The following is a 117,601-nucleotide window of genomic DNA, read 5'->3' as shown; positions in this document are numbered from 1 at the left end:
AAGCTGTAGGTGCCCGCGCTTAAAAGCACTACCAAGGACCGCCTGGCGTTGGCGGAACTCGGATACCCAGGAGGAGGCACCTAAGCCAAAGGCTCGGCCCGGAACCAGCTGACGGTGCTGGAACCAGGTGGTGGACCCCAAGGCCCACAGGAGAGGAGAGAACAGCTAGGCCGCGAGGCAGCCGCAGTTTACCGAACCCCAACAGTTCCTACAGGGGGAGCTGGGCCTACTGGCACTACAGAACCAGCCTTGACTACCAGTTCACGCAGCCCACATAGGAAGCTCCTAAACTGGAGGCACCCTGGAGTTGGCTAACTCGACCGCCCCACGACGGGGCAAGCATAGGCGTCTCAGTGAAGTTGACACAACCCGGAAACAGCTGACGGTGCTGAAACCAGGCTTGGCACGAGGGAGTACCTGTGACAAGAACACTGCCGAGAACCAGCTGGCGGTGCTGGAACCCGGATGCGTTGCCCCAGTGTGCAAGAGCCCAATGGCACGACCGAGGACCAGCTGACGGTGCTGGAACCCGGTTACTAAGCTGTAGGTGCCCGCGCTTAAAAGCACTACCAAGGACCGCCTGGCGTTGGCGGAACTCGGATACCCAGGAGGAGGCACCTAAGCCAAAGGCTCGGCCCGGAACCAGCTGACGGTGCTGGAACCAGGTGGTGTACCCCCAAGGCCCACAGGAGAGGAGAGAACAGCTAGGCCGCGAGGCAGCCGCAGTTACCGAACCCCAACAGTCCTACAGGGGGAGCTGGGCCTACTGGCACTACAGAACCAGCCTTGACTACCAGTTCACGCAGCCCACATAGGAAGCTCCTAAACTGGAGGCACCCTGGAGTTGGCTAACTCGACCGCCCCACGACGGGGCAAGCATAGGCGTCTCAGTGAAGTTGACACAACCCGGAAACAGCTGACGGTGCTGAAACCAGGCTTGGCACGAGGGAGTACCTGTGACAAGAACACTGCCGAGAACCAGCTGGCGGTGCTGGAACCCGGATGCGTTGCCCCAGTGTGCAAGAGCCAATGGCACGACCGAGGACCAGCTGACGGTGCTGGAACCCGGTTACTAAGCTGTAGGTGCCCGCGCTTAAAAGCACTACCAAGGACCGCCTGGCGTTGGCGGAACTCGGATACCCAGGAGGAGGCACCTAAGCCAAAGGCTCGGCCCGGAACCAGCTGACGGTGCTGGAACCAGGTGGTGGACCCCAAGGCCCACAGGAGAGGAGAGAACAGCTAGGCCGCGAGGCAGCCGCAGTTACCGAACCCCAACAGTCCTACAGGGGGAGCTGGGCCTACTGGCACTACAGAACCAGCCTTGACTACCAGTTCACGCAGCCCACATAGGAAGCTCCTAAACTGGAGGCACCCTGGAGTTGGCTAACTCGACCGCCCCACGACGGGGCAAGCATAGGCGTCTCAGTGAAGTTGACACAACCCGGAAACAGCTGACGGTGCTGAAACCAGGCTTGGCACGAGGGAGTACCTGTGACAAGAACACTGCCGAGAACCAGCTGGCGGTGCTGGAACCCGGATGCGTTGCCCCAGTGTGCAAGAGCCAATGGCACGGACCGAGGACCAGCTGACGGTGCTGGAACCCGGTTACTAAGCTGTAGGTGCCCGCGCTTAAAAGCACTTACCAAGGACCGCCTGGCGTTGGCGGAACTCGGATACCCAGGAGGAGGCACCTAAGCCAAAGGCTCGGCCCGGAACCAGCTGACGGTGCTGGAACCAGGTGGTGGACCCCAAGGCCCACAGGAGAGGAGAGAACAGCTAGGCCGCGAGGCAGCCGCAGTTACCGAACCCCAACAGTCCTACAGGGGGAGCTGGGCCTACTGGCACTACAGAACCAGCCTTGACTACCAGTTCACGCAGCCCACATAGGAAGCTCCTAAACTGGAGGCACCCTGGAGTTGGCTAACTCGACCGCCCCACGACGGGGCAAGCATAGGCGTCTCAGTGAAGTTGACACAACCCGGAAACAGCTGACGGTGCTGAAACCAGGCTTGGCACGAGGGAGTACCTGTGACAAGAACACTGCCGAGAACCAGCTGGCGGTGCTGGAACCCGGATGCGTTGCCTTGCCTATTAAAGATTGTCTTCCTAGAGCCCCAACTAGCGGTGTTGGAGCAAAGGGTAAGCAGGGGGAGATGAGTGTAGGCCGAAGCCTGCACTGGAGGCAGCTTTGTGTCTGCGTTGCGTTTGCAGGACACTTTGCCGGCTACACACTGGGGGAACAGCTGGCGTTGCTGAACCCCACTAACACAATGGCGTGTGTTTTTATCTGTGCAGCTAGCACTTGCGGGCAAAAACTTGCGATGTTAGAGCCCGTGTTGAAGCAGGAGGAGGAGGAGAGGAGCAGAGTGTAGGCCGAAGCCTAGTTGAACCAATTTCAAAGGAAACCTTTAACCCCCCCCTCAGGTGTTACAAAGTACAAGAGACACACCTTGTGCAGTATTAATGCTGCACAAGTGAAAGGTTGCTCTATTAATTTGTCTACTTGCACACGCTGAATGAAAGACATACACAATTTACCCCATTCTACAGTCAAACTGTAGTGGATGCGTGACTTGGTTTTTTGATGAGACGCAGCACAGGTGTCCAAAATAACGCCTTGGTGCTTGGCGCAGCTTCCTGAGCGTTGTTATTTGCTGTACAGGAGTCTGCGCTCTTGTGTTATCCCTTGGCAATGCCCTGTTAGCGCTGCCCATCTTATGACCTCATTTCATGTTGGCCGGTGCGGTTAACGATGGCCATAAATCCCAGACCCACAGTGTCTTTTCATAAAGCCACACTGCGGTGCTGGGATTCGTGGCCTTGAGCAGTAAATATTTTGGCCGCTCACACACGTCCTTACACCTGCTTCAGACTGGGCGGCCTCTGCTGATCCCTTCTCGCATGCCGCGGCCATGAGGCTGCACAGTCTGAAGAAGGCGGAAGGAGATGAGTTAAGACAGGCGAAGATATGCACTGCTCGTGCCCATCAATCACACCCTCGCAGTCAAAATAATTAAGACAACGAGGAGCATTTTATTCAGGCAGGGCGGACGAACAGGCGCAAGTAGCCAACCAATGATGTCAGAAGACGGGAAGCGCTACCAAGGGGGGTGCTGCGTATCATTAGAAAGGAAAGTCACACCTCAGGGACAGTGGAATGGTCTCAAAGAGACACATTTTGTACGTGTTGAGTTCCACGTGGGCAAGGAGAAAACGTCAGCCACCTTGTACAAATGCAGCAGTACTGCTGTACAAGGTGGCTGTTATACATAGAAACACCTGGGGGTGGGGGGCAGGCTCCCTTCAATTTCAGTTCATGTGCCTGCGTGGCGTTTGCAGGTCACGTTGCAAGCTGCACAGCAGGGGAACAGCTGGCGGTGCTGAACCCCACTAACACATTGGCTGGTGTTTTTCTCTGTGCAGCTAGCATGTCCGGGCAGAAACTGGCGTTGTTTGAGCCCAGGGTCAGCAGGAGGAGGAGAGGAGCAAAGTGTAGGCCGAAGCCTGCACTGGTGGCAGCTTTTGTTCTGTTGTGCCAGCGTGGCTTGTGCTGGACACGTTGCCGACTACACAGCAGGGGAACAGCTGGCGGTGCTGAACCCCACTAACACATTGGCTGGTGTTTTTCTCTGTGCAGCTAGCATTTCCGGGCAAAAACTAGCGGTGTTTGAGCCCAGGGTCAGCAGGAGGAGTAGAGGAGCAGAGTGTTGGCCAAAGCCTAGTTGAACCAATTTCAAAGGTTACCTTTAACCCCCCCCTCAGGTGTTGCAAGGTACAAGAGCCACACCTTGAACAGCATTATTGATGCACAAGTCAAAGGTTGCTCTATTTAATTTTGCTCCTTGCACACGCTGAATTAAACACGTACACTATTTAGCCCATTATACTGTCAAACAGTAGTGGAGGCGTGACTACTAGTCTTTTTAAGGAGACGCAGCACAGGTGTACAAATTTACACCTAGGTGCTGTGCGCAGATTCCTTACCGTTGTTATTTGCAGTACAGGAAACTGCGCTCTTGTGTTATCCCTTGGCAATACCCTGTTAGTGCAGGCCGTCTCATGACCTCATTTCATGTTGGCCGGTGCGGTTAACGATGGCCATAAATCCCAGACCCACAGTGGCTTTTCCTAAAGTCACACTGCGGTGCTGGGATTCGTGGCCTTGTGCAGTAAATATGTTCGCCGCTCACACATGTCCTTACACCTGCTTCAGACTGGGCGGCCTCAGCTGATCCCTTATCGCATGCCGCGGCCATGAGGCCGCACAGTCAGAAGAAGGCGGAAGGAGGGGAGTGAATACAGGGGAACATATGCACTGCTCGTGCCCATCAATCACACCCTCGCAGTCAAAATATATGAGACAACGGGGGGCGTTGTGTCGGGCAGGGGGGACGCACAGGCACAGCCAGCCAACCAATGATGTCAGGAGACGGGCAGCGCTAACAATGGGGGTGCTGCGTGTCATTAAAAAGGAAAGTCACACCTCAGGGACATTGTAATGGTCTGTAATGAGACACATTTTGTACTTGTTGAGTTCCACGTGTGCAAGGAGAAAAAGTCAGCCACCTTGTACAAATGCAGCAGTACTGCTGTACAAGGTGGCTGTTATACATAGAAACACCTGGGGGGGGGGGCAGGCTCCCTTCAATTTCAGTTCATGTGCCTGCGTGGCGTTTGCAGGTCACGTTGCAAGCTGCACAGCAGGGGAACAGCTGGCGGTGCTGAACCCCACTAACACATTGGCTGGTGTTTTTCTCTGTGCAGCTAGCATGTCCGGGCAGAAACTGGCGTTGTTTGAGCCCAGGGTCAGCAGGAGGAGGAGAGGAGCAAAGTGTAGGCCGAAGCCTGCACTGGTGGCAGCTTTTGTTCTGTTGTGCCAGCGTGGCTTGTGCTGGACACGTTGCCGACTACACAGCAGGGGAACAGCTGGCGGTGCTGAACCCCACTAACACATTGGCTGGTGTTTTTCTCTGTGCAGCTAGCATTTCCGGGCAAAAACTAGCGGTGTTTGAGCCCAGGGTCAGCAGGAGGAGTAGAGGAGCAGAGTGTTGGCCAAAGCCTAGTTGAACCAATTTCAAAGGTTACCTTTAACCCCCCCCTCAGGTGTTGCAAGGTACAAGAGCCACACCTTGAACAGCATTATTGATGCACAAGTCAAAGGTTGCTCTATTTAATTTTGCTCCTTGCACACGCTGAATTAAACACGTACACTATTTAGCCCATTATACTGTCAAACAGTAGTGGAGGCGTGACTACTAGTCTTTTTAAGGAGACGCAGCACAGGTGTACAAATTTACACCTAGGTGCTGTGCGCAGATTCCTTACCGTTGTTATTTGCAGTACAGGAAACTGCGCTCTTGTGTTATCCCTTGGCAATACCCTGTTAGTGCAGGCCGTCTCATGACCTCATTTCATGTTGGCCGGTGCGGTTAACGATGGCCATAAATCCCAGACCCACAGTGGCTTTTCCTAAAGTCACACTGCGGTGCTGGGATTCGTGGCCTTGTGCAGTAAATATGTTCGCCGCTCACACATGTCCTTACACCTGCTTCAGACTGGGCGGCCTCAGCTGATCCCTTATCGCATGCCGCGGCCATGAGGCCGCACAGTCAGAAGAAGGCGGAAGGAGGGGAGTGAATACAGGGGAACATATGCACTGCTCGTGCCCATCAATCACACCCTCGCAGTCAAAATATATGAGACAACGGGGGGCGTTGTGTCGGGCAGGGGGGACGCACAGGCACAGCCAGCCAACCAATGATGTCAGGAGACGGGCAGCGCTAACAATGGGGGTGCTGCGTGTCATTAAAAAGGAAAGTCACACCTCAGGGACATTGTAATGGTCTGTAATGAGACACATTTTGTACTTGTTGAGTTCCACGTGTGCAAGGAGAAAAAGTCAGCCACCTTGTACAAATGCAGCAGTACTGCTGTACAAGGTGGCTGTTATACATAGAAACACCTGGGGGGGGGGCAGGCTCCCTTCAATTTCAGTTCATGTGCCTGCGTGGCGTTTGCAGGTCACGTTGCAAGCTACACAGCAGGGGAACAGCTGGCGTTGCTGAACCCCACTGACACATTGACTGGTGTTTTTCTCTGTGCAGATTGCATGTCCGGGCAAAAACTAGCGGTGTTAGAGCCCAGGGTCAGCAGGAGGAGGAGGAGAGGAGCAAAGTGTAGGCCGAAGCCTGCACTGGTGGCAGCTTTTGGTCGGTTGTGCCAGCGTGGCTTGTGCTGGACACGATGCCGGCTACACAGCGGGGGAACAGCTGGCGGTGCTGAACCCCACTAACACATTGGCTGGTGTTTTTCTCTGTGCAGCTAGCATGTCCGGGCAGAAACTGGCGTTGTTTGAGCCCAGGGTCAGCAGGAGGAGGAGAGGAGCAAAGTGTAGGCCGAAGCCTGCACTGGTGGCAGCTTTTGTTCTGTTGTGCCAGCGTGGCTTGTGCTGGACACGTTGCCGACTACACAGCAGGGGAACAGCTGGCGGTGCTGAACCCCACTAACACATTGGCTGGTGTTTTTCTCTGTGCAGCTAGCATTTCCGGGCAAAAAATAGCGGTGTTTGAGCCCAGGGTCAGCAGGAGGAGTAGAGGAGCAGAGTGTAGGCCGAAGCCTAGTTGAACCAATTTCAAAGGTTACCTTTAACCCCCCCCTCAGGTGTTGCAAGGTACAAGAGCCACACCTTGAACAGCATTAATGATGCACAAGTCAAAGGTTGCTCTATTTAATTTTGCTCCTTGCACACGCTGAATTAAACACGTACACTATTTAGCCCATTATACTGTCAAACAGTTGTGGAGGCGTGACTTGTCTTTTTAACGAGACGCAGCACAGGTGTCAAAATTTGCACCTAGGTACTGGGCGCAGATTCCTGAGCGTTGTTATTTGCTGTACAGGAGTCTGCGCTATTGTGATCCCTTGGCCATGCGCTGTGAGCGCTTCCTGTCTTCTGACCTCATTTCATGTCGGCCGTTGCGGTTAGCGATGGACATGAATCCCAGACCCACAGTGTGTTTTTAAAAAATCACACTGCGGTGCTGGGATTTGTGCCCTGGTGCACTAAATATGTTTGCCGCTCACACATGTCCTTACACCTGCTTCAGACTGGGCGGCCTCATCTGATCCCTTATCGCCTGCCGCGGCCATGAGGACACCCAGTCTGAAGAAGGCGGAAGGAGATGAGTGAACACAGGCAAACATATGCACTGCACATGCCCATCAATCACACCCTCGCTGTCCAAAAAAATAAGACACCGAGGGCCGTTGTTTCGAGCAGGGGAGATGCACAGGCGCAGCCAGCTAACCAATGATGTCAAAAGACGGGCAGCGCTAACAAGGGTGGTGCTGCGTGTCATTACAAAGGAAAGTCACACCTCAGGGACATTGTAATGGTCTCTAATGAGACACATTTTGTACGTGTTGAGTTCCACGTGGGCAAGGAGAAAAAGTCAGCCACCTCGTACAAATGCAGCAGTACTGCTGTACAAGGTGGCTGATATACATAGAAACACCTGTGGGTGGGGGGCAGGCTCCCTTCAATTTCAGTTCATGTGCCTGCGTGGCGTTTGCAGGTCACGTTGCAAGCTACACAGCAGGGGAACAGCTGGCGTTGCTGAACCCCACTGACACATTGACTGGTGTTTTTCTCTGTGCAGATTGCATGTCCGGGCAAAAACTAGCGGTGTTAGAGCCCAGGGTCAGCAGGAGGAGGAGGAGAGGAGCAAAGTGTAGGCCGAAGCCTGCACTGGTGGCAGCTTTTGGTCGGTTGTGCCAGCGTGGCTTGTGCTGGACACGATGCCGGCTACACAGCGGGGGAACAGCAGGCGGTGCTGAACCCCACTAACACATTGGCTGGTGTTTTTCTCTGTGCAGCTAGCATGTCCGGGCAGAAACTGGCGTTGTTTGAGCCCAGGGTCAGCAGGAGGAGGAGAGGAGCAAAGTGTAGGCCGAAGCCTGCACTGGTGGCAGCTTTTGGTCGGTTGTGCCAGCGTGGCTTGTGCTGGACACGATGCCGGCTACACAGCGGGGGAACAGCAGGCGGTGCTGAACCCCACTAACACATTGGCTGGTGTTTTTCTCTGTGCAGCTAGCATGTCCGGGCAGAAACTGGCGTTGTTTGAGCCCAGGGTCAGCAGGAGGAGGAGAGGAGCAAAGTGTAGGCCGAAGCCTGCACTGGTGGCAGCTTTTGGTCGGTTGTGCCAGCGTGGCTTGTGCTGGACACGATGCCGGCTACACAGCGGGGGAACAGCAGGCGGTGCTGAACCCCACTAACACATTGGCTGGTGTTTTTCTCTGTGCAGCTAGCATGTCCGGGCAGAAACTGGCGTTGTTTGAGCCCAGGGTCAGCAGGAGGAGGAGAGGAGCAAAGTGTAGGCCGAAGCCTGCACTGGTGGCAGCTTTTGTTCTGTTGTGCCAGCGTGGCTTGTGCTGGACACGTTGCCGACTACACAGCAGGGGAACAGCTGGCGGTGCTGAACCCCACTAACACATTGGCTGGTGTTTTTCTCTGTGCAGCTAGCATTTCCGGGCAAAAACTAGCGGTGTTTGAGCCCAGGGTCAGCAGGAGGAGTAGAGGAGCAGAGTGTAGGCCGAAGCCTAGTTGAACCAATTTCAAAGGTTACCTTTAACCCCCCCCTCAGGTGTTGCAAGGTACAAGAGCCACACCTTGTGCAGCATTAATGCTGCACAAGTAAAAGGTTGCTCTATTTGTTTTGCTCCTTGCACACGCTGACTAAAACACGTACACTATTTAGCCCATTATACTGTCAAACAGTTGTGGAGGCGTGACTTGTCTTTTTAACGAGACGCAGCACAGGTGTCAAAATTTGCACCTAGGTACTGGGCGCAGATTCCTGAGCGTTGTTATTTGCTGTACAGGAGTCTGCGCTATTGTGATCCCTTGGCCATGCGCTGTGAGCGCTTCCTGTCTTCTGACCTCATTTCATGTCGGCCGTTGCGGTTAGCGATGGACATGAATCCCAGACCCACAGTGTGTTTTCAAAAAATCACACTGCGTGGCTGGGATTCGTGGCCTTGTGCAGTAAATAGGTTTGCCGCTTACACATGTCCTTACACCTGCTCCAGACTGGGCGGCCTCAGCTGATCCCTTATCGCCTACCACGGCCAGGAGGCCGCACAGTCTGAAGAAGGCGGAAGGAGATGAGTTAAGACAGGCGAACATATGCACTGCTCGTGCCCATAAACCACACCCTCGCTGACAAAATAAATATGACAACGAGGGGCGTTGTTTCTAGCAGGGCGGATGCACAGGCGCAGCCAGCTAACCATGATGACAAAAGACGGGAAACGCTACCAAGGGGGGTGCTGCGTATCATTACAAAGGAAAGTCACACCTCAGGGACAGTGGAATGGTCTCAATGAGACACATTTTGTACGTGTTGAGTTCCACGTGGGCAAGGAGAAAAAGTCAGCCACCTTGTACAAATGCAGCAGTACTGCTGTACTAGGTGGCTGTTATACATAGAAACACCTGGGGGGGTGGGGCCAGGTTCCCTTTTAATTTCAGTTCCTGTGCCTGCATGGCGTTTGCAGGTCACGTTGCCGGCTACACAGCAGGGGAACAGCTGGCGTTGCTGAACCCCACTAACACATTGGCTGGTGTTTTTCTCTGTGCAGCTAGCACTTCCGGGCAAAAACTAGCGGTGTTTGAGCCCAGGGTCAGCAGGAGGAGGAGAGGAGCAGAGTGTAGGCCGAAGCCTGCACTGGTGGCAGCTTTTGTTCTGTTGTGCCAGCGTGGCTTGTGCTGGACACGTTGCCGACTACACAGCAGGGGAACAGCTGGCGGTGCTGAACCCCACTGACACATCACCTAGTGTTTTTTTCTGTGTAGACAACACTTCCAGGTGGCAACTGACAGTGTTGAAACCCAGGGAATCAAAGAGGAGCAGAGTGTAGGCCGAAGCCTGCAGTGGAGCAAGTTGAAAGGGAACCTTTAACCCCCCCCCCCCAGGCATTTGTTGCTGAAAGAGCCATCTTGTACAGCAGTAATACTGCACATGGAAAATGGTGGCTCCGAAAATTATGCTCCTTGCAAACGCTGAAGTACACACTCATATAATGTGTCCCCTCACACCGTCAAACCATCCCGGAAGTGGGACTTTCCTTTGTAATGTGACACAGCACAGCCGTCATTCCAACCCCCTTGGTGCCGGGCACCACCTCCTCAACGTTGTTTGGTTCTGTCACGGAGCCCGCACTGTAATGTTATCCCTTGGCCATGCACAGTTAGCGGTGCCCGTCTTCTGACATCATGTAGGTGTCAGGCTGGCAGTGCCTGTGCGTCCAAGCTGCCCGAGATCCAACCTTGCAGTGTCATCTAATGTAGTCCCACTGCGGGCCAGGGATCCATGGGCATGCGCAGTGCATATCATCGCCTCTCACTCACCTCCTTCCTGCTTCTTCAGACTGTGCGGCGTCACGGCCGTGGCATGCTATTAGGGATCAGCTGACGCCGCCTAGTCTGAAGAAGCGTGAAGAAGGGGAGTGAGAGGCTAGTATATGCACTGCGCATGGCCATGGATACCAGGCCCACTGTGGGATCACATTAGACGACACTGCGAGGTGTGATTTCGGGCAGCGTGGACGCACAGGCGCAGCCAGGACGACAACAAATGATGTCAGAGGACGGGCAGCGCAAACTGTGCATGGCCAAGGGATAACATAACAGCGCAGGGTCCATGACGGAATCAAACAACGCTAAGGAGGCAGCGCACGGTGCCAAGGGGGTAGCAATGACGGCTGTGCTGCGTCACATTACAAAGGAAAGTCCCACCTCCGGGACGGTTGGACGGTGTGAGGGGACACATTACATGAGTGTGTAGTTCAGCGTTTGCAAGGAGCATAATTTCAAGAGCGACCTTTCCCTTGTGCAGTATTAGTGCTGCACATGGTGGCTCTTTCAGTAACAAACGCCTAGGGGGGGGGGGGGACAGGTCCCCTTACATTTTAGTTGTGCCAGCGTGGCGGTCGCATGACACGTTGCCGGATACACAGCTGGGGATCAGCTGACGTTACTGAACCCCAATAACAGAGGAGCGACTGTTGACTGTGCACACAGCACTTCCAGGCACCAACTGGCGGTGTTAGAGCCCAGGGACAGCAGGAGGAGCAGATTGGAGGTATTGCCGCACACACAGCTGGGGATCAGCTGACGTTACTGAACCCCAATAACAGAGGAGCGACTGTTGACTGTGCACACAGCACTTCCAGGCACCAACTGGCGGTGTTAGAGCCCAGGGACAGCAGGAGGAGCAGATTGGAGGTATTGCCGCACACACAGCTGGGGATCAGCTGACGTTACTGAACCCCAATAACAGAGGAGCGACTGTTGACTGTGCACACAGCACTTCCAGGCACCAACTGGCGGTGTTAGAGCCCAGGGACAGCAGGAGGAGCAGAGGAACAGAGTGTAGGCCGAAGCCTGATTGGAGCAAGTTGAAAGGAAACCTTTAACCCCCCCCCCAAGACGTTTGTAGCTGAAAGAGCCATGTTGTGCAGCACTAAGGATGCAAAAGGAAAAGGTTGCTCTTTTAATTATGCTCCTTGCAAACACCGAAGTAAACACTAAAAATGTGTCCCTTTATACCGTTAAACCGTTCCGGAGGTGCGAATTTCCTTCGTAATGGGACACAGCACAGCTGTCATTCCTATCCCCTTGATGCCGTGCGCTGCCTCCTCAGCGTTGTTTTAAGCTGCCACGGAGCCTGCGCTGTTCTGTTAGCCCTTGGCCATGCCCAATTAGCGCTGCCTGTCTTCTGACATAATTTGGTGTCAGGCTGTCAGTGCCTGTGCGTCCACGCTGCTCCAGATCCCACCTCGCAGTCTCATCTAACGTAATCCCACTGCGGGCCTTGGAACCATGGGCATGCACAGTGCATAACCTCGACTCTCACTCCCCTCCTTCCCTCTTCTTCAGACTGTGCGGTGTCACGGCCGTGGCATGCTAGGGATCAGCTGACGGCGCACAGTCTAAAGAAGGCGGAGGGAAATGAGCGAGAGCCCGAGGGGAAGATATGCACTGCGCATGCCCATGGATCCCAGGCCCGCAGTGTGACTCAATCAGAAGACACTGCGAGGCGGGATCTCGGGCACCGCGGCCGCACAGGCGCAGCCAGCCTGACACCAAATTATGTCAGAAGACAGGCAGCGCAAATAGGGCATGCCCAAGGGATAACAGAACAGCGCAGGCTCCGTGACAGCTTAAAACAACGCTGAGGAGGCAGCGCATGGCACCAAGGGGGTAGGAATGACGGCTGTGCTGCGTCACATTACGAAGGAAAGTCCCAGCTCCGGGACGGTATAACGGTATCAGTGAACACATTTTATAAGTGTTAAGTTCTGCGTGTGCAAAGAGCTAAAAAAAAAGAGCTACCTTTTCCTTGTGCAGCATTACTGCTGCACAAGATGGCTCTTTCAGTAACAAACGACGGGGGGGGGGGGGGGGGGACAGGTTCCCTTACATTTAGGTTGTTGTGCCAGCGTGGCGGTCGCAGGACACATTGCCGGCTACACAGCTGGGGATCAGCTGACGTTACTGAAACCCAATAACACTGGGTCGTATGTTTTTACTGTGCAGCCTGCACTTCTGAGCCGCAACTGGCGGTGTTGGAGCCCAGGAATAGCAGTTCAGGTGGTAGAAAGATGAACACAGCAGGAGACCTGGATGACACCCAATTACTTAATCAGGCAGAGGAGTGGCAAATTCCTGCGAGATCCAGGCCTGGTTCATTTTCAGGAAAGTAAGCCGGTCAACGTTATCGGAGGATAGTCGCATGCGACGGTCTGTTAGTACACCACCTGCGGCACTAAAGACACGTTCCGATAAGACACTAGCCGCAGGGCAAGCCAGCACCTCCAATGCATACTGGCTTAGCTCTGGCCATGTATCCAGCTTAGAGACCCAAAACTTGAACGGGGAAGAGCCGTCTGGGAGTACAGTAAGAGGGCAAGCCATGTAGTCTGTCACCATCTGACGGAACCGTTGCCTCCTGCTGACTGGAGCCGCCGGTGATGGTGTAGACATTTGGGGCGGGCACACAAAAGTGTGCCAGAGTTGTGCCATACTGGGCTTGCCTTGGGCAGAGGCACTGCTTCTGCTCCCTCTTTGGGCAGAGCCTCCCCCACTGCCTCGACGCACTGAGCTGCTTTGTAAAGCACTAGCAGCACTCCTCTCAGTTGGACAGGAGAAGATGATGGAATTCACCAGTGTGTCGTGGTACTCCCGCAATTTACGCTCCCGGGTCAACGCAGGGATGAGGTTTTGGACGTTGTCCCGGTAGCGAGGATCGAGGAGGGTGAACACCCAATAATCAGGCATGTTGAGAATGTGGTCGATGCGGCGGTCGTTTCTCAGGCACTGCAGCATGAAATCCACCATGTGCTGCAGAGTGCCAACCGGCCCAGAAACGCTGTCCCCTGCTTGAGACATGATCTCTGCCCGCTCGTCATCACCCCACCCTCGCTGTACACACTGACCACTGGACAATTGTGTCGCTCCCTCCTCTGGACGGAGCTCTTCCTCCTCCATTGACTCCTCCTCATCCTCCTCACAAATTGGCCCCTGCGTACCCCTTTGTGAGGAACCACGTGGCGCTGACTCTCCAGAAGCTGATGGAAAAGGTGACTCCTCATCCTCCACCTCTTCCACCACATCATCCCTTAACCCTTGCAAAGTTTGCTGAAGCAGGCAGATAAGGGGGACAGTCATGCTGACTAGTGCATCATCTGCACTTGCCATCCGCGTGGAATAATCAAAAGGACGCAAAACCTGGCAGACGTCCTTCATAGTGGCCCACTCTGTGGTTGTGAAGTCTGATCGGCGCTGACTGCGACTTCTTTGCGCCTGATGCAGCTGGTACTCCATAACTGCTTGCTGCTGCTCACACAACCGCTCCAACATATGTAACGTGGAATTCCACCGGGTAGGTAGGTCACATATGATGCGGTGTTCCGGAAGGCGGAATCGGCGCTGCAGAGCAGCAATGCGGGATCTGGCCAAGCTGGAACGCCGCAAGTGAGCACACTCTAGGCGGACCTTGTGCAGCAGGGCATCAAGATCCGGATAGTCCCTCAGAAAACTCTGCACAACCAAATTGAGCACATGTGCCAGACATGGGATGTGAGTGAGGTTGCCAAGGGCCAAAGCTGCCACCAGATTTCGGCCATTGTCACACACTACCATGCCTGGCTGGAGATTCGCTGGCAGTAACCACACATCGCTCTCCTGCTTTATGGCATTCCAGAGCTCCTGCGCTGTGTGGCTTCGATGCCCCAATGAAACTAGTTTCAAGACGGCCTGCTGACGTTTGGCCACGGCTGTGCTCATGTCGGTCATAGGTAAACGTTCACGGGTCCATGTGGGGGTGGACTGTGACGGATCCTGCAGAGAGGAATCAGAGGAACTGGTGTAAGAGGAGGAGTCGATGCGTACAGACTGGATTCCTGCAATCCTTGGAGTGGGCAGGACACGTCCTGCGCCACTCGCACGATCTGTACCTGGCTCAACAACATTAACCCAATGGGCAGTGAGGGAAACATATCGCCCCTGTCCATGCTGACTGGTCCACGCATCGGTGGTGAGGTGGACCTTGCTACTGACGGCGTTCAGTAGCGCATGTTTTATGTTTGCCTCAACATGCCTGTGCAGGGCAGGGACAGCCTGCCTGCTGAAGTAAAAGCGGCTGGGCACCTTGTACTGTGGGACTGCCAATGCCATCAAGTCACGGAAGCTGTCAGTCTCCACCAGCCTGAACGAGAGCATTTCCAGGGACAACAGTTTGGCAATGCCTGCATTCAGAGCCTGTGCTCGGGGGTGGTTGGCCGAGAATGCCCGCCTTTTCTCCCATGCCTGTACTACCGATGGCTGTAGAGTAGACTGGGAGTGTGAGGATGACTGGGAAGGTGGTGCTGTGGGTGGAATTACACAAGGTCTCTGGGAGGAAGCCAAACCAGCTGTGCGTGAGCTGGAGGAAGAGGCAACACGAGCTGAAGAGGTGGTAGCTGCCGCTGTTGGTTGGCCTACATCTTCAGTGTGTTTCTGTAACTCCACCGCGTGCCTGGTCCGCACATGTTTCCACATATTTGTGGTATTGAGGTTGCTGACATTTTTCCCTCTTTTTACTTTATGATGACACAGCTTGCATTTGACAAAACAAATGTCATCTGCAACTGTGTCAAAAAAGGACCAGGCACTGCAAGTCTTGGGAGCGCCCTTTTTGGCTTTGGAAAGAGACAGGCTCCTAACGGGTGCCAAAGTGGAGGCTACAGGCTCCGCAGTCTTCCCCCTCCCTCTCCCTCTTTGGCCCGTAAGAGGAAGCTCTTCCTCTGAGCTGCTCCCACCACCTTCCTGTTCCTCACGCCACGATGGGTCAAGGACCTCATCATCTCCACTACCCTCTGCCACCAACTGCTCCTCCTGGGTAGTCTCAGCAGCACAGTACGCACGAGAAAGCGGCACCTGAGTTTCATCATCAGATGCGTACTGCGCTGTGGTCACCGGAGGCACTGGCCCACCTGCCTCTTCAGAGTCAGAGAGAAAAAGGTGTTGGGCATCACTGCACACTGCCTCTTCTTCCATTTCTCCAATGCTGCTTGGCTGGCCCCCTGTTTCCAAGCCAAGAGATTCAGAGAACAGAAGTAGAGACGGCTCCTGTCCTGGGCTCTCTGACTGCCTGGCCAATTTGGCAGGTGGTGAAGAGACAGATGGCTGCTCTCCAGTGCTCTGTGCCTGAGAGGATGTGGCACTAACTGAAGTCGATGCCGAGGCGTTAGCTGCCATCCACCCGACAACGGCTTCAATTTGGTCTTCACGCAGCAGCGGTGCACGGCGCTCTCCGACAAAGCTGCGCATGAAGGACTGTTCCCTGCTGAAACTGAGTGACGACGAGTCACCGGCGCCCGCAGCAGGCACAGAATCACCACGTCCTCTCCCTGCTCCTCTCCCTGCTCCGCGCCCACGCCCACGTGCCTTACTCCCTGCCCTCTTCATCTTGGTTGACAGATAAAGATAAGCAGAAAAGTACTAAGGCCTTAGTGTGCTTATTCCTGTAATGCTCCTCCTAACAGGTGTAAGAAACACTAATGTTGTAAATTGTGGACTAAACTTTATTATTTTTCAAATGTGGCCTACACAAGTGTAAGTTGTGTTTGGTGAACTTAACCTTTTTTTTGGTGCAGATCGGGCTACAGAGCTAGTTTAAATCACACGGAGACCGTGCAGACAGCCGTAAACGGCGCTGCAAGGCCAAGAAACCCTCCTCTAGGTTATCCTATATAGTGTTTTTCCACTATTTAGCTGGATACAAGTGGAAAGACACTAATAGGAATTTTTTTTTTCAAATTTTAAACTGGCTGCACTATTTGAAAAAAAGGAAATTGTTTTTCAAGGTATGAGGCAGTAACGCACCCTGAGCTGAATCCAACCGGCTATGGCTGCACACAGACTACAGGGCGAGCTGCGCTCACACAGAGACCGTGCAGACAGCCGTAAACGGCGCTGCAAGGCCCCCAAAAAAACCTCTAGGTTATCCTATGTAGTGTTTTTCCACAATTGAGCTGGAGACTGGTGGAAAGACACTAATAGGAATTTTTTTTTTTTTCAAATTTTAAACAGGCTGCACTATTTGAAAAAAAGGAAAATTTTTCTCAAGGTATGAGCCAGTAACGAACCCTGAGCTGAATCCAACCGGCTATGGCTGCACACAGACTACAGGGCGAGCTGGGCTCACACGGAGACCGTGCAGACAGCCGTAAACGGCGCTGCAAGGCCAAAAAACCCTCCTCTAGGTTATCCTATATAGTGTTTTTCCACTATTTAGCTGGATACGAGTGGAAAGACACTAATAGGAATTTTTTTTTTCAAATTTTAAACAGGCTGCACTATTTGAAAAAAAGGAAAATTTTTCTCAAGGTATGAGCCAGTAACGAACCCTGAGCTGAATCCAACCGGCTATGGCTGCACACAGACTACAGGGCGAGCTGGGCTCACACGGAGACCGTGCAGACAGCCGTAAACGGCGCTGCAAGGCCCAAAAACCCCCCTCTAGGTTATCCTATGTAGTGTTTTTCCACAATAGAGCTGGAGACTGGTGGAAAAACACTAATAGGAAATTTGAGAAAAAATGTGCAGCAGGCTGCACTAAGAGCAAAAAAGAACAACTGTGTGAGGCAGTGTGAACCCCCCCTGAGCTGAATACAACCGGGTATATGGCTGCACACAGACTACAGAGTGAGCTGCACACACACACACACACACAGAGACCTTGCAGAACGCTGTTAAAACAGCGCTGCAAGGCAAGAGCAAGGTGAACAGTGAAGAACACACAGCGTTTTGCTAAATTAGCCTTTGGAAAGGAAAATAAAGCAATTAGCTAGCTCGACTGGCCCTCAGTTAGAACACAGCGTCCTGTCCCTAACTGAAATCACAGCAGAGTGAGCGCAAAATGGCGGCAGCGCTTTTTTATAGTGCAGAGTGACATCATTTCAGCAGCCAATCCCAGCCTTGCCAGTACTTACATGCCCACCATGCTAAACAGGATGTGCCCACACTTTCATTCATTCCTCATTGGCTGCTGCGTTCAATTTGAATTCTGGGAACTTCCGATTCCGGCATCCGATACGCGGGAAGTATCGGAATTCAGTATCGGAATTCCGATACCGCAAATATCGGCCGATACCCGATACTTGCGGTATCGGAATGCTCAACACTAATTACCACATGTCAGTGACTAATCTGGTTAGTCATATTGGACTGCTATTATTTTCAACACTACTGTATATATGTACAGAACATGTGTATAATGGCATTTATGGTAATATTAGTATTGTGTCTTTTTAATGAATGAATGTTCAGTATTGTAGTATTCAGTATGTGGTGGTAATATGTGATCTGGTCATGGTGTGGCAGTATTTGTGCCTTGTATGTGGTATTATTCTGTCACTATGTGGTGATAATATGTGATCCGGCTATGGTGTGACGATATTTGTTCCTTGTATTTGGTAGTATTGGTCTGTAAAAAAAAATTATATGACATTCCATTAAAGAAAAATAAAGAAAAATACACCAAAAAAAGTATTGGATATTTTAAGAAATGTTTAAAAGATTAGAGTAGAATAGGGCCTGGCCAAAAAAGTCTACCTTGTCGTGGTAGCGGCAGCTTAAAAAAAATCTTTTGGCCAAAACTAAAGCAGCTGTGTATGGAATATGGTGTTTGATGGGAACTGTTAGTATGTGATTGGTGAGGACGTGGGGCAGAAGTGGAGTTTTTCCAAGAGAGGTCGGTGGGACTGTGGAAGCCTAAAGGTTATCACAAATATACACTGTCCTAATGAACACAGGCCTCCTGTATTCTTCGACAAAACAGAGGTCTAAACAGATAGCAGCTGTCCTCAGGGTGATACCAGCCCTGCCTGCATCCTCCATATTTTTGGGACGTGTCTCTTTGTCCGTTCTGAAAGACTTTCTTGTAATATGGAGAAGCTAATTGACATAGCAATCACCCCACAAGCTTTGGTTTGTGTCTTCGGCTATGTAGAGGACTTTACCGAGGATGAGTATGAAATAATTGCTCTGAAATGCATCCTATGCCAAGGTAGCAGATTGAATGTCTCCTATTTACTAAGTGACATTATTCCCTGTATCAGCGTTCATAGACAGAATGAACACTACTATATGTTTGGAAATGAGAATTTATTGGAAAAATAAGTCTTAAATTATAACTCAAGTTGAAAAAAGTGAAGGCCATTTTAAGGACAAACCTTTACTTTACCCCCATTACCTTAAAATCCTTTAGGGGTTTGCAATTGTCAACACGTTTGTGATCATGTGGTCATACATAGCGATTCAAAAAGAATGGTGGAAAATGATAGCCTCGGATCTAGTTCTGTCCAGATGTGTGCCAGCTTATCTTCAATATGGACTATTGTTTCAGTGATGCGTTGTCTCAGGTCGATTCACTAATGTTGAGCAAACTTCCATGATCCCCAGATGTCATAGTCTGAAACTTCTGCAGGTCTATATCTAGGACTCACCGCTTCGGATTATCATGTCCAAAATATAATGCAAACTTATTACAATAAAAAAAAAAAAAAAGTAAAAATAGGGATTTTTGTGTGTACTCACCGTAAAATCCTTTTCTCCGAGCCACTCATTGGGGGACACAGGACCATGGGTTATGCTGCTGTCACTAGGAGGCTGACACTAAGCTGAGACAAAAAAGGTTAGCTCCTCCCCTGCAGTATACACCCTCGTGCTGGCTTCCAGAGACCCAGTTCAGTGCAAAAGCAGTAGGATAATAACAACAATATATCAAATAACATTAGCATATAACATGTCAAACAAACAGTCAAAGACCAAAAAAGGCAACGAGCCGTAAGGCTACCAGGGTGGGTGCTGTGTCCCCCAATGAGTGGCTCGGAGAAAAGGATTTTACGGTGAGTACACACAAAAATCCCTATTTCTCCTTCGCCTCATTGGGGGACACAGGACCATGGGACGTCCCAATGCAGTCCCTGGGAGGGAAACAATACAACCGAATAACTCCGTGTACCATCTGACTACAAATGCGCAACGGCCGCTTGCAGGATACGCCTGCCAAGGGCCGCGTCCGCAGAGGAATGGATGTGAACATTGTAATGCTTTGTGAAGGTATGCAGGCTAGACCACGTTGCGGCCTTGCAAACCTGCTCCGCTGTTGCCTGGTGCCGGATGGCCCAGGAAGCACCCATCGACCGAGTGGAGTGTGCTCTAATCCCCGCCGGGATAGTACTGCCTCTGACCCGATAGGATTCCTGGATAGCAGATCGGATCCATCTGGCTATCGTGGATTTAGACGCAGCCAAACCCTTTCTGTGACCCTCCGGGAGCACGAAAAGGGCGTCCGATTTCCTGAAATGAGCCGTTCTGGAAATATACCTCCTGAGGGCCCGTACCACGTCCAGAGTATGGAGAGCCTTCTCGACCCTATGCTTGGGCTGCGGACAAAAAGAAGGAAGGATGATGTCCTCGTTAAGATGAAAAGAAGAGACCACCTTCGGAAGAAACGCCGGGGAAGGGCGTAGGACCACTTTGTCCTGATGAAAGGCCAGGAACGGTGCCCGGCAGGACAAAGCGGCGAGCTCTGAAACCCTTCTGATGGACGTCACTGCTACCAGGAAGGCAACCTTCCATGAGAGGACAGAGAGCGGAACGTCTTGAAGGGGTTCGAACGGAGGCTCCTGAAGAACCCCCAGGACCAAGTTGAGATCCCAGGTCTCTAACGGCATCCTGTAAGGAGGAACCACATGGGAGACTCCCTGAATGAAGGTCTTGACTTGAAGGTTGGCGGCGATCCTGCGCTGGAACAGCACGGATAACGCTGAGATCTGGCCTTTGAGGGAACTCAGAGCCAATCCGGAGTCCAGACCGGACTGAAGGAAATTCAAGATGCAAGGGATAGAGAAAACGAGCGGAGGGAGCCCTCGGAGCCTGCACCATGAGAAGAAAGATTTCCAGACGCGGTGGTAAATGGAGGCGGAAGACGCCTTTCGAGCACTTAACATGGTGGGAATGACCTGCTGAGAGAAACCGGCACGAGCTAGAATCCAGATTTCAACAGCCACGCCGTTAAACGTAGGGCCCCTGAGCTCTGGTGGCAGATCGGACCTTGGCGAAGTAGGTCTGGGCGGTCTGGTAACCGCCAGGGGACGTCGGCTACAAGTTGAACGAGTTCCGCGTACCAAGCGCGGCGTGGCCAATCTGGGGCGACCAGAATTACCGGAACCCCCTCCGTCTTGATCTTTCGGATCACCTTCGGCAGTAAGGGAAGTGGAGGAAACACGTATGGGAGTTGAAACTGATGCCACGGGAATATCAGCGCGTCCACTCCGATAGCCTGGGGATCCCGAGAGCGAGCAATGAAGTTGTGAACCTTGGCGTTCAATCTGGACGCCATCAGATCCACGTCCGGGGTCCCCCAGCGAAGACAGATCTGTCGAAAAACCTCTGGGTGGAGTTCCCACTCCCCCGAGGCAAGGCCCTGGCGGCTCAGGAAGTCCACCGCCCAGTTCTCGACTCCCGGAATGTGCACCGCCGAGATGATGGAATGGTTGGTTTCGGCCCAACAAAGGATGTGGGAGACTTCCTGCATCGCCGCCCTGCTGCGGGTACCCCCCTGGTGGTTGATGTAAGCCACCGCCGTGACGTTGTCCGATTGGACTCGTATTGGGTGACCCGCGAGCAGGGTGTGAAAGCGATTCAGGGCAAGTCTGATAGCACGAATCTCCAGGATGTTGATGGGGAAACTGGATTCCTGAACTGTCCAACGGCCCTGGGCAGAGTGGTGAAGAAACACCGCTCCCCAGCCGAGAAGACTGGCGTCGGTAGTTACCACTAACCAGCGGATCGGGAGGAAGGACTTCCCCTGGAGAAGAGATTGACCCAGGGTCCACCATACGAGAGATTGTCTGACCCGCGGGGACAGGGGGCAAGGACGGTCGAGAGATGGGAGACTCCTGTCCCAGTTGCCCAGCAAAGCCTGTTGCAAGGGGCGGAGATGGAGTTGAGCGAAAGGGACCGCTTCGATTGCTGCAACCATCTTTTCCAGAATCTTCATGGCGAACCGAATGGTTCGCGGGCGAGGATGGCAGAGCGTACGGGCTCCCTGCTGAAGCGCTTGGGCCTTGGACCGAGGAAGCAAGACCAGCCCCCTTGAAGTGTCCAGGATCATTCCCAGAAAGGCGATCCGACGGGCAGGAACGGGAGAGGACTTGTCCAAGTTGATCAACCAGCCCAGGCGCGAAAGAGAATCCAGGGTAATGTGGACGCTTGACTCGCAGGCCTGAAACGACGGGCCCTTTATGAGGAGATCGTCTAAGTAAGGTAACACGACGACTCCTCGAGAATGAAGGATGGCCATGACAGCCGCCATGACCTTTGTGAATACCCTGGGCGCTGTGGCAAGACCGAAGGGTAAGGCCGTGAACTGGAAGTGGTCCTCCCGAACGGCAAAGCGGAGGAACCTCTGATGAGGCGGGAATATCGGAATGTGAAGATAGGCATCCTTGATGTCTATCGATGCCAAGAATTCCCCTCTTTCCATCGACGAGATGACCGATCTGAGCGATTCCATCCTGAAGTGCCGTACTCTTACGCACTTGTTCAGGAGCTTCAGATCCAAAATGGGGCGCACTTTTCCATCCTTCTTTGGCACGACGAAGAGGTTTGAGTAGAAACCTTTGAACCTCTCGTGCTCCGGGACCGGAACAATGACCCCGCTTTGGCGGAGGGAGTGAATGGCGCAAAGGAGGGCGCGAGACTGAGCTCCCGAGCTGGGGAGACGAGAGGGGAAAAACCGAGTTGGAGGAGGCGTGGAGAACTCTATTTTGTAGCCAGACGATACCAGATCCCTGACCCATTCGTCGTGAATGACGGAGAGCCAGGCTTGCTGAAAAAGGAGTAGACGTCCTCCTACTCTGGTGGTATCGACTGGCGCCGTTCCCGAGTCATTGAGACGGGAATCTGGGGGGTCTCGAACCTCTGGTTCTGGACTGCCTCGGCTTCCCTCGCCAGGAAGGATTCGGCCTGAAGGAGGGACGAGCGTCTCTGTCTGTGCGAGCGGATCGGTCTGATCTGGGAAGACAGGTAGGATTGGACCAGGCTGGGCTGGTACGAAAGGGCCGAAAACGAAAGTAAGGCTGGCGCTGGAAGGCCGCCTTGGGCCTCTGTTGGGGAAGGAACTTGCTCTTTCCCCCTGTAGCGTCGGAAATCAGCTGGTCAAGCTTTTCACCGAAAAGGCGCCCACTTTGAAAAGGGAGAGAGATCAGCGATTTTTTAGAGGAGGAATCTGCGCGCCACTCTCTGAGCCAAAGAGCCCTTCTGATAGAGATGGCGTCAGAAGCCGCCGATGCTGCGCAATTTGCTGCATCGAGGGAGGCGTACATCACGTAATCGCTAGCCATGGCTATCTGTTTAGCCAGGTCCGCCATCTCAGACGGGAGGTCCTGTTCATGAATGGATTTCGCTAGATCATCCGCCCAGGAAACCATTGCCTTGGTCACCCAAGCCGCGGCGAAGGAGGGGGACAGGGAAGAGCCTGAGGCTTCGTACACTGAGCGAGCTAGAGAATCTAGAATCAGAGGGACTCTTAATTGAGGCTCCGTCTGGGACTGAAAGAAGCGTTTTGGAAGCCAGGCGTGAGACCGGGGGATCTACTATAGGGGGATCCGTCCAGTCTTTCACGAGATCTGCTGAGAAGGGATATTTCGAAACCAGATCCTTCTTACCCGAGAAACGCTTATCTGGACGCTCCCTGTGTCGTCTGACTATATCCAGAAAAGCTGGGTGAGAGGCAAAAGTTTTGTGGGAACGCTTGGTTCTGGTAAAAGAGACCGCATGTTCCGGAGCGGAATTAGTCATCATCCACCTTAAGTGCGTGATTGACTGCTACAATGAGGGAGTCAACCGTAGCTCTGAACTCCGGAGCCTCCGGGTCCAAAGATACTTCGGACTCATGTTCAGAGCCGTGAACGCTGCGAGCCCCCAAAGAGGGTGAGCGAGAGGTGGAGCTGCCAGAGTCTGAGTGGCGAGGTGAACGCTCAGGAGAGGTAGTACGGATCCGTTTTCTGGATGACCGTGCCTCTTTAAGTGGAGAGCGGCCCCTGCTGGCCGACGATTCCCCTGCTATGGAGGGATCTCTTAACACCTGTAACGGATTGCCTCGTTCCCCGGGAGGATTTTGAATGGATTTTATGGCGTTGGCTAAAAAATCCACGGACTGCGAAAGTGACGACCCACGGGTGCGCCGGAGTCGTGGCGGTGGAGGGCTCCTGGGCACATGGGGCATCGCAGGCAGAGCAGAGGGGAGAGCTTTGAGGCCTAGGAAGTGGGGCCTGGCAGGTGGTACACGCAGAAAAAAAGGTCGTATGCACCTTAGAGGATTTTTTGGACCTTGACTGGGACATGGTGTACACTAATGCCAGATAGGGTCTAGCGTAAGGAAGCGAGGGCGGCGCTGCAGGAGAGAGCTGACGGTCTCCTTACCCTGGTCCTGTGTCCCACAGAGGAAGAGAGAGAGAGAGGCGGCAGGAGGATCAGGTGACAGCTGGCGTGCACAGCGCTGCACGTGGAGGACGCTGTGGCTGGAAGACCAGGAGCTGCCGGCGTGCAGAGAGATCCAAGATGGCCGCCGAGATCTGGGGGAGAGATCTCGCACACAGCGAGAAGCGCCAGGACCGGGGGGCGGAGCCGCGCGATGACGCGAAAAATGGGGGCGGAGCCTATCAGGAAGCGCCAGATCCCCGGCCGGCTAGGCCGAAGCCGGGGACTAAATTTGCGGCTTCGGCCCGGCGCGCGGCCGCTGATGCCGGGACAACAAAGGGGGCCCAGGAAAAAAGTGCCACTAGTCAGGGGGAGCCCTCCGAACCGCAGAGCCGGCGCCACCCCCCATTCCACAAGACACTTACCCTGAAGGAGCAGCGCACCAGGGGCTGAGGTAGGAGTGTCTGGGGTGAAGAAAACAGGGACGGTGCAGGGGTTGGCAAGCCTCCATCCACCAGCCCCAGAAAGGGGGGTGGAGAGGAACCGTCCACCACCTGAATCAGCCGCATGCAGTGGTGATGCAGGGTGTGCTGCACGGACGCCACGGGTACTAGTGCCTCTGTACAGCCGAGGGTGAAACCTGGTGGACAGGTCAGTCCGGCAATAAAAAGGCCTGGCTGCAGATGAGGGTACTGTAGGTCAAACACCAGTGCTCGTCTGAACAAAAGTGGGGAGATCGGTGCCCTATTAGGAAAAAAACCGTCGCCCCAAAAAGGTCAGCTCAGGCAGTGGCTCCCCCGTCGCAGGAGAGGATACGGTGAGGTGAAACTCCCGTGCTCGCCTGTTGTTGGTTCGGGGGAGATCGGACCATGAAAGAATCCGTCGCCCCCTTCGTCCGGGTAGAATTAAAAAACAGTGTGCCTCCTACGGACACTAAGCTTGAACTGGGTCTCTGGAAGCCAGCACGAGGGTGTATACTGCAGGGGAGGAGCTAACCTTTTTTGTCTCAGCTTAGTGTCAGCCTCCTAGTGACAGCAGCATAACCCATGGTCCTGTGTCCCCCAATGAGGCGAAGGAGAAAAACAACTTTTTACAATTCTAGTAATTATAATTACAAATACCAGATCTCACATGTGAAAGAGACATCGCAGTAATAAAACACACATTGTTCAAATACAAGTAAGATTTATTTAAAAAAAAAAAAAAAAAAAAAAAAAAGAGTCGGAGGAGACAAAGGTTATGAAATGGCGATAGTGATAGGTAAACTAAGTTACATCTATAGTTTGACACCTTGAAATGTGATGGAGCTGAAGCAAATGGTTTAATGGAAGATGAAAGAAAATACTTTTGAAATCAATAATAACACTAGACATCAGTTCTCGCATAAGCCTGTCTATCCTTACAATGATATATTCTTAGACTTGCATTTGTTCCCTACGCTTCTGCCCGATTGTTAAAGTACAGAAAAGAACAGGCGATACAGTGCACGTATTCACCACATTCCCATAGAGTTAATGAGGCATGCACAGGATGACCAAGCTATCCTCCAGCGCTACAGAATAGGCTTCCCCATCTCCAGCTATGTATGGATAATAATGAAGAAATCGGGAAATGCCTTGATATGACAAAACTGCTCAGAATCCATAAAGGCAGCAATGTTCAGCACCATCCCGGCCCAATTACATTACTGTGCCCATATGCAGGAGATGCTTCACAAACGGCCGGCGGGAGGCGTAGTACACAGTGCAATACTATATATATATATATATATATATATATATATATATATATATATATATATATGTATATATATATACAGTGGGGCAAAAAAGTATTTAGTCAGTCAGCAATAGTGCAAGTTCCACCACTTAAAAAGATGAGAGGCGTCTGTAATTTACATCATAGGTAGACCTCAACTATGGGAGACAAACTGAGAAAAAAAAATCCAGAAAATCATATTGTCTGTTTTTTTAACATTTTATTTGCATATTATGGTAGAAAATAAGTATTTGGTCAGAAACAAAATTTCATCTCAATACTTTGTAATATATCCTTTGTTGGCAATGACAGAGGTCAAACGTTTTCTGTAAGTCTTCACAAGGTTGCCACACACTGTTGTTGGTATGTTGGCCCATTCCTCCATGCAGATCTCCTCTAGAGCAGTGATGTTTTTGGCTTTTCGCTTGGCAACACGGACTTTCAACTCCCTCCAAAGGTTTTCTATAGGGTTGAGATCTGGAAACTGGCTAGGCCACTCCAGGACCTTGAAATGCTTCTTACAAAGCCACTCCTTCGTTGCCCTGGCGGTGTGCTTTGGATCATTGTCATGTTGAAAGACCCAGCCACATTTCATCTTCAATGCCCTTGCTGATGGAAGGAGGTTTGCACTCAAAATCTCACGATACATGGCCCCATTCATTCTCTCATGTACCCGGATCAGTCGTCCTGGCCCCTTTGCAGAGAAACAGCCCCAAAGCATGATGTTTCCACCACCGTGCTTTACAGTAGGTATGGTGTTTGATGGATGCAACTCAGTATTCTTTTTCCTCCAAACACGACAAGTTGTGTTTCTACCAAACAGTTCCAGTTTGGTTTCATCAGACCATAGGACATTCTCCCAAAACTCCTCTGGATCATCCAAATGCTCTCTAGCAAACTTCAGACAGGCCCGGACATGTACTGGCTTAAGCAGTGGGACATGTCTGGCACTGCAGGATCTGAGTCCATGGTGGCGTAGTGTGTTACTTATGGTAGGCCTTGTTACATTGGTCCCAGCTCTCTGCAGTTCATTCACTAGGTCCCCCCGCGTGGTTCTGGGATTTTTGCTCACCGTTCTTGTGATCATTCTGACCCCACGGGGTGGGATTTTGCGTGGAGCCCCAGATCGAGGGAGATTATCAGTGGTCTTGTATGTCTTCCATTTTCTAATTATTGCTCCCACTGTTGATTTCTTCACTCCAAGCTGGTTGGCTATTGCAGATTCAGTCTTCCCAGCCTGGTGCAGGGCTACAATTTTGTTTCTGGTGTCCTTTGACAGCTCTTTGGTCTTCACCATAGAGGAGTTTGGAGTCAGACTGTTTGAGGGTGTGCACAAGTGTCTTTTTATACTGATAACAAGTTTAAACAGGTGCCATTACTACAGGTAATGAGTGGAGGAAAGAGGAGACTCTTAAAGAAGAAGTTACAGGTCTGTGAGAGCCAGAAATCTTGATTGTTTGTTTCTGACCAAATACTTATTTTCCACCATAAAATGCAAAAAAAATGATAAAAAAAACAGACAATGTGATTTTCTGGATTTTTTTTTCTCAGTTTGTCTCCCATAGTTGAGGTCTACCTATGATGTAAATTACAGACGCCTCTCATCTTTTTAAGTGGTGGAACTTGCACTATTGCTGACTGACTAAATACTTTTTTGCCCCACTGTATATATATATATATATATATATATATATATATATATATATTTTGTTAATGAGGCTTATTAATAAATATTAGATGGAAAATGAGAGAAAGTAAAGGGTCCAAGTAAAATATTTGTTACATTTCCCAACAACTCCATGGTTCACAATTTGCTACATGAAAGAAAAAAAAAGAAAAAAAAGAAGGTGAAGTATAAAAATGGACATACGGCTTTAATAAACAAAAAAAAAAACAACAAAAAACAAAACTGTACATTAGGCCACAAAATATCCACACAAATATACATGAAATAAATATAAAGTAGAAATGATAGACGACGACGCGGTTACACAGTGAGATACAGTAACATCCTATAAGGGATACACTATAGACTGGGACTAGGAAACATTGCAGATGTAGTGAAGATGACTAACATGGTAGGAGGTCTTTTCAGATCTTCCAATTGTTAGGGTCACGCTGGCCTGGGACACCACAGAAGACCTGAAAGTGTCATGTAGCTTCTGCGTTACGGGGTTCAGAATGATCAACTTTATTGGTGCTTATGGGTGCACAATGGGTGCTTAATTTGCATGGGAACCGTTGGTTTATGGTGTGGAGAGGGGAGGCATGCTGGACTGGCTAAAAGCTCACCTTTACTAATATACTGGATTGGTGGCCCCACATCTTTTATTATCTAGGTTGGTACATGTAAGGTTTATGGTTAATTAAATATTTGGTTGACATTTAATCTAGTCTACATGTTCCAGTAGCATATATAGAAACAAGCCAGGATAGGTGATAGTTTACTGATCAGTAGGGATCCAAAGGCTCAAACCCGCACTGATTGGCAGAACAGGGAATTTTTTATCCTGATGGAGCAGTTTTATTCCCGTTACAAAATGGGCCGGCAAGTTGGGTCCCAACCGCGGCTCCATTCATTCTCTATGGGGCTGCCAGGAAAAGCCGAAAACAACCCTTGGCAGCCCCACAGTGAATGTATGGAGCGACTGTCGAGCACGCATACTGATACTCCATTCTAACAGGCTCCATGTCATGGAACCACCATGGATCAACAAATTATCAACAATCCTATGGCGCGCGATATCCTTCGGAGAGTTAATTGTCTTCACCTGACAACCCCTTTAAGTATAATCTTTTTTAATACTCCTTTTCTGGAGAGGATCAGAGCCGGAGCCTTTATACTTCTATGACAGTAGACCCCAAAAAAATTTGTAAAGTTGTAGCGATCTGGACTAGGCAATTGTCTAGATGCGGTGGAACTACAAGCTCCAGCTTGCTCAGTGCTACAGCTTGCCTTATACTGATATAAATATGATATCATTATACGGTCATACGCCAAGCCATGCAAGTAAGGTTACACAGATAATGCAGGGGTAAAAATATCAAATTCTGGTTAAGTCATCTGAAATACCACCTGTCCTGGCACGACACTGGAGAGATGCTACATTATATCCATTACCCAGGATCAAGGTTAATGATGAACCCATGATAATGAGGCATGTCACAATATAATAAGACACAGGGATTATCATACAAAGCCTACACAAGGTATCCATTACAATCTGCCTCAATGTCCGACCATTGTTCACACAGCATTCTTCATACTCCGGTGCAGAAAACAGCTACTGCAGCAGTGAGTCAATCACGGCTTCTGGTTTGGCTGACCGCTTCCTACAGGGAAGGAAAGGGGATATAGTGTGGTTAATACAGACACAGTCTGATATGAGCAATATCATTACATTGATATATTTCAAGATATGTTGCACATATTTACATCAATATATGAGCAATCAGTACAAACAATATCTCCTACAGGAGCACACTAGTTATAAAGAATATTGGAGATATAATAGCGTGCCAATCATTTGCATCCTATCTGGTATAGGATTATAAAACCCCCTTCAGTGTGCACTTGACTCAGCGGGGGGGGGGGAATCAAGCCTCAAAGGGCTATTAGTGACAGATCTCACACCTTGAGTCAGCTGAGAACAGAAGGAAAGGCTTGCTGGTCATGTCGATAACATGCTTTGTTGAGTCTGCTATGATTCCATAAGGAGTTAAGGTACCTTCACACATAACGATATCGTTAACGATATCGTTGCTTTTTGTGACGTAGCAACGATATCGTTAAGGAAATCGTTATGTGTGACAGCGACCAACGATCAGGCCCCTGCTGGGAGATCGTTGGTCGCTGAAGAAAGTCCAGAACTTTATTTCGTCGCTGGATCTCCCGCTGACATCGCTGGATCGGCGTGTGTGACACCGATCCAGCGATGTCTTCACTGGTAACCAGGGTAAACATCGGGTAACTAAGCGCAGGGCCGCGCTTAGTAACCCGATGTTTACCCTGGTTACCAGCGTAAAAGTAAAAAAAAAAAAACAAAACACTACATACTTACCTACCGCTGTCTGTCCCCGGCGCTGTGCTTCTCTGCACTCCTCCTGCACTGGCTGTGAGCACAGCGGCCGGAAAGCAGTGCGGTGACGTCACCGCTCTGCTTTCCGGCCGCTGGGCTTACACAGGGCAGAGAAGCAGAGCGCCGAGAGACAGACAGCGGAAGGTAAGTATGAAGTGTTTTTTTTTTTTTTTTACTTTTACGCTGGTAACCAGGGTAAACATCGGGTTACTAAGCGCGGCCCTGCGCTTAGTAACACGATGTTTACCCTGGTTACCGGCATTGTTGGTCGCTGGAGAGCGGTCTGTGTGACAGCTCTCCAGCGACGCTGCAGCGATCCGGATCGTTGTCTGTATCGCTGCAGCATCGCTCAGTGTGACGGTACCCTTATAGAGATATTATATGTCCTAGCCGTACATCATGCGTATTTTCGAGATCCCAAGAACATGGCAAACGCCCGGCTGGATCTCAACCTGTTCTAGCACTCAGGGGTATGGAAATACATAGAACAACCAGTAGAAACCAGATAGCAAAGCTGTGTTTGGTCTTAACGCGTAGCATGGGCCTGGCTGGATCACATGGTATCAGAACTGCTACCTTGGGACCGTCCAGAAAGGAGTTATGATCTTTCATAGGTTTTGGAAATTACAGCTGCAGAGGCAAGGGGAGGGAATTTAGGTTCAGTCCAAAGGGCAGGAGGGGAATGACCCAAAGGGGATAAAGGCTATTTAAAGGCCATGTAGTCCCTCTCTCTGTGATGCATTCGGTCCACTTCAGAAGTGTGGCTGCGCCTAAAATCTTGCTGAGAAGTGACCAAGGAAGCTGGAATCCCATGCCCCCTGTGGCCCAGCGCACCCATGATCTAACATCACCCATTAATTTACATATATGCTGCGTATATATTTTATCCTACCACTATCTGTATTTGCATATTTGACCAGTGTATATGTGTAACCATCGTGTATATAGTGTATTGTCTAGTGTGAGTTAAGGTGATTAAATATGTAAATATAACCTTGGGCTGCTCTTTTATCTCAATCCACACATCCGTTTCACTGTTTAACTTCTCATGCTACCGAGGCTGGTGTTTGGCCTGGTATAATCCCGTTACCAGACCGGGCTTATATCTAAAGAGAAACTGGTGGCAGTCCAACCTCACTGGTAGAGCTCTGTTTCACTGGTGCTAGTGAAAGGGGCCTCTCAGAGTTGTGAGCGAGTGTACTGCCACTCAAATGAGTGCGTTTGCCACATCCTGTCACTCCCCGTGTCTCCCTGGACCCGTGTGGAATCAATCTTTTTACAAAAGTATCGGGATTTGTCCAGGACAGTTCAGGAGAGAGAGTATAGTAGAAGAACGATCAGAATAGAGCTTAAAAAGGCATGTTAGGTTTATCTTGCAATATAACAACCAGGGATACATTATGCGGGAAGGCTAAAAAAAATTCTGACCACTACTTCCTACTGACCCGGTCCTCAACCTCAAGTAATAGGTGACAGATAAGCTGACAATGACTTACAGAAGAGCACAAAACCTGAGACACAACCTGGTACGTAGTTACTATCAAGGAACCACACCTAATAATGAGTTTGACACATAAATCACTAGGTTAGAGATGTTTGGAGAACCTTCTGCAATTTCTCTCTCATGGGAGACCGCAGTTTCCAATATTTTGCTTTAATTATAGTTATATGTCCTTTACGGTCTACTTTTGTAGACCAAAATAAAAATAACGCCTAGGCATACTTGTCTAACAGAAGCTAAAATAAAATTCTTTTGCCCTCAGGTCAACAGAGCCCTATGGATATGTTTGTGTCATAATATGAATGACTGTGGTAACAGATCCTATTCCGTTAATTAACTTCCATGTAGAAGTTGTGTTCTTCTGTAGAAACCATCAAAACGCTAGCAAAATTCCTCTGGATGTACACAAGGAGCATGAGTGCAATCTTTCTGTGGTTAATTATCAAAATTAAGCAGTAAGTTAATAGCTATTATACAATGAAATAGCATGCTGAGTGAGGAAACATAATATTGATCATTTTCCACCCTATAAAATCAGTTTAATAAATGTCCGTCACACCCCTCCTCAATTAATAAAAACAAAACAAAACACAACAACAAATGGTAAACTATCAGTACTGTTCCACTTTAGGTATGACCTACTGTATGCTGAATATGACCCAGCACTTTCCCTGCACCGTGCTGCCTGAGAGATAGTAGTAGAGACCTACCACTGTGGTAGCCTCAGATTTATGTCTCAAGTATGACAAAGCCTCACACATACCTCCGACATGTCTTGGGTCTTGTTTTTCCTTTTGATGTTCTAGGCCTTTCTAGCTTCATTAAGGACTGGCGAAGGCTCTCCTCGGTGTAAGCCAAATATACATGGGACAAATCTACTTCGAAAGGCTGAAAAATAAGTAAAAAAAAACAACTCCATCACCGGCCAATGCTGGAGGGTTATGTAAACTATAATACACAAAACACAGTAAACTAGACACTGGTTAACAGAATAAAACATAAAAGCCAAAACTATTATTTTTTATCTTTACATGGTTACAGAGCTGCTATGAAAGTCTTTTTTTGCGTATGGAAAATATTTTGTTTTCGGCAGATATATGAAGTATCACACAATACCTGAATTATGAAGTAAAAAATATTATAAGTGATGGCAACAAAAGAAATAAACAAAACAATTAACAACTCAACTTCCATAGAGTTCATTGGGTAGGCGGTCTAGTTTTTTTTTTAAACCTAGATTTTTTTCTTTTACTGATTTGGAGGTATGCTCAGGGTCATTGTTGCGCTACAAGGGCGCTAACAATTATTTATTAATAGATTATTTTAGTTTTGTAATTTTTATTTTAAACCACTCAAAATGATTTCAGTTTCCAATTGTGATGCTGAATCACAAATGAAACACCAAGTCACTACTTATGGACAAGCTGTGAGACAGGGTATTCAAGAAGCCTGGGGTCAGATATCAAGAGAGCTTATCATATACTCTGGATTTTGACAAAGGTATAGTCAGGTCAAAGTCCGAGGTCAGAACTCCAAGAAGGTAGCGGATCAAGACAAATGGATGGTCAAAGGCAAGGTTCAAGGTCAGACAGCAAAAGATTAGAAACAGAGCCCTGGAAAACAAGACACACACACAGGCTGAGGCTATGACTGGACATAATCAGACAGCCAGCTAAATAGTCAGGTAATCAACCAGAACAGGAGACAGTTGGAAGAAACCCAGCACGCCCCTACCCTGATTTGCAGTTGGACGGTCACAATACTGATCGCTCTGCATGCCCCTTATTCTATAGGGTGGCTGAGCTGTCACTCACTGCATCCAGGTCACAGTGAGTGGTGGAAATGTGACAAATAATCGATTTACAGTATATATATTATTGGTGAAATTAAAAAGGTGGCAAAAGTTCTGAGATGGTGCGCTTTTCTTTACATGACAAAAAAACTGGCATATCAACTGGATCCAGTTTAATAAGTTAAATTAATACAGCAGAGAGTAAAAAAAAAAGTAGAATATTCTGGTGGGAAATAGATTATTTTCTTTGATTACAAACTTTTAAAAGACTACCAGTTCAAGAAGTTGTCAATATTAATAGTACTAGAATAACTGCAGAAGATGACATATTAGAAATGAAAATGCTACAAATGGAAAGCTGGTACACTATACAAAAAAGCAAATCATCAGATGACAAAGAAGAAGAAGAGGTTACTGTAAATGCCTAGTCCAGATCAGATATGGAGAAATATTGTGAGATAACTGCGGTTTGTTTTATGGGTTGAAGCTAAAAAACTGTTTCCTTCTCTACGTGACCAAATCTACTATAGGTCTTTCCATAAATACAGTATATGTCTTACATCACTACATGTCAAGTTAACGTGTGTACAGTGTACATGTGCTTTGTATGTATACTTTTTATAGATTTTATATATTGTGCCACTTTTGTCTTCAGATAAAAATTTGTTAAATATCAAGATCATGGAACAAAAAGAAAAAAAAAAAAAAGACATTTTACAAAGATAAATAGAGACTTACATCCTTTTCTTTCTTGTCAGGTACAGGAGTTTGCTTTCTCATATTGTTTCCAGTGTAAGCAACGCATTTCTTACAAACGAGAGATAAAAACATACGTTAGGCTAAAGTACTGTGCGTTCACCTTCCCAGTAAATCTAAGAAAACTGCTTACCAGCTGCCACTCTCCAATGTCTTCATTCCAATGGACGTAATTTTCAATCATGTCCTGAACAGAAAAAAAAACTATATTATACACATGTAACTATGTTTTTAGAGTGAATATTTAGGCTGACTTGCTTCTTGATGCTGAAATACATCAAAGGTTTCCCGACAGAGGTACTTATGGAAATTCTGACACTGCCTAGAAGATTACGGTTCAGGTGAACGTAGACCTTGCCACATAACTGTGACCCTAATATACTCTTAAATCCACCAAGAATTAGCTGGGAAAAATGGAGGGTTCTTAAATGGCTTAAAAGTGAAATCCTGAATGTAAATACCATACTGAGATTTTGGGGATGAGTGCTACCAAGCGCCACTGAGTCGTGACACCATATCTGCAGGTTAATATCATTTTTACACATAATATAATAATCTTTATTTTTATAATAATCTTTATTTTTACATAGCGCTAACATATTCCGCAGCACTTTACATTTTGCACACATTATCATCACTGTCTCCGATAGGGCTCACAATCTAAATTCCCTATCAGCATGTCTTTGCAATGTGGGAGGAAACCGGAGTACCCGGAGGAAACCCACGCAAACACAAAGAGAACATACAAACTCTTTGCAGATGTTGTCCTTGGTGGGGTTTGAACCCAGGACTCCAGCGCTGCAAGGCTGCTGTGCTAACCACTGCGCCAGGTTCCCTTCTGGGTTCCAAGAAATAATATGACTCCTGTACGCATCATTTGCAAATCAAATAATTTCCCTATATTAGGCTATGTTCACATGATCATTGCAATTCTCGGACCAACAGATGAGGATTTTCCTGAGATTTACCTTTACTTTATACTGAATATTGTTATTTATCAGCCACGTGAACAGACATAGCTATGTATCATACAGCTGAGTTAAAGAAAGAAGACACAGCTGCTTCACAAGAGTTGTGGTATGTGTACTTGACATCTTTCAAGTACATTCTGCTATGAAAACTGCATGAAAAAGTGCTAAAGAGTGAACGTCTGCATGTCTATTGAAAAACGACTTGTGGATCATATGTTCAGTCTTTTGAGCATCTTTTAACTACTTCAAGCTTCCAAAGACACCCAGCAGTTAAAAAAAAAAGAAGCTAAATCCTCCATCTGGCATTTGCCGACTTGAACCTGTCATTGGGAAGGCTTAAAGAAGACGCCAATAAGACGCTAGCGATTTTACAGGAAACATTGCTAAATGTTAAGAGGCTGGAAATAGGAAGGCACTAAGGCGGCTAAGAGGCAAACAATTCACTTCTTCACGCAGGATTCAATTCAGGACATATGCGGCACGAAATCCAGGATGGCAACTAATGGGTGGTGCTCAACCATAAGATCTATCTATATATATAATTGTCTAAGGGTTTTTCCGTCTGTCTATCTGTCTGTCTTGTCTGTCTGTCTGTCTGTCCTGGAAATCCCGCGTCTCTGATTGGTCGAGGCCGCTAGGCCTCGACCAATCAGAGACCGGCACAGCATCGACGTAGAAATCCCGCGTCTCTGATTGGTCAAGGCCGCCAGGCCTCGACCAATCAGCAACGGGCACAGCGACGATGATGTCATAAAGGACGTAGAAATCACGCATCTGATTGGTCGAGGCCGCCAGGCCTCGACCAATCAGCAACGGGCACAGCGACGATGATGTCATAAAGGACGTAGACATCTCACGTTTCTGATTCAGCGACGGGCACAGTATCGACGTAGATGTCATAATGGTTGCCATGGCGACGATGATGTCAAAGGTTGCCTCGACCAATCAGCGACGGGCACAGTCTGCCGCGAATTCTGGAATCATCATTGTCCATATACTACGGGGACATGCATATTCTAGAATACCCGATGCGTTAGAATCGGGCCACAATCTAGTATATAATAACGATCCACGTAGAGAATAAATGAAAGTGGCCCTCACCCAGATGTTGCTGAATAATGATGTCCTTTATTCAGAAAAACAAATGGACAAACATGGAGAGGAGAGGCGGCTGGTAGCAGTTAGGGTGCGGGAAGGAGGAAAGGGACGACGGCCGTTTCGCGCTTGTGCGCTTCTACGGCACAAGGAGAGGCGGCTGGTAGCAGTTAGGGTGCGGGAAGGAGGAAAGGGACGACAACAAATGGACAAACAGGCCTCGACCAATCAGCAACGGGCACAGCGACGATGATGTCATAAAGGACGTAGACATCCCACGTCTCTGATTGGTCGAGGCCGCCAGGCCTCGACCAATCAGCAACGGGCACAGCGACGATGTCATAATGGTTGCCATGGCAACGATGATGTCATAAAGGTTGCCTCAACCAATCAGCGACGGGCACAGTCTGCCGCGAATTCTGGAATCATCATTGTCCATATACTACGGGGACATGCATATTCTAGAATACCCGATGCGTTAGAATCGGGCCACAATCTAGTATATAATAACGATCCACGTAGAGAATAAATGAAAGTGGCCCTCACCCAGATGTTGCTGAATAATGATGTCCTTTATTCAGAAAAACAAATGGACAAACATGGAGAGGAGAGGCGGCTGGTAGCAGTTAGGGTGCGGGAAGGAGGAAAGGGACGACGGCCGTTTCGCGCTTGTGCGCTTCTACGGCACAAGGAGAGGCGGCTGGTAGCAGTTAGGGTGCGGGAAGGAGGAAAGAGACGACAACAAATGGACAAACAGGCCTCGACCAATCAGCAACGGGCACAGCGACGATGATGTCATAAAGGACGTAGACATCCCACGTCTCTGATTGGTCGAGGCCGCCAGGCCTCGACCAATCAGCAACGGGCACAGCAACGATGATGTCATAATGGTTGCCATGGCAACGATGATGTCATAAAGGTTGCCTCAACCAATCAGCGACGGGCACAGTCTGCCGCGAATTCTGGAATCATCATTGTCCATATACTACGGGGACATGCATATTCTAGAATACCCGATGCGTTAGAATCGGGCCACAATCTAGTATATAATAACGATCCACGTAGAGAATAAATGAAAGTGGCCCTCACCCAGATGTTGCTGAATAATGATGTCCTTTATTCAGAAAAACAAATGGACAAACATGGAGAGGAGAGGCGGCTGGTAGCAGTTAGGGTGCGGGAAGGAGGAAAGGGACGACGGCCGTTTCGCGCTTGTGCGCTTCTACGGGTCCACCTGGACCACCTGGTCTACGGGTCCAGGTGGACCCGTAGAAGCGCACAAGCGCGAAACGGCCGTCGTCCCTTTCCTCCTTCCCGCACCCTAACTGCTACCAGCCGCCTCTCCTCTCCATGTTTGTCCATTTGTTTTTCTGAATAAAGGACATCATTATTCAGCAACATCTGGGTGAGGGCCACTTTCATTTTCTCTACGTGGATCATTGCTAAATGTTTTGTCTATTGTTACTTACATGCTGCATTCAGTCTCCCCCTCATCACCCAACAGTCATATCTTCTAGTTCAGAAACATAAATTCTCACAAAGATGGCAAAATAACATGACTGCCAACTGCCCAGCATCAGCCGACTGCAGTCTCTCTACCATTTAAAAAGAAGTGTCCTACTGGCAGGAGTGGTTGTGTATGGACCAGGCTGAACTCGCTGCGGGAAGGGGTTAGAAACCGGACATAGCAGCTGCTATGATTTCAAGTAGGCTCAGGTCATGGTGGTTTAATTCCTTATCGCAGTCATATGTAACTGTGGCAAATAAGTGGTTAGACAGAAAGGGGCCATCTTCTGTCACTCCATTGGCCACCCAACCCGACCCAACACCATCGAGGATGCCGATGAGTTGTCATGGCAGCTAGGGCCTAGTGAAGGCCACCTTCTCTACCTTGCTAAGACGGCACTGGCAGTAGGGTGGTCCTTAATGCAAGCAAAAAATGATATTTTCAATTTTTTGATGGGGCACCCTCTGAAACGATTCATTCTGCTGTATCATTAGTCTCTTTCATAACACTGATTACTATCTTGGCAGATTTCATCATCTGCAGAACATTTCTCAACAACAAGACTGCTAATATGAGGCATACAGATAGGTCTAGTAACATTTCTATCACCTGTATGCCCATATTAATAGGTCATATACGTATATATGTATGTCTGGGGGTAACAGATTTTCTTTAATGCTGCATTTCTGTCACCAACTTTGGCCACATCAAGGCTTGCTGACAGTTTGTCATCTACGTACTACACCGACTCTTCCTCTTTTGCTGACGGCAGTACTTCTGATGTTTCATCATCTCCCGTATCTACTTCATCAGATGATGACAGCAGCACCACCTTTTCCTCTCTAGAACTTCTTTTTTGTCTCTCTTAATTCTTTTCTTGTAATTTGTCTCTACTTTCTTCAAAATGTCTTTTTTTTCCCCCAAGCTTTGTCAACACCTCTCATTTTTCCATGGCTTCCAGTTGTCCCTGAGCTAGCAAAAAGTCCTTGTCTTCCGGTATTCTTGTCATATCCATAGTCCTAGCATGCGCGATATCATGTTGTCTAATCCTGAGTCCCATTCTTCCACCTTCTTCACACTATCAGAACATTTCGTTTTGTTTTTCTTTAGCTTGTCATATTCTTTGAAGAAACCTTCCACTTTTTCAACCCCATGTTTTTTCAGTCTCTTAGGGATGCCTGCCTTTACCCAGACATCAAGAACATCATTAGTTCTTAAACAAGCTGCATCACGAACTGTCTGATAAGTCATTTTCTTGTAGTAGAACAGTGACATAACCTCCCTCATGGATGACAGTTTAGTTGAAGATAAACTACTATCAGACATTTATCCAATAAGCTACAAGTTTGTTTTGCTTTGTGCCGGCTGATCAGCTCTTCGACTCCGCAGCTGCAAGTGTCGCGGCTGTTTCACTGTCAGAACACATGCATGGAGAGCCCAACACACAAGCTCTCCATGCATGAGTCGGGACTGTCACACAGCCACGAGACATGCATCTCTGGCGCCGATCAGCAGGCACAATCCTGGTATCCAGGTTCCCTCTGCAGCTTATTCAATAAGCACTAAAGCTTGCCAAATTAGCAGGGACCTGAGCATTTTGAAGTTACTGCCAGGCATGTGACTGATCACTATCTGAAAAGTCCTTGAGCTAGCCAGGACCTGCAGCATCCATGCAGGAAAGTGCAAGTCCTGGTAGCTTCCTTTCCTGCCCTGCAACAATCAGACAGATCAGCGTGGGACAGGAGGAGAGCGAGCTATGCCACTGCAGAGGATGCTGCCTCTGGCCTATGGCACACAGACTATTTTAGTAAGATTTTTACTCACTAAAAAGTGAGTTTTAGTCCAAAAAACTGCAATAAGTTTGGTATTACCATAGACATACTGATTCGCAGAATAAAGTGAACATTTGAATGGTATAAGTTGCATGGAGCGGGTCAGATTTGACTTTAGTCAGATGTGACAATTTCAAGTGACATATTTTAAGTGTATCATCTGAATTATACCACGATAATCCATTGCATATTCTCCTTCACGCTGCCATGCCCTGATCCATCTGCTTTCATTCACAGGTATGTCGGAACGATCTCCTACTCTGGAATAGCCACTGCACCCCTGAATCCCATGTACTTCTCTCCCTCTTTCCTAACTGCTGGTACGTCTGAACCATCTCCTACTCTGGAATAGCCACTGCACCCCTGAATCCCATGTACTTCTCTCCCTCTTTCCTAACTGCTGGTACGTCTGAACCATCTCCTACTCTGGAATAGCCACTGCACCCCTGAATCCCACGTACTTCTCTCCCTCTTTCCTAACTGCTGGTACGTCTGAACCATCTCCTACTCTGGAATAGCCACTACACCCCTGAATCCCACGCACTTCTCTCCCTCTTTCCTAACTGCTGGTACGTCTCAACCATCTCCTACTCTGGAATAGCCACTGCACCCCTGAATCCCACGTACTTCTCTCCCTCTTTCCTAACTGCTGGTACGTCTCAACCATCTTCTACTCTGGAATAGCCACTGCACCCCTGAATCCCACGTACTTCTCTCCCTCTTTCCTAACTGCTGGTACGTCTGAACCATCTCCTACTCTGGAATAGACACTGCACCCCTGAATCCCACGTACTTCTCTCCCTCTTTCCTAACTGCTGGTACGTCTGAACCATCTCCTACTCTGGAATAGCCACTGCACCCCTGAATCCCACGTACTTCTCTCCCTCTTTCCTAACTGCTGGTACGTCTGAACCATCTCCTACTCTGGAATAGCCACTGCACCCCTGAATCCCACGTACTTCTCTCCCTCTTTCCTAACTGCTGGTACGTCTGAACCATCTCCTACTCTGGAATAGCCACTACACCCCTGAATCCCACGTACTTCTCTCCCTCTTTCCTAACTGCTGGTACGTCTGAACCATCTCCTACTCTGGAATAGCCACTGCACCCCTGAATCCCACGTACTTCTCTCCCTCTTTCCTAACTGCTGGTACGTCTGAACCATCTCCTACTCTGGAATAGCCACTGCACCCCTGAATCCCACGTACTTCTCTCCCTCTTTCCTAACTGCTGGTACGTCTGAACCATCTCCTACTCTGGAATAGCCACTGCACCCCTGAATCCCACGTACTTCTCTCCCTCTTTCCTAACTGCTGGTACGTCTCAACCATCTCCTACTCTGGAATAGCCACTGCACCCCTGAATCCCACGTACTTCTCTCCCTCTTTCCTAACTGCTGGTACGTCTGAACATCTCCTACTCTGGAATAGCCACTGCACCCCTGAATCCCACGTACTTCTCTCCCTCTTTCCTAACTGCTGGTACGTCTGAACCATCTCCTACTCTGGAATAGCCACTGCACCCCTGAATCCCACGTACTTCTCTCCCTCTTTCCTAACTGCTGGTACGTCTCAACCATCTCCTACTCTGGAATAGCCACTGCACCCCTGAATCCCACGTACTTCTCTCCCTCTTTCCTAACTGCTGGTACGTCTGAACCATCTCCTACTCTGGAATAGCCACTGCACCCCTGAATCCCACGTACTTCTCTCCCTCTTTCCTAACTGCTGGTACGTCTGAACCATCTCCTACTCTGGAATAGCCACTGCACCCCTGAATCCCACGTACTTCTCTCCCTCTTTCCTAACTGCTGGTACGTCTCAACCATCTCCTACTCTGGAATAGCCACTGCACCTTTGAATCCCACGTACTTCTCTCCCTCTTTCCTAACTGCTGGTACGTCTGAACCATCTCCTACTCTGGAATAGCCACTGCACCCCTGAATCCCACGTACTTCTCTCCCTCTTTCCTAACTGCTGGTACGTCTGAACCATCTCCTACTCTGGAATAGCCACTACACCCCTGAATCCCACGCACTTCTCTCCCTCTTTCCTAACTGCTGGTACGTCTCAACCATCTCCTACTCTGGAATAGCCACTGCACCCCTGAATCCCACGTATTTCTCTCCCTCTTTCCTAACTGCTGGTACGTCTCAACCATCTTCTACTCTGGAATAGCCACTGCACCCCTGAATCCCACGTACTTCTCTCCCTCTTTCCTAACTGCTGGTACGTCTGAACCATCTCCTACTCTGGAATAGACACTGCACCCCTGAATCCCACGTACTTCTCTCCCTCTTTCCTAACTGCTGGTACGTCTGAACCATCTCCTACTCTGGAATAGCCACTGCACCCCTGAATCCCACGTACTTCTCTCCCTCTTTCCTAACTGCTGGTACGTCTGAACCATCTCCTACTCTGGAATAGCCACTGCACCCCTGAATCCCACGTACTTCTCTCCCTCTTTCCTAACTGCTGGTACGTCTGAACCATCTCCTACTCTGGAATAGCCACTACACCCCTGAATCCCACGTACTTCTCTCCCTCTTTCCTAACTGCTGGTACGTCTGAACCATCTCCTACTCTGGAATAGCCACTGCACCCCTGAATCCCACGTACTTCTCTCCCTCTTTCCTAACTGCTGGTACGTCTGAACCATCTCCTACTCTGGAATAGCCACTGCACCCCTGAATCCCACGTACTTCTCTCCCTCTTTCCTAACTGCTGGTACGTCTGAACCATCTCCTACTCTGGAATAGCCACTGCACCCCTGAATCCCACGTACTTCTCTCCCTCTTTCCTAACTGCTGGTACGTCTCAACCATCTCCTACTCTGGAATAGCCACTGCACCCCTGAATCCCACGTACTTCTCTCCCTCTTTCCTAACTGCTGGTACGTCTGAACCATCTCCTACTCTGGAATAGCCACTGCACCCCTGAATCCCACGTACTTCTCTCCCTCTTTCCTAACTGCTGGTACGTCTGAACCATCTCCTACTCTGGAATAGCCACTGCACCCCTGAATCCCACGTACTTCTCTCCCTCTTTCCTAACTGCTGGTACGTCTGAACCATCTCCTACTCTGGAATAGCCACTGCACCCCTGAATCCCACGTACTTCTCTCCCTCTTTCCTAACTGCTGGTACGTCTCAACCATCTCCTACTCTGGAATAGCCACTGCACCTTTGAATCCCATGTACTTCTCTCCCTCTTTCCTACCTGCTGAGCCGCCGCCTCTCCATTGCCAGAGCCACCGCCTCGCCATCGCCAGAGCCGCCTCGCCCCTACCTTCTGCCTCTTCTCCACTATCCCATAGAATGAAAGTCCGCTAGGACAGGGTCCTCTCCCCTCTGTACCAGTCTGTCACTGTAAACTTGTTTACTGTAAACGATATCTATAACCCTGTATGTAACCCCTTTCTCATGTACAGCACCATGGAATTAATGGTGCTATATAAATAATAATAATAAAAATAATATCATGTCAATTTTACTGTACAGTAAACAGCAAAATGAAACAAAAAAAACTTAAATAGCTAAATTATTGCTTTCCATTCCACCCAATAAAGAAGTTATAGCTCCTCGAGGGAAGGTTTAAGCAAGGGAAAGACATCAAACAAAAAAATTAAATAAAAATATCCTAATGTAAACATGATCGCTTAGATCACTAAATTTGATTTCCTAATTATTTTTGAGAAAGGTTTTATACTTGGTCTCCTATTCATTATTATGAAGCTTTTCATCAGGGTATGATAATTCCTTCACTGGTTGACTATTAATGCCTTGCTAGAGATTTCCAGTGATGAACAGTAAGCATGAGATCTTATCTAAAATCTTAAATGTAGCAAACCATGACTAAACCGAAGCATCGTCACCAGCTTGCAAATCCCCTGGGGCTTTCAACACTTTTGGAACCCGCCACACAGGGAAACAGATGGGGATTTTTACATTGCTTGCAAACCTTCCCCACGTAAGGGGGCTTACGTGCTCCACACGAGTTGATGAAAATCCTGCATCCCATGTAGAAGACCCATCAATCAAGACAGACAAACTAACCTTTGTCAAGCAGTATCCTTCAGATGCAGGGAATGGAGTGCAGTTATTCGTTTTCTCTTCCCTGTATACCTAGCACAGTTAGGGCTTGTCCATAGGACTGTGGAGTCGGTAAATCAAACCTCCGACTCCTCAATTTCCCAGACTCCCAACTCCCTGACTCCACAGCGCTGTTCACTACTGAGCATGTGCAGAAAGTGCTGCACAGATTCATCTCCAATCCGACTCCACAGCACTGGTCACTACTGAGAATGTACATGAAGTGCAGCACAGATTCATCTGAACTACGACTCCACAGCACTGGTCACTACTGAGCATGTGCATAAAGTGCAGCACAGATTCATCTCAACTAAAAGCCCAGATCCTTAGATCAGAAATAAAACAGACATTTATTGGGCATATTATAATTTTCCCAAATTCTTACGAACACATTTACTGCACATCCTGCATTGTACCACTGTACCCTATTTATTATATATTGTCAAAGTCTGAGTTTGTCTATTTTATACCAACTCCACAACCCTGCTTGTTTATACCTTACATTTTATGCCTTTCTGTTTGGGCCTTTCTTGTGCTTGGAAAAAAGTAGGAGTTTTTTTTTTTTTTAAACAAATGCAGTATGTCTTTCTTTCAGGAGTTTTACACAACGAGTTCAAACAGATTAGCCGAAAAAAAGGCACACAAAACACAAATTACCACTGCTGTATTCTGGCATTCGAATAATAAAAAAAAAATAAAAAAAATTCCTCTATATGTAAAATAAGGCATCTCTCAAAAAGCAATATGAAACCGAAAAGAGAAATGGAAATTAAGCCAAAATAAATAGCAAAAATATAATTCTTTATTAAATACAAAACTACCATTAATTAATGTAGACAGTACATAAATTGTTAGAAAAGGAGAGTACGTATAAAGTATGAAATGTGAACTAGTACAGAAACATAAGTGGGCGAGATTGATGTGAAAATAAAAAGGCTTATATAAACAGGATACTAGTAAGATGTTGGGTAAATAGCACCATAGAGCCTAATATGTATATAATAAGGCAGTGTAATATATAAAATATATAATATATTGAGTAAGAGACTAAAAAATATGCCAGCTGAGATAAAAATCACGGTCGGCGGCAGGGTCGGCGGGTGAGAGAGGACTGTCATATACTCACCTAGTCCCGGCGCTCCCCCTGCCTGTCCCATGGTCTTCGGGTGCCGCAGCTCTTCCTCTGTTCAGAGGTCACATGGTACCGCTCATTAAAGTTATGAATATGGACTCCACTCCCATAGGGGTGGAGCCACATATTCATTCCTGTAATGAGCGGTGCCAGTGACCGCTAACAGAGGAAGAGGCTGCGGCTCCCGGAGACCATCTGTCCGGGATAAGGAGCCAGGGACGCAAGGAGAAGGTGAGTATTACATATTTACCTGTCCACGTTCCACCCGCCGGGCGCCACTCCGTCTTCCCGTCTGCTGACTGCAGGTCAGAGGGTGCGATGACGTACTAGTGTGCGCGCTGCCCTCTGCCTGAACAGTCAGTGCGGAGACACGCCGAGACGGGACGCTGAGGAGCTGCGGGCAGCAAGAGAGGCGAGTATGTCATTTTTTTTTTTTATTGCAGCAGCAGCATTATGTATTGCACAGCTTTATATGGAGCATCTATGGTGCCATAATGAACGGTGCAGAGCATTTTATATGGCACAGCTTTATATGGAGCATCTATGGGGCCATAATGAACGGTGCAGAGCATTCTATATGACACAGCTTTATATGGAGCATCTATGGGACCATAATGAATGGTGCAGAGCATTCTATATGGCACAGCTTTATATGGAGCATCTATGGGGCAATAATCAATGGTATGGAGCATTCTATATCAGGGGTGTCAAACTGCATTCCTCAAGGGCTGCAAACAGGTCATGTTTTCAGGATTTCCTTGTACTGCACAGGTGATAATTTAATCACCTACACAAATAATGAGTTGGTGATTAAATTATCACCTGTGCAGTACAAGGAAATCCTGAAAAGATGACCTGTTTGCAGCCCTCGAGGAATGCAGTTTGACACCCCTGTTCTATATGGCACAGTTTTATATGGAGCATCTTATGGGACAATAATCAACAGTATGGAGCAAAAAAATGAACATTTAATTTGTTTTATATTTTACCAAGGGTAACAGGAGAAATTGGACCCCAAAAGTTGTTGTCCAATTTGTCCTGAGTACGCTGATACCCCATATGTTTGGGTAAACGGGAGAGCTGGGAAGGGAAGGAGCACTGTTATACTTTTTCAACGCAGAATTGGCTGGAATTGAGATCAGACGCCATGTCGCGTTTGGAGAGCCCCTGATGTGCCTAAACAGTGGAAACCCCCAATTATAACTGAAACCCTAATCCAAACACACCCCTAACCCTAATCCCAACCGTAAATGTAATCCAAACCCTAACTTTAGCCCTAACCCTAACTGTAGCCCTAACCCTAATGGGAAAATGGAAATACATTTTTAAAAATTTTATTATTTTTCCCTAACTAAGGGGGTGATGAAGGGGGGTTTTATTTACTTTTATAGCGGGTTTTTTAGTGGATTTCTATGATTGGCAGCCGTTACACACTAAAAGACGCTTTTTAGGCTATGTGCACACGTTGCAGATTAGGCTTAGGAATTTCTATGGCGGATTCTGCCTCTCCTGGCAGAAAACGAGACTCCGCAGCGTTTTTTGTGCGTTTTTGCTGCAGTTTTCTTGCGGATTTGCTGCGTTTTTTACCCCTGCGGTTTTCTATAATGGAATGGGTACAAAAACGCTGCAGATTCACAAAAAAGAAGTAGCATGCTACTTCTTTAAACTGCAGCGTTTCCGCAGTGGATTTTCCGCAAAGAGCACAGCATTTCTTTTTTCTCATTAATTTACATTGTACTGTAAATCAATTGCGGATCTGCGTTTCTGCACCGCAAAAAAACTGCGGATCCGCAGAGAATCCACAACGTGTGCACATACCCTTATTGCAAAAAATAGTTTTTGCATCTCCACATTTTGAGAGCTATAATTTTTCCATATTTTGGTCCACACAGTCATGTGAGATCTTGTTTTTTGCGGGACGAGTTGACGTTTTTATTGGTAACATTTTTGGGCACGTGACATTTTTTGATCGCTCTTTATTCAGTTTTTTGTGAGGTAGAATGAACAAAAAACAGCTATTCATTAATTTCTTTTGGGGGGGGAGGGGGCGCATATACCGTTCCACATTTGGTAAAATTGATAAAGCAGTTTTATTCTTTTTTTTTTTTTTATTTACCGTATATACTCGAGTATAAGCCGACCCGAGTATAAGCCGACCCCCCTAATTTTGCCACAAAAAACTGGGAAAACTTATTGACTCGAGTATAAGCCTAGGGTGGAAATGCAGCATTTACCGGTGAATTTCAAAAATAAAAATAGATCATTATTTCCCCATAGCTGTGCCATATAGTGCTCTGCACCGTTCATATTGCCCCATAGATGCTGCACAGATGCCCCATACAGTGCTCTGCACCGTTCATATTGCCCCATAGATGCTGCACAGATGCCCCACAGTGCTCTGCACCCTTCATATTGCCCCATAGATGCTGCACAGATGCCCCATATAGTGCTGTGTGCCGTTCATATTGCCCCATAGATGCTGCACAGATGCCCCATATAGTGCTCTGCAGCGTTCATATTGCCCCATAGATGCTGCACAGATGCCCCATATAGTGCTGTGTGCCGTTCATACTGCCCCATAGATGCTGCACAGATGCCCCATATAGTGCTGTGTGCTGTTCATACTGCCCCATAGATGCTGCACAGATGCCCCATATAGTGCTGTGTGCCGTTCATACTGCCCCATAGATGCTGCACATAAATCTGTGCCATGGCCGCTGCTGCTGCTGCAATAAAAAAAAAAAAAACACATACTCACCTCTCTTGATTGCAGCTCCCAGCGTCCAGTCCCGGCGCCTCCATCTTCCCGGCGTCTCTGCTCTGACTGATCAGGCAGAGGGCGCCGCGCACACTATACGCGTCATCGCGCCCTCTGCCTGAACAGTCAGAGCGCAGACGCCGGGAAGATGGAGGCGCCGGGGAGATGGAGCGGCGCCCGGCGGCTGGAACGGGGACAGGTAAGTATGATATACTTACCTAGTCCCAGCGATCCTGACGCTCCCCGCCTTCCTCCCCGTCTTCTGTGCTGCAGCCTCTTCCTGTCAGCGGTCATTGGCACCGCTGATTAGAGAAATGAATAGGCGGCTCCACCCCTATGGGAGGTGGAGCCGCCTATTCATTTCTGTAATGAGCGGTCCCACGTGAAGAAGAAGCTGCAGCACAGAAGCCCGTGGGACGGCAGGGACAGCGCGAGGATCGCTGGGACTAGGTAAGTATACCTCAGCGACCTCTCCCCCTCACCCGCCGACCCCACCGCTACCGTGACTCGAGTATAAGCCGAGAGGGGCACTTTCAGCCCAAAAATTTGGGCTGAAAATCTCGGCTTATACTCGAGTATATACGGTAAATAGATTTTTATTAAGAATAAACATAAACATTACATTTTATCCATCTTCCAGTGTATTACAAGCAAAGTTTCTTTATTTTCAAAACCCCCAACAATCCCAACAAACCCCAAACCCCCCCTCCCCATGACAGGTCCTTTCCAATGATACTTTTATTACTAGTATTGATGGCTCTTTGAACCGCTTAACTCACTTATGACCGCTTATTCGTCTAGCAATTTCCCCAATTCAAAGGCACTCAGCCTCCCATTTCCTATACCTACTCATCCCAGCTCGAGCCACGGAGACCAAATTTTGTCAAACATTTCTATTTTTCCACGTCTTTTGTAGACCCCCTTTTCCAGATTGAGACCATGTTTAACATATTTCAGGAATTCACCCCTTGTAGGCGGCTCCTCCTTGATCCAATTCCGTGCTATCACCTTCCGAGCCATATATAATAGCCTAGCTATTGCTATCTTCCAGGTGTTATCCACTCTAATTTCCTCCACATATCCCAGTAGGCACACCATCGGATCTCTCGGCACTCTGCATTTATACGCCCCTTCCACACGACTCAGTACTACCAGCCAAAAAGCAACCAGTCTTGGACATGTCCACATCATGTGGTATATTCCTGCATTCTCAGTCCTACATCTCGGGCATTCAGAGTCAGCACGCAACCCTGCTCTGTGTAACACTTCCGGTGATTTATAGACTCTGTGCAAGATGTACAGCTGTGATAGTCTATACGGCTCGCTTAGTGACACTCGTGGAACCCGCTCCAATACCGACTCCCAGGTTTCATTCTTCATTGGGCCTAAATCTCTCTCCCACTTCGCTCTCGCTTTTAGAGGAAAATCCAACAAATATGCATGCAGTAGGTCTTTAGAGGGTGGAAATGACTCCCCTTGTGGTCCCATCCCCACACACGTATTCCAAAACTATGTCCTCTTGGATCCTAATGCCATCGCCCCAATTTTGAGCTCCAAAAGCGTGCCTCATCTGAGCATATTGATACTCCCCAGAAGGTCTCAGTCCAAACTCCCCCTGTAGCTGAGAAAAGGATTTTAACACTCGTTGTTGAATTATCTGAGCAACAAAATAAATTCCTTTAGCCTGCCACTCTGTCAGCACTCCAAGAGCCGCAAACTCAACCAAATTATTATTAAGCCATATCGGTGTAAATTTAGTCAATCCCGTAACCCCCCGAATCTGTCGCAGTCTGGTCCATAGTTTCCGTATCAAAAACATAGTTGGATACAATTTCCCCAATGCTCCCAAGGAGCCATCCTCCAGACACTGCACCACCGGTCGTCGGTTTGTCACCCCCTCCATCAAGTGTTGTACCGCACTGGAGGACGCCTCCCGCGCCCAGCCCTTCAAATGCTGACTTTGGGCTGCAAGAAAATATAACTCAGGGTTGGGCAAAGCCAAACCCCCATCTTCCTTGGGTCGCTGAAGCGTCTCCAGGCTAATACGTGGGTATTGCCTCCCCCATATCGAGCTTCTAAAAAGAGCATTAATCTGCCGGAATTTCCCACGTGGAATCCAGACTGGCGCGTTATGGAGAACGTAAAGTATTTTGGGCATCAGAACCATTTTAATAAGATTAACCCTACCCACCACCGATAGGTGCAACTTGTTCCACGCATCTACTTTTGCCTTAAGCGCGCCCATGAGAGGAGTCAAATTCCTATACAAAAACTCCGTAACTGGCATCGAGATCCATATTCCCAGGTATTTAAAAAGGGATGCCACCTTAAGCCGCCCTTCTCCCAATGGCTCACTCCCACTCTCTTCCACCCCATCCACATCAAAGAGGACCGATTTATCCCAGTTTATCCTCAACCCCGACAAGTCACCAAATTTCTCAATGGCCCCTTTCAAGGCATCATCCGGGTCCGCCAGGAATAGTAAAATGTCGTCCGCATATAATGCTATCTTTTCCTCAACACTCCCATATCTAAACCCAGGGACCTCATCAGACTGTCGAATCTTGGCGGCCAGGGGCTCCACAGCCAGAGCAAACAGAAGAGGCAACAGTGGACATCCCTGCCTCGTACCTCTGGCCAACTTTATAGGCTGAGAAAGTTCCCCATTCACTCTGATTCTAGCTGTCGGTAATGAATATAGCAGTTGAATCCACGACACAAATTGCGGTCCAATACCCATACACTTCAACACCCACCAGAGATATCCCCACTCCACACTGTCAAACGCCTTATGGGCATCCAAGGACGCAATAACCCTCCGGCCACAGTTGTCAGACTTCAGCTGCAGATTCATATACAGCCTCCGCAGATTGACCGCTGTAGACCTGTCAGGCATAAAGCCGGACTGATCCGGATGTACAAGGTTAGTAATCACACTGGACAGACGGGAAGCTAACACCCTGGCCAAGAGCTTGACATCGATGGTTAACAGAGAGATTGGGCGATATGACTCAGGTTTCCCCAGATCCTTATCCTCCTTCGGAATAACCACTATAATAGCCTCCCTCATACATGCTGGGAGATACCCCTGGCATCCAGCCTCCTCCAGTACTAACTTTAATCTGGGAATCAACACTTCCCCCAAGCTTTTATAGATTTCGGCTGGTAACCCATCAACTCCAGGTGCCTTCCCATTGGCCATAGACTTCAGCGCCCGACTCAGTTCCTCCTCCGTGATAGGGGCATCGAGGCTCACCCTATCCTCCTCACTCAATTTCGGCAACCCCAGACTCTCCAAGAAAGTCTCTGTATCTCCGACTGACTCATTGACCCTGGAGGAATATAAGTCCGCGTAGAAGTCCGCAAAAACCTTTATAATTTCAGATGTTTCAGATATCTTGCTCCCACCATCAGAAACTAACGAGTGTACATATGAGGTACTTCGCTGAGCAGAAGCCACCACCGATAGCATGTGTCCCACTGTTTCTCCCTCCTGAAAATAAGTCACCCTTTGAAACTCCCGCTTCCTTTCAGCTTTTCCCAGCAGAATCTTCTCCATATGAGTTTGCGCTGTTCTCAACCTTTTCCCTGCCTCGGAAGTTCCCAACATTACCATCTCGTCCTCTGCAGCCTTCAACTCCTCCACCGCCACTCTATCTGCCTCCCTCGTCTTCCGCTTACACCTACTAATATCTCTAAATAGTAGTCCTCTCAGGTACGCCTTCATTGCATCCCAAACAGTTAGAGCATCTGTACTCCCATCATTTAAAGCAAAGAATTCCGTCACCTCCTTCCCTATACCCTCCAAGTCAACACTATGTAACCAGTTAGGATGGATCTTCCATTCTCTCCCGCTTGCGGTCCGTGACCCCAACAACCTAACCTCCACCTCAATTGGACTGTGATCCGAAAGGGCCCTCGGCAGATATCGCACCTCCCCCACCATTGTGTCCAACAGACGGTTACCCAGTGCCATATCAATTCTGGACAGCATAGCATGAGCCGGTGAGTAGCACGAGTACCCTCTCTCCCCAACATGTCTAACTCTCCATAGATCAATCATGCCTATTTCACGCACATAGATACCAAATGTTGTAGTGTGCCCCCCCGAACTGTTCTGGGTGTTCTTATTTTTATCCCAAAAGTCGTCACAAATATTGTTCAAATCCCCAATAATTAAAAGTGGTAGCGGTCCCCATCGTTCCACCTTCTCCAACACCTCTCTAATCTTCTTGCTTGAATATGGAAGTGGAATATACATTGCCGCAACACACACCCTCACTCCATATAATATACACTGTATCACCACATACTGACCATCAGCATCCACGCATACCTTCACCTCTTCATACTGCACTCCCACCGGCACCAGCACTGACACACCCCTTGAGTACGTCGAAAAGGTAGAGTGATACCCCTTCTGAATCCATCGTCTATTTAGTACGTCCACCTTCTCCCGTATCAAGTGTGTCTCCAGCAAACATATCATAGAGGCCCGTTGATCCTTTGCATACTGCAAGCTCGCAGCTCGCCTAGACTTATCCGCCAGACCTCTCACATTTTAACTCAGTATCTTATAGCGGTCCCCTATTATGTGGCTCATCATCTTTAGTTATGTCGTTACTCCCGGTTCTGAGCTGTCTAACTTCCCTCCCCTCCCTTACCCATACCCCCCTGCCCCGCACTCCCCCCCCCAATACTATACATTCTGCCTCTTATCAAGAGTGGGGCACCATCACCCATTGCGAACACTCTTGTTAACGTAACCTTCTCCTTCCACCTCCCGCTACCGTTTATAACAGAATTCGGTGCAATTCTTAGAAGAATAAAATATTTCAACATGTATTAAATTACAACTGCAAGGAAACTAAGTAAACTTTTAGTACGCTGCACCCCCTTCCTCCCTCGTACTCCACCGCCATATCAGCACTCCCAGGGCATTCCTGGAGTAATGCCCAGCTCCACCCTCAAACCTTCACATCTCAATTACCAATGTAGTGTCAGTCAATCTCTTTTCCGTTTAACAGTGGAATACCCCCCGACCGGCCCACCCCGTATTTTCAATCTCCTTTCCCTTTAAGCCTTTTAGCATTAAGATCTATCCACTGGGTAGCGTCCTCCGGCGTCTGGAAAAAATGAATCTTATCCAATGCAACCACTCTCAGTCGTGCCGGAAACATCATGGAGTATTGCACTCCCAGTTCCCTCAGCCGTCTCTTGATACCCGTGAACATCATCCGTTGTTTCTGTACCAGGGCGGAATAGTCAGGGTAGATAGCAATTCTTTGACCTCCAATTGTCAGATCCGTCATGTCTCTAGCCTTCCTCAGGATAATGTCTCTGTAATTTAGGATTTTGGCAAGCATGGTACGGGGACTTGTTCCAGGGACAGGTGGTTTCGGTGGGACCCTGTGGGCTCTCTCTACCGCAAATACTTTTGTCAGTGCTGCATCACCAAAGGTCTCAAGGAGCCAGCTTTCAATATACTCCGTGGGATTCCTCCCCTCAGTTTTTTCAGGGATACCCACTATACGGATGTTATTTCTTCTGGACCTATTCTCCAGATCCTCATTTTTTGCAGCTAGCTCCGATATTGCTTGAGCAAACTTCTTCTCCGCTTTCTGCAGCTGCACTATATGATCTTCCGCAAAGGGGGCAAGTTTACCGTTCAAATGGTGTATCATTTGTGTGTGTGGTGCAGTATGAATGGAGATCCAAAGTAATCACCGAAAAAGAGTGTTTTGAATAATAAAGAAGGATAATGAAGATGATTATTGCACAATGCACTTTATGATTTAATGCTTCAATTAATTAAATATATTTTGAGTTACTTCATAGTACTTGCCACCTTTCTTAGTAAGCTGCTACTAAATCTTTTGACAGTCAGGTTTCCTGATCTGAGATGCATATTACTTTATATTGAATATAGAATTCCCCTTACGTTATTTCATCTTGCACCCCCTGTTCCCCTCATTTTTATATTTTGTGTTATTAATTGACTGTTGTGCATTCATGTTTTTTTTTTATCATGCTTTTTGATTATGAATTAATAACGTCATTATATTATATTTGCTTTGTTTGAATACATTTTTTGGTAGGAATGATATATATGGGTTACTATATTGTTTCTTATTATTGGTATTTCTTTTCTATATAGGTTTTCTTTGGTCAAGTAGCCTGCCCCTCACTAATAGAAACAACGATCATGACCCCCAATATAAGAAGAGACTTCGTGCATCACAAGTGTGAATGGTAAATGAAAAATTTTCGCCTTACCTGATAATCCTGTGGAATAAAATTATCAATAATGATCATCTGAAGTCGAAGCTCACGACTCAGCTGCCTGATATTCTCTAATAACCCCTCAATTTCCCTTTGGTGTTCTTGTTGCAGGTCAGCCATCTATGAAAAGATGAAACGGAGAAAAACCCTATGGTTACCAAAGCTCCGATATAGAGCTCAAATTATCCTACAAAACAAGCAGCTGTAACCAAACTTATTTCTACTGGAGCCGAACCAGACAGACCAAGATACAGTGGGTACGGAAAGTATTCAGACCCCTTTAAATTTTTCACTCTTTGTTTCATTGCAGCCATTTGGTAAATTCAAAAAGTTCATTTTTTTCTCATTAATGTACACTCCGTCTTGACTGAAACCCCCCCCCAGAAATGTAGAAATTTTTGCAAGTTTATTAAAAAGAAAAACTGAAATATCACATGGTCATAAGTATTCAGACCCTTTGCTCAGTATTGAGTAGAAGCACCTTTTGAGCTAGTACAGCCATGTGTCTTCTTGGGAATGATGCAACACGTTTTTCACGCCAGGATTTGGGGATCCTCTGCCATTCTTCCTTACAAATCCTCTCCAGTTCTATCAGGTTGGATGGTGAACGTTGGTGGACAGCCATTTTCAGGTCTCTCCAGAGATGCTCAATTGGGTTTAGGTCAGGGCTCTGGCTGGGACAGTCAAGAATGGTCACAGAGTTGTTCTGAAGTCACTCCTTTGTTATTTTAGCTGTGTGCTTAGGGTCATTGTCTTGTTGGAAGGTGAACCTTCAGACAAGTCTGAGGTCCAGAGCACTCTGGAAGAGGTTTTCATCCAGGATATCTCTGTACTTGGCTGCATTCATGTTTCCTTCAATGGCAACCAGTCGTCCTGTCCCTACAGCTGAAATACACACCCATAGCACGATGCTGCCACCACCATGTTTCACTGTTGGGATTGTATTCAGCAGGTGATGAGCAGTGCCTGGTTTTCTCCACGCTTAGAAGATAACCAAAAAGGTCCATCTTCGTCTCATCAGACCAGAGAATCTTATTTCTCATAGTCTGTGAGTCCTTCATGCCTATTTTAGCAAACTATGCGAGCTTTCATATATTTTGCACTGAGGAGAGGCTTCCGTTGGGCCACTTTTCCATAAAGGCCCGACTGGTGGAGGGCTGCAGAGAGAGATAGCTGACTTTGTGGAACTTTCTCCCATCTCCCTACTGCATCTGTAGAGCTCAATTATGCTTCTAAACTACATATTACTTCAGCTACAGAAAGGACTAGGCAGAGTATAATCACTCTATGAAAAAGGTCCCCCACCCCTCACCAACTAGCCGATGCCTCACTGGTGGGACCAGCCCCGCAGTTTGTGATGCACTCCTTTTATACAATATGCAGCAATGTGTATTGAATGGAAGAAGAAAGGTGGAATATCAGCTACTAATTTGCAGAGATCATGAAGCGATTACAGCAGACAAGCTGCTATTTGCTGTCTTTGGTAGGTTCATCATTGAGAAGAGCTACAAAACTTATGAGCAATTTCTTATTGCCATTGATCTATTTACAATGGATCCTGTGTCTTTATGTCTTTTTATAGAAAATTGGACTTTGAATGGAATTTGCAGCCTAGACATCAAATAAAAAAATACGTAAAAGACCAACTGGTTTCATAATTATATTTGAGAAGTTTCCAGAGATATGGTCACAGATGTCCATTGGCAGCGCAGGCCATCACCAGTTATCATGTGAATACCTTCTGACATTACTTGACAGATACTTGATGACATCAACTTTCTGCAACACAATGTGGTTTCCTATGGTCTGCGAGCACACAAGGATCCCATTGCCTATTGGTATTTTGTAAAATCAGTTCGTGTTAGATCCTAATCAGACTTTTGAAGAAATCAAGCTCATTTCTCATGGACCGGAACAAGAGTTTCATTTATATCTAACTCCTTTATTTTTCAAAGCATAAAAAGGTCTCCATACAAGAACTCTTTTTCACAGGACTTTGCAGCCGGCCCAGTGGTCAGCTTATTTTCTCTGATTAAAAGGGAAGCCGTCTGCACATTATTACATATGGAACTAGTGGTATGTCTGCGTAGGCACTTGTCCCCCAATATAAAGAAGATACATTTTTTGTAGAGATCTGATCTTACAGTCATGAAAAATCTAGTATAGGAACCGTATCATTTTAATTGGCGAAGAAGCACCTGCACAGCTAAATCATTAACTCCTTAAGATAAACCTGCAGACTGGTTCCTTTTAAAGGGATCCCTCCTTAACCATCTATAGGGGCATGTAGGTCATAGGAAGCTGAATACCATGATACCTGGATATCTGTGATCCAACGTCTTATTCCAGAGAAATCCACGTAGAAGGGTGTGTTACTAGTGTGATATGAAATCTAAGGGGTAACGTTTCTCGTTGTGTAGAGTGACAAGCTAGGCTTTGCGTGTCAGAGTGAGGAGACTTCTACACCATGCACGGTCCTCTGGGAATTTAAATATGCAAATAGCCTCTTCAAAGGGGAAGAAGACTTCAACTCTAGTGCCACCTATTGGAAGCAGCAATTCTAGAAGTCAATATCAACCCGTTAACGAGCCATGCCATATGACTTATGACAAAAGCCAACCCAGAATCTCAATTTGCAGATAGTGTTTCAGCGTATTGCCCCTCATCAACGCAAATTGATTTGGCTAGGTGAATATGCGCTCCACCCCTATGGGAGTGGAGATGCGTCCATATTCATCACCTTAATGAGCGGTGCCACGTGACCGCTGAGCACAGGAAGAGCTGCAGGCAGGCGCCGGCGGCCGGAACGAGATGCAGTGCCAGCACCGAGGACGCTCAGGTAGGCGAGTATGATGTGTGTGCCGGCTCCTGGCACCCGCTGCTCCGCCGCCCACCCTCCCCCGACAGTTTTCTGTACCGCGACTCGTGTATAAGCCGTGGGAGACGTTTTCAGCACACAAAAATGTGCTGAAAAACTCGGCTTATACATGAGTATATACGGTATTTAAAATAAGCTCTAGAGGCAGATTCTCAGGGAGATCAGTGTCTGGCCCATAGTCTTTAAGCTCATATAAGGAAAAAAATGAATTTCTCTGGAATAAGACATAGGATCACAGATATCAAGGTGTCATTTTGTTCAGCTTCCTATGCCCTGCATGTCCATATAGATGGCTAAGAAGGTTTGGTCCTACTGACAGATGTCCTTTAAGCTTCAGAACCCTCTCCGATGAACTGTTAAAAAAAAAACAAATCAAGGAATTCTGCATACTGTAAGACCTTATAACCTCACTGTACTAAATAGAATGATCCTGCAAAGGGTCTGATGATAATCTACCGTAGTACTGTCTGGCATTCAGAATACGAAAGGCTTCTTCCAAAAATGGAAAATGAGAATGTTTGTATTTTCATTGACCAAAAAGTGGGCATTAAAAATATGAACATTCTCTTTGGACAATGAAAATTCCCTCTTTGGGTTTCATTTTGATGGGGTACGTTGTGTGCTAACAATTACCTGGCAATATAATTCTTCAGGTCAGTACAACTATGACAACATTTTTTTTTTTAGAGGTGTAAAAAAATGACTTCTGATTTACTGAGACCCATAATTTTTTTCCTTTTTGAGCTGTAGTTTTTTTTTTTTTTTACTCTAGTACATTGGATGATTTTTTGGGGGGAATGTAAGATGACTGAAAAATGTAAAAAAATTTTACAATAAAAAAAAAAAGCAAATTTTATATTTTTCTGGATCAGACTTTTGCAGACACAATGGATTCTAAATTTGGTTATTTTTTTTATTTTTAAATTGGGAAAAGAGAGCACATCTAAACTGAAACACTTTTTTTTAAAATTAACGTTAATTTATTTTTTAGCCATCACAAGTGTTAAGTGGCCCTATATATGCCCCCGGTAGCCATGATGGTAACCAAGAGGCACCCTTCAATCTCATCGAGGGGAGAAAAGCAAGGTGCTTATGTATAAGGCAAATGATTATACGGCAGCGATCGGAGACAGCTCACATTGTTGTCATTACAGGCAGCAACCAGGTATAATAAATCCGGCACCTGCCACGTACAGAATGTGTTCAGTATTTCACACCCACACTGGATGAAAGATGGAATTTCTAGGATAAAGTTTGAGTATTGGTGATTTTTATATTCTGTGTTCATCTAAGTTTCTTAGGGGAACAGTTTGTCTTTGTAGAAAGTGCCAAGTAAGCGTAAGAAGACATAGAAGGAATGCAATGCTCTTCTTCGAATTTAATATGGCACTCCCCACAAGGAGAAATTTTAACTGTTAAAACGAATGTCAGAACCTCTCACCCAGCCTCTTGCTTTGCACTGATGAGTGGCAAACACCCTGAAACACGTGTCTGACCATGGAATGTCTGGTTTGGAATCTTTTCTCACGACACGTGGCAAGGCCCTATAAGGGGGTCGATATTGACTTTTAGCATTGCTACATCCAAAAGGTGGAGCCTGGTTCTCCGAAGAGGAAATTTGCATATTAACACTTGTTCCTAGACATTAGACATTTTGATCCCACTAACATGCTATGCAAAGCTGTTAAAAATGTAACATCTCATAGTCCATTAATAAGGACCTGCTCAACATTGAATTACAATGATGGAGATAGCACTGTAGCCTGGCAATATATTCAGGTGTAAGGTGACTGTATGACAAACCTCAGACTTCGCCGCCATGAGCATAGTCCATACTTTCTTCAGTTTTTTGGTTTTACCCTGTGCCTCCTCCTGTAAACTTGTGTATTTCTCCTCAATATCCAGCCGCTCTTGCTATAAAAAAAAAGAAAAGATTTACAAGGAACCATTTTAGACACATGTATGGGGGGTGACAAATCCTTGTGTTACTTGGATGCTAGACGAGCTTATAATGGCCCATCGTAAAAAGAAAAATCATTATTGTGGATGCAATCCCAGAGTTTTCTACCACCAACCTCCTTCTCCTCCAACTCCCTCCGCAGTTTCTCTGCCCGCCTTCTCCGCACTTCGAGCTCCTGGTTTGATTCGTCCAAAAGTTTCTCCTGTTCCTCGGCCTTGGCCAGCAAATCTACTCCTCCAACAATGACCTTTTTCTCCAAAGCGGACAGCTTCTCAAGGAGCGACTGATGTTCCTGTCTACAAGAGAAAGGCAAAAATTACATTCTGCTTCCAGCATACCCAGTCACCATCACAGTAAAGAACCACTGTGCAAACAACTATGGGAAGGAGCTTAGGTATTGTGGTGGAACTGGTCATTACACCTTGCAAATAAAAATACATATTAAACAGCACAGAATGAAAGGCCTGGCATAACCACAAATATTTGTAAAATATGCATAGCAAACCACCAAAAATGATCTTAGGCTGGTTTCACATTTGCGTTGGTCAGAGTGCGGAGGGCTGCGCACTCCCTCTGTTAAGCCCCACCCACTGCCGCACCTCTTCCACTCAGCTCCGCCTACGTCTGCATGCTTTGACGCTGCGCCGAACGCAACATGTTGCATTTTGTTGCGGTCGGCGGGCGCGTCAAAACGATGCATGTGGACGCATCCGCATACATCCACATGGCCTGTGTACCCAATGTTAAAGATAGGTAGGCAGGGAGCATGCAGACATAGGCGGAGCTGATTAGAAGAGGTGTGGCAGTGGGTGGGGCTTAACGGAGGAAATAAGCGGCCATCCGCAGCCCTCCTCAACACAAGTGTGAAACCAGCCTTACTGATAGGATAAGAAATGACGAGTAGCCGAAGTGATGTGGAAAGAGTTGTTTTCATGAAATTAAAGTGTCAATACTTGCCTATTCATTTTTTAGTGCTGTGGTTTAGGCTTTTATTAATGAATTATATATTATATTAGGTTTATATTAAAATACCGCAAAGCCACATAAAATGCCCCTATTAATGGACCACTGCAGTCACAGAACACTACTAGGACAATCCCTTCTTGATCAAAATGTTTGGCCCCGATAAAATAATAAAGCCTAAACTCAATGGGCACCAGCATCACGTGTCACAATACCGCATGAGAGCCCCGGGGAGAGCGGCGCCGACACCGCAGGAACGGCGCCAACACGGGAGATGAGTATAGGCTTGATTATTTTGTGGGGGCTAAGCATGGGGAATGAGAAGAAGTTGTCCATGTAGTGGACAACTTCTTTAATCAATAGTAATGTGATCAGGTATTCATAAGCATGGTCTTTTTTTTTTTTTATCTCAGGAATATTTTTGGGGATTTGATGTCCCTTTCAGTGAATTGCCTTTACAGAAGCACTCCCATCATAGTTTGTATCTTCATAATATACTGCGATCATTATATTACTAGATGGTGGCCAGATTCTAACACATCGGGTATTCTAGAATATGTATGTATATAGCAGCCACATAGTATATAGCACCGGCCACGTAGCATATAGGAGTACTACGTGGCCTGTGGCATATACCATGTGGCTGCTATATACTGTACATACATACATATTGTAAAATACCCGATGCGTTTATATAGGCCACGCAGTAAATAACACAGCTCACGTAGTATATAACACAGCCCACACAGTATATAGCAGCCATGCAGTATATAACACAGCCCACGTAGTATGTAACACTGGTCACGTAATATATAACACAGCCCACGTAATACATAGCACAGCCCACATAGTATATAGCACGCAGTATAGAACACAGCCACGGCCACGTAGTATATAACACTGCCCACATAGTATATAGCAGCCATGTAGTATATAACGCAGCCCACGCAGTATATAACACTGGCAACATAATATATAGCACAACCCACGCAGTATAGAACACAGCCCACATAGTATCTAACTCTGGCCAGGTAGTGTATAGCAGCCACGCGGTATCTAACACAGCCCACGTAGTATTTAGCAGTGTGGGAACCATATCCCTGTTAAAAAAATTATTAAAATAAAAAATAGTTAGTAATATACGCACCCGGCGGGATCCAGCGAACCTCTGGCGATGCGCGTGGTTGCCGCTATCTTGCGTTCCCAGGATGCATTGCGAAATTACCCAGATCACTTAGCGGTCTCGTGAGACCGCTAAGTCTTCTGGGTAATTTCGCAATGCATCTTTGGGAACGGAAGCTGGCGGGAGCGCATCGTCGGACTTCGGAAGGTGAGAATAGCAGATTTTTTGTTTTTTTATTATTTTTAAACATTAGATCTTTTTACTATTGATGCTGCATAGGTAGCATCAATAGTAAAAACTTGGTCACTCATGGTTAATTGCGGCGGTAACGGAGTGAGTTACCCGCGGCATAACGCGGTCCGTTACTGCTGGCATTAACCCTGTGTGAGCGGTGACTGGAGGGGAGTATGGAGCGGGCGCTTACAGCGGGGAGTATGGAGCGGGTGCCGGGCACTGACTGTGGGGAGTATGGAGCGGGCACTGACTGCGGGGAGTATGGAGCGGGCGCCAGGCACTGAATGCAGGGGAGTAGGGAGGGACTAATCGGACTGTGGCCGTCGCTGATTGGTCACGGCAGCCATGACAGGCAGCTGGCGAGACCAATCAGCGACTTGGATTCCATGACAGACAGAGGCCACGACCAATGAATATCCGTGACAGAAGGACAGACAGACAGAAAGACGGAAGTGACCCTTAGACAATTATATAGTAGATACACTACTGTGCACTTACAATTGCTCATTTTGCCTTTCTACCCAGCCAATTCTTCTCTTTTCTCTGCTCTGTGTAAAAACAGGAAGTCTCTTGTCCCTGCAAAAAACATTATCCTCCAACGCCTGACCCATCTGCTCCACTCCACTCCCTACCAGGGACTTTTGCGGAGTCATGCAGGGAAAATTGACCTCCTGTTTCTACACAGAGCTTAGGACTCATCTAGTCAGTTTTTAATCATGGGATGTCACAGACCTAATGGAAAAAGAGAAGAATTAGCTGGGTAGAAGGGCAAAATGAGCAATTGTAAATAAAACAGTGCTATATAATATGATAACTTCAACATATTAAGAGGATAAAACCTTTGATGGGAGTGCTACTTTAATTTTAGTTTAAGGACTCTGTTCTGTGGGCCGCATATTGCAATAGGCCAGAGGCCTGTAGAACAGTAGGGGCCAGGGCGGAGCGACGTGATGACATCACTGCGTTAGTCTGCCCGGGATCTGCCACTGTCTGATGGACTTGCTGAGTTTAGGAGAGTATGTGATGTTTGTTTTTTGTATTTTAAGAAAATACTGTGTCATTATGTACGGAGACTACTAAGGGGTCTATCGTAATAGTGTGGAGGCTGCTAAGGGGGCCCACACACATAGTAGGGGCTACTAAGGGGGCCCACAAAAATAGTAGGGCCAACTAAAGGGGCCATCATATAGAATGGGGGTTACTAAGCAGGCCCTCACATATAGTGGAAGCTACTAAGTGGGCCCACATACAGAGTGAGCGTTAGTTACTTACTAAGGGGTCTATGATTCAGTGTGGGCTACTAAAGGGGGCCATCTTACAGCATTGGGCTACTAAATGGGTCATGATGCAGTGTTGGGGTTACTAAGTGGGCTCTCATACAGAGTGAGGGCTACTAAGGAGGCCATGATACAGGGTTGGGGTTACTAAGGAGTCCTTCCTACAAAGTTGAAGTTAATAAAGGGGCCCTCCCACAGAGTTGTGGCTACTATGGGGGCCAATATACCGTTTGGACTACTGTGGAGTCTATCATACAATTTAGGGACTACTGTGGCAGCGAACATATAGTGAGGGAGCCATCATACAATGTGGGGGCTACAAAAATGTTGCAGCCAGATACTATTTTTTATGTGTTTTCTCATGAGCTTCACTATATGAAAGTAAATCACATGAAAAACTGTGCATAAAAATGCTTATAATTATGCATAAAATTATTATTATTTTTTTTTTTTTACAATCGAGACAATAAAAATTGCTGCCAAAACATTTTGAAGGAAGCTTTAAGAAGTTACCAGCACAATGTGGCAATAGGCTACAATCTCATACCCGACTGGAAAGAATGATCGTGTTGCTTTATAAAACAGTGCCTAACATTCGCGGCACAGGAACGTGCTGACTCCTATAGGCACTGGGTGGGGGTGCTAGAAGAAAACTACAGCCTTGCAACCACGTGGTTTTCATTCTGACGCCTGAAATGAGGGGCAGAACCGTAACTGTGATATCTCTTTCCATTCATTCCTCAACTGACTTTTGTTGCTAAAAAAGAAAAATAAAAAATGTAAGGATTCTATTTTTTTACGTTATTTTTACCAAGTGTTATCGCACCACTCTATCCACCAAAGAGGGGAAAAAAAGTTTGTATGAGAGAACACGGGTTATGTTAGAATTTCCCAAAAGTAAACAAACTGAAATTAATGGATTAAAGGGAATCAGGAATTCGTCAGCAGGTTTTTGCTAAGTAATCTGAGAGCACCATGATGTAATTGAAGAGAGACGGATTACAGGAATATGTCAATTACTGGGCGGTTTTTTACAGTTTCAATACAATCAGCATTTTATCAGCAGATTATCACTACACGACTAGGTGTCTCGTGCCTCCTAGTCCAATCACACTGCTGGCACTGATTAGCATCTTACTGTCACTATACAATGTATACAGAAAGCTGTGGTGTGGGCCGGTTATACATAGCTTAACATCCGAGCTTTGCTGTAAGTGATGCATTAATGGAATAAGGGTCTCTGCCCATACCTTGACGCCCTGGCTGAGGAGCATTGCCTGCGTCACACTTACTGGGCCTTAAATAGATCTTTCTCCCTTTTCTCAAGCTCCGCTCTAGCTTTATTCCGTTCTTCTTCTTCCATGTCAAGCTTTGCTTCGAGCGCCTTCCTCTCTTCGTCAATCCGAGCTTGCATCTCTGCCATTTTATCTGGGGAGACCTTCTTCTTGCCTATGGAACGAATGGAAACAGGACACATGGATTCATAAAAAGGTTTTCCTGCTTATCAAGAGAGAACCACCCTCATGTGGGTTGGGATATATCCAAACAAGTCTTGTATTGAAATGCGTACCCATTTAATACAATGTATGAAGATTCAATCAGAATTATTTAACCCTACCGTAGATCACCTTTATTTGCAAAACATACAAACTTTTTTTTTTTTTTTTTTACAATAAACTGATAAAACAAGATCAACACAACTAATAGAACAAGTGGTTTCTCCAAATGAAACATAAAATGCCTCGAGTGTAGTGCCAGAATGACAGAGTGACCGCAGACTTCTCAATTGAGGCCGGACAACCCCTGTAAGTACTGAAGATGCTTATTATGAAGGCGTGGAACCATTCTGAGAATGCACACGTCATTAAGAGAGACATTTTGGGCTATTACTATTTGTTGCATTGGTTGTGTTGAGATATTGAAATTGTTCTTATAAACAGCAGAGAGTTGGTTTGCCTTTTTCTAATAAACCTAATGCGCAGTGCGGGTTGAATAATTTTGATTGCGACTGAATAAAACACACAAGCCATCACCTATTCTAGTACAGTTTAGTTAGCATAAAACATCACACATCTCGTCTACAGAAGACACTGGGCGGCCCGAATAAGTAGCTGAAGGACCGGCCAGGGGGGGGGGGGGCATTTGCCCCTTTGCCCCCCCCCGGCACAGCCCGCCCGACTATGCTTATAGAAGACACTGGTTGGCCCGAATCAGTAGCCGAGTGACCAGCCTGGGGGGCATTTGCCCCTCGGCCCAGCCCGCCCAACTGTGCTTATAAAAGACACTGGTTGGCTCAAATCAGTAGCTGAGGGACTAACCTGGGGGGGGTTTTGCCCCTCTGCCAAAGCCTGCCCGACTGTACCTATAGAAGACACTGGGCGGCCCGGACCAGTAGTAGAGGGACCAGCCCAGGGGGCATTTACCCCTCTGCCCCCCAGGCCCAGCCCGCCCGACTGTACCTATGGAAGGCACTGGGCGGCCTGAATCAGTAGCTGAGGGACCAGCCCGAGGGGTTGGGGGGGGGGGGGGGGCATTTGCCCCTCTGCCCCATGGCCCAGCCCGCCCGACTGTACCTATGGAAGACACTGGGCGGCCTGAATCAGTAGCTGAGAAACCAGACCGGGGGGGCATTTGCCCCTCTGCCCCCTGGCCCAGCACCCTGACTGTACCTATAGAAGACACTGGGCAGCCCGAATCAGTAGTAGAGGGACCAGCCCAGAGGGCATTTGCCCCTCTATCCCCTGACTGTGCCTGTAGAAGACATTGGGGAACAATGCTATAACTACTACACATGAGGTAATACAGCATGATGCCAAAGGACCAGGTAGGAGCCAAAAATGAAGACTTATCTTGTCTTCTAGATTTCACCGCAAAACTACTGAGCACAAACCCATTACACCAACCTGCTTGTTCTTGCATTAAGTAGCAGTTGCAATTACATCGCAGATAGGCAGCATTGGCGATGAAGAGAGGAAAAAAAGCAGAAAGTTACATTACTCAATATTATTTGTATCTTGCAAAAAATAAAAAAGAAAGCCCATAAACACTGCTTTTGGCAAGGATCTACTTTTGTGTTGGCAAGCAAATATGCAACTGGATTATACTTCCAGGACAGTAACAGACGGTGTGAAAAATTATAAAAATTCCTGCAGTATTGTAAGTAATTGCACCCAAAAGCCGGAATCTAATCCTTGGACAGAGTTTCCGACCAACCATGATGATGGTGATAGTTACTGCTGAGGTGTGATCTCCATAAATGAGAACGTTTCTTGTCTGCCCATCATGAGATAAGGTGGAAAATGAAAATAAAAACGCAAAAATGTAAACTTAATTTTACAATCTTCATTAAAAACAAAAATTAGTAACCTTGCAATTTTTTACTGTCTTTATTTTACTGTCCCTCAGGAAGAGTTTTCAGCAGCGCTCCATGACAGAGACAGGATTACAGGGACTGGTAACCCCTCTATACAGCTGATGACACTGTGAAGGGTTAAACTAAGAAAAATTAAAGCTGGCTTCATTTTGTGCTTTTCGACTCCATCTTGCTGTTTTGAGATAAGTTCTGTTACTAGGTAAAAGTTCATAGTTGTTATGAGACCTTGATTGTTCTAGTTTGAACAGGGCATGAGAATGAAGGTTTATTGTTCTACGAAGACCTTGACGTTCAGGCTGTTCCTGCATTCTTATAGGTTAAGAACTGTGAGCGTGTTCTTATGTTGATTGGTTGAAGTATAACTTCTAAGAATATGAAAAGTGCGACACAATAAACGGGGCTTAGAGATCTGCTCGATCCCCCCAAACAGAGACACACGTCTCCGTCTGGTCACGCTCTGTGGATCAATTTGAAAATCACTGAGTCAACTTTGTAGGCCAATGAGTGGAGTAGGTGATAAATACAGAAGTGGTGCATATGTTTCTATTATACTTTTCCTCTAATTGTTCCACTCCTGGTTTTGGCTTACAAATACTGATGTAACATACTGACCAAATACTGCTAGTGTGACGGCAGCCTAAGATAACAGAATAAGATCATTAATAATGGCTGAAACTTGGCTGGTCCATCAAGAACTAAACCATGGTCTGAGCTTTCAGGGGTGTTTCCCAGGATAATAGGGTTCAAGTTGCAGGTTGCCATTTTGCTGTAATGCAAATTTATTTAATTTTGGGTTCAGTTTTTGGCAGCTGGCATTCATCCACCCTTTCTTATAATTCACTTTATTGTTGGTGGATATAATTGGGTATCCGTGACATAGCAATAGCATATCCAGACTATGGCTCGGAATTATTTTGCATGGTTGCATGTAGAGCACCAGACATAGGGATGAAATCTCATTCACATGCTGCAAAACTTTTCCAGATGGAAAGTCATCGCTCAACTTTCTATGTACATATTAGCATTTAGAGACATACTGGAAATTGTGTTCGAAGGGTAAACTGAAGCTTTATAGGGAAATCCACATACAGCAGAGACGAGGTATTTGTTAGTTGATTTAGCAGCGCAGCATTTAGAACTGGATGTGAAACAAGTGGGTGCGAGATGACGGCATGCATTAGGGTTCCCACTCCTATGTATTGCGTCAGATGCAGGCAGCAGTGCAGCAACTCAATGGGATGCACAGGGCAAAGGAAAGCGATGGCTCACAAGCTGCCACTCACTAGGCAAGTACTGATCCACTGGTCTCTCTATCACTGTGGAGTCTGAGCTGCTACTGCTGCTACTGCCTGGAAAAAAAGAGATGGCCCCAGAAGAAGTCATGAAGACAGGCAAAACGCAGAAACAAGAGACCTAGAGCGAGAAAATGGAAGAAGCTAGTATTCAACAACAAACTCCCCGAAATTGAAAACACAACATGAAGAACAAAAAGTCATGGCATTATGAAAGTCACACGATCCACAGACATGTTAATGAGATGGAAAAATAGATTTGGAAAACATCTCGATTTTTTTCAGTATCGAGTACGACTGTCATGCACACAAATGCCGGAACTTTCAATAGTTGTATATGGAATAATCTGCCACACAGAATGCACATGGGCACGCAAATGACCAGGGTCTGTTGTGCTTGTGCTGCTGGGAGCAGCCTGTGTGGCATAAATGAGAAACCATGGCTTGCAACGTCTCCAGACTTGGCTCCCATTAAGCAAATCGGGGACATCATGGTCAGCAATTGCAAAGGAAGCTGCCAGCAGAGGTTTTTGATGATTTGTTGAAATGCAGCATTTCTGAGACAACCAATAATAACCTCAATGTCAATGCATGCAAATGCGTGTATTTCTCAGTGTGGCGCTCATGCTCGATACTGAAAAAAAACATCAAGGTGTTTTGAAAATTTTGTTTCCATTTTTTTATTAGTTAGATAATAGTGATTAGTGTTATCTGAGCATGCTCGAGTGTTTTCAGCATATCTCACGCGTGTTAGAATAATATGTTCAAGTCACAGCGGATGCATGATTCAGAGCTGTTAGACAGCCACGAATGATGCAGCCACGGGGACTTGAACATATTATGTGAGCACGCCCAAGATACTCGGAAAGCACTCGAGCATGCTCAGATAACACGATATCCGAGCACTATTGGATATAATTAACATGTCTACATAGCCTGTGATTTCCATAGTTTTTTTTGTTGGTGAGTGTATATGCTGTCTGTCCATACATACACCTGTATACTTTTTGCCCATTCGTTCCAACATTGTATCATCTTAAGCACATATACCCATAGTTCACTCATCCTAAACTTCTGCTGTCGCACCAGCCAAGTCACGATGATGCCTGTGCCTCACACGGCGGCATGTCAATGTGTTCTGTATAGTGTGCAAATTATTTTGGTTCTACAATGACCCATATAGGTGACGGGCAAAATGCTCCCTTAGCAAGTCAGTGCCCCATTATCGTTCCTAGTTCTAGCCACCTGGCCATTTACCATTTTACACTTCATTCCCATCTGCGGCACTGTGGCCAGAGGCTGCTGACAAAGGGACAGAGAACAGAGGGACCCTGAGAGCAGGTGCCGGGAGGAGGAGGTGCGAGGGAAGTCACCAGGGGAGGGCGGAGGAAATAAGTGACATCCGCACACACCGCCTCATCTGACCCCAATACACCGACCCTGTAAACAGTGTGAGACGGAGCCACAGCTCGGTGTCCTCCACCCGCTGTGTGTGCATGTGCAGACCACGGTAATGGCAACCGCAGCATTGTGTCCAGGAGGGGAAACATGAGACCCGGGACATTCCCTTACCCAGCGGTGCCGAGCACAGCAGCGAGACGGGGGCGACACCGTGTACTGAGGGGTCACCACAAGCAGGGCCAGGGATTGGAGGGGTCACCACTGGTGACGGCTGGGGTTTGAGGGGTCACAGCAGCCAGGGACCAGGGTTGGAGGGGTCACCACAGGCAGGGGCCGGAGTAACGGCACCAAACAAATAAAATACTGTCAATACTTGGATAATCTTTTAGTTAATTTGTGTTGCAAATCTGTAGTGTTGAATATATGATGTGAAATGTTTTTATGTGCAATATAATCATTATAATTTGTGATAAATAACCACAGTTAGTTACTATGCCCAGGCAACGCCGGGCTCTTCAGCTAGTATTGGTATAAAAAGCAAAATATAGTTAACACAGAAAATGTGACAGGAAGGAAAACAAATCACATTAATGTCAATATTTACAAATCACAATAAAGTTATAAAACAGAGCAAATAATCACAGACTACTGTGTAACAGTGTCAATAACTACTGGACAACATTGAAGCTCATAGCCATGTGCTAGATACCACCAAGACAGTCCCAGTACCAGATCTGCTCATACATACTGGTTTTATTGATGAAGTAAATAATCAGGATTACCTTCCTTCCTGTTATTTTTTATAACTATAGGTTTGGATTTTTATACCATTATTAGACTTTTCACAATGCTGACAATCTATTCACAATCAGGTGGACGGTCGCCCTTTTTAAAGTGTTGGTGCTGTTTCCTCAGTACTTAAACCCTTCTCCGTGTTGGGGCGCTCTTGGGTCCAGTCAGGGAATACGTCCAAACACAACCTCCTCCTCCCCCGCCCACAAAACGGGGATTGGACGCACGCGCCAAAGAGCCATAGACTGTAATGGTTGATAGCGCGGTTGTCAGGAGTGTATGCCTAGAGGAGGCCAAAACTCAGATGGAGTCTACTACTAGAGATGAGCGAACTTAGTCTGAATGTGCCAGATTTTGTGCAGAATTTATGTTTGGCGATCGTTTCCGAAAAGATCTGCTCATCTCTACATGTCTGAGCAGTGGCTGCACGTCTAGCGGCTGTAGTCACTCGCACAGCACACGATGATGTTTGCTTATCACTAGTACTTACCCCAAAGTAGTAAAAAATAAGGGATTTACATTACAGGTAGAAAAACCACAAATGCATTCTACTGCCACCCAGGGTGTACGGTCAATGGGATCTCACAACTAAATGACAATTGGGGACTGTTTTAGTGCATCAGAGTCGGGTCACTTGCGCGGTGCACACGCTTTGGTTATAGGTCCTTTTTAGACTGTTGAGATTTACATTAAATTAATTGAATGAGGTCAAACTGAGCATCACACGGGCGGGCCAAACTCTTCATAATAAAGCAGAAAAATATTTATTCTGGAAGTCAGCTTGTTATTAGATCCTCTTGGAGGTACAAAAGGGGCAGTACTTACAAGCTCTCTGCTACAGTGCTTGTAAAAGCTGCTCAGAGGCTGCCTAGATACCTGGAGGCGGCTAGCTTCACTGACACATTGCTCCTCTGATACAGTAGAGGCAAAGCTGCCTCTGCTTGCAGAATTGGAGAGTGAGCGGTTCGAGTCAGAAGTGGGAAAAGTCAATCAAGCAGAAGGGCACCGAACCCCAACGAGCAAAGCAGGAGGCAGGGGAGGTACGCGCTTTTGAAGATTAGTCAACCCCATTGATGTGAGAGAAGAGAATATCGATCAGCAAGGCATTATTCCAAAACAAGAAGGTTTTATCAAGCAGCTCGTGTTATTAGCATGACACTATTCATTGTTAACCTTCAAATGAGTTGTCTGTACCGGCTATCCACTGCAGAGGCAATGTCGTATTACATGGGAACCATTAGGGCTTACAAAGAACGCGAGGCACTCACACACAACACATCTCCAGATCTCCCTTAAAGGGAACCTGTCACCCCCAAAATCGAAGTTGAGCTAAGCCCACCGTCATCAGGGGCTTATCTACAGCATTCTGTAATGCATTCTGTAATGCTGTAGATAAGCCCCCGATGTTACCTGAAAGATGAGAAAAAGAGGTTAGATTATACTCACCCAGGGGCGGTCCGATCCGATGGGTGTCGCGGTCCGGGGGCCTCCCATCTTCTTACGATGACGTCCTCACGTGTGCGGCTCCTGCACAGGTGTACTGATTTGCCCTGTTGAGGGCAGAGCAAAGTACTGCAGTGCGCAGGTGCTGGGCCTCTGACCTTTCCCGGCGCCTGCGCACTGCAGTACTTTGCTCTGCCCTCAACAGGGCAAATCAGTACGCCGGAGCCGCAGCCTGAATACAAGAAGAGGACGGATACATCGAGGGCTTATCTACAGCATTACAGAATGCTGTAGATAAGTCCCTGATGCCGGTGGGCTTAGCTCAACTTCCATTTTGGGGGTGACAGGTTCCCTTTAACTATGTCCATTTCTCCTTCATAAAACAACCTATTATTTTTGTATAAACCATTAAAACCAAGAGAAGATTAAACATTGTCATAAAATCCATTTTTTATGGAAATGTGCGCAGATGTTGCAATATCTTACGATACACCAGGGAGCATTTATCAGCGCCATTACAGAGAAAGCTTCTTTACTTGGTCGGAGCAGATTTCTATAATGATAATAAATGATCCCTATATAAATGATTTCTATAATGATCCCCAAATTAGGCCCCCCTCTGAGGTTTCAGGCACTCAACATTGACTAGGAGGCTACGTTCTCACAGTCTGGTGAGTTTTTGACGTAGCAGACTCTCTGCGGCTAATTTTGGTTACTTACATTTTTCTCACTATTTTAACCTGCGTTTTTATTGTGTTTTTGACGCTGGACGTTTTCATCTCTTTTTGAAATGGTGCGTTTAAAAAAAAAAAAAAAAGCTGGTTTGTCTTTTGATACTTCCTGGTATTAGGCTTTGACAATTTGATTGATACACTCCTTCTGCAGTGTAAGTGCGTTACAATTGGGGATCTAATGCAAATCTATGAGGAAGATCTGCACATGAAACTCGGTGTACCTGCAAAAGAGATTGACATGCTGTAGATCTCCAACACGCACCAGAGGTCAGCTTACACTGCGTAAAAAAAGCAAAAAAATATGGAACTGGAAGATGCTGCATTTTCCTTTGTGCAGCCAAAATACCCAGCAGCAAAAGCTCATCATGGGAATTTAACCTACAAGTACCAGGTATGAATGCACTGTAAAAAAATCTGCAATTTTCATCTCCGCAACAGAAAATTAAGAATCATGAAAAGTAGCATACATGTAAGATTTGCCTGTACTAAACCTGAAACGCCTGAAGATTTCCCAAAACAGTAACATACTGTGAGGCCCCGTTCACACCATCAGTATTCGGTCAGTATTTTACATCAGTATTTAGAAGCCAAAACCAGGAGTGGGTGATAAATGATATTAAGCTTTTCATCTGTCCCACTCCTGTTTCTGGCTTACAAATACGGATAGTGTGAACGTGGCCTGAACAGCATTTTGTAGGGCTTTTCTCTACAGAATTGGTTGTGTATTTCTTCTATTGCAGGGTCATTTCTTCATAAGGCGTGTTGGGCGCATACAGGAGGTAATTATCAGAAACTTATCTACTTTGCCTGTCAGCCTTCGGTGCCTGATTTGATGGAAAATATGATCCATATGTAGGGAGTTATTACTAAGCTGCCATTGTGGAACTTGTATTCCTTGCATCTTTTGTACTTTATACATGTAAGCACTTAGCACACATTTTTTAGGCTTCCTTGAATGCATGGATACTTTTTTTTTTTCCAAGTACCTTATGCACCATTGAGGAAGTGCTTAACGATTAACATCCACAGTATATTTTTAACAAACGGAGCCTTTGATATCTGAGCATTATTACCATGTATGAACAATACTTACACATACTCCCCCTTTGAGTTTTGTTAATTCACAGTATTTTTTATTGGGTTTAATCATGTAATTAATACTATAATAAAGTTGGATTATTGTTGTGGTAGCTACTTTTATACGTATACATTTAATATCTGCAGCATGTCTAGAATTATCAGATTATTTATGGGGTTTGCTAACATCACTGGGGGGCTGTCATAGTCATCTCATGTCACTGTCGAGAAATGTAGTTTTGCTCATCTTACGGTTCTAAAGGGGTTGTCCGGTCCAAATCGGTAAGTCTGCAATCACTCTGTCACAATCTCTCGGAGCAATTCCTATGTGTTATACATGCTCCCGGCCAGTCAGACACGCCCACTTGTCAGAGCACAGCCGCGCTCAATACAAGCATATGGCGTGAGGCCACACCCACTAGACGGGCTCTGGCCGGCAGTACGTATATCTCATACATACCCTCCGATCCCGGCTAAGAAACCGGTGAATCCTTGCAGCACACAGTGCATGCGCTGGGGGCATTCATAGGTCATGCAGAGTGACTGCAGATTTATCCATTTGGACTGGACAACCCCTTTAACCTCTTTCTGACTTTGGACGGGATAGTACGTCTGATGGCAGAACCCCCGCTTTGATGTGGGCTCCGGCGGTGAGCCCATCTCAAAAGCTGCGAAATGTCAGCTGTTTTCAACAGCTGACATGTACCTGTAATAGGCACGGGTGGAATCGCGATCCACCCCCGGCGCCTATTAACTAGTTAAATGCTGCTGTCAAACTCAGACAGCGTCATTAACAAGCGCTTCCGGCCATCGGGCTGGTAATGCGCGCACTGCTGACCCCCCATCACATGATCGGGGGGTCAGCGGTGCGTCGATGGTTGAGACATCTATGGTTGTTGATGTCAGATTACTATGAGCGCCACCCAGTGGTCGGCGCTCATAGCAATGCAGTAATTCTACTCCATAGGGACGATCTGAGCACCGCTCCTACGTAGCAGAGGCGATCGAGTTGTGCCAGCTTCTAGTCTCCCATGGAGGCTATTGAAGCATGCCAAAATAAAAAATGTTTTTAAAAATATGAAAAAAAAAAAATATAGAAGTTTAAATCACCCCCTTTTTGCCCCATTCAAAATAAAAAATCAAACCTACACATATTTGGTATATCCGCAATAACAGGCGATCAAAAGATCGCATCTACACTAAAATGGTATCAATAAAAACGTCAGCTCGGCACGCAAAAAATAAGCCCTCACCCAACCCGAGATCATGAAAAATAGACACGCTACAGGTATCGGAAAATTGCGCAATTTTTTTTTTTTTTTTTAAAGAAAAGTTTGGAATTTTTTTCATTACTTAGATAAAAGAGAACCTAGACATATTTGGTGTCTATGAACTCGTAATGACCTGGAGAATCATAATGGCAGGTCAGTTTTAGCATTTAATGAACCTAGCAAAAAAGCCAAACAAAAAACAAGTGTGGGATTGCACTTTTTTTTTTGCAATTTCACCGCACTTGGAATTTTGTTCCCTGTTTTCTAGTACATGACATGGTAAAACCAATGGTGTCATTCAAAAGTACAACTCGTCCCGCGAAAAAATAAGCCCTCACATGACCATATTGATGGAAAAAGAAAAAAAGTTATGGCTCTGGGAAAAAAGGGAGCAAAAAACAAAAACGCAAAACCAAAAAAGCTCTGGTTAAGGGGTTAAAGAGGATCTGTCCCAAGGGCAAGTGTGGCCAGTTTTAGCCCTCATTTTATTCCCGCTGCTTTTCTCAGCATTTTTTTTTTATGTTTGATCCACCTTACGGTTCAGGAGATATGGGTGTTTCTATTTGGCGCTAATTTTTATGGTATTTACCAAGGGGAGGAGCGCACATGGTGATTACCGTGTAAAGAATCTTGGGAGCCACACCTCTGTGGAAAATACTAGAACAATTAGCACTAAATAAAAAGGTCCCGCTCTCCAAGACTGTATGGAATATTTAAAAAAAAATAAATAAAAAAAAAAAAACAAATACTCAGAGGTCGGAGGGCAACGGGAATGAAATTAGAGCAAAAATTGGCTACTTCTGTCTGGGTGACAAGTCCAATGTAAACGTCATGTAGATCTTTGTATATTGTAAAGATCCAATACAATTCCATGGTAATCTTTACTACTCCGATCTAGGGTGCAAGCATGCACGCAGGTAGCTGTGCACTCCACCTGCCATGTTAATGGGACCCGACTTATCAATAAAGCAGTACAGAGGTTACAACATGACGCAGCTATTACTAATAACTCCCAATGGAGCCTGACCTCATGATGGTTCCCCTGGTACTGTTATATGTAGGGCACTGACACCTTTCCCACTTCATGAAGAAACATGAGAATGAATCATTTACAAGGGGCTGTGCATCCCAATTTTGTTTTTTTAAAGAAAATGTCCAGCATATATAACGTATTATCACTTTTTGTTTGTTACACCATGCTGAACTTTTTCTAAAAAAAAAGGGAAGCCCCTTTAAATTTTAAAGACACACCTACCAATCCTGCACCATACTCCTCCCAGGTAGTCTGCCGGTCCTGCTTCCAACGGGATTTGACCACTGCAGGCAATTACTGGCAGTGATTAATTGTATCAGTCATGTTCATAGAACCAGATCTGGATTTCAGAGCCAGCGTCTGTAGATCCCGTTGTGGTCATACGGACACGTGACCACTGCAGACATTTACTGGACAGAGTGGTGACCAACGTGTCACCAATGTGACCAGCGATTGGCAGCAGCAATCACATATCCATCCAGCCGGAAGAGACAGTCGGGGAAACAAGGCATCACTAGTATATCATAGGTCAATATCATATTTTTAACCCTGCTGTTGTCTTCGGTCAAAAACGACCGACCTTGAACTTCAATATTCTTTAAAATGTTCAAGATGCGGCTCTGAAACCCGTGGCCGACCGACCCATCCTCATTTAAGTCAATCAACCACAAGTTTCAGAACCGCATCTTGAACACCCCAAAAAATACCAAAGTTCAAAATCGGTCTCCCCAGACCGAAGACAACAGCAGGGTTAAAACATTCCATTTTTTTTTTTACATAGTGGTGGAGAGCAATTCATAAACAAATCATTAAAAATCATTAGAGCTTCCAAGGAAAGCCTCTGGGAGGAAAAGATACGGCCAATGCTTCCAGCCGGTGCTCCTACCGGTGAGTAAAGAGCCGGCTGCAGTTTCGTTATATAATTAGCGGATTTAACAGTGATAAGGGTTACACATGGATGTGAGATCTTACCTCTTCGTCTTTTCCTCTTTTCTCCATCTTCCCCAATCTCTCCATCCTCATCGTCGTCATCATCTGTACCGCTGTCATCAGAGCCAGAGATTTCCTCTCCTAAATGAACACATTGCATCCCCATGAGTACGGGTTGCCACATATTTAGGAGAAATTATCAGATAGCCATTTACTTATTACCTTCTTCAAGTTTCTTTTTAAGCTCTTCGATTTCTTTCTGAAATTGACGCAAAAGTGCGTCTTTGGGATCCTCGTTAATTCTGGCTTTATTCTTGATATTTTTCGCTCTGTTGGCGTAACGCAGAGTGCTGATCGTTTCATCGTAATTGTAGTCCGCTGGGCCAATGTTTGCACACTGAAAACGGAAGGAGGTTAAAAAAACAAACAAAAAAAAATTGTTAAAAAAATATGAATACATTGACTTGTTTATTTTATTTGGCTATACACTGTAATGTAACACACATATATTAGTAACTCTGTACTTTTGGCCAAAATTGTCAGGAACCCTTTGACATTGCAGAAGCAAAGTATATCAGAATTGTCATCTTTCCTAAGTTTTTCTGCACATGTCTGAAGTCGCAGTGTTCACGAGCATCCGCAGGATTTCGAAGCTTGTGACTACGAAGGCACAGGCCCATTATAAGGCAGGACTGTTCCATGCATGGATTTTGGATTTGATCCACTCATGGGAATATGCAGAGAAAGCACTTAGAAACGTGAAAATTGAAATATAAAGCGAACTTTGCCCATACAATGGGGGTTGCCTGAAGTCACAGACATGCCATGTATTTTTAAGATTAACCTGGCCACTAGCTGCATCTAGTGGCCAACTGTGTAGTTACAGTTTCTCAACAAAAATGGTGGACTATGAACTTTTTCTAGCAAGCAAAGTCTAGTTAATTATTTTCTAACACTTTACCAACATCCCAAATGGTGAAGTGAACTGCATAGAACTCTGCAAGAAAACCGAGTCAGAGTCAGAGGTTGCAGGAGTCTGCTGTCAGACACAGCCAGACTCCCCATAGAGAAGATAGATGATGGTAAACTCTCTCTGCCTTCCTGTTCGCTGTATACACAGCACTTAATCTGGGTCTAGACAGAGCAATATAACAGAATCTTAGGAGACATATCAGCTCTGCGGTGTAGCCAAAAAGCGGAATTTTCCCTGAACGTGGGCTAACAAACAGCCCATTACAAAAAAACAGCAATTAAAAATTGTATTGAAATTAAAGCCTGTTGCGGAGTAAGTGACAAATCCAGGGAATAGTTTTTTCATTATGTTACATAAAACATCCTTCAAGAGATCAGAAAATATTGCAGTCAGCACCCATTCCTCTATTCTCGACACAGCGTTCATTGGGCATTATGCTGACTGATGAAGAGAAGACAGGAGCAGTTATAAACCGCTTCCATCATCTCCCCATGGTCCTCAGATGATAGACTCCAGTGCTTGTATGCTGCTCGCCAAGTCACTCCTCGTTCACCCATAAGAAGGCCAGGACATGAGTCAATACTCTGTGTAAGATCTGCAAATGGCCGAGCTCACGCATTTCAGTATTGCTCATTTACTTATATAGTAATATAGTAAATAACAAAACAGAGGTCTGCCCTATAGGAGATGTATTCAGTGGAATAAATGTATAGTTAGACTGCAGAATCCTCCCTAGAAGCCTGGGATTTGTCCGCCTTGTTTCAGGTATGTAGCGGAGAAGACACCTACCATCATGGTCTTGGAGTTTCCCCCCAGAGAATCCTGAAGTAGTCGCGTCAGTTTGGAGTTCCTGTATGGTACGTGAGTGCTTTTTCCATCAACCAAGGCAGAGATGACATTACCCAATGTGGATAAGGACAAGTTGATTTTTGTGGCTTCTTTCAGTCTTTGTCCGGTTGCTCCAGTCTTGGCTTGCCTTTCCGAGCCCTGGGAAAGCAACATATGTATAGACTAATGAGATATAATTCTTATTTAAAGGGGGAATTATCCAATGACAAGCCTGCCCTGAACAGAAAGCCTGCCTCGCTGCTATTCCAGTAAGCAGAGAGAAAAAGAACCGGCCACACACTTTCTGTAATACGGGTTCGGCTCCCAGCTGGATTACACTTGACAACAGGCAGTGGATGAAAAATAAGACAGAAATGACACAGCTAGTGGTCATCTCTTAACATTTTTCAGCCCCAAAATCCACCAAATACAATGCAGTTTTGGTAGTCAACGCACTAGCCATTTCATGAGCCCGACTTTATTAAGAAGACATTGACCATCTTTATATTCCCCATTCCATAATGTCGTAAGAACATTTTAGCATACAAAATAAAATGAAGAACCAGCCAAGAAATAAAAAGATTCATACCGCCAGGTCTACGAGATGCAGCTTCCCCATTCGCACATGGATATTGCCGTCGGCACCTTTCTCACTGCACTCGATGGTGATGGTGAATATGGCGTGTGAGCGGGAGCTGTGCTCGTTCATGTTTGTGGCGCCAACCGAACCTGGGGAAATTAAAGAACATTGCACTCTTACAATTCACGAGCATGAAACCATTTAAAATAATGTTCTCCCCCAGTACTGGATCTGTGGGGTTAACTTCCATTACGTAGGAGGTGGAGCCCTGCTCTCTTAACAAAGCCATAGACTATAAAAGTATATCAGCAAGCCCTTTATACTCCGATCATGAGCACATCTGAAAGTCACTATCTGCAGGTGGACAAACCCTTTAAAGAGGTTCCATTTAGATAAAGGCTAATCCCAAATTAAAAGTCCTACAACATTCTAATGTACTTTGTGTATCAATACTACACCTTGTTTCGAGATACTGGTTTTTAGTGTCAGAGGGAGCCCAGCGCGGCAGCCGAGTGAGCCCAGCTGTGCAGCCGGCGGCAGACGGAGCCCAGACTCGCAGCCGGCAGAAGAGGGCACCCAGGCTGGCAGACGGCAATAGAGGGCGCCCAGGCTGGCAGACGGCAACAGAGGGCGCCCAAGCTGGCAGACGGCAACAGAGGGCGCCCAGGCACGCAGACGGCAACAGAGGGCGCCCAGGCACGCAGACGGCAACAGAGGGCGCCCAGGCACGCAGACGGCAACAGAGGGCACCCAGGCACGCAGACAGCAACAAAGGGCGCACAGGCACGCAGACGGCAACAGAGGGCGCACAGGCACGCAGACGGCAACAGAGGGCGCCCAGGCTGGCAGACGGCAACAGAGGGCGCCCAGGCACGCAGACGGCAACAGAGGGCGCCCAGGCTGGCAGACGGCAACAGAGGGCGCCCAGGCACGCAGACGGCAACAGAAGGCGCCCAGGCACGCAGACGGCAACAGAGGGCGCCCAGGCACGCAGACGGCAACAGAGGGCGCCCAGGCACGCAGACGGCAACAGAGGGCGCCCAGGCACGCAGACGGCAACAGAGGGCGCCCAGGCACGCAGACGGCAACAGAGGGCCCTCAGGCACGCAGACGGCAACAGAGGGCCCTCAGGCATGCAGACGGCAACAGAGGGCCCTCAGGCACGCAGACGGCAACAGAGGGCCCTCAGGCACGCAGACGGCAACAGAGGGCGCCCAGGCACGCAGACGGCAACAGAGGGCGCCCAGGCACGCAGACGGCAACAGAGGGCACCCAGGCACGCAGACAGCAACAAAGGGCGCACAGGCACGCAGACGGCAACAGAGGGCGCACAGGCACGCAGACGGCAACAGAGGGCGCCCAGGCTGGCAGACGGGAACAGAGGGCGCCCAGGCACGCAGACGGCAACAGAGGGCGCCCAGGCTGGCAGACGGCAACAGAGGGCGCCCAGGCACACAGAAGGCAACAGAGGGTGCCCAGGCACGCAGACGGCAACAGAGGGCGCCCAGGCTGGCAGACGGCGCCCAGGCACGCAGATGGCAACAGAGGGCGCCCAGGCACGCAGACGGCAACAGAGGGCGCACAGGCACGCAGACGGCAGCAGAGGGTGTCCAGGCTGGCAGACGGCAACAGAGGGCGCCAAGGCACGCAGATGGCAACAGAGGGCGCCCAGGCACACAGACGGCAGCAGAGGGCACCCAGGCTGGCAGGCAGCAACAGAGGGCGCCAAGGCTCGCAGATGGCAACAGAGGGCGCCAAGGCTCGCAGTTAGAGAGGGAAAGCTGGTAAGCAGCTAACGCCAATCTCAGCTGACCAGAGGATAAAACTGTTCACAGGTTAGACAGTATTCTGAACTAAATAGGCAGGCATAGCTGTCTTCAGTTATTTATCACCTATCGACTGGTGTTGTACATCTCTTCATTGGGAGCCTATACACAAAGACCACCACCGAACAGGAGAAAGGAGGTCCAGATCCTACATTTCTCATTTGAGGGTATTGGTGCATAAAAAGTTGGTGACTGGCACAATGAAACACACTAGACATAACACACTTGCGTAATTGAGTCCTTAGAGATAAACGGAGCATTCGTTTTCCACAAAAAGCCAGGAAAAGTTATAACAACATATCTATTCTTCTGCCTTGTCACTGGTCACGTAGCCAAAGGTCGCCATGTACAAGTGAATGGGATCCCTCTGTGAACCATAGGGCACCGTGAATGCACCAAATTACCGAAAATCCAACGTCATCTGATTTCTGTGACTTGCTTTTCGCAGTGCCCTAGAGGTCTCATTCACTTATTCTGGGCTACAATGTAGTAGCGACACATTGATCCACTCTGGGTTGTGGCCAAACCACTAGTACAGCCCCAACCTAACACGCCAACAAGAGGTGGATAATGACAACTGTCCAATCAACCTTTGAATTGAACAGTCATGTGCTACAGATCGGCTGCTTAGGAAGCACGGAGACAACATCTATAATAAAAGAGTGCAGAGGAACAATGGAAATGGCCACACGCACCAATTAGGTCTCAGTATTCATTGACATTTTGGAAATGGCTGCATCCTGTAATCGGGTGCTGTAGACATTAATCACAAGCATGACTTACGATTTTTGTGTCCCAGTGTCATGATCCGATCCATATCGTCAGCGTTATTCACCACGTATCCAGATAGATCTTTGATGTAAACTCCGACATCAGGCCGCTCTTTAACCTAAGACAATGCGGTTCTCATGAATAGAAGGAGTCTTTGGAATGAAAATGTCATAAGAGCATTAAAGAATCGCTCAGCCATGGACGGTGATCGCGTGCTCCTACATCAATCTATGCTGCATGTCTCCAGATGATCTCTCAGCTCTCCTGAGATTAAGGAGCATCACTTCTTACAACATGTGTTATTTCCTCTACAAGTGTATTAAATTGACAACTGGGCGTTACCAGTTGTGGGTGTGTCTTTACAGAGTCTGTCCAATCAGTGCTAACCACCTAAGCGCACACCCTTTTTGAACAGTAACTTTGAGTTGTCAAATAACAAATATAATAAGTACTCACATTAAGGACATTTCTTATGGCACCCTTACCTCCAGTCTTTGTGTTTGGTCCTTCCCCAGTAAGTCCCGTACCTCCTCATTATAAATTTCCAAGTAAGACACTCTCACCAGAAACCTAAAAAACAAATATCAAGCTGAAGAAAAATGCAATATAAACAACAAGCAGGACAACGACAAAAGAATACACCTGGCCCTACTACAGGTATCGGGGTAATCTCCTTACATCCTGGCACCAGTAGATGGTCCAGAGCAGTGTTCCCCAACTCTGGTCCTCAAGGGCCACCAACAGGTCATGTTTTCAGGATTTCCTTAGTATTGCCCAGGTGATTGAATTCTTGCCTGTCCAGGTGATGCAATTATCGCCCGTGCAATACTAAGGAAATCCTGAAAACATGACCTGTTGGTGACTCTTGAGGACCGGAGTTGGGGAACACTGGTCCAGAGCGTGGTGTGATAAATGACTTTCATGGTTCCCTCACTCCTCTCCCAGTACTAGAACGACAAGAACAGGAGCGAGAAGTTCTCAGTGCTGTCAAGTGAGAGACAGAAACTCTCACCAGACACTGCTGAAAAGGTCAGTTCTTCTATGGGGGAGTTTTCTTTTTCTCCCTCAATGAACTGCCTTCTTACGATTGGGCAGCGACATAGAGGGGAAAAAGTAAACTTCCCTCTTCGTGGAAGAGAAAATTTGCCTATTGGGCGCAGTAGAATTCGTTACCCCAAAGGCTTCCATAGGAAAAATAAAAATGTAAGCTGCATTCTAGTTTAGTCACTTAATGATGAGATAGGCAACTACTATACAAAAGGAGTAAAAGGTCCTTTTTAATCCAATTACGTTGAAAATTCTGACAGGACGCATTGCTGCATCGCCAGAGGTTTCTAAACCACCAGCTATTAACCCTTTAGTCAATCTTGATTGCCAAAATAATTGACACCTTTTTAACTCCTCCAGCCCCTTAGCTTTAACTGCTAGGAAGTGTTTATTTTTGGGTTGTCTAACCCTGTGTGTGTGCCCGGTTAAAAAGTAAAAAATAAAATTGGTACTTAATGGGTAAAAGAAAGCATGTCTAACATAAGTTTATGTATTTTATCTTTATATATTTTTCCAACATATATATATATATATATATATATATATATATATATATATATATATATATATATATATATATATATATATATATATATATATATATATATATATATATAGGTTTATTAGAGGAGTTGCCCATTAGTCAGCTAATCGACTTCGCAATATAAAACTTAAGGGTTCTGGGGTCTTCTTTTTTAATAAACATAGACAAGTTGACTTTTAAACTCACACAGCTCGGACACTTTCCTCCCAAACTGACCAGCTCCTCCGGTCCATACAATGGTTTCTGGTGGCGGAGCAAGTGAACTTGCCAAATTGTAAAACACCTGACACAGGAAAGCAGCTTTTCTATTGGAGGAAGCTGATGGTCACATGCTCCTCCGCCAGCAGCAACTATATGGACACTGTGCCGGTCAGTTTGTGAGGAAAGCTGGACTAATAAGAGAACATAGCCAACCTAAGGCTGCACAGCTTAATGCACTTCAGATATTGTTCTACTTGCCACGTAATGGCTCTTTCAGCAGTGAGTGTGTCCAGTACCTGTGGCGACACTTTTCACACATAGACCCATTCAAGTGAATGGCTCTGTGCAGGTCAGTGTGTTTTCACAGATGTGCAAAGTGGGCAAAATACGCTGACATGTCCGTTTTTAACAGCAGCAAGCTGGTTATCAAGCATAGAGGGGTCCCCATGCTGTGTTTCTATTTAAATAAATCATTTTTTTTTTTTTAAAAACGGCGTGGGTTCCCCCTCATTTTTATCAACCAGACTTACTAAGGCTGACAGCTGGGGGTGGTATTCTCTGGCTGGTAAGGAGCAATTGATATTGGACCCCTCACCAGACTAAAAACAGCAGCCCGCAGCCGCCCAGAAGTGCCAATTCTGTTGCTTTGCCTGGAACTTCTCACTTGCCCTGTGGCAAGTGGGGTTCATATCTGTGGGGTTGATGTCACCTTTATATTGTCTGGTGACATCAAGTCCACGGCTTAGTAATGGAAAGGAGTCTATAAGACACCTATCCATTACTAATCCTATAGTTGTATGCTAAATAAAGACACAGCTAGAATAAAGTCTCAGATGCCACTTCATTAATCCGTGGGCTTGATGTCACCAGACAATACAAAGGTGACATCAACCCCACAGATACGAACCCCACTTGCCACCGCCAAAAGGCAAGCGAGAAGGGCAAAGCACCAGACTTAGCACATCTAATAGATGTTCCTCTTCTGGGCGGCTATTGTTAGGATGGGGCGCCAATATCCATGGCCCCTTACCAGCCTGAGAATACCAGCCCCCAGCTGTCTGGTTTAGCAAGGCTGGTAGTCAAAAATGGTGTGGACTCCACACCATTTTTTTTCAATTACTTATATAAATAATTAAAAATATATTGTGGGGACCCCTCTATTCTTAATAAACAACCTTGCTAAAGGTCACAGATGAGGGTTGCAGTCCGCAGCTGTCAGCTTTACCTGGCTGGTTATTAAAAATACTCTCATCAGCCGCTGCCTGTTCTCGCAGTTATCAGCTGAATACAACTCTCAACATTCTCCCCTGTTCGCATTGATTGCAGCGCCAGCAAAAAAGAATGATGTGAGCCGTCATCAGCACCCAATGCCGTAGAATAGCACGAACAGTACCGCTGATTCTCAGGCGCCGATATGTGGTACTGATGCGGCACACGGTTGCCACATGTACTAAACACACGTACACTGATATCTCCGGTACTGTTTTTTTCGGTACCGGAAATATCAGGACGTGTGAAATAGCCCTAACACTGTGTGAATGATAAAGTAGCACGGCCGTATATGTGGAGCACAGGGACAGATATACTCATAAAAACAGGATTTTTGGTTGCTTACCGTAAAATCTGTTTCTCGGAGCCTTCATTGGGGGACACAGGAACCATGGGTGTATGCTGCTGCCACTAGGAGGCTGACACTATGCAAATAAAAAAGTTAGCTCCTCCTCTGCAGTGTACACCCTACCGACAGGAAGTAGGATATTCAGTTAGTGAGAAAGCAGTAGGAGAAGCAACGTGTAAAGGAGAAAGAATAATATAACAATAATAATAAACTTTATATATAGCGCCAACAAATTCCATGGCGCTCCACAGATTAACAGTTTCAAACACTCAAAGAGTGTTCAAAGAACTCAAACGTAAACAGTAAACAAAGCTGTTCAACTTGGGAGGGAGCTGTGTCCCCCAATGAAGGCTCCGAGAAACAGATTTTACGGTAAGCAACCAAAAATCCTGTTTTCTCTATCGCCTTTCATTGGGGGACACAGGAACCATGGGACGTCCCAAAGCAGTCCCTGGGGTGGGAAAAACAGACTTTCATCAGGTCCGAGGACTCACCACTGCCGCCTGCAGGATCCTTCTGCCCAGGCTGGCGTCCGCCGAAGCATAGGTATGGACCTTGTAAAGTTCAGCGAAACGTGTGGATGGAAGACCAGGTTGCCGCTTTGCGAAGCCGTCGGTGAAAGCCCTGTGACGTACCGCACAGGAAGCGCCGACTGCCCGGGTAGAGTGAGCCTCTCTCTCTGGAGGGGCACTCTGTTCTTGACCCGGTAAGCTTCCAAAATTGCCGTTCTGATCCAGCAAGCAATAGTCGCCTTGGAATCCTGATCCAGCAAGCAATAGTCGCCTTGGAATCCGGCAGGCGTTCACACGCACCATCAGGGATGGCGAAAAGAGAATCCAGCTTTCGGAAAGCAGCTGTGCTAGCAAGGGAGATCCTCACTGCCCTGACGAGGTCCAGCCTGTTCAACGATTGCTCCAGAGGCTGAATCAGAACTGGACAAAAGGAAGGTAGAACGGTGTCCTCGTTGAGGTGGAAAGGTGAAAACCACCTTGTGAAGGAAGGAAGGCGGAGGCCTGGGACCACCTTGTCCTGGTGGAAAATCAAGAAAGGAGATTGGCAAGAAATGGCCGCCAATTTGAAAATGCGGCGGATCGAAGTGATGGACCTGAGAAAAGCCACCTTCCCAGATAGAACTGACATGGAAAACTCCCTGAGAGGCTCAGAGGGGGGAACCCCCAAGAACGACCAGCACAACCTTTAGATCCCATGAATCCACAGAGGCCCTGTACGGAGAGACAGAATGGGCTACTCCTTGAAGGAAGGTCTTAACCTGCGGCTGAGAAGATAACATCTTCTCAAAGGGAAGAAGAGCGCAGGAACCTGGTCCTTTAGGGAACTAAGAGTGAAGCCCGAATCCAGTCCTGCCTGAAGGAAAACCAAATGGAAGGCAGGGAAAAAGACATAGGTGAAAAGCGGTTGGACTTGCACCAACGAAAGTAAGCCTTCCAGGTACGATAGTAGATCCTGGAAGACGAAGGCTTCCTAGCCTGGATTATAGTGTGACTCATCCGGGCCGAAAGGCCGGACACTCTTAGAACTGTGGTGTCCACAACCACGCCGTTAAACTGAGCGACTGATAATTCGGGTGGCAGATCGGACCGTGGGACAGCAGATCGGGTCTGTCTGGAAGGCACCAGGGGCGTCTGCGAGAAGATTGACGATGTCCGCAAACCAAGACCTCCTGGGCCAATCCGGGACGATCAGAATGCCCGGCACCCCTTCTTTTTCGACAGCTTGGAAAGCAAGGGAAGGGGTGGGAACCGATAGGGGAGCACGAACTGCGACCAAGGAATGGCCAAAGAGTAAACACCACTGCGAGATAATCGCGGGACCTTGGGACGACCCGAGGGACATTCCTGTTCAATCGGGACGCCGTGAGGTCCACCTCTGGAGTCCCCCATCGAAGAGCAATCAGGTAGGAGACCTCCTGAAGTAAGGACCATTCCCCTGCCGCGAGGCCCTCGCAGCCAAGGAAGTCGGCGGCCTAATAGTCCACGCCGGGGACATGCGCTGCGGATCTCACCAGGACCGTAGCCTTTGTCCAGAGGAGGATCCTGGGATCTCGGCAGAGGCCAGAGAACTCAGAGTCCACCCCTGGAGGTTGACATATGCCACTGCTGTGTCATTGTCTGTCTGGATTCGAATTGGCAGGCTGCTGAGAATCCTTATCCAGTGAAAGACAGAAAGATGATCCGGAACTCGAGGACATTGATCGGTAGAGAGGACTCCTGCGCCGACCAACAACCCTGAAAAGAACAGGTGACAAAGCCCCACGCCTCCGCCGAGCAGGCTGGCGTCCGTCGTCACCACCTGCCAGGGAACTGGAAGAAAGGATATGCTGTGAAGGATCTGCTCTGGGATAAGAGAAGTGACCTCGGCCACCAGTCGAGGAACCGTTTGACCCGGGAGAAAGCCGGATCGGACGATGCAGGGAGAAGACAGACGTGTCCCCCTGTGATAGAATAGCCTGCTGAAGAAGTCTTGAATGAAACGGGCGAAGGGAAAATTGCTTCCGATGTTGCAACCAACCTCCTTAGGACCTTCATGGCCCATCGGAAAGGAGGGGAGCCGAGAACCCTGGAGCAAGCGAACTTCCCGACAAAGGAGGGAAATCGTGTCTTCGGGAAGAAAGACTCTGGTCAGACAAGTGACGAAGAACATGCCCAGAGATACGAGGCGCCGAACAAGACGGAACTTCTTCCTATTGACGAGCCACCCGCAACGGCTAGAGCGTCGGGGAAGATTGATAGACTTTCGGGAGCCTGAAACCGAAATTCCTGAGCCTCCATGGAAGCGATTACTGAATGAGGGAATATCATCCTGAAGTGTTTCAAGACGAGACTTCCTGTTAAGCAATTTGAGATCCGGACTGGGACGAACCGTGTAGTCCTCTTTCAGTACAAAGAGATTTGAACCGTTCCTGTTCTGGGACGGGAACGATTACCCCGGATTTAAGGAGGGAAACAATGGCTGTAAAGAAACCCGGGACTAGAGCGGGGTCTCTTGGAGGTTGGGATTCAAAGAAAACGATCCCAGGGCCGTGAAATGAATCTATTTTGTATCCAGAGGATACAAGTTCCCTGGCCCATGCGTCCTCTACTGAGGAGACCCAGACGTCCCTGAGGAACAGGAGACGGCTGCCCAGCCTGGGAAATGGGCTGGAGTCTAGCCGTGGGTCATGCCTAGGTGGAACTTCCAGTCCTGGACCTGGAGAATCCACCTTAGAAGTAGAGGGAACACCAGGAAGGAGTGAGTCGAAGAATACCTTCTTCTCTTAACGTGCCTGAGGCCTCTGCTGTTGCGAAAAAGGAATCTGATGCTGCAAAGCGACGAGAAAAGCCGAAAGGACCGAAGTTGCCGCCTAGGAAGAGAACTGGTGCCGCCAGTGGCTTCCTTAGTAATTTGGTCCAGCTTGGAACCGAAAAGACGTGATCCTTGAAAAAGGCAGGCCCGTAAGGGACTTCTTTGATGACTCGAGCCAAACAGAGTGACGGCTGGCAACAACATTACTGTACTGAAGACGCGACGTCCAGGGAACAAATTATTCCCCGGCGTGAATAATCTGGGTGGAAACTTCCGCCATCCAGTCTGGTGGAGCTCCGGCCTGAATGCCCCAACGGAGTTGTTTAGCCCCTTCGGATACAGACTTCGAAACCCAAGTGGAAGCGAAAGCCGGGCATAGAGATGATGCGGCAGCTTCGAAAGTCGAATTCACGAAGGATTCCATGATCCTATCGATGGAATCTGTCAGAGTCTCCTCACCGGACAGCGTGAAGACTGTGTTGGTGGCAAGTTTAGCAGCGGCGGATCCACAGAGGGAGAGGTCGTTCTCTAATGCCTCTCATTCCGGTTGGCGATGAGGTCCAGAGGAAAGAGATATGAGACTCCAAGACGCTTGTCTCTGTGAGAACGTCTGGTCGAATTCGCTCTTTCTCTGGCCAGAAGCTCCTCGATTCAGGATGAGGAGCGAATCCCTTGGGAGGTAATTTAGACCGTCTAAACGAAACCGCCTGATCTGCGGGTTCCGTCGAGGAATCTTTGATGCCGCAGGTCAGATTGGACGCTCCAATGAGGCCTTGAACCATATCCCTCATGTTATGATTTGGTTAGACTCCGGCCCCAAATTATCCTCCGAAGGCGCATCAGAGAAAAACCTCGCCTTACTCGGGGGGGGGGGGGGGGAGGGGAGGATCAGGGAGTAGTCGACCACAGAGAAGGACCGTGTGGCGAGATGGACCGAGGCGAGAACTCAGACCAGCGTTCCTGTCTGGATCTTTCACGGCCTGTATTGGAAGACTCGGACGGAGCTTCTTGCGACCCGCTGGCTACTGCGGAAGTCTGCAGGGGCAACTGATCGAGCACGGACACAAGGGTCTGGGACACCCGTGTGAGATCCGCTATTGATAGAGACAGAGGGGAGGCCAAGCCTGGGGTGGGGACTTCGCTCTGAGGCGGAGCAGCAGGGGGGGTCTTGGGTGGTGAACATAATGTGGGTTGCTGCAGGCCTGTCTGAGGGAAGCTTGCGGTTACAAGACGCACCCTGAAAGTGTTTCACTAAGGCACAGGAAAAAGTAGGAGGTCGGGAGTGACCTTCCTTAAAATTAGACCGAACGGGCCCCTGAGGTAAATGTCAGAAGACTAGGGGACCGGGGATTGAGACAAACTGCGGTGCAAAGGTACTCACGGCAGACACTGCGGGATCCAGAAGGAAGGTTGCACGGCCTTGAAGATGCTCCTCAGGAACGATAGCCCCTAGGAGAACAGGCAGACACATCTGGGGCACTCTTGTCCGAAACTTGCTGCAGGTCTGAAGAACAGCAGTGGGGAGATGCGAGGATGCCAGGAATTTGCACTCTTAGGATGTGCAAAGAAAAACGTTCCTGGCACTGAAATAAGCATCTGTGGCTGCCTGGGAGTGGTGGGCGGGGCTTAACTGCCAGGCCAGGAGCACCAAGATGGTGGCGGTGGGCGGAGCTTGCCAATAATAGTCGGGCGGGAGAAAAGCCCGCCCGAGGGAAAGGAAGTGGGAGGAGACGCAGCGCCGGAAGTAGGCCCCGGAAGAAGCCGGGGCCTAAATTTAAGGCCGGCGGCCGCCGGGAAGGGCCGCGGCGGCGGGTGAAGCGGCGCGGTTTCCTGCAAGGCCGCCGTGCCGTGGTAAAAGGGCACAGTGCGGCTGTAGGAGGAAGCGGCGGCGGTGCCTGCAAAGCCGCCGCACCAGAAGAAAGCGGTGCGGCCGCAGGAGAAAGCGGCGCGGCTGCCAGCGAGGCGGCCACGCCGTGTCAGAAAAGAATAGTGCGGCCGCAAGGAAATCGGCGCAGCTACCATAAGGCCGCCGCGCCAGGACAGAAACAGTGCAGCCGCAGGGGGGAAAAAGGCAGAGGCTGCCGCACGGCCGCCGCATCGGGACAGAGCACAGTGCGGGGGAAAAAGGCAGCGTGGCCGCCTGTAAGGCCAAGAACAGCACGGCTGCCACGCTAATGGGGCGAAGAGCCCGCCCCATGAGGAAATGTCAACCAGGTCAATACAGCCTGGAAAAAATCCCAAGGGACCCCCAAATGACTACCCTGGAACTGATGAAGGACCCAGAGGTACTTTGGAATACTCACCTAAAAAAAAAAAATCCCACGCCGTCCTTACTAACCTCATTCTGTGGGAAAATATCGGACGTCCAGGGAGCTGATGGACGTCCTCGTCTCCTCCAACCGACAGGCTCTGGTGGGCGAGTGGGTGGGGGACGGAGCCAGGACCGGACTTCTAAGCACGCTTGTGTGCTAGGATCTTGGTCCTGGTGGGGGATCTATGAGGATACGGGGTGGCAGTACACGCCGTACTCTTAGTCCGTATTGTGGGACTACAGGTGTGACTGTTCACCCTGTATCCCTACAGAAAATCTGAAAAGAAACGACGCACATTGAGGTAGATAAGGGTCTAATGAAAGACCCGTGTCCACCTCCTACTGACACTAAGCTAAACTGAATATCCTACTTCCTGTCGGTAGGGTGTACACTGCAGAGGAGGAGCTAACTTTTTTATTTGCATAGTGTCAGCCTCCTAGTGGCAGCAGCATACACCCATGGTTCCTGTGTCCCCCAATGAAAGGCGATAGAGAAAGACCATTTTCAGACCATCACATTTTGCAAAGAATGAGTCCGATTAGACCACATTCACACTACAAGTATTTGGTGAGTTTTTTTTACATCAGTATGTGTACGCCAAAACCAGGAGTGGAACAATCAGAGGAACAGTATAATAGAAGAGTAGAATAGAAACAGTGGCGACCACTTCTGCATTTATCACACACACCTGGTTTTGGCTTTTAAATATGGATGTAAAATCCTGAATGTGTGAACGTGGCCTTACGGACAAACAAGGTATAGCCTTACCGTGTATCTCCCTCCGCTTTTGCAATATGTCCAAATACATGGGCAAATGAATTAGGAATGATCCCTCGGAGTTCAGGGACAGCTCGCACTCCCTCCATTGTGAATGTTTTACCTGTACCAGTCTGCCCATAGGCAAATATCGTCCCTGGAAAAGAAAGGAGGTAGAATCAGGTCATTATTTTCTCCTACATGAGAAAACAAACTATTCATCAGTGAGCTGGATCAGATTATTATCTGTTTAGTCTGTTTTACCATCACTGTAGTGTGAGTTTTTCTTGTATGACAAAAATATATTCCCAAGCATCTCTTAACCACTAAAGACGCGCTCCACCAAAGGGTTAACTTTAATAAACCTGTGCATATGTGCATGCAATGTAGTGTATTGATATACTCACCTACCGCCACCTTCTCTGGGATCCAGCGCCGTTCTGCTCCTCGTCTCAGTGAGGTCACCGCTCCTCCTCTCGGTGAGGTCACCGCTCCTCCTCTCGGTGAGGTCACCGCTCCTCCTATCAGGTGAGGTCACCGCTCCTCCTCTCAATGATGCCACCGCTCCTCCCCTCGATGAGGCCACCGCTCCTCCCCTCGGTGAGGCCACCGCTCCTCCCCTCGGTGAGGTCACTGCTCCTCCTCTCGGTGAGGTCACTGCTCCTCCTCTCGGTGAGGTCACCGTTCCTCCTCTCGGTGAGGCCACCGCTCCTCCTCTCGGTGAGGTCACCGCTCCTCCTCTCGGTGAGGCCACCGCTCCTCCTCTCAGTGAGGCCACCGCTCCTCCTCTCAGTGAGGCCACCGCTCCTGAGGTCACCGCTCCTCCTCTCAATGATGCCACCGCTCCTCCCCTCGATGAGGCCACCGCTCCTCCTCTCGGTGAGGTCACCGCTCCTCCTCTCGGTGAGGTCACCGCTCCTCCTATCAGGTGAGGTCACCGCTCCTCCTCTCAATGATGCCACCGCTCCTCCCCTCGATGAGGCCACCGCTCCTCCTCTCGGTGAGGTCACCGCTCCTCCTCTCGGTGAGGTCACCGCTCCTCCTATCAGGTGAGGTCACCGCTCCTCCTCTCAATGATGCCACCGCTCCTCCCCTCGATGAGGTCACCGCTCCTCTCAGTGAGGCCACCGCTCCTCCCCTCGGTGAGGCCACCGCTCCTCTCAGTGAGGCCACCGCTCCTCCCCTCGGTGAGGCCACCGCTCCTCCTCTCAATGATACCACCGCTCCTCCTCTCAATGATACCACCGCTCCTCCTCTCAATGATACCACCGCTCCTCCTCTCGGTGAGGCCACTATACTTCACTCCGTGATGATCCTGCTCCTCTTCTCAGTGAGGCCACCGCTCCTCCTCTCAATGATGCCACCGCTCCTCCCCTCGATGAGGTCACCGCTCCTCTCAGTGAGGCCACCACTCCTCCCCTCGGTGAGGCCACCGCTCCTCCTCTCAATGATACCACCGCTCCTCCTCTCGGTGAGGCCACTATACTTCACTCCGTGATGATCCTGCTCCTCTTCTCAGTGAGGCCACCGCTCCTCCTCTCAGTGAGGCCACCGCTCCTCCTCTCAGTGAGGCCACCGCTCCTCCTCTCAGTGAGGCCACCGCTCCTCCTCTCAGTGAGGCCACCGCTCCTCCTCTCAGTGAGGCCACCGCTCCTCCTCTCAGTGAGGTCACCGCTCCTCCTCTCGGTGATGCCACTGCTCTCCTTGCGATGATGCCACACCTCCTCAGTCTCTATGGCTCATATGACCAGCAAATCATGACATAGAAATACATATGTTCACTTTTTTGAGTGTTTATTTTGCCCCATTCAGGTAGATTACGGAGATTACCCGCCTGTTACGCTACCCTAATACACTGCCAGTTTTAATAAATATTGAAAATTGTAAATATAGGAATTCTATTCTAAAAATGCACAGCAAATGCTATTAGCTGTCAAGGGAATATGTCACCATGCTTTTGCCACTTAATCTGAGAGCAACAAAACATAGACCCCGATTCCAGTGATGTGTCTCTTACTGGGCTGCTTGACACAGTTTTGATAAGATCACTGTTTTATCAGCAGGAGATTATCACTACATGACTAGTCAACCTGCTGCCATGTAGTTCTCTATATTCATGAGCTCTCCATAATTCTATCCCCACCACTGACAGGCAGCTTTCTGCCTATGCACTGTGTACACAGAAAGTGGCCTATCAGCGGTGTGGGCGGGATTAAAAAGAGCTCAACATTTAGAGAACTGCTACATCTGCGGCAGATAAAACAGAGATTGTAGAAAAAAATACAACAGGATCCTGGTACGTGACATCACTGGAATCAGGGTCTCTGCCCATACATCATACTGCTCAGATAGGAGAGCTAGAACGTGGTGACAGATTCTCTTTAAGTTTACAGCTCACCGATCAGAGGTAAGATCCATGCCAGTATAACATGAGACGTGTTGCCCCCCCAGACAGGTACGCACCGTTGTAGCCCTCCAGCACAGAGTCGATGATAGGCCGGGCCGTCAGGTTATACACGTCCAGCTGTTTACTGTCCGGCCCGAACACCGTGTCAAAGGTAAAGGTCTTCGGGGGCTCGTTCATGGAGTCCACCTTATGCACCGCGATGGTCCCCCGCATTTCATCCACGCGGACGGCCATCCTGTTACCCATGGCCTTCTCTCGCTCGTTCAGGGGGCGACATCGCACCACCACCTTCACGTTGTCGCAGGACTCCGGCTTCTCCGCTTTGTGGATCTGTGGGCAGAATAGAAATACGTGCACCCATTAGCGGCTCCAGTCCCATTAGTGGCTGCGGCCCCATTGGTGGCTTCGGGCTCATTAGTGGCTGCGGCCCCATTAGCGGCTCCGGTCCCATTAGTGGCTCCGGCCTCATTAGTGGCTGCGGCCCCATTAGCGGCTCCGGTCCCATTAGTGGCTGCGGCCCCATTAGCGGCTCCAGTCCCATTAGTGGCTGCGGCCCCATTGGTGGCTTCGGGCTCATTAGTGGCTGCGGCCCCATTAGCGGCTCCGGTCCCATTAGTGGCTCCGGCCTCATTAGTGGCTGCGGCCCCATTAGCGGCTCCGGTCCCATTAGTGGCTGCGGCCTCATTAGTGGCTGCGGCCCCATTAGCGGCTCCGGTCCCATTAGCGGCTCCGGTCCCATTAGCGGCTCCGGCCTCATTAGTGGCTGCGGTCCCATTAGCGGCTCCGGTCCCATTAGTGGCTGCGGCCCCATTAGCGGCTCCGGTCCCATTAGCGGCTCCGGTCCCATTAGAGGCTGCGGCCCCATTAGTGGCTGCGGCCCCATTGGTGGCTCCGGTCCCATTAGCGGCTCCGGTCCCATTAGAGGCTGCGGCCCCATTAGCGGCTCCGGTCCCATTAGCGGCTCCGGTCCCATTAGTGGCTGCGGCCCCATTGGTGGCTTCGGGCTCATTAGTGGCTGCGGCCCCATTGGTGGCTGCGGCCCCATTGGTGGCTTCGGGCTCATTAGTGGCTCCGGCCTCATTAGTGGCTGCGGCCCCATTAGAGGCTGCGGCCCCATTGGTGGCTTCGGGCTCATTAGTGGCTCCGGCCCAATTGGTGGCTCCGGCCCCATCAGTGGCTCTGGCCCCATTACTACTATGGCAGCACATCCTCCCCTGTCATTGTGGCCACACAGGAGGATGCCCTGGGAGGGGGAGGCCTCGCAGCTGAATGCATGACTCGCCAGCAGCGCAGCTGCACCGGTCAGGATCTGCCTGTCCCATCCCCCATTACCGGCATCTTGGCGATGACTCCGGGCCGGTCCCCGCGCATTAGAAGTGACCCCGGCTCCACAGACACCTCGGCCAATTCCCTGGACCAGCGCTTTAGCCTTTCGTTACGCGCATGCGCCGAGCTGACTGCGCTAATATGAGTGACAGGAGATTTGACCAATGCCTGAGAAGGCTGGCTATCGGCTGCGGACACAAGCGTCCAATCACTGAGCTTTATTTCCCTGCTGCAAACACATAGGGAGGAATGTGTCCAAGTAGGCGACTGACGGGAAGGATCCGACCAATAGGAAGCCAGCTTGTCTCTAGGATCGTGGTGTTGTGCTGCGTGTGACTTCTGGGTGTAGCAGTCGTCATGGTAACGGTTGTAAAGGCCAGATAGGAGCGGCCGGCACTGACCATTGGCAGCACCGTCAGCAGCAGGCTCAGCGCTGTGTGCGCATGTGGCAGGCTTTCCTCTCCCATCCCTGGGGGTCGGCATGGGACCCCTAGAAGCAGACCAAGAGTCCAGTGACTGCTGCTCCTTTCATTCTTTTCATTCATTCTTAACCCCTTCATGACATGACAATTTTTTGGATTTTATCTCCCCTCCTTCCCAGAGCCATAACTTTTTAATGTTTCCGTCAATCAGGCCATGTGAGGGCTTGTTTTTTGCGGGACAAGTTCTACTTTTGAATGACATAATTGGTTTTACTATATCTTGTGCTGGAAAACGGGAAAAAAATCCAACTGCGGTGAAATTGCAAAAAAGTGCAATTCCACATTTTTTTTTTACTATGTTCACTAATTGCTAAAACTGACCTGCCATTATGATTCTCCAGGTCATTGCGCGTTCATAGACACCAAACATGTCTAGGTTCTTTATATAATTGAAAGAAGTTGTCCACCACCCCTTGCCTGGCCCCCACAAAATAATAAAGCTTATATTCGCCTCCCCGACTTCTTACCAACAGAACATGAAGGGAAAGCCAGGGATCATCTGCAGCCTGGACTTCCTCTTCATGTTCGATTTGTCCGAAGGCAGAGACTGACTCCAGCGCTGATTGGGCGCCAGGCATCACGTGTCATTCCACCGCATCACCGCCCCGGTGACGACACCGCTGGAATGGCGCCGTCACAGGAGGTGAGTATAGGCTTTATTATTTCATTGGGGCCAAACATTTTGATCAAGGGGCTATCCAAGTAGTGTACAACCCCTTTTAATGGTGAAAAAAAAAAACAGAAATTTGTAAAAAAAAAAAAATGTTTTGCTTTTGTCGCCATTTTCAGAGACCCGAAGCGTCTCCATTTTTCGTTAGCTGAGCCTGGGTGAGGCTTACTTTTTTGCGCCCTGAGCTGACATTTTTATTGAACCATTTTTGAGTAGATGACACGTTTTGATTGCTCAGTATTGCATTTTATTGCAATGTTGCGGCAGCCAAAAAAAACCTAATTCGAACCATTTGATTGTTTTTCTCATTATGCCTTTTACCTATTGGATTAGTTTACTTAAAAATTTTATAGATTGGACATTTCTGAACGCAGCAATAACAAATATGTGTATTTTTTAAATGTTATTTTTAATAGGGCAAAAGGGAGATGATTTAAACTTTTATTTTTTTTCATTATTTTCATATTTTTAAAAACTTTTTTTCCCCACTTTTTACTGTATTTGTTAGTCATCTTAGGCCTCTTTCACACGTCAGTGTCTCCGGTACGTGTAGTGTCAGTTTTCTCATGTACCGGAGACACTGACACACGTAGACCCATTAGGATCTACGTGTTTCTGCACATGTGCGTGTTTTCACACGGACTGTGTGTCCGTGTGCAAAACAAGTAGACATGTCCGTTTTTTACCGGCAGCACGGACCACAATACGGACAGCACACGTGCACACGGAGAACAGTTTGCACTCTCCTCCGTGTGCACGTACCGCAGTTCGCTGGAGAGAAGGAATGAAAAAGCCATGTTTTTTTATTTTCCCTTAAAAATAAAGTGTGTGCGTCCCCTCCCGCCTCCCATCCCCTATGCGCCGGCGCCCCCCCCACTTGCCTGCCGGGAAATACCCAGCTCCCGCGATGTCTCCGGCCGTAGGTCCTGTGTGAGCGGTTACATGGTCCCGCTCCTTACAGTGAGGAATATGTGCATATTCCTCACTGTAATGAGCGGGACCATGTGACCGCTCACACAGGATCTGCTGCCAGCGGCCGCTGAGAGGAGACATTGCGCGAGCTGAGAGCTGGGTGAGTATTTCCCGGCAGGCAAGCGGGGGGGGGGGGGTTGGGTTTAGCGGCAGCACACGGGGGATGGGAGGCGGGAGGTGACGCACTCACTTTATTTTTAAGGGAAAATAAATAAAAAAAATTGATTTTTCATTCCTTCTCTCCAGCGAACTGCTGGGGAGATGGGATGAAATACTGGCTTCAGCACCGCACGCAGGGGACAGCGCTTAACTGTAGCGCTGTCTCCTGCACAGTCCGTGTGGTCCTCAGTTGGTACACGGGCGGCACACGGCTGCTGCACGTGTGCCACACTGATGTGCTATGTGAACACACGGACACGGATAATTCCGGTAGCGATTTCTCCGGTACCGAAATTATCTGGACGTGTGAAAGAGGCCTTAGGAAAATGCCTTTAAAATGTTATTATCCTATTGCTTGTGCTATACACAGCAGTGCACCACTGCTATGTATACAGAAAATCACCTATGAACGCTGACACAGGCTGGCTTTCACAGGAGGATCACAATGAAGGCCATGTGGATCTTCAGCAGACTGAAGGGATTTAACAGGTTAACAGAAAGCTTACCAGATCATGCCAGAGTCTTAAGTAGAGATGTCATGATGTGCAAACACCGCTTCTGATCGGCGTTAAAATCATGCCTGCCGGTCAGAGAGCCTCGGTTTCCACGCTGTCAAAAGACAACATGAGCGCTCAGCTGTGATCGGAGGTATAAGTTTACCTCCGGTCACTGGTGTCAGCAGAAGGGACTACAGCTCCCATCATCCGATGCATGCTGCTGCTAATAACAGTGAGAGCAGGACCGGCTGATGGGAGTATTCATTAGCCAACTCCTCCACTGTAAATAAATAATAATAAAAACGGTGTGGTTTCCTCTTCATTTTTGGTAACCAGCCAGGCAAAACTCACAGCTAGGGGCTGCAACCTTCAGCAACGCTGGTTATCAAGAATAGAGGGGTCTCTACACCAGCAGACAGCTGGAGGCTGGTATTCTCAGGCTGGTAAGAGGCCATGGATATTGAGCCCACCCCAGCCTAAAAATAGTCCACAACCGCCCAGAAAAGGCACATCTATTAGATGCGCCAATTCAGGAGCTTTGCCTGGCTCTTTCCACTTGCCCTATAGTGGTGGCAAGTGGGGTTAATATTTGTGGGGTTGATGTCACCTTTTTATTGTTTGGTGACATCAAGCCCATGGCTTAGTAGTGGAGAGGCATCTATAAGACACCTATCCATTACTAATTCTATAGTTATATGGTAAATAAAAACACAAAGTATAAAGACCTTTATCTGAAATAAAACACTTTTATTTAAAAATAACACAGTTATAGTCACCTAACACCTATTCCACCGAAGCCCTCGTTCTCCTGTAATAAAACTAAAATAAAAAAAACAACAATATACCATACCTAGAAATGAACGTCAGTTATCGGTATTATATAACTATGCATGGCGACTCAATTAACAAATTATTACACCGGAGAAACAAGAGTCAAAACTAGCCAAAAAATAAGCAAAAATCACATTTATTGAAAATTCATGTAATTAATTTTCACATAAAAACGTACATATAATATACAGTAGATAATGGTTTATAAGAAATAAATTGTGACTGCATCCATGGATACAACCAATGATCCAAGTTCACAAGTCGGGACAATAGTGAATTTAGTAACATAACAAAGTATTTAAATCATAGGCAGAAAAAATGTGATGCCAACACATGAATGCAAGTAAGTCTGATGTATAACGATCCAACCAAGTGGTATAATCACACTAGCTGTGCTATTGAGATCGCCATACATCATTTGCAAATGCAACATGTGAGATTAAATGAAGAAACTAATTACCCATATGTATTAGAGAGTCGCGTCTGGATCCTGGTCACGTACCCCAACGCGCGTTTCGCGTTCGTTTGTCACCGCTTCCACAGGGGGCGTGGCTTAATAAGTATCTCAGTCCAGTTTAAATGGTAATTACATCCGATCACGTGATAAAGTGAAAAGAACTAGTGCGCAAGTGTGAAACACAGGCAGGTTTCCTCACTGCGCTTCAAACCTCAACCCCAATAAGCAAGTCCCAGGCATGTGAGTGGGTCAGCTCCACACCCACACCACGCGACATAGGACCACCACCAGGAAAAAGGTAAAGCGCAGTGAGTTCTACATGCCGGCGTGTGTTATTTGAAAGTGACGAGGTGCTTGTAAAAGTGCATTGATTCTATATAACAACCAAATAGATTTACATAATAGTGAGTGCTAATGTGAAAAATAGGATAGTGCGCATGCGTGAACCGCAAACAGGATTCCACTGTGCGTCTCAGCCCTCTATCTCCTTTGGCCGTCCTCAATCACGCCCACAGCCTGTGGCACGGGACCACCATTAGGAAAAATATGAAGCTGAGGTGAAAGCCTGTCAGATTACACAGATTGTTATGGACCTGGTGGTTAGGAGCACCCGGAACGACCTGATGGTTAAACTCACACAGGACAAGCTCTGGGAAGTGGGAGCTCTGCCGACCGCAACCCCTAATCCTATCACACAACTAGAAATAGCCGTGGAGCGTACCTAACACGACCTAGACGCCTCTTCACAGCCTAAGAGCTAACTAGCCCTAAAGATAGAAAATAAAGCCTACCTTGCCTCAGAGAAATTCCCCAAAGGAAAAGGCAGCCCCCCACATATATTGACTGTGAGTTAAGATGAAAGTCACAAACACAGAAATGAAACAGGTTTCAGCAAAGGGAGGCCAGACATACTAAACAGACTGAGGATAGGAAAGATATCTTTGCGGTCAGCACAAAAAACTACAAAAGACCACGCAGAGTGTGCAAAAAGACCTCCGCACCGACTCACGGTGCGGAGGTGCCACTCTGCATCCCAGAGCTTCCAGCTAGCAAGGCAAAATCATGATAGCCAACTGGACAAGGAAACAATGAACAAATAATAACTAGCAGGGACTTAGCTTCTGCTGGAGTAGACAGGTCACCAGAAAGATCCAAGAGCGAACTGAACCAGTACAAAAACATTGACAGCTGGCATGGAGTAACGATCTGAGTGGAGTTAAATAGAACAGCCAGCCAAAGAATAAACTACGTCACCTGTGGAAGGAACCTCAGAAGCAGCAGCTCCACTCACAGCCACCAGAGGGAGTCCATGGACAGAACTCGCCGAAGTACCATTCATGACCACAGGAGGGAGTTCGAAAACAGAATTCACAACAGTACCCCCCCTTGAGGAGGGGTCACCGAACCCTCACCAGAGACCCCAGGCCGATCAGGATGAGCCAAATGAAAGGCACGAACTAGATCGGTAGCATGAACATCAGAGGCAAAAACCCAGGAATTATCTTCCTGACCATAACCATTCCACTTGACCAGGTACTGGAGTTTCCATCTCGAAATACGAGAATCCAAAATCTTCTCCACCACATACTCCAACTCCCCCTCAATCAACACCGGGGCAGGAGGATCAACGGAGGGAACCATAGGCGCCATGTATCTCCGCAATAACGACCTATGGAACACATTATGGATGGCAAAAGAAGCTGGAAGGGCCAAACGAAATGACACAGGATTGAGCACCTCAGAAATCTTATACGGACCAATGAAACGAGGCTTAAACTTAGGAGAGGAAACCTTCATAGGAACATGACGAGATGACAACCAAACCAAATCCCCAACACGAAGTCGGGGACCAACACAGCGCCGGCGGTTAGCGAAACGTTGAGCCTTCTCCTGGGACAATGTCAAATTGTCCACCACATGAGTCCAAATCTGCTGCAACCTGTCCACCACCGTATCCACACCAGGACAGTCTGAAGGCTCAACCTGCCCTGAAGAGAAATGAGGATGGAAACCAGAATTACAGAAAAAAGGCGAAACCAAAGTAGCCGAGCTGGCCCGATTATTAAGGGCGAACTCAGCCAAAGGCGAGAAGGAAATAACGGTAGAAAAGGTGCTCACTACGATGAGAGGTGCTCAGGACCAAGTAACAATGTTATGAAAAAAACTCCGGCACACTATTAGATACTCAGAAAGTCTCTTATTATTAATTTTTATTTAAAAACTAACGGTGAATTTCCATCAAAGATATCATCATATTTCTTGAAATACAAAGGCAAGAAGGACACCCAATCATCCTGATCAGCAGAAACAAAGCATCTCAGATATGTCTCCAAAGTCTGATTAGTTCGTTCGGTTTGGCCATTTGTCTGAGGATGGAAAGCCAAAGAAAAAGACAAATCAATGCCCATCTTAGCACAAAAGGACCGCCAAAACCTCGAAACAAACTGGGAACCTCTGTCCGAGACAATGTTCTCCGGAATGCCATGCAAACGAACCACATGCTGGAAAAACAATGGCACCAAATCAGAGGAGGAAGGCAATTTAGACAAGGGTACCAAATGAACCATCTTAGAGAAGCGATCACAAACCACCCAAATGACTGACATCCTTTGAGAGACAGGGAGATCTGAAATAAAATCCATGGAAATATGCGTCCAGGGCCTCTTCGGGACCGGCAAGGGCAAAAGCAACCCACTGGCACGAGAACAGCAGGGCTTAGCCCGAGCACAAGTCCCACAGGACTGCACAAAAGAACGCACATCCCATGACAAAGAAGGCCACCAAAAGGATCTAGCCACCAAATCTCTGGTACCAAAGATTCCAGGATGACCCGCCAACACCGAACAATGAACCTCAGAGATAACTCTACTAGTCCATCTATCAGGGACAAACAGTTTCTCCGCTGGACAACAGTCAGGTCTATCAGCCTGAAACTTCTGCAGCACACGTCGCAAATCAGGGGAGATGGCAGACAAAATTACCCCCTATTTGAGAATACCCACCGGCTCAGGAACACCCGGAGAGTCAGGCACAAAACTCCTTGACAGGGCATCAGCCTTCACATTCTTAGAGCCCGGAAGGTACGAAACCACAAAATCAAAACGGGAGAAAAACAGCGACCATCGAGCCTGTCTAGGATTCAACCGTTTGGCAGACTCGAGATAAGTCAAATTCTTGTGATCCGTCAAGACCACCACACGATGCTTGGCTCCTTCAAGCCAATGTCGCCACTCCTCGAATGCCCACTTCATGGCCAACAACTCTCGATTGCCAACATCATAATTGCGCTCAGCAGGCGAAAATTTTCTAGAAAAGAAGGCACATGGTTTCATCACCGAGCCATCCGAACTTCTTTGCGACAAAACAGCCCCTGCTCCAATCTCAGAAGCATCAACGTCAACCTGAAACGGGAGCGAAACATCTGGCTGGCACAACACAGGGGCAGAAGAAAAACGACGCTTCAACTCCTGAAAAGCCTCTACAGCCGCGGAGGACCAATTGACCACATCAGCACCTTTCTTGGTCAAATCAGTCAACGGTTTAGCAACACTAGAAAAATTAGCGATGAAGCGACAGTAAAAATTAGCAAAGCCCAGGAACTTCTGCAGGCTCTTCACAGATATCGGCTGAGTCCAATCATAAATGGCCTGAACTTTAACAGGGTCCATCTCGATAGTAGAAGGGGAAAAAATGAAACCCAAAAATGAAACCTTCTGAACCCCAAAGAGACATTTCGACCCCTTCACAAACAAGGAATTCGCACGAAGGACCTGGAACACCATTCTGACCTGCTTCACATGAGACTCCCAATCATCCGAAAAGACCAAAATGTCATCCAAATATACAATCAGGAATTTATCCAGGTACTCTCGGAAGATGTCATGCATAAAGGACTGAAACACAGATGGAGCATTAGAAAGTCCGAATGGCATAACCAGGTACTCAAAATGGCCCTCGGGCGTATTGAATGCTGTTTTCCATTCATCGCCCTGTTTAATTCGCACAAGATTATATGCCCCTCGAAGATCTATCTTGGTGAACCAACTAGCCCCCTTAATCCGAGCAAACAAATCAGACAGCAGCGGCAAAGGGTACTGAAATTTGACTGTGATCTTATTAAGAAGGCGGTAATCAATACAAGGTCTCAAAGAGCCATCCTTCTTGGCCACAAAAAAGAACCCTGCTCCCAACGGTGATGACGACGGGCGAATATGACCTTTCTCCAAGGATTCCTTTATATAACTCCGCATAGCGGCGTGCTCTGGCACAGATAAACTAAACAGTCGGCCCTTAGGAAACTTACTACCAGGAATCAAATTAATAGCACAATCGCAATCCCTATGAGGAGGAAAGGAACCGGATTTGGGCTCTTCAAATACATCCCGGTAATCTGACAAAAACTCAGGGACTTCAGAAGGAGGAGAAGGCGAAATTGACAGCAATGGAACATCACCATGTACCCCCTGACAACCCCAGCCAAACACAGACATAGATTTCCAATCCAATATTGGATTATGGACCTGTAGCCATGGCAACCCCAAAACGACCACATAATGCAGATTATGCAACACCGAAAAGCGAATATCCTCCTGATGTGCAGGAGCCATGCACATGGTCAATTGAGTCCAGTACTGAGGCTTATTCTTGGCCAAAGGCGTAGCATCAATTCCTCTCAATGGAATAGGATACTGCAAGGGCTCCAAGAAAAAACCACAGCGCCTGGCAAACTCCAAGTCCATCAAATTCAGGGCAGCGCCTGAATCCACAAATGCCATAACAGAATAGGACGACAGAGAGCAAATCAGAGTAACGGACAAAAGAAATTTAGACTGTACCGTACCAAGCGCTTAGTGCGCTTAGGACAATCGGAGATAGCATGAGTGGAATCACCACAGTAAAAACACAGCCCATTCCGACGTCTGTGTTCTTGCCGTTCAGCTCTGGTCAAAGTCCTATCACATTGCATAGGCTCAGGCCTATGCTCAGAGAATACCGCCAAATGGTGCACAGCTTTGCGCTCACGCAAGCGCCGATCGATCTGAATGGCCAAGGACATAGACTCATTCAGACCAGCAGGCGTGGGAAATCCCACCATGACATCCTTAAGGGCTTCAGAAAGACCCTTTCTGAAAATTGCCACCAGGGCACACTCATTCCACTGAGTAAGCACAGACCACTTTCTAAACTTCTGACAGTACACCTCCGCTTCATCCTGACCCTGACACAAAGCCAGCAAGATTTTCTCTGCCTGATCCACTGAATTTGGTTCATCATAAAGCAATCCAAGCGCCAGAAAAAACGCATCTACATCACGCAATGCAGGATCTCCTGGCGCAAGGGAAAATGCCCAGTCTTGAGGGTCACCATGCAACAAAGAAATAATGATTTTTACTTGTTGAACGGGGTCACCAGAGGAGCGGGGTTTCAAAGCTAGAAACAGTTTACAATTATTTTTGAAATTCAGGAATTTAGATCTATCCCCAGAAAACAAATCAGGAATTGGAGTTCTAGGCTCTAACATCGGATTCTGAACCACAAAATCTTGAATGTTTTGTACCCTTGCAGTGAGATGATCCACACAAGAGGACAGACCTTGAATGTCCATATATTCACCTGTGTCCTGAACCACCCAGATGTTAAGGGGAAAAGAAAGACAAACACTGCAGAGAAAAAAAAAATGGTCTCAGAACTTCTCTTATCCCTCTATTGAGATACATTAATACTTTGGGCCAGCTGTACTGTTATGGACCTGGTGGTTAGGGGCACCCGGAACGACCTGATGGTTAAACTCACACAGGACAAGCTCTGGGAAGTGGGAGCTCTGCCGACCGCAACCCCTAATCCTATCACACAACTAGAAATAGCCGTGGAGCGTACCTAACATGACCTAGACGCCTCTTCACAGCCTAAGAGCTAACTAGCCCTAAAAATAGAAAATAAAGCCTACCTTGCCTCAGAGAAATTCCCCAAAGGAAAAGGCAGCCCCCCACATATATTGACTGTGAGTTAAGATGAAAGTCACAAACGCAGAAATGAAACAGGTTTCAGCAAAGGGAGGCCAGACTTACTAAACAGACTGAGGATAGGAAAGGTATCTTTGCGGTCAGCACAAAAAACTACATAAGACCACGCAGAGTGTGCAAAAAGACCTCCGCACCGACTCACGGTGCGGAGGTGCCACTCTGCATCCCAGAGCTTCCAGCTAGCAAGGCAAAATCATGATAGCCAACTGGACAAGGAAACAATGAACAAATAATAACTAGCAGGGACTTAGCTTCTGCTGGAGTTGACAGGTCACCAGAAAGATCCAAGAGCGAACTGAACCAGTACAAAAACATTGACAGCTGGCATGGAGTAACGATCTGAGTGGAGTTAAATAGAACAGCCAGCCAAAGAATAAACTACATCACCTGTGGAAGGAACATCAGAAGCAGCAGCTCCACTCACAGCCACCAGAGGGAGTCCATGGACAGAACTCGCCGAAGTACCATTCATGACCACAGGAGGGAGTTCGAAAACAGAATTCACAACAACAGATATCATAAGTTTAAAGTGACTAGTGCAATAAAGTGCCGAGTGAGCAAAATAGATTATCCACTATATAAACTGGTAATACAAAAACTTTATTCCACATAGACAAAATTAAGCCAATAGGCAAATATATATAAATAAAATATACAAAAGCCATAAACAATGAATAGGCCGACATTAGGGACATATCAAAAACGATGAAATATGTTAATGCCTCACTATATACCATACCTGTCCATCGTTCTGTCCCACGTGGTAATCAATGTCTGGGAGATAAATAGTTTTCAACCTGGATGGTGCGAAGATGCGACCGTCCAGGCTGAGAACCACTGGTGACTAAACTGTGAACTGTGAATGCAGCCTCAGTGACCGGTGGTGACGTCATCGAGGTTACCTCTGGTCACTGAGGCTGCATTCCCAGCTGAACTGCGGTGACCTCGGTGAGATCCCCGCTAGCAGCGTGAGAATTTTTCTCAAGAGGTAACCTCAATGATGTCACCACTGGTGAGCTGTAGTCCCATCAGCTGACACCAGTGATCGGAGGTAAACTTTATCCCTCCACAGCTGAGTGATGGCGCTGTCTTCTGTGGGAACCGCGGCTCTCTGAACGGTGGGGATGATTTCACCACTGATCAGAAGTGGTGTTTGCCGTGCTGTCATGCACATGACAGCGTGACAGACACTCAGTGTTCGGGCAGCCAAACCCGAACAGTAACACGGACTTCCTGGTTAAGTCCGTGTTCGGTGTCCGTGCCTGAACAGTAGGTGTTCAGTACAGATGCCGAACTTTACTGTTCAGGTTCACCCATCTCTAGTCTTAAGCCTTCCATATTGTATAATGATAGTTGTTGGACAAACGATGCTTCAGCCGGGGGCTATCTACCTTGACTCTCCCATACACAGGAGCGCTCACACTCAGATGGTACTCCTGTGTTCTTTATGTTGTCAGAAATCTCTGATGGCGTTTTATCTTACCGAAAACAAAAGGATCGCCGTCTGAAATCACACGTGTCAGATCCTTCTGTCTCCCAGCATCTTAGACTGAGGGCAGTTAGGAGGCCTCCATACACATTATAGACTGACAACTGGACCTGTTATTACTGGTGGGTTATTGTGTAACATTGTGCTGGGCAGTTACATGAAAATGGGGGTCCTGGCTGGGTGTGTGGACTTGTGCTTTGAGGGCGCTATGCCCGTGCAGGCCGCATGTAACCGATGTTGCTGGTTTGCCAGGGCCAGATGTTTCACAGATCAATGAAGGAGACCACCATTCAAAAATAAACTCTTTACTGAACTTGGTAGAGAATATATACATAGCGGGTACACAGTTTTATGAACGTTTCCTTTACAACAAAAGCATTTTCCACAGTTTCCTTCCTCCTGTTCTCTCTTGTCCTCTGTCTTCACCTTTCCTCTTGACTCTTCCTACTGGTCCTCTGTTTCCACTGTCCTTCACTACTTCACCACTACCCAGCTCAACACTACAGTCCAGCTTAAGCTAGTTTCACATTTGCGTTCGAATCCGCAGCGTTTAATCCGCATCCGCAAGTGCAGGAAAAAACGCATAGAAACACGTACAAACAAAGCGTTTTTTAGACACATGCAGTTTATAAAACGCAGCGTTTTCACGCTTTTTACATGCGTTTTGTCATGCGTTCGCGTTTTTTGTGCGCATGGTGGAAAATTTTACAGGAGAAAAATCTAGATAACCAGACACCGCCAATAGGACTACAGAGGGCGTGTATTATGGGATATCTATATATAGACCCTAGGGCTACTGAAATCTTATCAGTTTGCTACTGTATCTTGTGTCATAATGGATCTTCACATGAAGAGCTTTTATTTCAACCTGGATTTCAGCTTCAAGCTGTTTCTTGCCTGTGTGTTTGCTTGGGAGCAACACAGAAATCGTGAAAGATGGAGAAGGACACGGTGTAGACGTTTTTGGCGACATCCCATTATCGAACTACGTGAGAGCCGTGGAGCCTATCACACACTGTATGGCGAGCTTAATGCCAACCCAGGCAAATTCCCAGAATATACCAGGATGTCGCAAGACTCTTTTCGGGATTTGCTTGGTCGTGTCCAGAGAGCCATCCGGAGACAGGACACCCAGCTCCGTAGAGCGATTCCAGCAGAGGAACGTCTGCTGGTTACATTAAGTTACGTAACAATTCTAAACAAATGCCAGTCATAATTTTTGTTGGTCTGACATGTATTCTTTGTATTTTCCTTTGTGTCTTTAGCAGAACAACACCATAAATAGAATTGATTGTAATTTATTTTTTATTTATTTTATTACAGATTTTTGGCAACCGGAGAGAGCTTATCATCCCTCCACTTCCAATACCGGCTTGGAATTTCCAAGCTCAAGGTGCTCAAGTAGGGTTTCCAGCCCAAAATATTCCAAAATCAAAAAAACTTGGCAATTAAAAAGAACCATGATGTGAAAAGGTATTTATTAAATGTGCATCCACTGAGTATTTCAAAAAGCCTGGTTGCAATTCATTACGCCTCTCCTGTCGCCTTCCATGTGCGCGGACACACTCAGGATTCCCCTTTGCATCCGGGCTTTTTGAAATACTCTGTTGGAACCAGTATTGACAGGATGTATGCATTTCTCATTGTACCAGTAAAATTGTTCTGATGAAGGTCCCGATGTGGACCGAAAACGTTCAACTCTTGTCTCTATGGATGCACACTTAATAAATACCTTTTCACGCCAAGGTTCTTTTTGAGTGCCAAGTTTTTTTTATTTTAGTAGAAGTAAAACAGACGTGGCGGTCCTGTGAGATGACAGTACTACGTACACTGTAGACACATTACCACGTTTTGAGGCACGCGGCTATAGCCGAAGGTGCATCAGGCATGGCTATGATAGAGCTAGGAGGACGCATCGTAGGGACCTTCTCTACACCATAGGTAATCGCACCAAGGCCGGAGGACTAAAAAATACGTTTCATAACAACTTATAATTATGAATGGTGCAATATGAGAGACATTCTGGCCCGGCTTTGGCCCATTTTGGGTACTGAGCCATCCCTGGGTCCCGCCTTGGGCAACTATCCCTCTATGACACCAAGGAGGTCCCCTAACCTGAAAAATATGCTTATCCGGAGTCACTACGTTCCTCCCGTTAGTAACCCTTTTGGCACTAGAGGACCAACCCTGAGATGTTTCCAGTGTGGCCACTGTGTGGCTTGTGCCAACATTGTACGGACAGCCTCCTTCACGTCGTCTGATGGAAATAGGACATTCTCCATTGGGCACCACATATCATGCAGCACCACGAATGTTATATATTACGCTACGTGTGGCTGCCCTTTGATTTATGTGGGTCTAACGTCAAGGGAGCTCCGCATTTTTTTTTATTGTCTGTTTCTCGGTTCGCCCATTTTCTTGCATCCCTCCTCTGTCTTTTCGACAGAAGAATATATTTCTACTTTCCCCCATCCATGGGACACTGGTTTCCATTGGCCGGTTCCTGGTTTTATTGTTTTTAGCGTTGTGTTATTTTTTCACTTGTATGTCCTAATTTTGTTTTTTTTCTTCACAGTCGTTATTTTGTCTATTGCTGCTTTGCTGAGATGTGCCTCCCTCTCTTTTCCGCCATGTGGAGGATCCGGCGTTAGGTCCATAAGAAGCAATTTAATATCAGCTCTATTGTCATCATGGAAGATGCGGCGTATCTTAATTATATATATATATAATGTTATTACTTCTCTTTCCATGTGACTTATTATGGACTTTTGTAATTATTATACTGACTGCTGGTTATTTATTTATTGTTGTATGTCGTGGCGTTTTGCCCCTCTTGATCTATGTATTACCGCAGTCATATGTGCAGACTCCTCCCCATTGGCCTTTCTTCTATTGGGATTTGGTACTTTTATGTCCTCACTGCTTTGGCGGTAGTGTGCATGTGCGGACGTGGTCTGCCGACTCCTGCTCCCGGGCGGCGTCCTTACTGCTCTCTGGTATAGGACCTGTGGCCCGATCTGCACATGCGCCGTATATGCCGCTTGCTATTGGCTGATTCCTAGCATGTGATACATCACATGTCCTAGGACGGCCATTTTTAAGGTCCTTCTCGGCAACGAAACGTACGTCGGGGGTCTTTTTATCCTGGTTCCAGTCCGGTGTGCGGTGTAGCCCTTCTTATCTGCGGTAAGCCCCAATATTTCATTATTAGTGACGATTTGTCACTTTATTATATGTACTACTGGAGCGCTGTGTATTTTCAGTCTGTTGTATCAGACTGTTTTGGATTTTTTTTTTTCTTGTGCTCCCGCACACTGGGTGGATACTGGTTTCCCGTGTTTCCATCCTTTCTTGCACTTTATATTGTGTTCTCTGCTTATATACTATCATCTTACGTCACTTACTGTATGTATATTTATACCCTGTATTTGTAATAAATTTATATACCTATTATACTCCTGGTTCTCCTGTTTATAGTGTTAATATGGAGTGGGTTGCCTCTTGTGTAGGCGTTGTGGCTTTTTTCTACTATTTAGTGTAAAATTGCCCTTTTTTTCTTTGTTTAAATATGTGCTCTGGAGTCATTATAATAATTGCCTCTGTGTTTATCACAGTCTTTTCCAGAATTACTATGGATTTTAGAGCCCGCGATTCCACCTGGCGGGCTCAAATCGATGATGCATTTAAGGATGGTTTGGATGGGGGAGTGGACGGATTAGGAGGTGACTTACAGGAGTCAATAGCCCGGTTTATGGAGCTCCTCCGTAAGAGGACTAAAGTATGGTGGAACCACGCTTTCTTCGAGAAATACCTAGAAGGGAAATTAATCCCTCGTGGATTAAGGATACATGTGTTCCCCTCCTTTCCTATCCCTGAAGGTGACTTTACAGACAAGTGGGAGGAGCTATCAAATACCTGCTCCCTGGTCTATATAGCTCTCCTTAAAGATATGGATTCACGTATACTAAATGATATCGAAGTTGAAATTGAGTCAATTCAATTGATTCTTAAAAGAGAGATGTCTGTAGACGCACTGAAAAAGTTAAATGACTCCATTGATGTTGATCTTCAGAAGTGGGCTACCGAGATACAGACCAATAAAGCGAGAAAGTTCAGGCGTGATATGCGAGACAAACAAACCTCTAATGTATATAGATGGCGTGGCCAAGGGGATCGTTCCCGCTCCCGTTATAGAAATGTTTCAAGTTCCAGATCTAGATCACGATCAGTAGCATCGAATGCATCTCGAGATGTACAGCAAGATCAAACTGGACCCACGACCTCACAAAACAGAATCACTACTAGACAGACATCAAAAAATAAAGGTTCAACCGGGAGACGACAGGGGACAGGGACCCAGCGTGGCCTTCAGGTACTCAATCTGTCTACAAGAACGTTTACCGATGAACAAATTGCGGTGTTAAGTAGGGGCCTGACCTTCTCTCCCACCCACCCTTTTGACTTTTTTACAGTCTTAAAGGACCTTCATCTCTTCTCAAGAAAATTGATCCTGCGAAAATTACACCACAGGAGCAATGACTTGGCGGATCCCTTGACTGAGACAGAAAGAGAAACATTGCGGATTTTGGAAGAATTATTGGACGAACAGTCCTCAACACCTCAAGGTAGGTTTCCGCCTGCCCAGATCAACGAGGTTTCCCCCTTTGTCACTGTGCCCAGCAGTAGACCTGTTTACTAAATTGGTGAGTGCTGATTTAAAAAAACTTTCGTCAAAACGCCAATTTGATAATTTGACATACAAAGAACGGTCTGCTATTAGGGAACTACAATCCTATATGGATGTGGTTTATAAATCTGCTGACAAAGGGGGAAATATCGTGATCTGGCCATGTGATAAGTATGAAAAAGAGGTGTTTCGCTAACTTAAGGATACTACTACGTATACGAAACTCACCCATAACCCAATGCTCTCTTTCTCGTCTCAGTTACAGGTGATACTTACCCATGCTTTAGATGAGGGTATCATTGACAAAAGGGTGTGGGAGGGATTGACGGTCAGGCACCCTAAGGTCCCTACTTTTTATTTTTTACCCAAGGTGCACAAGGATGCCGTCAACCCCCCGGGACGTCCGATCGTGTCAGGCATCGATGGGCTCTGTGACCCGATTTGCAAGTTCATAGATTTTTACCTGAAACCATTAGTCGAGGTCCTACCCTCGTATGTCAGAGACATGACGGACGTCCTTACTAGGGTGGATGGGGTCCTTGTGGACCCTGAGGTCCTCCTGGTCACTGCGGATGTCCAAACCTTGTACACCTGCATTGACCATGAGCACGGCCTGGAAGCGGTCCGTCTCTTCCTGGGGACCTCCGACCTGGGCGGCCCTATGTGTCATTTTATCCTCGAGCTGTTGCACTTTCTTTGTATTTAAGGATTCTTATTATCTCCAGAAGCGTGGCAAAGCCATGGGTGCGGCCTGTGCGCCCTCGTACGCCAATCTCTTTCTGGGTCACTGGGAGAGATCTTTGTTTGGCGATGGGGGGGACTCAGGCCGCCGACCATGTGCTGTGCTGGCTTAGATAGATAGATGATATTCTATTTCTATGGGGGGGCACGGTGCGACAGCTCGAGGATTTTATGAGTCGGCTGAATGACAACCTGTTTAACCCCTTCATGACCCAGCCTATTTTGACCTTAAAGACCGTTTTTTGCAATTCTGACCAGTGTCCCTTTATGAGGTAATAACTCAGGAACGCTTCAACGGATCCTAGCGGTTCTGAGATTGTTTTTTCGTGACATATTGGGCTTCATGTTAGTGGTAACTTTAGGTCAATAAATTCTGCGTTTATTTGTGATAAAAACGGAAATTTGGCGAAAATTTTGAAAATTTCGCAATTTTCACATTTTGAATTTTTATTCTGTTAAACCAGAGAGTTATGTGACACAAAATAGTTAATAAATAACATTTCCCACATGTATACCTTACATCATCACAATTTTGGAAACAAAAATTTTTTTTTGCTAGGAAGTTGTAAGGGTTAAAATTTGACCAGCGATTTCTCATTTTTACAACGAAATTTACAAAACCATTTTTTTTAGGGACCACCTCACATTTGAAGTCAGTTTGAGGGGTCTATATGGCTGAAAATACCCAAAAGTGACACCATTCTAAAAACTGCACCCCTCAAGGTACTCAAAACCACATTGAAGAAGTTTATTAACCCTTCAGATGCTTCACAGCAGCAGAAGCAACATGGAAGGAAAAAATGAACATTTAACTTTTAAGTCACAAAAATTATCTTTTAGCAACAATTTTTTTATTTTCCCAATGGTAAAAGGAGAAACTGAACCACGAAAGTTATTGTCCAATTTGTCCTGAGTAAGCTGATACCTCATATGTGGGGGTAAACCACTGTTTGGGCGCACGGCAGGGCTTGGAAAGGAAGGAGCGCCATTTGACTTTTTGAATGAAAAATTGGCTCCACTCTTTAGTGGACACCATGTCACGTTTGGAGAGCCCCCGTGTGCCTAAAAATTGGAGCTCCCCCACAAGTGACCCCATTTTGGAAACTAGACGCCCCAAGGAACTTATCTAGATGCATAGTGAGCACTTTGAACCCCCAGGTGCTTCACAAATTGATCCGTAAAAATGAAAAAGTACTTTTTTTTCACAAAAAAATTCTTTTAGCCTCAATTTTTTCATTTTCACATGGGCAACAGGATAAAATGGATCGTAAAATTTGTTGGGCAATTTCTCCTGAGTACACCAATACCTCACATGTGGGGGTAAACCACTGTTTGGGCACATGGTAAGGCTCGGAAGGGAAGGAGCGCCATTTGACTTTTTGAATGAAAAATTATCTCCATCGTTAGCGGACACCATGTCGCGTTTGGAGAGCCCCTGTGTGCCTAAACATTGGCGCTCCCCCACAAGTGACCCCATTTTGGAAACTAGACCCCCCAAGGAACTTATCTAGATGCCTAGTGAGCACTTTAAACCCTCAGGTGCTTCACAAATTGATCTGTAAAAATGAAGAAGTACTTTTTTTTCACAAAAAAATTCTTTTTGCCTCAATTTTTTCATTTTCACATGGGCAATAGGATAAAATGGATCATAAAATTTGTTGCGCAATTTCTCCCGAGTACGCCGATACCTCATATGTGGAGGTAAACCACTGTTTGGGCACACGGCAGGGCTCGGAAGGGAAGGCGCACCATTTGACTTTTTGAATGGAAAATTAGCTCCAATTGTTAGCGGACGCCATGTCGCGTTTGGAGAGCCCCTGTGTGCCTAAACATTGGAGCTCCCCCACAAGTGACCCCATTTTGGAAGCTAGACCCCCCAAGAAACTTATCTAGATGCATATTGAGCACTTTAAACCCCCAGGTGCTTCACAGAAGTTTATAACGCAGAGCCATGGAAATAAAAAATAATTTTTCTTTCCTCAAAAATGATTTTTAGCCTGGAATTTCCTATTTTGCCAAGGGTAATAGGAGAAATTGGACCCGAAATGTTGTTGTCCAGTTTGTCCTGAGTATGCTGATACCCCATATGTGGGGGTAAACCACTATTTGGGCGCACGGCAGGGCTCGGAAGGGAAGGCACGCCATTTGGCTTTTTAACTGGAAAATTAGCTCCAATCATTAGCGGACACCATGTCACGTTTGGAGAGCCCCTGTGTACCTAAACATTGGAGATCCCCCAGAAATGACCACATTTTGGAAACTAGACCCCCAAAGGAACTAATCTAGATGTGTGGTGAGGACTTTGAACCCCCAAGTGCTTCACAGAAGTTTATAAAGCAGAGCCATGAAAATAAAAAATAAAAATTATTTTCTCAAAAATGATCTTTTAGCCTGCAATTTTTTATTTTCCCAAGGGTAACAGGAGAAATTTGACCCCAAAAGTTGCTGTCCAGTTTCTCCTGAGTACGCTGATACCCCATATGTGGGGGTAAACTACTGTTTGGGCACATGCCGGGGCTCGGAAGTGAAGTAGTGATGTTTTGAAATGCAGACTTTGATGGAATGCTCTGTGGGCGTCACGTTGCGTTTGCAGAGCCCCTGATGTGGCTAAACAGTAGAAACCCCCCACAAGTGACCCCATTTTGGAAACTAGACCCTGAAAGGAACTTATCTAGATGTGTGGTGAGCACTTTGAACCCCCAAGTGCTTCACAGAAGTTTATAATGCAGAGCCGTGAAAATAAAAAATACGTTTTCTTTCCTCAAAAATAATTATTTAGCCCAGAATTTTTTAATTTTCCCAAGGGTAACAGGAGAAATTTGACCCCAATATTTGTTGTCCAGTTTCTCCTGAGTACGCTGATACCCCATGTGTGGGGGTAAACTACTGCTGGGCACATGCCTGGGCTCGGAATTGAAGTAGTGACGTTTTGAAATGCAGACTTTGATGGAATGCTCTGCGGGTGTCACGTTGCGTTTGCAGAGCCCCTGATGCGGCTAAACAGTAGAAACCCCCCACAAGTGACCCCATTTTGGAAACTAGACCCCGAAAGGAACTTATCTAGATGTGTGGTGAGCACTTTGAACCCCCAAGTGCTTCATAGAAGTTTATAATGCAGAGCCGTGAAAATAATAAATACGTTTTCTTTCCTCAAAAATAATTAATTAGCCCAGAATTTTTTATTTTCCCAAGGGTTACAGGAGAAATTGGACCCCAAAAGTTGTTTATCAGTTTCTCCTGAGTACGCTGATAGCCCATGTGTGGAGGTAAACCACTGTTTGGGCACACGTCGGGGCTCAGAAGGGAAGTAGTGACTTTTGAAATGCAGACTTTGATGGAATGGTCTGCGGGCGTCACGTTGCGTTTGCAGAGCCCCTGGTGTGCCTAAACAGTAGAAACCCCCCACAAGTGACCCCATTTTAGAAACTAGACCCCCCAAGGAACTTATCTAGATATGTGGTGAGCACTTTGAACCCCCAAGTGCTTCACAGACGTTTACAACGCAGAGCCGTGAAAATAAAAAATCATTTTTCTTTCCTCAAAAATGATGTTTTAGCAAGCATTTTTTTATTTTCACAAGGGTAACAGGAGAAATTGGACCCCAGTAATTGTTGCGCAGTTTATCCTGAGTATGCTGGTACCCCATATGTGGGGGTAAACCACTGTTTGGGCACACGTCGGGGCTCGGAATTGAGGGAGCACCATTTGACTTTTTGAATACGAGATTGGCTGGAATCAATGGTGGCGCCATGTTGCGTTTGGAGACCCCTGATGTGCCTAAACAGTGGTAACCCCTCAATTCTACCTCCAACACTAACCCCAACACACTCCTAACTCTAATCCCAACTGTAGCCATAACCCTAACCACAACCCTAACCACAACCCTAATTCCAACCCTAACCCTAAGGCTATGTGCCACGTTGCGGATTCGTGTGAGATTTTTCAGCATCATTTTTGAAAAATCCGCGGGTAAAAGGCACTGCGTTTTACCTGCGGATTTTCCACGGATTTCCAGTGTTTTTTGTGCGGATTTCACCTGCGGATTCCTATTGAGGAACAGGTGTAAAACGCTGCAGAATCCGCACAAAGAATTGACATGCTGCGGAAAATACAACGCAGCGTTTCCGCGCGGTATTTTCCGCACCATGGGCACAGCAGATTTGGTTTTCCATAGGTTTACATGGTACTGTAAACCTGATGGAACACTGCTGCGAATCCGCAGCGGCCAATCCGCTGCGGATCCGCAGCCAAATCCGCACTGTGTGCACATAGCCTAATTCTAAAGGTATGTGCACACACTGCGGATCCGCAGCAGTTTCCCATGAGTTTACAGTTCAATGTAAACCTATGGGAAACAAAAATCGTTGTACACATGCTGCGGAAAAACTGCACGGAAACGCAGCGGTTTACATTCCGCAGCATGTCACTTCTTTGTGCGGATTCCGCAGCGGTTTTACAACTGCTCAAATAGAAAATCGCAGTTGTAAAACCGCAGTGAAATACGCAGAAAAAACGCGGTAAATCCACCATAAATCCGCAGTGGTTTAGCACTTCGGATTTATCAAATCCGCAGCGGAAAAATCCGCAGAGGACCAGAATACGTGTGCACATACCGAAACCCTAACCCTAACCCTAGCCCTAACCCTAACCCTAACCCTAGCCCTAACCCTAGCCCTAACCCTAACCCTAGCCCTAACCCTAGCCCTAACCCTAACCCTAGCCCTAACCCTAACCCTAGCCCTAACCCTAACCCTATTCTAACATTAGTGGAAAAAAAAAATTCTTTATTGTTTTATTGTCCCTACCTATGGGGGTGACAAAGGGGGGGGGTCATTTATTATTGTTTTTATTTTGATCACTGTGATAGATTATATCTCAGTGATCAAAATGCACTTTGGAACGAATCTGCCGGCCGGCAGATTCGGCGGGTGCACTGCGCATGCGCCCGCCTTTTTGGAAGATGGCTGCGCCCAGGGAGAAGACGGACGGACCCCTGAAGGATCGGTAAGTATGATGGGGTGGGGGGGGGAACACAGGGGGGGGGGGGATCGGAGCATGGTGGGTGGATCGGAGCGCGGGGGGGGTGGAACGGAGCACGGGGGTGGATCGGAGCACGGGGGGGTGGATCGGAGCACGGGGGTGGAACGGAGCACGGGGGGGTGGATCGGAGTGCAGGGGGGGATTGGAGCACGGGGGGGGGGTGATTGGAGCACGGGGGGAGCGGACAAGAGCACGGGGGGAGCGGAGCACAGGACGGAGGGGAGCCGGAGCAGTGTACCGGACAGATCGGAGGGCTGGTGGGGGCACATTAGTGTTTCCAGCCATGGCCGATGATATTGCAGCATTGGCCATGGCTGGATTGTAATATTTCACCAGTTATAATAGGTGAAATATTACAAATCGCTCTGATTGGCAGTTTCACTTTCAACAGCCAATCAGAGCGATCGTAGCCACGGGGGGGCGTGAAGCCACCCCCCCTGGGCTAAACTACCACTCGCCCTGTCCCTGCAGATCGGGTGAAATGGGAGTTAACCCTTTCACCCGATCTGCAGGGACGCGATCTTTCCATGACGCCACATGGGCGTCATGGGTCGGATTGGCACCGACTTTCATGACGCCTACGTGGCGTCATGGGTCGGGAAGGGGTTAATATCTTTCTTACTTATCAGTATGATACTCGGCGGGTCGATTTTCTTGATATCAGTCTGGAGATCGATACTTCCCGTAGGGTACAGACTGATGTATTTAGAAAGCCGACTGCCGTTAACGCGTTGCTTCATGCCGACTCAGCACACAATCCAGCTACAGTAAGGTCTGTCCCGGTCGGACAGTTCCTTAGGATGAGACGAATCTGCTCCACTGAAGATAGGTTTCAAACTCAGGCCGCTGCTCTTAAGGCACGTTTTGAGGCACGCGGCTATAGCCAAAGGTGCATCAGGCATGGCTATGATAGAGCTAGGAGGACGCATCGTAGGGACCTTCTCTACACCATAGGTAATCGCACCAAGGCCGGGCCGGAGGACTCAAAAATACGTTTCATAACAACTTATAATCATGAATGGTGCAATATGAGAGACATTCTGGCCCGGCATTGGCCCATTTTGGGTACTGATCCATCCCTGGGTCCCGCCTTGGGCGACTATCCCTCTATGACAGCAAGGAGGTCCCCTAACCTGAAAAATATGCTTACCCGGAGTCACTACGTTCCTCCCGTTAGTAACCCTTTTGGCACTAGAGGACCAACCCTGGGATGTTTCCAGCGCGGCCACTGAGTGGCTTGTGCCAACATTGTACGGACAGCCTCCTTCACGTCGTCTGATGGAAATAGGACATTCTCCATTGGGCACCACATATCATGCAGCACCACGAATGTTATATATTACGCTACGTGTGGCTGCCCTTTGATTTATGTGGGTCCAACGTCAAGGGAGCTCCGTATACGTACTAGGGAGCACGTGCGTGACATCCGGGCAGCTAAGGGCGCAGTCGATGCCTCTGATCTAAAGACGATACCCCGTCACTTTAAATTGCACCATGACTGCGACGCGGGGTCGCTGCGGATCAGGGGCATCAACTGTGTCCATTTGGGTGCACGAGGGGGTAATTACAAAAAGATGTTGGCGCAGCGTGAAGCAAGCTGGATTGTCAGGTTGAATACGGTTGCGCCGCACGGCCTGAACGAGTCGCTCAGTTTTGCCTCATTTCTTTAATAAATTTATTTTTGGGTTATTAT

At 47.4% G+C, this 117,601-nt stretch overlaps 1 protein-coding gene across 2 annotated transcripts; it reads right to left on the bottom strand.

Annotated features, from left to right (window-relative positions):
• Positions 1–27,707: 27,707 nt before the first annotated feature.
• Positions 27,708–93,982, bottom strand: KIF3A (kinesin family member 3A). 2 transcript variants are annotated; one of them, XM_069764017.1, is made up of 18 exons: positions 93,867–93,982; positions 92,591–92,864; positions 90,140–90,284; positions 80,832–80,916; positions 80,359–80,464; positions 77,759–77,898; positions 77,131–77,328; positions 75,591–75,765; positions 75,411–75,509; positions 66,679–66,744; positions 63,315–63,471; positions 58,541–58,721; positions 58,269–58,379; positions 53,582–53,707; positions 34,054–34,107; positions 33,903–33,971; positions 32,136–32,260; positions 28,927–29,125 (listed from the first exon to the last, which is right to left on the bottom strand). In XM_069764017.1, the coding sequence occupies exons 1-18, from the start codon at positions 93,903–93,905 to the stop codon at positions 29,077–29,079; spliced, it is 2,199 nt and encodes a 732-aa protein (XP_069620118.1). In that variant the 5' UTR covers positions 93,906–93,982; the 3' UTR covers positions 28,927–29,076. The 2 variants fall into 2 exon arrangements, with proteins under 2 accessions (XP_069620119.1, XP_069620118.1); XM_069764018.1 differs by lacking the exon at positions 66,679–66,744 and having other exon boundaries at positions 27,708–29,125.
• Between the last annotated feature and the right edge of the window lie 23,619 nt (positions 93,983–117,601).

This window comes from Ranitomeya imitator, chromosome 4 (assembly GCF_032444005.1).
Source record: "Ranitomeya imitator isolate aRanImi1 chromosome 4, aRanImi1.pri, whole genome shotgun sequence".
NCBI lineage: Eukaryota > Metazoa > Chordata > Amphibia > Anura > Dendrobatidae > Ranitomeya > Ranitomeya imitator.
Note: the sequence above shows the minus strand (reverse complement) of the source record. Positions and strands in the feature narration are given on the sequence as shown.

What these genes read in the sequence shown, in the direction of transcription:
- KIF3A (XM_069764017.1), bottom strand. Translation starts at nt 93,905, where the DNA reads ATGCGCGGGGACCGGCCCGGAGTCATCGCCAAGATGCCG. An exon ending in ACCAAACACAAAGACTGGAG is followed by an intron (nt 80,465 to 80,831) that starts GTAAGGGTGCCA and finishes GCATTGTCTTAG; the next exon opens with GTTAAAGAGCGGCCTGATGT. An exon ending in AAAGATCTATTTAAGGCCCA is followed by an intron (nt 58,722 to 63,314) that starts GTAAGTGTGACG and finishes TTTCTCTTGTAG; the next exon opens with ACAGGAACATCAGTCGCTCC.